Source organism: Pinus tabuliformis, chromosome 2_1, assembly GCF_031772625.1.
Source record: "Pinus tabuliformis cultivar Carrire ecotype Pingquan chromosome 2_1, CPIR1, whole genome shotgun sequence".
In the NCBI taxonomy this organism is placed as follows: domain Eukaryota; kingdom Viridiplantae; phylum Streptophyta; class Pinopsida; order Pinales; family Pinaceae; genus Pinus; species Pinus tabuliformis.
The window spans coordinates 906701981-906846159 of NC_142299.1; positions in this window are offsets into that span (position 1 = coordinate 906701981).

A 144179-nucleotide genomic window follows, 5' to 3' on the forward strand; every position below is an offset into this window, starting at 1 on the left:
TCATGATCCTTGGTGGCCACCTATGCCTGCTAAATTATCGTATGATATTCCCAAGTTTGAAGGAAATCCTATGGAGAATCCATCCACACACATTACCACTTATCATTTGTGGTGTTCATATAATTCTTTAGTGGATGATTATGTTAAAATTCATTTATTCCAACGTACATTGACTGGGGATGCCACAAAGTGGTACATTGAGTTAGATACCAAATCCTACAGTGACTTTGCCTCCCTTGCTCAAACTTTCCTGACACACTTCCAGTTACCCACTCGGTACGATATCGATTTTTACCTCTTGTACAATTTTAAGAAAGATGATGCCACATTAATTTCTAATCATATTCATGAGTGGCGTCGTCGCAAGAGATTGGTGAGAACCAAGTTACTTGATGAGATCTTACGTAAATGTTTCATTCGATCTCTCTGACCTCAGATTGCCAAGGATGTGTCTATGTTTTGATCCATTACTAGGGAAAAATCTATTTTAGTTGCCCAATAGTTGGATCTTATCTATTCACAGTCAGGTACGCTTTATGAAGTGCTGCTTAATGCCCCTAAGCTTTCTGTTGACCCACCAAAACATGTTCCTGGCCCACATGTTGATGGTGTGATTTGGTTTGTTTTTTATTCCATGAGCCAAATTGCTTCCCAACTTGGGAAATTGATTGTTACATCTCAAGACCCACCACGTGCATCTGGCACTACTAACGTAGCCCCTCCTGAATAGTCCACTTCTCATGGTGAAGTCCACTCAATCGAAGAACAACCATAGCCACTAAAATTGCAAGGAGCTATTGATCCATGATCTCATTTCCAATTGAGATCACAAGACAATAAAATATAATGGCTAATACAATTTAATACTATCCTCCAATCCAAATGGTCATGCATGCAACAAGCAGTCATATCTATGCTATAAATATAAGAGATCATGCCTGGAATCCTCGCATATTGGGGAAGGGTTTTGAGTTCGAAGCAAATCTTGTGCTCCACTCGAGTGATCCAAAATTTCCGCACCAAATTTATATCCCTGCACACAAACACAACTAAATGAGGACAACAGTTGATATTCCTCGGAAGATCACCAGATCAAAATCCATAGATACGACCATATAACATATTGAATAAAAATTCATGTAAGGAAGGGAACACTTATTTTTATTAACTATACAAATGAAATTACATCAAATGTATACCTTCAACTACAAAGAAAACCATCTCCTCCAACTTGCAGTATGGCCTCCTCTCCCAAGGCAACAAAGCTCTCGTGCTATATTTTGGATCCTCCCCCCTTTCCCTTTCCTCTTGGGGAGATTATATAGGTTCATTCTATCCTCTAGGAGAATGTATCTAGACACCTAGGGGCTTGAGAAGTTAGGAAAATTCTACAATAATGGACCCTTATCCAACTCATATACAAGTGGTTCAAGTTGATCTCATTGGGAATGGAAAAATCTAGAAACCTTTTTAACAATTATGAGATTTTTCTCAATTATCTCAATTATGAAATAATTATTATCTCATAATTATAATATTTTGGCAAAATAATTATGAGAAATTGCTCAACTATGTAATTTCACCCATTTAAAATGGGATAAATCTCACATAAGTAAAAGAAAAGGTGAAAAGGGATGCATTTAAGCCAAACAATTGAGGTAAGTTGATATTGGATTTCTCTCACTATAATGGAGTGGCAAATAGGGTTGTAATAGGTTTAGTAACATAGATCCTGATTCATTCCCCAACTATAACACTGGGATTCAATTTCAAAATAATGCATATTCCAACTAGAAGTCCCCACTATCCAAGTGTTGACGGTGCTGGACCCGCCAACATTCAGGGGATCACCGGGGTATGAAGTCCCAACTAGACCTCACATCGTTTGGTGTGGGAGTCCCATCCAATATGATGGCCCGATTGCCATTATCTTAAGGAGTTGCCTCAACTCTTGCTTGTCAGCACAGGAGAGTGGTCTGCTTTGCCTTAGAGAAGTGAGGTTCACATTCCTGGTGAGCGCTAGTGTACTCGTGTCAATGGTTCTTTCACTGTCAGGGGAGAGGGTGAGAGTGAGTCCCAAGTTGGTTGGGATGAAGTCCCAAGTTGGTTGGGATGAAGTCCCAACTCAGCTAGGAACATACAACACAACAGGACGTGCGCAGCTTCATGAGGAGCAGTCTACATGGATGCGACAATCACAACATACAAGGAAATATAACATGTAAAAAACTCAACGGATGAGTCCGAACGAGTGCAATGGTCATTACAACAAGCTTTATGTGAAAGTGTTGGGCATGGAACCCCCCCACAACATGGTTTGGGGCTCAAAGCCCAAGTTTTGAGTAATATTATTGTAAGAACTTTGTGAATTGTGAGTGCAGAGCGCGAATTGTATGTTAGAGTCATAGGGCTATATGCCCTAAGTTTTGAATGTAGTATCAGCCTACCCATGGTCCACAAACCATGGGATTGTATTAATAGAGTGAGGCTCTAAGTTGTAAAGTTAAAAAAAGAAGTTAGAGAACCAATGTATGGAGTTTGAAAGATAGTGAGTATAGAGCAAGAGTCTAGTGTCTTGGGTCGTAGTAGTAGGAAGAAGCTCTGCAGCTGAGTGCGCAGAGGCCTAGTAGAGTCCACAACTGAGTGTGAGGATCCCTGCAGCTGAGTGCATAGGGTGGAGTCGAGTCTGTAACCAAGGAAGAAGAATAGTAAAGAGAATTTTTATCTGAATTTTGTGTATCCGTTCTTATGTTATTACATGTTTGATATCAAGTGTAATTATACTGTTTATTTAATGTGCGCTTTCGTATGAATGATAAATGTTGTTAAGTATAAATGAAAGCATACACATAAGCTAGGTTAATCCACTAATATTGGGTTTCTAGCAAGGGTTTAGGTAATAACACTGTTTGGGCCCCGAGTAGGACTACATGAAGGTAGCATCACCGGTTGCGATGTACTGATAAGTACACATAGCGACGTGCACACAGGGTCAAACCGCGGACCTTTAGAACCCATAAGACATCCCCAGGGTGCGGAAACCTAGTTATAGTACCCTCCCATACTACTTCGGGTGAGACCTCAGTCCACGCTCCGTGGACTATTGCTGAAAGGGCCAGTAGTATTGGGATTTGTTTGCCTAAATCATGTCCGAACCTGGGTCAGGCCCCAACAAGCCAACAAATGGTTCTGTTGCTGGGACCGAGATTTGCATAAGGGATGTCTAATGTCATGTCACTGGAATCCAATGAAGAAAGAAATTGAAGGGTGGTTAGACAAAAAGATTCACAAGTTCGCGATGCAGGAAAACAGGAACCCGCGAGTATCAAAGGAATAGTGGTTGGAGCGCTACTTATATACGGAAATCCAGAAAATTTTCTTTACATCCATTCCCTCTGAGTTGTATGAGTGGATCACGAAGCTAGCAGACAGTTAGGGAAGGTGTAGGTTAGACAAACCAATTGTGTGGACTCCAGAATTAGTGCGCAGACTGGAAGCATCAGAAGATAAGATCGTGTGCATTATGTACCATTGTCTCGATCAAATTATAGTAGGGTTTATCACCAAGTTCGCGGTAGACACAATAGTCAGCTACAGCGAGGCGGAACGACACTTCCTCAAAGGACTGCGAGGTAAGTACATTAAATCTTTGAATACTTGGATTAAGATGTTATTGTGTGAAAAGTGGGTTATGCAAATAAATTGGTGTTTAGGGCTACGCGAAGTGGGAGGATCTATAGAAACGAAGGTAGTGCAGAGATAGAGAATAGCCCCTTGTTTTCACCTCGGTGGGAAAGTGAGGAAGAACTCGCAAAAGTTTCTCCGAGAAGCGCGATCAGTCTGATAAGATAGAGGATTCCATAGCTACCACCTCTACCTACACCGCCACTAGTCTCACCATATTCACCTCCATCTCCACTCTCACCACCTCCGCCACCACCACAGTTCAATACGGCGAGCGCAATAAAATTGCTGGTATTCAGGGGAGTAGGGAACGAAGATTCGAACCAATTTTGGTTCGTGGTAAGGGTTGTATGGGAAGCACAAGGAGTCGTTGATGACAGTATAAAGAAGGAAACGTTGGTGAGCGCATTGCAGGATCGCGCACTGACATGGTACATTAAGCATTCTAATGACCATTCGAACACGAGGATCACAGATATCCAGGCCGCAATGAATAGGGAATTTAGCAGGCAACAGTCGGAGACCCAATCGATTATCAAGTTTAAGGAGATGTCGATGCTTCCAAATGAGACCCTATGGGATCTGGACCATAGACTGAAGATTATGATTCGTGAAGCCAACATGACCTTGATAGATGGGTAGCACCTCGCATGGTTTGTAGCGTCATTAACACTGCATCTAAGAACGACGCTGTCACAACAGAAGTTATCCACCTAGGCTGAAGCTTTGGAGATTGCAATGACACTGCACGAGACCCCAATACAATATCATGGTCTGGGAGTCCAGAAAATCCACACGCAACTGCAAAATTTGTGTTTGGAAATGCAGATTTTGAAATAGGACAGGAGAGCTCGCCCAGAAACGCGCGAGGAGGTATGGTGCATAAAATGCAAAGGCCAGGGGCATGACAAGGACCATTGTCCAGTCTTCACAAATTACTTAGCGGGAGGAGGGACGATGCCATTAAGACCAGAGGCACAAGAAGGACCAAGCACGACGCCTGCATTATGGTGTGTGATCTTTCAGATAGGAGGAAAACACACTACGGATAATTGTCATCTATTGCAGAAGTATACGCAGACGTCCCAACAATTATTCTGTAATTTCTGTAGGTCGATAGGCCATGATGAGCACGCCTGTAGAAGCTATGAGCTAATGATGGATCACACTCCTACCTACAGGGTACAGGTCGAAACATAAGCCCTAAACCAAAATACGAGAATGGCACGCACTGGATTCCAGGGGTGCGGATGAGGTCGAGGAGGAATGGGACCAGGAAGGGGTCACAGACAACAGATTTGTTACAATTGTGGAGGGCCAGGGCATTATGCCTGCGATTGTACGAATCCGATGAGCATCATGTTTATACTATACTCATTTTGATCATGAGGCGGAGGACTACCCTACACTGATAGTAAGGCTGTACAAGAAAGGGATACTCGAGCCTCCCTCGACTTAGAATTTGCAAATGATGAGGTCTGAGTCGCGCGAAGAGGACCCAAATGTAAACATAGTGCTCATAAGCGTTATCACGATAGGAGATGACAAAGGTAAGCAGCCTAAAGAAAGTGTGTGGGTTTGCAAGACTCCTTCAAAGGAACCTGAATTTGATTTAGAGTGCGTGAAGGAGACATTCATGGAAGCTAATAAGAGCTTCACGGAGGCCTCAACTTCAGGTAGTAAGGATCATCTAGAGCCGAAGATGGATCCTTCAATGATCACTACATTTATGGAGACATATATGAAACTTCTACGTGACAGAAAGGCTGTGAAAGGGCTATAGGAACTTATCATTAGGTGCACTGGGTCAGGAGAACCGCGCGTAGTCTGGAAGCTTGGAAAGCACACATCGCGAACAAGAAGGGAAATGAGGTTGACTGCGCAAATCAGGGAGTATGAAATGGATCAAGTAATTCTGGATCTAGGATCGGACGCGAATGTACTGCCAAAGCAAACATGGGAATGCATGGGTAGACCCGCGCTACAATGGTCTCCTATTCAATTGCGAATGGCGAACCAACAGAAGATCTTACCCATGGGAAGATTGCAAGGAGTAATGGTGGATATTGAAGGTGCGAGCGCGCTGGTAGATTTTGAAGTGATAGAGATTGTCGATGACAACAATCCCTATCCCATGCTACTAGGAATAGACTAGGCCACTGATATGAACGGAGTAATAAATCTAAAGAAGTGCAAAATGATTTTTGAGAAAAAGCCACTACACGTAGTGGTGCCTTTAGACCTTGCGAAGGAGCACACTACACAGAGCCAGTATGCGACGACGAGAGCGATGATGAGCTAGACTGTACTATAAGATAACCACTTAGGAATAGAGTTGGGTGAATCCTACAGTGGATGGCCAGATTTCGTGGGAGCGCGAAAGCTCCTGCACATCAGATTCGGATGAGGAAACAAAACGATGGCAGAACCGGTTACACGAGGTAACCATGCTAAATTGCAACATGATGGTTATATCACTGCGCTGCGTGACAACATAGGTAAGGGATCTACCTATGTATGACAGGTTGACAATGGTGGATGAATTCCTGAACAAATTTGAAAGCGCAGTGCCAGAACAACAGTGGTTCGATGCTCTAAAATGGGCACTGCGTGCCACTGCTACAAGGTGGTGGGGTACGCATCAGAGAAGTACTAAGAACTGGCACGAATGAAGAAGAGGGATGCTTATATGATTTGGAAAACCTCAGCTATGAATGAGCCAGTTATGAGGTCCGAAACAGCTTGTGCACCCACCCTTCTAGATGGGTACAGGTGTATGGTATGTAGCCCGCACAAACACACACCGATATCATGATAGGAAATAGGAACAACAAGTAGAAGCAGGCAAGACAAGTGCATGACCGACGAAGCATGATACAACCTAGCACACCAAACATCATACATGGGGAAGCCTTTGACAAGGTGTGCGAAGAGCTAAACATGGTCCACCATGTGAGACGCACTGACTGGGACCTGCGCGTACCAGCGGTTGTATGGGCTTATAGGACCATGTGAAAAACTCTGACCGTGCAAGCATTTCCGAAGTTGGAGTACGAAGCAGGGGCTATAGTCCTTGTGGAGCATGAGAAGACGAGTTCGCGCATAACAACACCCATAGATACGATGGTCCGCACCGACCAGAATGAGGAAATCGCACAGTTGTGCGAAATAGAACATATGAGACTTAAGGAAGAAATCCGATGAGGAAACTATAGACTTCGCGAACTTGAAAAAGACCAGGTATGGCTAAGGGAGAGAAGTGTTTTAATGGACGCAGAGGTCAAGAAACTAGAAACAGAAATAAAGGAAGCATTTCCTGTTGAGAAACCGAGGATGGAAAGGCAAGGTGTGTATAGTTATACTGACAACTGGAAAGCTATCGTCGAGAATTGGTTAGTCTGCTGCTGTGGCTGAGACTGCATCTCACCAAACGTAGTAACCAGGGAAGCGTAGTACAAATAGTAGAGTGCGCGATGCTGATCACTACAAGGGAAGATGAGGATTCTTCGCGAAACATGATGGAGGATGAGATGAAGCCCTGCACGGGTGGTGCACCCACCTAAATAGCCGAAGGAAGGACAATCTTAGTGCTCCAGGCAGTTGAAAGGGAGCGCAGGACTATAAAATATTCTGCTTGGGGGTTGTAGGATATGAGAGATACGTGCAGGAGCGGGACGTCACAAGGTTCATAACCGCGCACGGAGGGTTGCACTGCTGCGCAGGTTTGCTGGCAAGTGACTATTGGTGTCATAGTTCATGACGAGATGTTAGATTTGAGGCCAAATGGAGTGGGCGATGGGCATTTAAGGTGAAAGTTATGGGAAATATTTGGGAAAATTTGCCACCAAGAAAGCATTGATGGCCCAAAATGGGGGGGAATGGTTGAATTTGAATTCAAAAGGTGCTATAAAACTCAAAGGGCTAGCCAGCGGACAACACTTGGTCATTTGAGCATTGATCGGTTGAGTAGAGCACAAAGTGTTGAGAGCCGAGTGATAATAGAGCCCCTGAGTTCGTGAGAGACAAAATATGATGTAAAAATGATGACAACCACTAAGGATGGGTTGGGAATTGAGGAAGGAACCGCTGGCGAGGCCACACAGACCCCCATGGTACAGGATGTTCTCGAAGGCACTGGGGTTGTGACAGAAATCCCCAAATCACCGCAAACGTCAAGGCCAAAGAAGGATAAGTAGGAAATGGGACCAATACACATGTCCCCGAGGAATCCATGACACAGCAAGTTATCAATGGAAGTAAAAGGGAAGGCAGTCACGATTGAATAAGATGAGGAGGAAGAAGATTTGTAGGCCCTGATTGTTACCGCAAAAGAAGAAGAAGACGTGGAGGAGGAAATCCAACTGTTGCGCTCTGCCATGAAACTACCCATGTATGTCCCTCTGGGGAAAGGAAAAGCCAAAGTACCGAAGGATTTGGATGCAACGAAGAGTTCACTTCAGACCCCTCTCCTCCTTGATGGAATTGTATTTGAGGATTTGCACCTAGGCCATGTGCCCACCATGAAGACTGGGACCTCAGAGACAGTGAAAAGTTCCCACACTTAGAGATAGCAAACCTGATGAATAAAAATACAGAAGGGGCAGTGATAGCGTTAGATCTGCGAAAATGGCTACATGGTGTCGAAAATGCTGGGTTGCTGCACTTGCTATGGATTCCACATTTCCACCGTGCGGCCATCACCATTTTTGTCATTAGGCAACTGCTCTGCCTAGTGCATGATGGGTATCTATGGCTGGAGGAGCCTATTCCCATCATGGCATACCTCATCCATTGGATTTCTCGGCTTCCCTGTAAGGGAAAGGACCCCGTGATGGTAGCCGGGCAAAGTAGAGATCTAGCTCTTGTAGAGGCCATGAAGGCAAAGTATAAGCTGGAGAAAAAGAAGAGGGGTTATGCCATCTCTAGAATCAAGGATAAGGGGGTGTGCATAGCCACGCAACCCATAGTGGGTAAAGTGATGAGAAAATGCCGCGCTAATAAGGTACAAATGCTAGTGGTCGCATTAGCTGAACAATGTGTAGAGGGGGTCCAGTTGAATTGGGTCGAGTTCCTCTGCGAGGAGTTTTTGTTAAATTGTCACGAAACCCAGGAGCAGGGTAAGACCTTCAACTACACGTGGTTGCTCTTATCCATCTTGGTGGTAGCGGGAGAATTGATGGAGGATAGTCACTTCCCAAACATTGACCGAGACATACCAGAGGCCGCGAAGTACGCTTTGCTCGAGGCCACCAAGGACGCGAAATAGATTCACGATATAAAAATTTTCTGGGTGCTCATGGAGGTGAGCATCCGAATGTGGATCAACAGGAAGCCGCGCTTGTCATCGATGGTGCATAACAGTATGCAGAGTTTTGCAGACTTCAAGGTGGATATGCACAACATATACATCAGGGTGGGGAAGGATCCGGTGAAGTAGTGGACAAAGCTATTCGTAGCCACTGATGACGTGATATTTACGGTATTGGAGACATGGCCTCCCGAGTGGCGTGCCCTAGATTTGGCAGAACTGGAAAAAACAACAGCACATAAATAGAAGGATGATGCCAAGATGCACGTCAACGGACTAGCCACAAGAAGGTGGAACGAAAAAGCAGTAGTAGAGGTAAGAGCAGTCTGTGAAGTGGCATAGGAAGCCATGGACCAAAAGAAGGCCGCAGAAGCAGCAGAAACAGCGCAGACAACAGAGGCCGTAATGGTACAGTTAGAGGAGGGCCAAGCAACTTCCTCAAGGAAGGAGGCAGAGGACACAGAAGTAGTAGAAGGGAGCATGGACCGAGGGACTACATCCACACAACTCAAATGGCCATGCATCACAGAGAGAACGGGTCCAAGGAATGTTATATCGAAAAGTGTCTACACAGAATTGCTTATCCCACTAAGGTGTGATAGCTACCTTAGAAACAAACAAAGTAAAGCTACTTTCATTTTTCCTTTATGAAGTATAGATGAGAGAAGAACAAAGAAGACCAACCTCTGTCTTGCGCTAATCTCCTAGTTCGATTCCTCTCTCTCTTGATAGTCTTTCGCTACTTGTTCCCTTGCATGCCCAGCTTCACAGAGTACCTGTAAGATCACAGTAGCATAGCACTATACAAGAACATGGATCTATAATCATAAACAATCTAGGATCAAATGTAAATTGACCACACAAATGCAGCAAACATAAATGACACAAGAGTATGGAGGAAAACTTGAATAGCTTTTATTGATAAACAAGAAAGAGCCAAGGGAGTTACAACCAGTTGTTCTGACCCAGCATCATCCTCTCATCAAGGAAGCCCCTCTTCACCTCATACAAAGCTTAGATCACCCAAAAATCTGATGTTGTCTCAAGAAACCAACAACAATTCCTTACAATATGCAAAATTCCAGCCCCTGGATCTCTGGGATGAGGGATCCATATATAGATATCTGTAAGGTAGATGAGTCAGCTTGTGACTTTATTAGTGTCTTCCCTCTGATAGTTCTTGCTTACACTTGGAGCTTGATGATCTCTTACTCATCCTTGGTCGAATTCAGAGAGGCAAGTGTCACAGGAGAAGTTTCTGGAAGTTTCCATGCCTCTCCACCTCGTGGAATGACACTGCCATTTGTCATTTCTCACTCATCGCACCCCATAGAAGGGCTTTTTGAAATGCAACACACCCACACAGTGTATTTAGGTGAGATGCAACGCACTTTGCCTATGGAGCAGCTGAAATGATCTTGTTTTGACCAGTTCTGAGCAGTTTTTCATGGAGAACTTCTGGGAGAAGCTGTAATCAGTTGACCTTGTTCCTTTAGGGGTTAGAAAAACACTTTTAGGGACTTAGGAGCCCTTGGTTTATGGACATTTCATGCTTGGGGTTGTAGTGCCCAAAAATGTCTATAACAGTTGCCCCCTAAAGCATGAGGTCGTTAATATTTTGATGTCGGGTGAAATGCTTTATTATGAGGATCCGAAGTTCTTTCAAGCTGGGAGGAGACCTGTAATAAGATACAATACAATACATTATCTTCATAATATTTTCATGATCTAGCTGAGGCGGGCATTCCCATGCTCAGCTTTATAAATTCATTTTCATGTACATAGGACAGACAATCGTCTGAGTGTAGACTGATGATTCTGGTAGAGCCATCATCCCTTTGATTGGATGATTATCTGTGTAGCAATGATGTACATTTGATGTCTTTATTTCCCTGAATATATATCGCAGCCCGGATGGATGAAACTAGATCCGGGGTCTTCAATCTCATTCGATCTTCACTCGAAGTACAAGTCTATCCATGTGAGAGATGTTCTGGAGTCGAACACGGAAATACATCGCCTGATTACCAGCCAATGATGTAAGCTATTAACAGGCGCGAGAGGAATCACCGATAATGATAATGACCCTCAAGGTACTGAAGTACAATTCACGTGGTGTGAATAAAGGACTTGGCGTCAAACACCACGTAAAATATTTCGGTCGAAGGCCATTGATGTAAACCTGCCGCCGGAAGTGAGAAACTTGCCATTGAGGCATGCAAGCTTCAAAGTATTGAACGGGGTGTTCCTAGATCGACTTCTTGGATAATGAGCTCATGTCAACAAGAAGCGATCCGTCACAGGAGGGCCTTAATGAATCCCACATCAGTGACATGGAATGGAGCAAATGATTTTAATGGAGGTGAAAACGATATGATGACATACGGTTCAGGGTGGCGGTCATGAAAGAATGGAGTGTAAATGTATTGTAGCGGGTGAGACACAGGTGAATTCTCTGAATGACTTCTCTTGAACATATCGGCGACACTGACATGATGGATTGGTAGCATTACCCCAAATGTGGATGGTTTGATGGGACCATGGTGATGTGACCAGTGAATGAAACAACCCAACTCAACTTGGATGCGGAGCGAAAGTGTCATGTTCAAGAGCGACTTGCTACCAACAAAGTTTCTTCAAGTTTTCTTCCCAATTTCCCCCCAGTCATTGCTAACCAGTACCTCTTTATTTTTGTCAAGCTTGAGGAGGATAACATATGCTTGTTCTATAATTTTCCCTTCGGGCAAACCCATCGCTATGTTTTAACGAGCCTAGCGATAGTGAAACTCGTTCTTGTCTGCTATGGACAAGTTTGTTGCTATTAAGTTTTAACGAGTTTAACGACAAAGATAACTCAGTCCTTTTCAATTTTAGAGAGTCTAAAAAGGAACGTAAAGGAAACTCCAAAATTCCTTTTTCGTCATCTAATCCCTTAAGTCCGAAAAAGTATAAAACGATACAAAAGGGATGAATTTTTGATACTTTTAACGAGCCGAACAAAACAAGCGCTCGATCTTTTTGTGTAATAATCCCTCAGGTCCAAGAAGATTAAAATTTAGAGGAGGGATAGCACTTCTGGTCCCTTTAACGAGCTGTAGAGGCCAATGGCTCGACAATCTTTTCATATTTTACGAGTCAGTTGAAAAGAGCTTAAAGGAGACTCGTCTTTTGAGGAACGAGTGATAAAATTGGGTAGCAGCTGATTCCAGGTAAGGTTTGGAATTTTCCAATCACGGCAGTGTTACAAGGATGGCTAGTGAGATCACTCTTCACAGTTGTTCCTCAAAAGGGGTAAACAATCAAATGGAGGTGAATGATCGGCCAATACAGAGTGGAGGTGATGATGAGAACACGACCAAGGCTTTTAAAGGCTGAATTACTACATTCACGATGGTTATTTACCGGGAAGTAGTTCATTTTTTAATGAGCTTAAACGCGGGGGGAAACATTTTCTCATGGCTTATGTTTATTTTTTAACGAGCTTGAACTATGCGCTAAAATTGCTCGATGCGGGTTTATTTTATAACGAGCTTGAACCTTGCAGTAACACTGCTCGATTAATCTAGTCGTATAATAAGAATGTCCCATTTTAAAACGGCAATTTTTAGAGTTTTGCCCCACATCCTTTCTTTATGCAAGTTAGGAAACGACCAATCCAAAAAACAAATAAATGATCGCTCTTTGCTTGCACGCAAAAAGGTTTGCATGCCCCCAGGTATAAAACAGAGTTTCACGGTCACCTTTCAAATCTCCAACAAAACATTTGTTTACCCTGTGAGCATCACCCGATGCAATGAGTGCTAAGTGAAATATTCAAAAATCATGAGAAATCTTAAATTCAAAAAGAGTCAAGGGATCTCTTCTTGAATGGTTCATGAGGCACAATACTTGCTAAGGTTTTGCAAATGGGGTAGCAAGCTAAGTGGGCTTGATTGTGGGGAAAACTCCACAGTTAAGCGCGCTTGAGCCAGAGGAGTTCTGGGATGGGTGACCTCCTGGGAAGTCCTGGTTACCGGGTGCAAGCCCCGAAAGTGATGATTGATGCTATGTGATTCATTTCACTAGTTTCAATCCCACTTCTTCACCCCTGTGAGCATCACCCGATGCAATGAGTGCTAAGTGAACTATTCAAAAATCATGAGAAATTAGTCAGTTACGACTACCTCTCATGGAAATGGTCATACATGAATGACTTACTTAACGCAGTTGAATCCCAAAATGATATCTAATATAATGCACTGCGTAAACCCCCATACTTAAAAACATTTGTTTTATCAGGAAAGATATACCTCTTTCGGGTTACCAAAGATTGTTTTGTTCACAGCGCAAACAAAACATTTCCTCGGCGATGTCTACCGAAATAGACAAAGGCGAGTGGAGGAGACTACTCCACTCACATAACTTTGACGAGGGAATCTTATTCCAGAATAACTCCCTCTTCCAATCACGGACAGGAGTACAATCTAGTCATATATCTCTCGCGGAAACCTACCCTATACCCAAAGTTTTCTTGCCGAAGCAGACCAGGGTGCATGCCCCCTGGGTTTCAGTCATGTCTCTCAAATCACTCGTGCTCATCAGGTGGACGGACTGGAGATTGATGAGACATTCCTTGTGTGAAAAGACCATTCAGGGATGGCATATGACTATTTGCTCTGTGTGATCCGGGAAATGAAAGCCGGTCTACGAGCTTGACCACTCTTCCTTCGTGCGGAAAACACATCACTCTAAAGAGTGATGAGACAATGGCTCTCATGCAATAAATATAGTCTCGTCCAAGGAGTAGATTATAATCCAGGGGTCCTTGAACTACCATTATGTTCATGTGAATGGTTTTCCCTCTCAATGTTATGGGCACATTGGGAAGGATCCCTAACGGTCGACTGGTTCCTTTGTCAAAGCCTGTTAGATTTCTCATCTCAGGCAAAAGCAATGGAAAACCAAGCGCTTTCCAAGTAGTCGAGGAAAGGATACTCACAGACGCCCCTTCATCTATGATGGTACCTGCCATAACCATTCTATATACTTCTGCAATAATTCGGAATGGTACACTAGCCGGTAAACGGGGTCTGCCTAGTTGATTCCAGTCGAAGGAGACAACTAGGTTGCTTGGAGGTGGGACCGAATAGACAGCCGGGTACGACTCTAACGAACTTCCTTCCTGCGGTAAAGGAATGGGTAAATTGCCCCCATATTCATCGGAGTCTGTGCGTACGAAAAGAATTTGGACGGTGTCATCCTTATTCTCTTCTTTGACTGTATCATCTGAAGATGGAACCTCTGAAGGCAAGACCAGGTCAACTGCCGCCTCGACCTTTTGACTTTCGTCTGGCATGGGTTCAGATGGTTTGTATTCAATGATAGATGCTTCGACCGACCACCTGAGCGGGTCAGTCGACTTTTCAACTAGTGACAAACTCGGCAAGAGTTTTTATATCCAGGAGGAAATCGTAACGGTGAGATCGGACGATCGTCCAAAATTCTTTTAGCCTCATCTAAGAAGGGACAATGGTGGACAGCATGGTCGCCTTTGCACAGTTTACAAGGAAATCTATATTTTCCTTTTTGTCTTGGGGCTTCACTTTCACTAGTCGACGGTGTGCTTTCAACATGATCATCAGAGGTTGACGACACCGGGTTGTGCAAACGAGGAGACCAGTCCCTTAAGATCCGAGGGATGCAAGGACAATCTCTATGATAGTGGTCTCCTTTGCAAATGACACATGGTGATTTAGGCCTGGTCGGTGCAGTGTGTGGATTTTCGCTAGACGACGCTTGGTTGCCCCCTTTCGCTTTTGGCTCCTTCTTCTTCTTCTCTTTCTTCTTCTTTTCCTTCTTCTTCTCAAGTACTTGATTTTTGGCTTTACCAACCCCATCAAGCGAAGAAGAAGGAGGAGAGGAAGAATTGGAGGAAGTAGAAGGTTGGTGGGTAACTCTAGATTCGTCTAGTTGCTGACTCGATTGTTCAGGAATTGTAGTGTTCTGAACTACAGAGGTTGAGAAGAGCCATACGGGCAAGCCAATTACCAATCCTGGAAGCGACAATGTGGCCATATGGGGTGCACCAACATCTCTCCAAGAGGAGAAGGGACTAGGATTTCCTCCAAGGGGAATTCCTTGGTTGGTGGGTTCCATTTTCTCAACCTAAGATCAACGTAGGAAAGGGTGATGATTATTCCGTTTAAAATAAATTTTAGACGCTTTGACACAACTTGTTTTTTCAATTTTTAAGAGTCGAGAAAAAACAAAAGATGACTCTAGTCGCCTTCAATTTTTAATGAGCCTGAAGTGACAAGTGCTCAGATGGACCTTTTCCGTTAAGGAGTCTGAAAAGGAACGAAAGGGACTGCTCTGGAAATCTAGGTAGAGGGATTACCAAACCAATCGCAAAACTGCAGAATACTTTTTACGGTACGGCAGTCAATCTTCCCGAATGCTGTGTTCAGTGCATTGCAATCGATAGGGCGGCAGACACGACTTCCTATGGATAAAGGATTAAGCCTATTGTGGTCTCCCAAAATATACTCGACGGTACGTGGGAGCACAAGTCCATACTAGCACTTATCGTCTCAAAGTGGAGGAATCACCCAACCATCAATGAGAACAACATTTACCAAGCTTTACGACGCCAGAATATGTCTCTAGCATAGACTTCTAAATGTTGTGCGTTAGGTTCCAAAGCGTTGTTAGATTCATTGAATTTATTTTATAGTTGATCTTGTTTATGAAGTTTTCCTTTCAGGTTCACCACGAGATGTATATGTGTAATTCCTAAAATGCAATCTAAGATGATAAACAGTCTCTTATCTTCTTTGTGCAATGAAAATCCTAGCTACTAAGGAAAGAGAGACAGTATTCTTTCACAAAGAGAAAAGAGCACAGTATAAATGCACTTTCCTAAATCAAACCAATCAAACAGTCTAAATGCAAATGCACATGCATGTATTTTTTTTTGGCTTTCTTAGTATGTGAATGGGGAAAAGAAAGCTAATGCACAAATCTGAATTACTTTTCAAGCGACAATTACCAACAAGTTCCTTTTCGAAATAAAAAATGGAGACAATCACAACACTTTACAATTTGGAAATGAATACTTGCTTTCGACACTAGAAAAATTACAAATTCAGACCAAATACAATAGTAACAGGATAATCAACTATCTACAGCAACCAAACTCTTTCCTATGACTGAAAACGACACTTGCAACGCTTTCAAATCAAAGGACGACAGTACGATTACGTTACTTTTGCAAAGGAGAACTGAAAATGACTCAACAAATACACAAAAACATTTACAGTTCTTTTGTACAAAGGAGACGGAATAACAACAAGGAAAAGGGGTTTCAAATAGAGATATACTGATCACAGGCAGCAAAATTCATGAATAGAACTAGAAAGAATGAATCACAGAAACCAAAACTAAACAATGCCTAGTCTGATCAGCGCACCTGTAACACAGGGAATTTGAAATGCAGCGCACCTACTACAGTCGGGAAGTGCGCTGAATTTTAGATTCACGAATAGTACCTACGCTGGGCCAGAGAAGAAACTTTGCTTGGGTTCCGGGTCACAGTTTGCAGTTCAGTTCATGGGTTTTGGCCGAGCAAATGGTAATCAGTAATGCAACAATCAGGGGTAGACCTAAGGAGGATCTAAGAGCTATCACAAAGGGCAATCAGAGAGTTTGTAAATCAGTTGTTTAATTTATAAACAAATCCCGGAGATTGACTGAAGCGACATTTATCTATGCAAATGCAGTTCGAAAGCTACCTGGCTCGACTTCAGGCTCTGTCTGTAAGTTTATAAAATAGACAACAAGGAAGATAAACAAACAAACTAATTCGTCCCCAGTGGAGTCGCCATTTTGTTACATGGAAAAGTGTCTACACAGAACTGCTTATCCCACTAAGGTGTGATAGCTACCTTAGAAACAAACAAAGTAAAGCTACTTTCGTTTTTCCTTTATGAAGTATAGATGAGAGAAGAACAAAGAAGACCAACCTCTGTCTTGCACTAATCTCCTAGTTCAATTCCTCTCTCTCTTGATAGTCTTTCGCTACTTGTTCCCTTGCACGCCCAGCTTCACAGAGTACCTGTAAGATCATAGTAGCATAGCACTATACAAGAACATGGATCTATAATCATAAAAAATCTAGGATCAGATGTAAATTGACCACACAAATGTAGCAAACATAAATGACACAAGAGTATGGAGGAAAACTTGAATAGCTTTTATTGATACACAAGAAAGAGCCAAGGGAGTTACAACCAGTTGTTCTGACCCAGCATCATCCTCTCAGCAAGGAAGCCCCTCTTCACCTCATACAAATCTTAGATCACCCAACAATCTGATGTTGTCTCAAGAAACCAACAACAATTCCTTACAATATGCAAAATTCCAGCCCCTGGATCTCTGGGATGAGGGATCCATATATAGATATCTGTAAGGGAGATGAGTCAGCTTGTGACTTGATTAGTGTCTTCCCTCTGATAGTTCTTGCTTACACTTGGAGATTGATGATCTCTTACTCATCCTTGGTCGAATTCAGAGAGGCAAGTGTCACAGGAGAAGTTTATGGAAGTTTCCATGCCTCTCCACCTCGTGGAATGACACTGCCATTTGTCACTTCTCGCTCATCGCACCCCATAGAAGGGCTTTTTGAAATGCAACACACCCACACAGTGTATTTAGGTGAGATGCAACGCACTTTGCCTATGGAGCAGCTGAAATGATCCTGTTTTGACCAGTTCTGAGCAGTTTTTCATGGATAACTTCTGGGAGAAGCTGTAATCATTTGACCTTGTTCCTTTAGGGGTTAGAACAACACTTTTAGGGACTTAGGAGCCCTTGGTTTATGGACATTTCATGCTTGGGGTTGTAGTGCCCAAAAATGTCTATAACAAGGAAGAAGGTCAAGGCCTCGAAGCTGGCATTGACCCAATCACCTTAACTGAAGGTGATCTCCATGACATCGGCAAGATAGTTCACAATGTCACCAAAGAAGCGCTCCAAGAGTTTATGACGGAGCACCAGAGTGTGTTGGGGGCCCTCAGGGCACAGCTACAAGAATTACAGGTGTGAGCCCCTCAAGAAGGTACCCTGTCTACCCACGTTGCCGCAGGTACTTCAGTAGTAGAGCATATGCTGCGTGCGAGGATGGCCAACACGATAATATTTCTTAATGGAGTGCTAGTCTCGGAAAACACGATGGATCAGGTGACGCTTAATATGATGAAAGGCCTTGGCCTTAATTTGGTTACCCTTCCTCGGGACACTCTATATCAACTGTACGATGGGATAACAACAGAAATCCGCTCCAGGGAGAGCTGCGCGATCTAGGTTCTGAGTGAGCAGAAGATTAATATAGAACAGCTTAGCTTGCAGCGTGATGAGTTGGTGTCACAGAACCAAAATTTGGTGCAAACCATTGATGACGCTTGCCATCGCCTCCCAGAGTTGTCCATTGTAGCAAATCTACCGAAATAAGTCCAGATCCAATATTTGGCAAGTGGAGTCTGCAACACGTGAGAGGAAACAACAAGAGTGCAGTTAGAGTTGAATCTCCAGCTTGACAAGCTGTGGTTGAAGGCGCAGCCTTCCACTCTCCTAGAGGTCAGAGAGCAGTGCGCCAGCGCTATTGCAACAAGGATGGAAGATATTGGAGGTGTAGTGTGCAACATGTTGGAGCAGGAAGTTGAGGTCCTCACGACGTTGCAAGAGGACCCCAACATCTAGCGGCTAGAGACCGAGGCATGCGAACTCCAGCAACATTATGACAGCATCAAAGGGATGGCGCAGACAGTAGTCCTTACTAAGCGGCTTGCAAGGATGCAGCAAGCCAAGGCACTAAAGGAGCAGGTGGACGCAGCGCACCATAAGGAAGTAGTTCTCAAAGCGTGCCTCCAGCCATGGATTGATGAATCCTTCACAATCACAACAGATATTGAAGGAAATCCTGCAAAGATTCAGGGGATGCATTCACAGGTGCAGTGCAGAATGCTAGAAATAGAGGGTTCAGAAGAAATAATGCAACAGGTATAGCAAGCAACAACTCAATGCGTTGTAGACATCAAGACCGTTCGGGACCAGCTCGAAGGGCTTTGCACCAAGATCGACGCACCGATAGAGTGACTCAAGGGCGAGTGACGATGTTTGTGTTGGGGGTCTGTTGGGCATGGAATCCGCCCACAGTTTGGTTTGGGGCTCAAAGCCCAAGTTTTGAGTAATATTATTCTAAGAACTCTGCGAATTGTGGGCGCGGAGCGCTAATTGTATGTTGAGTCATAGGGTTGTCTGCCCTAATTTTTGAATGTAGTGTCAGCCTATCCATGGTCCGCGGACCATGGGATTGTATATATAGAGCGAGGATCTAAGTTGTAAAGTTAAAAAAAGAAGTTAGAGAACCAACGGATGGAGTTTGAGAGATAGCGAGTATAGAGCAAGAGTCTAGTGTCTTAGGTCATAGTAGTAGGAAGAGGCTTTGCAGCTGAGTGCACAGAGGCCTAGTAGAGTCTGTAGTTGAGTGCGCAGACCCTTGTAGCTGAGTGCACAGGCGAAGTCGAGTCTGTAACTAAGGAAGACGAATAATAAAGAGAAGTTTTATCTGAATTTCGTGTATCCGTTCATATGTTATTACATGTTTGATATCAAGTGCAATTATACTGTTTATTTAATGTGAGCTTTCGTATGAATGATAAATGTTGTTAAGTATAAATGAAAGCATACAGATAAGCTAAGTTAATCCACTAATATTGGGTTTCTAGCAAGGGTTTGGGTAATAACACTCACGAGTAGGACTGCACGAGGGCAGCATCACTGGTTGCGAGGTACTAATAAGTGCGCGTAGCGACGTGTGCATAGTGACGTGCGCGCGGGGTCAAACCATGGACCTTTAGAACCCATCAAACATCCCTAGGGTGCGGAAACCTGGTTCTAACACCCTCCCATACTACTTCGGGTGAGACCTCAGTCCACACTCTGTGGGCTGTTGCCGAAAGGGCTAGCAGTACCAGGATTTGTTTAGCTAAATCATCTCCGAACTCGAGTCAGGCCCCAACAAGCCAACAGAAAGGTTTGTCTGGTGTCCGGGGAGATAGCTACCACATGTGAGACAAGGTTAACAACATATAAAACACATTTACATTAACAGATTATGAAATTGATCCAGGTGGATGTTGGTGTCCACCCACCTATCCCATTTGGGCCCCCACAACTGTCTCTTTCAATTTTTTTAATTTCATAAATTGTAGCACAGTTTACTATTTTTAGCAGTTTTTCGGGTCCTGAACTTCTAGAGCCGTTTTGAGGCACTAAACAACGTTTTTTGGGAAATCTGGGGGCAACATGGGTCCACGTATTAATTTTTCCCTTCCCAAAGTGGTAGTGCTCAGATAGACCTTTCTAACGAGCTATTCTACACGTCAAACAGAGATCGTATGCCAAAGTTACGACCCCGGGAAATTGATGTACCAATTTACCCAAACGGGGCCCACAATTTGGCATTTCATCTTCTAGGGTTAGGTTTTGGGATGTTAAGGGTTTTCCATTGTTTCTCAACAATAAATAGGCCTTCAAGCCTCATTGTAAGACAGTTCAGAGGCATGTAGCCGCCACATCTCTTCTCAGAGATAAGCTACCATCACGCTAGCTGATTTATTTCTAATTCATTTTGTAAGCATATTTCAGTATTTTACATTAATGAAATGAAGTATTATTTCCGCTGCATCTCTATGTTTATGGTTATCTCTGTAATTTGTTGCGTTCTTATTTAAATCCGGATCAGTGGTATCAGAGCGGTCTGCTTTTTTTTCTCGATTTTTCTTTGCATGTCCCCAACGAGGTCAGGATAGAAGGAGTTAGGGCTTGAACTGGTCGAACCTTTACATGACTAGCCTCGCAAATCCCGACGACCTCCCATGGTGGATGAGAAGAAATACTAGGGGGTAGGAGATCCTATCAAGATCTTACTTGAAGAAGCCGTTGAGCGGCAAAGGAACGCAATGATGGATAGCTTTGCGCAGATCCTTCAGCGGCTACCGAGAGGCGATGCATTGGCTTCCAACAACTACTCTGGAAACACCACACCGTTTAAGGTACAAGTTAATTTTGAAATCCCCATCTTCGAGGGTCAAATAGACACAAATGCCATAGATAAATGGTTAAATCTGCTAGATGGGTATTTTTCTATTCATGAATTTTCAAGTTGGGAAAAGATTGTTTTCGCTCTTCTCAAAGCAGCCCCCCATGTCAAGGACTGGTGGGAAACCTAGCAGAAGAATGAAAGTATTGGCTCACTATTTTCAGCCGCACCCACTTGGGATTCATTTCGGGATGCCGTCAAGGAGCAGTACTACCCTGTCAAAAGCTATGAGGACAAATACATCAAATGGACCACACTGCGGCAGGGACAGGACCAAAATGTGCTAGAGTTCACAAACATTTTTCATACCCTTCACACATAGTTGGGTATCAAAGATTCTGAGCTGCATCTGGTACTCAAAGACTGTGGTTGCTTACACAGATACATCCAGGAAGAGATGGAGTTCCTGAACATCTCCTCACTCGGCACGGCGTACCGATATGCTGTCAAAATCGAGCAAAAGTTCAAACAGAAGAAGCGAGACTTTGGATCTGCAAATCCGAAGACCAAAGGACAAAGCCAAGGCGAGGTGACCCAAGACAACCTGTAGAAGCTACAAGAAAAGAACAACACCCCGAAGTCAAAGAAGGACACAGGAAAGTGGTGTGAGTTCCACAAGAGTCCCACTCATAACACAAGTGAGTGTCGGACCAAGCAGTCCCTGGTTGCCGAGTTGAAGGCTTCAACATCAGATGCATGTTCCGACCCTGAGTCAGAACCTGACAAGGGGAATGGCAAAAGGAAGCAGATCATTGATTCGGAGCCCAGTGCCACTGTTGCTACCGCCAAGATCCAGAAGAATGAACTCAAAGATCCAGAGGAGGGGGAGCATCTTTTCCACTCACAGATGTGGGTGAAGGGTTTGCGCTACAATTCATTGTCGACAGTGGCAGCCAAAAGAACCTCATTTCAGCAGAGGTCATGAAGCGGTTGGGCCTACCAACTACACCACACCCGCAGCCATACAGTATCAGGTGGCTTCATGAAGGATGAGATCTCAATGTTCGCCAATAGTGCTACCTTCCCTACAGCATCAAGCCCTTCACCGACGAGGTATTATGTGATGTTACACCTCTAGATGTTTGCGATGTACTATTAGGCTATCCATACTTGTGGAGGCGACATGCTGTGTATGAGTCAAGGCCTCGCATTGTCATTATTTCTTTGGATAATTCATTATACAGGACACCGAAGATAGCCACACCTACCGCCACCTCTTTGATCACTGCCAAGAAAGGCAGCAAGCTCATCTCCCAGACTAGGAAATTCATCTATCTGGTTCGCTCCTAAAGTAAGGGGAAGATCGTCACCACATCCACGACCCTCGCGAAGGGTTCCTCGACGTAGCAGCAACAGCAGAGGGATACAATCATGACAGAAAATAGGAACAACTTCTCCTCACCCACAGGGGTACCACACAAGTTTCAGGTGGGTGACAATGTTTGGTTACATCTGTAGAGAGAACGCCTTACTAGAACCCATCAGCAACTCAGTCCACTCCAACATGGTCCTTACACCAGTACCAAGGCTACGGGAAACAATGCTTTGCAGCACAGCATTCCTCCATTCCTATGCTTGCACCAAGCGTTCAAAGTGGACTGTCATCAACCATGCTTCCCACCGTTTCTGGACACATCAGAGATTGCAGAACAACTCACCAGAGACCCAGCTTAGCAGAAGCTTCCTCATCTCAGGGAGGAACTCAACGCAATGGGGACCATTGCTTCCTAAGGGGGGAGGAATGATTCAGGTGGATGTTGGTGGCCACCCACCTATCCCATTTGGACCCCCACAAATGTCTCTTTCAGTTTTTTCAGTTTCCTAAATCGTAGCATAATTTACTATTTTTAGCAGTTTTTTGGGTCCTAATCTTTCAGAGCCGTTTTGAGGCCCTAAAAGACGTTTTTTGGGAAATTTGGGGGCAACATGGGTCCATAGACTGATGTTTCTCTTCCCAAAGTGGTAGTGCTCAGATAGATCTTTCTAACGAGCTATTGTACGCGTCAAACGGAGATCGTATGCCAAAGTTACGACCCCAGGAAATTGATGTACTAATTTACCCAAACGGGGCCCACAATTTGGCGTTTCATCTTCTAGAGTTAGGTTTTGGGATGTTAAGGGTTTTCCATTGTTTCTCAACAATAAATAGGCCTTCGAGCCTCATTGTAAGACAGTTCAGAGGCATGTAGCCGCCACATATCTTCTCAGAGATAGCTGGTTTATTTCCAATTCTGTTTGTAAACATATTTCGGTATTTTACATTAATGAAATGAAGTATTATTTCCGCTGCATCTCTGTGTTTATGGTTATCTCTGTAATTTGTTGCGTTCCTATTTAAATCCAGATCAGAAATTGTTCAAGTGTTCAACACAAGTTAAAGCAACATGCGTTACAAGTGTTCAAGATTAGTCTTACAACAAGTACAATACATGTGTGAAAACATGTTGTCCTGTTAGCAGGCTTCTAAATTAAGCAAAAGTTACAAGACACATCATTACATCATACATCACTAACCCTGAGTGTGGGGCGTTGGAGCCACTACTTACTCCTCAAAGAAAAGATTATAGAATCTCTTGGCTATGTGGGAGGAGCTAAGGTGAAAAGTCCATTCCATGTACAAATGTGGGGGTATTTATAGCCAAGGCTAAAACTGACCCTTGTGGTTGTTCGACTACCCTCATGATTGTTTGACTTCCATGACTTTTTGACTTTTACATGACTCTTTGTACAACAAGTGGATCTCTTGGACTTCCATGTTATATTACATTGATTGACAACATAGCCCATCGTAGAGACGTGGGCAACATGACTCAAGACATGACTCAACATGACAGTGATGGTACATTCGTGTTGTTGCTGGAGTGCATGTTGAGCTACAGTGTTGTTGGGTGATGGACGTCTTCATGGTGTATCACAGCTTCACCTACACATGGCAAAGTGCATGGAGTCTTTGATGGTATTTGGTTCGCTTGATGAAGCTTTGGCATGTTGTTCCTTGCTTGCATGTTGGAAGGCTTGACAGGCTCATATGTTCGCAAAAGGTGCATGTTTATCTGTTGATCCGTTTGTGAGAACATCTTGCATGTTTGCTTGTTCGTTCTTTCGCAAACACATCTTTGCAAGATCATCCATTCACGAGCACATCTCTTCGCATACATCGTTCTTTCATCCATTGGTGAACTTGTCCTTCGGCATGTGCTCCCTTCGTTCACCCCATTCATCGTCTTGCCATGTTTGTTGGTGTACAGGTACTTGCAGTCACTCATGATGAGACGAAATCAAATACAAAACTCCCTAGTCTACCATGACACATGATCATTTCGGATGCAGCTGACCGAGAGAGGTAACAATGTTGTGAAGCGGGATGATGGCTCCGGGCACTACTGAGGAAAACTGCACAAGAGTCACTGAGTGATGGAGATGGGCAATCCAAGTCAACAATGACTATCCATGAGGTATGGCTCGGCTGGAACACAAAATTGCACAAATTTTGGGAGGGAAAGTTCAAGTTGCAGGAAGGCAAGGTAAGAAGGATCTGCATAGTTTCTGGAATGAGCGGGCAACAGGGGCTGGAATGCCAAATTTTTGCAATTCTCCAGAGGAACAGGCCGGGCTGCAAGAAGGGTCAGCAGGCAGAGATTGTGTAGTTTTTGGGAGGAACTGCCGACAGTGTAACGAAAAGTGCATACAGATGGATGAGTCGGTAGCTATGATTACAAAGTACCACTAAGGCCACCACAGTTGATCAGTTCTAGCTCCAAGAGTGGGGAATTCAAAGAGTTAAGGGGGGAAATGATGAGCAAAATGGTTGGGTAACTAAAGAGGAAAACCATGGTAGAGACGTGGCCTAATCAGAGGCAATCACAGGAAATCATATGGAGATATTTTTTCTCATCCATCATTCAGTTTTTCCATTTTATTATTTTGAAATTTATGTATTTTAAAGAAGGAATCAAATCTGTTGCAATGATTTAGGTAGCAAAACCTTCGCACGTTGAGACAACTAGTCTATTAGACAACTGAAGCATGGTTGGGATATTTTGTAACTATTTTTCAAGCTTCCCCTCTCCTTATAAAAAGGGGGAAGAAACTCTTTACAAAGGTTCCAAAATCCTACAATTATAGAGACCCAAATTTTGTCTTTTGCAAGTTCTGAGCTCTGTATGCAGAGAAATTGGTTCCACTTTTGGTTCAACTTTTCTTGTTCATGAGGTGTTCGGGGTTACACAAATGTAAATTATGATGCATTGGTGATTTGGACTCTGTCTTCAAAGATTAATGAGACAATTTTGTTGATTCCAATCGGAGCAATGCGCAATATGTTTTCCCATTTGTATATCATTTTGTGTATGTTTTTCTTCCTCTGAAATTATGTAATGAAGTTGTCGGTTTCACTCTCATTTATGGTTGTATGTATGTCAGTCAGTGGCAAACAAAACCTATGTAAATGAAAAATTTACTTGTGTTATTTTATAGCTTGCAGTACCTATGTAAACACAAATTTACTTATGCTAATTGGTGACAAGATGTGTCCATGAGGTATAGGGCTAGAGACCTTAATTTGTGCTCCACTATTTTTGCATCTACACCTCCTCATTCTTCCATACTTCTGTTGGAACTTGTTGCTTAGAATTTTTTGTTATATCCAACCCTCTGCATCGATTTCCATCCTTTCCTTCCTCCCATTCATTTATACTACAACAACAATATTAAGCTACATATTATTGTGTGTCGGCCACTAGAACCAGAACATTCCTCCATGAGATGAGCCATATCTACCTATATGTATAATCTATGTGTCTATTTTGGTGAAGGGCTATTGAACCAAGCTCTAAATTATCTTATTTCAAATTTTGTGACATATGGAGTGCAACAAAAATCCCTAAGATAGTCTTCAAAAGCACTCCTCTAGGGTGCCCTAGGCACTGACCCTTTCCTTCAACCCGGGGGTTGTCTCTAGGAGGCTTCTACATATTCTGAAGCATTTCGTGACAAGACATAGGAAAAGCTACAACATCATCCAACTTATTTATGCCACCCTTCTCCTTTCCCATCAAGTAGTGTTTCCACTTCTTCATAACTTGAACTAGACCATAGAGCTCCATATCATAGGTAAAGTAGTTGAGAAATTTCCCATGAAATACTTTAGAAAGGTAGCATACATGCCTTCCTTCCTACATCAAGACTACTCCCTTAGCATCCCTGCTTACATCTATCTCCATTTTAAAGGGTTACTTCAAGATTAGTAATTCCTAAACCGATGCTTAATTAATATTTTTCTTTAAACCCTCAAAGGCCCTCTATTAACCGTTTCCCTGCTCGAAACTATTTCCACTTACTATTGTGGAGTGGAGTGCTATTACTACTATTGAAAACGAGGCTATGAATTTCCTCATGTACTTTCGATACCCCAATGAAAATCCTGACCTTAGAAACATTAGTAGGAACCAACCACTTCATTATGGGCTCCATATTGGCAAGATCTATCTTTAGGTCTCCTCCACCTATCACATACCATAGATACCACAAAGAATGCTATGCAAACTCACACGCTTTTAGATTTTCTAGTAGCCAATTATTCTTTAATTTATCTAGCTCCTACTTCAAATGTGAGATATGCTCCTCCAAGGTAACACTATATACCAATAAATCATCCAAATACGAAATAAAAAATGAATCTATAAAAGGGTGTGGTATGTCATTCATTAACCTTATGAATGTAGCTAGTGCATTACGTAGGCCAAATAACATGACTAACTCATGCAAACCTTTCCTGTTTTAACTAACAATACTAATTCACCCATACCATCACCTAAATTGATACCATGTTAACAATAAGCTTACAACAAAAAGAACTTCTAGATTTTTCTGTAAAGTAATGCCAAGCACTAATCATAGAGCTTTAAAGAATCGTAACCATGGGAACATAGAGATTTAACGAATCGTAACCGTGGGAACATAAAGATTTAACGAATCACAACCATGGGAACATAAAGATTTAACGAATCGTAACCATGGGAACACCAAGAAAAGTGAAAATGTGCCCAAGGTGCACAGTTAAACTTACCATAGAACTCAAAACAAATTTTCCAGCCACTCTGCTTTCAAAAAAATTGGGTCACTATTAGAATCAAGTAGTTGTCACTCCATTGTTGAGATTGCTAGTTAATTTGAAACTGACCAAAACAAGAAGAACCATACTCCTTGGCTGCATATGCATAAAAAATGTTCACAAGTACTCTAACTCCATAGTTTACTGACTCTCAAGAATATTTATTCATTCTTAGACCTACAGCTAAACAACGAAAACAATCTCAAGACCTACAACTAGATAATAAAAACACACTCACAACTAGATAATAAAAGCACACTCAACCACACTTTAAGTTAATAAACATTCAAAAACTAAAATATATCAGTAATTGCACAATTTTAAATTAATGATTGCTTATCTCCATTTAGTGGATCGCCTTTATTATTGTTTCTCTGCAAGGACGAAGAATTATTCAATTTTGTTGGTAGTGGGAACATGAAGTTGGTTGTGTCTTGTCCATTACTTCCATAGTTGTACACATTAAGTTAGCTGTTGTGAATACCAGAGGGCCATCAAAGTGTTGTGAATACTAGAGGGCCATCAAAGTGTGCAAGATTTCCTCCTAACTCTCCTCCTTTGACCCCAACAGATGGAGCAACAGTTCCCTTCTCTCTAGCAGCTTTTCTAGTAGATTTCTAACCCAAGAAACAGAAGAGGAGAACTAAACAAATTATCATCATCCAACGAAGGATGCCCCAATATTAATCAAAATGAGCCATATAGTTTTGTAGTTTTTTCCCTTTTTTCTTGTGAGATCACTTGAGATGTTGTTGGAGACCCACTTCGTGATAATAATTGATTACAGGGGGTTGTAATATCATATCCACTGGAGCTGAAAATCCAACTTTCTTTCACCCCATATATTAGGAAATGAGCCCTGGAGATTGTTATTATGGAGGTTTAGAAATGTCAAAGAAGGATACTGAGCCAGGGCTGCAGGAAATGGTCCAGTGAGATTGAGCATGTGTGCAAGAAATGATCTAGTGAGGTTGTTGAAGCTCAAGTTAACTCTATATATGTTGTTTCAACTTCCAATCCCAAGAGGAATAGGCCCACTCAATAAATTGTTACACGGATCCAGAGCTTGAGGGGTGGGAGAATTACAAATCCCTTGAGGAATGGTACCAAAGATCTTTTTGTTGAAGAGTGAAACACCCCTTAGGTTCTTCAGAACAACTAGGGAACTTGGCACTGCACCAACTGAGGAATTGTCATGCAGATTCAACTTTCTCAATGTCGTGAGTTGGCCCACTTGCTCAGTGATATGACCTCTGAGACCCCTCCATGGAATCTGTATAGAGATCATTTTTACCTTAACACAATTGATTCCAAGCCATCCTCGTGGATTTTTGCTTCATGGTTGTTGTCGTAACCCCTAGAAAAATTCTCCAGCTTTCTACTTCATAGCTCAAGGTAGCATGTATGCATGGATGGGTTTGAGCCCTCATTCTCATGTCAACCAAGACCTGTGAGACCTCCATCATAGCTACAAGCCCCGTGATACCTCTATCACATGTTGGTGCATTTAATACAACTCATAGACCAGACATGTATGGCTAGGGTTGTTCAAATATTAGAAGGAAATGGAGATGATGTGGATGATCCTCCCTTGCCCTTCAAGTCCTCCTTGGCTACACCCAAAATACCTGCTGCAATAGAAATGCCTCTGTTGTCCAACACTCAAGAATGTCCATCAATTGAAAGGTCAGATTGGGTTATTGAATTTTGTTTTTATATTTTTGCGAGTAAATCCTCTATGTCATGCAATGCATATCATATTCAATGCCTCAGTGACTCTAGTATGAATGTAAAGATCTAATCTTCCACCACATCTTGAACATCCCTTGATATTGTTTTTTCCCTTCAAAATTAACGGAACATATATGTAGTTGATAGTAAAGAAAGCTCCACAACGGTGTATATTTCCTTACAAATGATGACATGGGGATGTTATGGGAAGCGACTACAAAATAGTTATTGTATTTATTGTAAAGAAGGGGTAATTGTATTTGTTAATGGTAACCATCTGTTAGTCTACGCCTTTCCTTTTCTCATGTATTTCCACATTTTTGAACCACGGTTGAAACCAATTGCTCCGAGCCCACTGCATGCCAAGCTCAAGACGAAAAGTGTTTGAAGCGGAAAACAAATATACATGTGGTGCTCTATCTCGCTGGATCTCCTTGCATGAAAAAAGCATCGTGGAAGAGCAGGAAGTGGAGTGCTTATCGTGTTATTCCACACATGTCGCTCTCACATTGGATGAAGAACACAACGCAATGTGGAAGATAAATAGGTGATAAGTGTTTACTGTTTTACAAAGCAGCCTTTTTGAGACGCCCAATCTATTTTCGTGATATACTTAATATATATATACCACAGTTCGGAGCAAAATAAGCCATTAGAACGATTTTGTCATTAAAATCAACGTGCCAAATTATTGGCTTTTACTATACTCAATTTATACTAAACATTTTTCACTTTCAATGCTTAAATCCTTAAAATAAAAAACATGTGAGTTTGAACTGAATATTAAAATTTTATATTTCAGGTATTTATGTGCAGTTATATATAATTGTAAAAGTAAAAGTAGAAAGGGTGAATATTTAATTAAATTTATATTTATTTATTATAATTTTTTAAAATAAAACAAAATGGTATACAAGTTTAAATCTAAATATTTTTAAATATATGATTTTTTTTTTAAGTTATAATGATAATTAGTCTTGGAGATTGGTTTATTGGAAAATATTATTTTGGTTGAAATTGTCATTGTCATTTAGTATTGATTAAAAGATTCTTGATGGCTGAGAGTTTATGTTCTTTATATTAAAAAAACAAATTAATAACTCTATATTTAGAGGTATTTGGTAGTAATGAAAGTCTACTTTCTTATAGATAACCAGCTAATTATTTTAAGTGTTGTAGTTTTTCCTGAATAATGTTGATAATTTACCTTGTATTAGTGAGTTACTATATATTTTGCCACATTCAAAAAAAAAAAAACATAAAATCCTATAATATATATCTAAGTAGAAAAAAATTAAAGCAAAACATTTATATAGACTTACCTTTGTACCTCTGGGTGCAAATGGTAGCTATTATAAGTTACAACACTACCGAATAAAAGAGTTTTTTAAAATTTTACTTCTCGTGAAACATCAGAGGTGTAACGTTGTATGGGTGAATTATTACCGCGCATCTCCATCTCAGTAAAGTCATCAACGATGTCCCAACACATTACTTTCATGTTTGTGCCCCACCCACCAAATCCTCCCTAAAAAATCCCTCAACATCTCCAACACAACTTTCTTCTCTATAAATATGTACTCAAGTACAAAAGCACACAAGTACTCACACGCTTTGAGAGTCCTTTGTAATCGAGAAGGGAGAAATGGAGCTTCTCAAGTTATCGCTTTCGTGCATCGTTGCCTCTCTCAAATTAATGCTTCTCTGCGTTATGGCTACCTCTCTGCCTGCAACAATGTAACTCAAAAGGCTTTAGGTTCATAACACTTTGTTTGAGGAATTTTATAGATATTTCACCTTTTGAGGTATTTGGCGGCAAAGACATATTTCACCTTCTGACTCTAGTAGTGAGTTGGGGCACTGGTGCATCCTTAGTGCTACTCCATCTAACTGAATATTCCCTCATGAGAAAATCATGCATGTCAGTTCAGAGAAAGACCTAGTTGAGACATGAGTGCAGGGACAATGTACTGTCAGTTGTATAATGATCCAAGTTGTACATATCATGCATGTAATAAGAAGAGGGCCTAGATTTGGATTGCACAGTTATGGAAGAACAAATTCCCAATTAAATATGGGTTATTCCCCACATAAATAGCACAAGGAAATAAGGTCTCAGCAGGAAGTAAAATTTGGTTAAGTGTTGGTCAGCGTGGGCTTTTGAAGTAGAGATTTGATCATACTTGGGCGGAATTGTTCTTGTGAGAATAAACTTTGTATTATCACTTAGATTTATGATTAATGCAATAGATAGTCAGGGTTTTGAGCAGTGGCTTTCCCATAGAAGAAATTGTGTTACGTGTCTTTGCTTATCTTCCTCCTGTCGATTATTATTTTCATCAATTCTTGGTTTCTATTGTTTAAAGAGTAGATTAAATTCTTGTCTTGTGTTTTAGTGCATTACATGAGCTGTGAATCTACAGGAAAACCTACATGGAATCATATCTGAAGACAGTATACCAAAGAATATTTTGAAGTTTTGAGCTTTGGGTTACAAGTGAAATTCGAATTTGCAATACATACTTCAGGATTGCTAGATGGCATTCTACGGTTTGTGGCTGGAGTATGCCTTGGAAGGTAGCTCTAATTATATAGCTTGGAAGGAAAGAATAGAGGCTGTGATGGAGGATGGCTTGAAGGAATTCGTTGATTGAGACATTCCTAAGCCATTAATATTGGATGCACAGAATTCGGCCAAATGGAAGAAATGTGTGGCAAAGGCGAGGTAGATAATCCTTGAGGGAGTTTGAGACCACATTGTCTCGAGTCTCCATTAGAGGGAAACTATGTATTGTATGTGGAAAGCATTAATGGACCTATTCCAAAACAACAGTGACAATAGGAAGTTGGTACTAAAAAACAAACTTTGAAAAATCAAGATGGAGAAAGGAAAGATAATTCCAAAATACTTGACCACGTTCACTCATTATCATGATGATCTTGGAAGTGTTGGAATAACAGTTTCCAAGGATGATATGGTGAGCCTAGATCTCCTAGGCCTTCCCAAGTGTTGGAATAGCTATTAGGAATCTATTAATGGGAGGGAGAAGCTGCCAGATTGGGAATGACTGTGGTCGGATTTGATGTAGTAGGAGATTAGAAGGAACACCAGAGATGGTTCCTCATCAAAGATTGATGATGAGGAAAATTGTGCCTTAGTGAGTAAGGCAAGGAAAGGTAAAGGGAAGGCATCCCATTCCAAATCAGATTATTTCTGTGGAGGTAAGAAGAAAGACATGACGAACGTTAAGTGCTTTCATCATCACGAGCTAGGCCATTTTGCTACAAATTTTCCACTCAAGAAGTCCAAGAAGAAGTCCTCAAGAGGAGTGACAGGTGAGGCTTTGGCCTCTCAATTCAAATTGGAATTTACTCTCATTGCATGCATGGTGTCATCAATGGTGTGTAGTGTATGATACCTTGACAATGGAGCTTCATTCCACCTGACTGGTGATAAGGAGTTTTTCAGTGACCTAGATGAGAAAGATCTCTAGATTCATATCGAGATGGGTGATGATGGGAGGTATAGTGCTACTCGATTGGGCACTGTTACTTTTCAGAGCGAGCAAGGTGATCCTCTCACCTTGAAGTATGTTATGTATGTTCTTGGGTTGAAGAAGAGATTAATATCGATCACCATGATTGAGGATAGAGGCCATGATGTGATTTTCTCAAAATGAAAGGCATTGCTTCAACACATAGCCACGGGTCAAGTAAAGAAGATAGGGATCAAGTTAAGAATCTCTATAAGCTGGAGGTAGAGGATTGTGCTTCTTTGAGCACGAAAGTAGAGAAGGTGCATAGCCGAGACGTTGGCAAGTTGTGGCACAGGTGATTGGGGCACTTGCATCATGGGGCTTTGAAAATCATGCATCATATCTCTATTGGTATTCCCAAAGGTACGCTAGAGCAATTTGATACATGCAAGGGGTGTACCTTGGGAAAACACACCAAGGCTTCCTTTCATGATAGAGAGAGTCATGCAGAGGTGATTCTAGAGCGAGTTCATTTAGATGTGTGTGGGCCATTATCAACAACATGCACGACCAAACACAGGTATTCTGTTATATTTGTTGATGACTTTTCTCGTAAATGATGGATATTTTTCATGCAGAAGACGGATCAAACTTTCACAAAGTTTTGTGAGTTTAAAGAATTGGTAGAGAAAGAGTCTTGAAATAAGGTTAAATCCCTGGGGAGTGATAAAAGTGGTGAGTATGTCTCAAATGAGTTTAATAACTTCTTTGCAGCAGAAGGGATTAAACGGGAGTTGGCGACACCCCATAACCCACAAAAAAACGGGGTGGCCGAGAGGAAGAACAGAAGAATTGTAGGGGAAACACAGGTAATGTTGCATGATCAGGGCACACCACTATACTTGTGGGTTGAGGCATGCAACACAACGGTTTATGTGTAGAATCGTAGCCCACATTAGATTCTTGGGATGAAGACACCAGAGGAGGCTTATTTCAGTAAGAGGTCAGATGTTGGTCACTTCAGGAATTTTGAGTCATCGATCTATTTCCATGTGAGAAAATATGCACAGAAGAAGCTTGAGCTGACAACAGAGTTGGGGATATTTGTGGGGTACACTGATACACCTCACAACTATCGGGTGTACTTGCCGACCAGTAGGATGACAGTGGTTCGCAGGGATGTCAGATTCGATGAGGAGAAGGCCATGTGAGTTTCCCTTGAGAGGGAGCTTGAGCTACATGTGGTTGAGGAGTCTTATATTGATGTGGAGAAGCCACGTGCAGAGGATCCAAGAGTGGAGGCAACCACTCAGGTATAGTCTTCCAGAGATGGGAGAAAGTGCACTAGAGAGGTTGCCAAGTTATTGCATGATGCACAAGAGAATGTGGGAGCACCCACATCTCAGTGTAGGTAGAGAAGGCCATATGAGAGTTACACTAGATACATGGCTCTTATGAGCAGATGTGTTGAGATAGAGACATCTTCCTTTGTGGAGGTAGTGTAGCAACCTGTTTGGGCTGATGCCATGGTGGAGGAGTATGAATCCATTAAAATTTTTTGGTATGTGGTCCTGAGACTAGAGGACAAGTTAGTGGTGAGCTCCGGATGGCTTTACAAGGTAAAGCAAGCTACAAATGGTAGTGTGGAGAAGCATAAAGCCAGGTTTGTAGCTCGTGGATTTTCACGGGTAGAGGGGATTGACTATGATGAGACCTTTGCTCCTGTTGCAAGGTACTCATCGATAAGATCTATATTGACATTATTAGTGTAGATGGGTTGGAAGATACATCAAATGGATGTAAATAAAACCTTCCTTAATGGAATGATTGAGGAAGAGGTGTACATAGAGCAGCCTAAGGATTTTGAGACCTTCGACCGTGAGTCGCATGTGTGTCAGCTCAAGAGGGAATTGTATGGGTTGAAGCAAGCACCCCGTGATTAGTACACTAGGATCGACAGCTACTTCACCGGTCGGGCTTCACCAAGAGTGAAGCAGATGTGAACCTATACCACATAGTGGTGAAAGGTAAATTTTTTATCATTTTGTTGTATGTCGACGATTTGATTTTGACACGTGATGATCAGTTGATCAAGTCTTTCAAGGAGGACCTTGAAAGAGAGTTTGAGATGAAGGACATGGGGCTCATGCATTACTTTCTGGGCATAGAAGTATGGAAGTCTGATGGGGAATTATTTGTCTTAGGGCAAGTATGTCAATGAGATACTAGGGAGGTTCCACATGGAGAGAAGAAAACCTATGTAGACTCCTCTATCAGGTAACTAGAGGAAGGAGGATGCTACTTCAAGGGAAGTAGTGGAAGTTGTTGTTTACAGGAAGCTTGTGGGTTCACTCATGTATTTGGTGAACACATGAACGGATATGTGCTATGCATTTAACCAGCTTAGTCAAGAAATGGTTAGGTCTACCAAGCTATATTGGAAAGCGAAGAAGCATGTGTTGAGATACTTCAAGGTCACTACTCAGTATGGATTGTGGTACATATAGATAGAGGGAGTGAAGCTTCAAGGCTTCGCTGATGCAGATCGGGAAAGGAGTCCATCTGACATGAAGAGCACATTAGGAGGGATATTCAGTATTGGTTCAGCAATAGTTTCTTGGTACATCAGGAAACAGAGATCGGTTGCACTTAGTTCGGTAGACACAGAGTACATGGCTACAAGTTAGGTAGCATGTGAGGCCATCTGGATGAGGAAGATTCTAGTTGGTTTTCTTGGTCAACAGATGGATCCAACTATGATTTACTACGATAATCAGAGTTGTATTCAACTCTTTGAAAATCCAGTTTTTCATGATCTGTCCAAGCATATTGATATTTGATATCATCATCTCAGAGATTGTGTATTGAGGCAGATTATGTTGTTGGAGTATGTTCCCACGGAGGAGCAAGACACTGACATTTTGACAAAGGAATTGTCGATATGTAAAATTGAGCTTCACAGAGACAGGATCGAGGTAGCTGATAATCCTTTTCTTACTGAGAGGGAGTGTTGAGAAATGGAAACAATAAATTCCAGTTTAATTTGTTCTTGAATTAAACTGTGAATTAAAATCGAATTATATTCTCATAGAACCTTGTAAATAGTTAATTAAGTTTAAATGACTTAATTAGCTTAGGAATTTCAAGTTGGAAGTATTTATGTAGTCATGTATATTTTCTCCCTAAATTTTAGGGGTCCAGGATGAGTTTATTTGAGTTGTAACTAGATAACTCAGTTTAACTGAGTTATGGTAAGGTAAACTAGTTCTAACTGTTGGAGGAACTAGTAGAGGTCTAGTAGTGAGTTGGTGCATTGATGCATCCTCAGTGCTAATCCAACTAATTGAATATTCTCTCATGTGAAACTCATGCATGTTACTTCATAGAAAGTCCCAGTTGAGACTAGAGTGCATGGACAATGTAGTATCAATTGTAGAATTATCTGAGTTGTACAAATCATGCATGCAATTAGAAGAGGACCTAGATTTGGATTGTGTAGTTATGGAAGAAGTAATTCCCAATTAAATATGGGTTATTCCTCACAGGAATTGCGCAAGGAAACAAGGGCTCAACAGGTAGCAGAAATTGGCTAAGTGTTGGTCGGTGCGGGTTTGTGAAGCAGAGATTTGACCATACTTGTGCCGAACTTTTCTTGTGAGAACAAGCTTTGTATTATCACTCAGATTTCTAATTAATGCAATAAATAGTCGGGGTTTTGATAAGTGGCTTTCCCTAGAGAAATTTTTTTATTATGTGTCTTTGATTATCTTCCTCTTGTCGATTATTGTTTTCATTGATTCTTGGTTTCCGCTATTTAAATAGTATAATAGATTCTTGTCTTGTGTTTTAGTACATTATATGAGCTGTGAATCTACAAGAAAACCTACATATTATTCATGATTGTACAATATTACTTGATTGTAATTATCTAGTTGTGATGATGCATTTTGTATAAGGGCTCTCACTTATTCTTTTGTAATCTAAAATTAAATTTTACATGAATTATTTCACTTTAGTGAATTAATCAATTACACCTTCTCCATAATATTCAAACCCTTTTTCTCTTTGGTTTTAACTCTATTATCCAATTGGATAAAAACTAATTTTGAAAATCCACCCTTCCTTTATTTATAAAGAGTATAATAAATTTCTTTTTGGTGTTTCCTTCCTTATGCTGACAAAGAATTGGCTTAAATTTAAATGATGAGTATAATAAATTTCTTTTTGGTGTTTCCTTCCTTATGCTGACAAAGAATTGGCTTAAATTTAAATGATGAATTGTTTTGATGATCACAATTTGGACAACCTTTTTAAGTGCCCCTAAGGTTTAGCTCCATTCAAAGAATTGGATATATTTTAACTCAAGTCTACGAAAATCTACGAGGTAAAAAGAATTAAATAATCTTATTGATTGTGATTGACCTGGAGGTGTTTACTTTGGTGGTATATATAAATTCCAAACGGGTATGTGATTAGATAAATGGCATAGACCAAAACATTCATCTCATTCTCTCCCATATTGTGAACGAAGAAAAGGCCTTTCTATCTTGGTTTCATACTTTATCTTCATCCATGTCTAAAGGGAACATAATTCAATTACATACATGCTTTCTAAAAAGGCTTGTGATTTTGTAGAAGGTAATTTTGAACTTCTCAATCTTCATGAACACAAAAACAAGTTTAGGAGTATATTTCTAATTCATAGCTTATTTGGATGATTATACATAGAACATGCATCTATGCTTAGTCCTCAATCATAATGTTTTCTTTGATTTGCCTTGGTATCTTTTGGACAATATAATCACCCTTGTAAACGGAGTTTAGCTAGACAATAAAACAATCTTGCTTGGCTTGTCTTCTATTATATTCTAAAGATATAAATAATTATGCATGTAGTTTTTTGAATCGAACCCAAGAGCTTGATAATGATAATCCAAACTCGTATATCATTTCAAGTATAACTTTTAAGCATACTGAAATAAAATTATATACATATATTTATTTATGAAAAAAATAATAAAAAGTGAAACATAAAATTATATAAAGTTATATTAAATTAAATCTCATTTGTCCAGGAGTTTAGGTTACCCATCTGTCACATGTTGGTTTCTTTGATATTAAGTAATTTTAAAATATTATAGTGAATAAAAATACTTGGTAATGTACTTCTTTTTCTTATTATAATATTAAATTTATATTAACATTAAAATTTATATAATTTGTGTTAAATCTATTAACGTTTTAATAAAATTTATCATTGAGATATAATTTAATGTGTAGAATTAGTTTAAATCATTGTGATAACATATAAGTGTGACATGTGTTGCTGCGTAGACACTGTGAAGGAAGGTGTATAAGTAGAAGAAAGAAAGAAAGAAATGATTTTAATGTTCATGAGGTTAAAGATAGTTTATGGGACATATTGCTTCTCCATATAGTTCTTGTATTCAGCCCTTTTTGTGTGAAGCCTCACAATAAATGTTCACAACTTCTCAACAAATCCCTCATTGAATATATTATCCCGAGAGCTAGTTGCTAGAATAACTACATAACTTCTCTGTTGTCTTTGAATGACTCACAGTCTAAAATGAAATGCTTTTTTGTTTCCACTTTTCCGGAAGAGAAAAAAATACACTCTTTCCTTCCATACTTCTTTTGGTCTTTTCCAGTGCCCTGTTTCATAATGGAGTTGATGAGAATTAGTCCTTAACTCTGCAATACGAAATTTAGCTTTCCAAGAAATATTAGCCCATGTCTACGTTTTTTGTTGATGATTATGACTGGGATTAAACTCTTCAATATAGTACTTTTTCTTTCTCCCCAGCTCCTTATCCCATGTCAGTGTCTGGAACTTATGAGATTAAACTCTTCAATATAGTACTTTTTCTTTCTCCCTAGCTCCTTATCCCAAGTACACTTGCAGAACTTATCCATAACAAAAGATTTTATCTCTTCACTATTTATGGGACACAAGTTCAAGAAAATACCCCATTTACTAAACCATTTGTTATTTTTCCGCATCGAAGCCTTTTTTCTTTTAGACAATATGTCATAAAGAGAACCTTAGGCCATCTTCCCTCTTCCATTTGCTCAATTTTTTTTAAATACCTTATGACTTGCACCATAACAATTGCTTCAACAGCAATAGCCCTTGTTTCACTTAGCAGGATAGCATAAGGAACTACACTTTTAATTTTTAATTTGTTTGTAATCAAACGCTTCTGAATTTTTTCAAGTTAAATTTTAAAGAAAAGACATCACCTATTATGAGGGGTGGAATTTTTAATTAAAATTATATTATTGAAGAAAATAAAAATTGTATTTATTATTATTATTTTTATTTTTAAGTGTTTTTATTATAGTTTATTAATATTTGTAAGTTTTTTTATATTATTTGATTTTATTAAAATAAATTTATATCTTTAATATAAGTAGTGGAAATAAGCATATCTTAATTTTAAAAAATAATTAATAAAAATATTTTCATATTTTTTTATTAGACTTATTAATGTGAGTTTTTCATATTAACATAATTTTATTAGAGTGGATGTGTTGAATTGATATAAGTAAAGGGAAATAAGTGTATTGATTTGACATAGATAAAGTATAGGAATAAGAAATTTAGGGGAATTTTTTTTTAATAAAAAGAAAACTAATTTTTTTTAAGACTTTAATATTTGTATCAAACTTTATCAATGCTTGTGAGGGACTCATATTTATTTCATTCTTATGAACTCATTTTTACTTGACTCTATTGAAAATAAACTACTTGACATAAGTGGAGGACAATAAATATATTAACTTAATATATGTGGAACATAGGGAAAGAAATTTATGAGAAATTTCTACAACAAAGTGAAAATTGCATTTTTTTCCAACTTTAATATTTTTATTAGACTATATTGATTCTTGTAAGTTACTCATATAGACTTGACTTATTAGAATGGAGAAAGGGCGAGAGTTGCTCATATTAACTTATTAAAATGAGTGTATTGAATTGACGTAAGTGGAGGGAAATAAGTGTATCGGTTTGACATAAATAAAGCATACGGGCAACAAATTTGGAGGAAATTTCTTCAAAGGGAAAATTGGATTATTTTGGGAATGTAAGGTTTTTATTAGACTTTATCAATTCTTATGCGTCTTATATTGACTTGAGTTTATTGAAATGAATGTATTGACTAGACATGAATGGAGGAAAATAAATATATTAACTTGACATAGGTGGAGGAATATAAATATATTAACTTGACATAAGTGGAGGAAAATAAATATATTAACTTGATTTAAGTGGAGCATATAAACAAAAAAATTTGAGTGAAATATTTTCAACAAAGTGAAATTGTATTTTTATCCAACTTTAATGTTTTTATTAGACTTTATCAGTGCTCGTGAGGGACTCATATTGGCTTAATTTTATTCAAATGAGTGTATTGACCTGACATAAGTGGAGGAAATTAAATATATTAACTTGACATAAGTAGAGTAAAATAAATATATTGACATAAGTGGAGGAAAATAAATCTATTAACTTGACATAAGTGGATCTTAGAGACCAAAATATTTGAGAGAAATTTTTTCAACAAAGTGAAAAGTGTATTTTTCTCGGACTTTAATTTTTTTATTAGATTTTATCAAAGCATGTGAGGGATTCATATTGACTTAATTTATTCAAATCACGATATTGACTTGACATTAGTGGAGGAAATTAAATATATGAACTAGACATAAGTGGGGGAAAATAAATATATTAACTTGACATACGTGGAGCATAGGGACCCAAAAAGATTGGGAGAAATTGTATTTTTCTCCAACTTTAATGTTTTTATTAGACTATATCAATGCTTGTGAATTACTCATAATGACTTGACTTTATTAGAAGGGAAAAGGAGAGAGATTGCTCATATTAACTTAAATTTATTAAATGAATTCATTGAATTGATATAAGTGGAGGGAAATAAGTGTATTGATTTAACATAATTAAAGCATAAGAATCAAATTTCCTCAAAAAAAGAAAATTGGATTTTTTATTAGACTTTGTAAATACTTATGAGGATTCATACTAACTTACCTTTATTGAAATGAATGTATTAACTAAATTGGTGAAAATAATATATATATATATATATTAAAAATTTATCATAAAAATAAATATTAGAGATTCCATTTTTAAGTAAATTGTTATTATTTTTAAATATTAAGTTTAATTAAGTTATATTAAAGATCAAATATTTTAAATGTTAAATTTAATTAAGTTATATTAAATATAAAATATTACGCATTTCGTAATAATATTTTTTTATTAATTTGATATTAAGAAATAAAGATATCATTAATGGATGCCCATGAGAAAAGGGACCTCCATGCTCTCTTGTCCTTACGAAACTCCATCACATCCGATCCATATGGTGTGCTCTCCAGCTGGACGACACACAACTCGCAGGACATATGGTCTTGGTATGGCATTCGTTGTGGGAAAAACAACAGAAGAATTTCATATGGCATTGGTAATTTCCCACTCGTACCTACCACGTCGAAGGTACCCTTTCTGTGTCTCTCGGCAATCTGTCTATCGGAAATGTTTCTGGTCATTATTTATGGGAAGAATTCCTCCCGAGATTAGCCACCTTAAATTGTTTCAAGTACTTGACCTCAGTTGGAATGCACTCAATGGGTCTATTCCAATCGAATTGGACCTACTGCACAAAATTTGTGCCCTCAATATTTCTAAAAATTATGGAATGGAAGGAGGAATTCCACACGAGATTGGCCAGCTTAAAGCTTTGTGAATACTTGACCTGAGGAATCAGATCAATGGTTGTATTCCAGTTGAGTTTGGCCAACTTAAGGCTTTGTGAGTACTTTACCTGGGCAGTAATTCAATGGAGTGTTTTATTCCAATTGAGGTGGGGTAGCTTAGTTCATATTAGTACTTGACCTAAACGACAATTTGATGAAGGGTCCTATTCCAGTTCAGTTGGGCAGCTTAAAGATTTGCAAGTTAATAATCCAGTTGAGTTGGGCCAACTTAAAGCTTTGTGAGTGCTTGACCTCAGTGAAAATGCATTCAATGGTTCTATTCCAGTCGACTTGGTCCTGCTGCAGAAACTAGAACAACTACTTCTGGAATACAATGAATTTTCAGGCAGTATACCCCATCAATTAGGTAATTTGACGAAACTTAAACAACTATCAATTTCTGGCTTGAATATTTCTAGTTCTATTCCTCCTAGAATATTCAGGCTTCCTCTCTATTATCTATCTCTTACTCTTAACCTCACAACAAGCCTACCTAAAGCCATTGGCAACTTGACCACACTAACCTACTTAGCACTTTACGAAAGTGGACTCACTCACATCCCGGTAGAAATTTCCAGTTTGACCAAATTGACCTTCTTATCTCTCTATAGTAATGAACTCACTCACATCCCTAAACGTATTGCCAAGTTGACCAAATTGACCTCCTTAGCTATCGATTTCAATAGGCTCACTAGCAATATACCTAAAGGTATTCTCAACTTGACTCAATTAGGAATGTTAGATCTTTCTTCAAACATGATTAGTGGTGCAATTCCTATAGCTCTTACCAACTTGAGTCAATTGGGTTACCTAGATCTTAGTAACAATATATTAAGTGGTAATATTCCTATAACTATTAATAATTTGGCTCAACTAGATCTTTGTAATAATATACTCAATGGTAGCATTCTTGAAACCATTACCAATTTAAGGAACCTTCAATACCTTTTTTCTCGAGTAACAATTTGACAGGGACAATTCCAAGAGCTGTAGGAAAACTTCATTTGTTGGAATACTTCATGTTGCATTCAAATAAGTTAATTGGACATATTCCATATAGCATAGGCCATTTAAACTCTCTCTCTACACTAACCATATATAATAACAATATCTTAGGGAGTATACTTGAGAGTATTAATGGTTTGATTTCATTAGACACATTAGATTTATCAGAAAACAACTTAGAGGGAACAATTCCTAATAGCATTGGCAATTGTACTTATATGACAATATTCTCTGCTCACTCTAATAACTTCTCTGGGACATTTCAAGCGCCTTTCGCCAATTCTAGGTACCTTAAAGTCCTGGATTTAAGGAAAAATAGATTGATGGGGGAGCTTCCTCAGTGGTTTACATCTTTTCAGCATTTGGAAGCTTTATCCTTGGTTATAATAATTTGCATGGTTGTATTCCTCAACACATCACAAATCTTACCAAGCTACATGTGTTTTATTTATCAAACAACAAATTCATTGGAAGTATACCAACACATCTCGAGAGGCTCTCTGGATTTGAAAATGTGTCAAATAATAATGAACTAGACTTGGAAATTATTATTGACATGAAAGGAATTAAGTACAATATGTCATATCTATTGACTACAAACACTATATTAGATTTGTCTTGTAATAATATTACAAGAGAAATCCCTATAAGCATAGGAAACATGAGTATCTTACGACTATTGAATTTATCTAGAAACCAATTGGAAGGACAAATCCCTGCATCTCTTAGTGAGATACCTTATTTGGAGCCATTGGACTTGTCAAAAACTAATTTGAGTGGACTTATTCCTGAAGTTCTCTCTAAGTTATCAATGTTGGCTTCTTTGAATGTTTCATATAACAACCTTTGTGCCCCAATTCTGACAGGGACACAATTTTCCACTTTCAATGTAACATCTTTTGACAAGAATGAATGCTTATGTGAGCTTCCTCTACCAACATGCAAACAAAATGATAAGCCAAAGAGAACAACTGTAGGAGGCAATAACAATAGTAGTGATGTTAAAATGGGATTCTTGAGCTATGCCAATGAAAAAGTGTCCTTGTTAGCATTTTCATTGGGATCAGGGATTGGATTTGGTGGACTTGTTGTTATGTTCATCATTTGGGACAAAGCAAGATTTCCGATAATGGGCATGTCCTCCAACACAAGAAAGTCATTTTATGGAGTTTACAAATTCCCAAAATAGGTCACAAGGTTTTATCCATATAGCTCAATGTATTATTGTATGTCTTATTATTTTTTTAAGATTTCCTTTTCATAAAGACGTGAATACTTTTTTAAACATTTTTCATTATCAACATGACTACACATTTTTGTAATCATCTTGTATTTTTTTATAAAATGTGAAACCTTTTAAATTTTTATTTTTTTATTTTTTATTTTTTGTATTTTGTATTTATTTTATTTTTTATTTTTTATATATAAAACATTAAAAATTAAAATCGAGCAAACACACTAAGAGTGATAATATTGATGTTTTATAATATATTTAATTAAAACTAACCAAACATGTATGTGCGTTTTTTTATTTATTATAGTCCACATTGTTTTTTTATTTAAAAAACATTTCATTTTTATTTTGAAGGAGACACATGTCAACTCCATGTTGAGCACACACAAAATCACACATTGCCTTCATACTTGGCTATAGAATGTGCCTCTTATAACAATAAAAAAATGCAAATATATTATAAAACATCAATATTCTCACTCTTTGTGTGTTTTCTCGATTCATTGTTTGTTGATATTACAACCCAATATGAAGAGATAAAGCTGCCATAAAAATACTTTATTCTTACTCTTAGCCATAAGTAATCAAGAAAAATAATTTCATTGTTGATATTACAACCATGTATGGAAGAGTCAAAGGCGTGATAAAAATATTTCACTCTCTCTCAACCATAATAATCAGGCTGCATAATTTTAGGAATAGTCTTTAAGTGTCACTTTTGAGAGTTTTGAATGATTTATGGGGCAAAAACATTTATGATCAAATCTTGATTTGTGTTGTTTAAATCGGTTTTTTGACTGCATATACAGATTCAACACCCTCGCACTTCAAGTGTGAAGAGTTCACAGGTCAAACTTGTGATTTCAATGAATCCCTGTCAAATTCTAGACAAATTAGATTGGAAATAAACCAGAAAACTTTTCAAAAAGTAGCACTTAAAACTAATCGCATAATTTTATAGAGAAAGATAAACTAAATATCAACTTATTTGATATTTAAGATTTCACTAACTTATTTGAACATCAACTTCTTATATGTATATATGAAGAAATAATAATAATAATAATAATAATAATAATAATAATAATAATCATCATCTTGATCATAATAAAATGTTTAAATGTTCAAAGAAAAAGAGTAATTGAAAAAAAAAAAAAAATCAATTTGTGTGATTTATTTAATTCTTAACATGATGTAATATATGGCATTTAAAAAATATTATTAATAAAAAAAATCAATATAAGTCATAAATAAAATATCTTATTGTGTAGAGTTAAGTAATATTGAAGAGTATTTAAAAAAATATTACTAAAAAAGAAAAAAAACATTTTAATGTGAACAATGAAATTAATAAATAAAATATTTCAATGTCACCTATGCATATATTATATACGGTTCAAATATAACTATGTGTGTATTACATAAAGCAATTAAAAAAAATATATAATTAAAACATTTCAAGCAGTCTCACCATTTTATATTCTAAACTTTTTTCAATTAAATTTTATAGGGCAATTTTCTTTAAAATCTAGCATAGGTTTGATGGAATTGTTGATATATGCTATGTAGTGTACGTAATCTAGGTGCCAAAGAAATTTTTCAAGGCTTTGTCCATTTATGCATTCAAAAATAAGTCTCCAAAAGGATAGAATCTTCTGAGTGCAAACTTTTTTCCCAAGTTTTACACCCTAAAATGGGTTTGCACCTCAAAAGATATTTGATCCCTCTTGGAGCTTGGTAGATCCATGGTTAAGATGGATATATATAGATTTAAGTAATAATGAAATACATATTCCATTGCACGCCAAAAAAATAAAAAGTCTATAAAACCATTATTCATGACATTGGTGCATATCCTGCTTCAGAATAGCAATACAAAAATATAAATTGAAAATTTTAAATTATTAAATATTATCTTTTCCAATTTTTTTGTAATTTATTGATATAACTTTTATAATTTATTAATTCTAATCAATAATAAAATTTGTTATAAATAATTAAAAATGTTCAAATTATATTTAAATAATTTAAATAAAGAATTTATATAAGAATAAATTTAAGGGTTTCCAAGGAGGAGTAGAGGAGATGATGACATGGTGTTATCTTAAAGAACTTTTTGGTGTAAAGGTCACCAATTCGAAACTATGTGGGAAAAAATACAACCATGCTAAGGATTGGTGTGGACCAAGCTATTTGTGAACCCCATGTGATTTTGATAACTTAGATGCCCCTGGGTTGTGGCTACTCAAGCCACAAATTAAGCATGTTAATCATCTCAAGGCTCACATGACCTACAAACAAAAAAAGGAATAAATTTAAGTATAATTAATGTTAAAAAATCGTATACATTTAAATGTATTATTATAACTTTTGTAATTACCAGCCTATATCCATCGTAACCCTGGATCTATCAAGCACCAAGAGGGATCAAATCTCTCGAGGTGCAAACATATTTTTTGAGTGCAAAACTTGAGGAAAGGTTTGCACCTTGAGATATTTGATCCCTCGTGGCGCTTGATATATCTGGGGTTAATATGGACCTAGGTTGGTTACTATATAGTATCTATATTTGTATTTGTGTGTCTCTTTGTTATTCCCTCTCTCTATCTCACTCACCAAGCATACACACTCTCTCTCCATATCTATATATTGTTGGCATTATGATTCAGGTTTGGCGCTATGGCACAGGTGTTGTACTTGATGGCAACTCACTCAAAAGGCAGATCTTTGTTCAGGCTCTCAAAATGATAGAAAATGAGATACCCGCAGGTGAGCCTAAGAAAATCTGCGGACCCGCAGGTACCCCGACCAAGAAGTGCGGACATACCCGCAGGTACTCTATTCAAAAGGTGCGGACCTCAATTTCACTCACTTCAATGCAGAGAAGCGCGTGCACGTGGGAATTCTTATGAATGATCCATGGTATTTAGTCTGGCATATATGATCCTATGGTTTTGGTCCGTGGTATAGCATCTAAATTATTTAACCCCGGTTTTGGGTCCCTTGTATCGGTTCTCTATGGTTTTGATCCTTGGTTTGAGTATGGGCTTGCCTATAAAAAGGAAAGGGGATCATTTGGCTAGACACTTTTTGAATATTGAATATATTAAGATCTGAAATTTTTGGTGATCGGTTTGATAACGCTAGATCTAAATCAAGGTGAATACTGTAAATTGTAAGGCAGATCTATCGTGATCTCATTAGTGCATGATCAGATCTGTGGATCTGTTAGTCTGTGGCACATTGGAGGACTGATAAATTGGCTCTATTTGGAGGTCCGCAGGCGATCCACAACGAAGGTGCGGAGGTACGCAGCGCAGCAGAAGGCGTTGGTGCGGAGGTACGCAGCGCATCAGAAGGCACAATGCGTAGGTACGCAGAGGAACAGAAGAACCAGGTGCGGAGGTACGCAGTCAGGCAGACAGTGTAGGTGCAGATCTTTGCAGAGGTACGCAGTGCAGCAGAAGGAGTAGGTGCGTAGGTACGCAGAGGAACAGAAGAACCAGGTGCGGAGGTACGAAGTCAGGCAGACAGTGCAGGTGCGGATCTTCGCAGAGGTACGCAGTGCAGCAGAAGGAGTAGGTGCGGAGGTACGCAGAGGAACAAAAGAACCATGTGCGGAGGTACGCAGTCAGGCAGACAGTGCAGGTGCGGATCTTCGCAGAGGTACGCAGTGCAGTAGAAGGAGTAGGTGCGGATGCACGCAGAGCAGAATAAGGATCAGGTGCGTATCTGCGTAGTTTAGACACAAAAGAGCTGCGGATATTCGCAGGTTTCTATTGGTGAAGTTGCGGACTTTTCTTGAAATATTTATTGGCTACCTTTTATCTATTGCTGAAGAGTTTTGGGTTTAGATTACTGGTATTGTTGTTCTGGTTATTGCATTATGAGAAGTTATTGGTTGATTCATTGGTTGATTGAAAAAGGAGATTGGTTGATTCACATGTACTTGATGATTATTTGATGTTCATGGATCCAGTCTGAAAATTAATGAAATGAGGTCCTTGGAAGAAAAGAAGTAGGTCAGCACCTACGTACTAGTAGATCAGCTAGTACAAGAGCTAAGGGGGTTGTAGCTCCCTTCCAGGAGAGACTGGAAAACGAGAGAGGGTTGTAGCTCTCAGCATGTTGCAACCTGCGTACTGGTAAAGGACTGCACCAGTACAAAATCATTGTAAAAGAAGTTTCTAATTGAAAGAAGATAGAGACATATTGTAGTAGGTGGTTTTCACCCACATTGGGTTTCCACCTTATATCTGGTGTTCTTTGGTGTGACTATCTATTTTTCTTGTTCTTGTTCATTATTATATGGTACTGACATACAAATTAATGATCAATATCTGAAGAATAAATTAAAGTATAAATCTGGAAGATATATTGAAAAGAATTTAAATAATACTGATTCACCCCCCTCTCAGTATTATTTCCAACATATATTTCTCTCTACCTCCCTCTTCCTCTCCCCCTCTCTCTCTTCTCTCTTGTTCTCTCCCTCTCTTCCCTCTTACTCTCCTCTCTCCCTCACTGTCTCTTCATATCTCCCTTATCACTCCGTCTTTCTCTCCACCTTTCTCCCTCTATGTCTTTCTCCTTCCCTCTCTCTCTCCCCCTCCAACTCCAACTCTCTCTTTCTCCTCTATCTTGAGTCATATCTCCCTTCCTTCCTCTCTCTCCCTTTCTCTCCCACCTCCCTCTATATTTCTCCCGCCCATCACTCTCGCTCTCTCTCTTCCCTCCAACTCTATAACTATATCATTGCCTCTCTCCTTCTCTCTCTCCCCTCCATTTCTATGTATCCCCCTCTCTCTCTTCACCTTATCTCCCTATCTCTCTCCTCTAATCTTCTTTGTCATCCCTCCTCTCCTCTCTCCTTCATTCTCTCTCCATCTCTCCCTTGTCACTCTCTCTCGTCCCCTCCAACTCTCTCTCTCTCTCTCTCTCTCTCTCTCTCTCTCTCTCTCTCTCTCTTCCTTCCTCTCTCTCCCTCTCTACCACCTCCCCCTCTCCCCCCCATGACTCTCTATCTTTCCTCGCCCACCAACTCAGTCATTATCTCCCTCCCTCACTGCCGACCCCCCTCTCTCTCTCTCTTAAATTTTATCCCATTGTATTGTATTTAAGAAAGTATCTAAAATAAAAAAATTCAGCTGGTTATAAACTATTAAACCTATATTTTAGATCAATCATGCCAAAGAAAATACAATAATGGGAAGCATGCACTATTTTTCCTCTATTATTGTTATTCACTTTGTCTACTCCCATCTCTCAGATCCTTAGTTAAGATTGATTTATGTTGATTCTTAATAATATTATTTATATTATATAAATTTCACATCTTTATATATAAAAGTATTCTCTTTTTTAATTTTATTAAAACCTTGCTTTAATTTATATGGGAATCTTTTTAGTAGTTGTGAGGATAGAGGTTTAGATATATCTCAAAAGTAATTATAACATTTTACCTCTTAGATTTAATTATAAAATATTTTGATTGTGAAATAAGTTATGTTTTTTGGGCATTTGTTGTTGATAAGTCATGGTATTCTCACAGAGCCTATTTACAAGTCAATAATATCCATGGTAAAGTGGGGGTGAATATCCATGGTTATGAATCTTGTCATATTGTTATAAAATATTTTGATTGTGAAATAAGTTATAATTTTTGGGCATGTGGTATTGATAAGCCATTGTATTGTAACCAAACATATTCACAAGTTCATAATATCAATGACAAAGTGTGGGTGACTATCCATGGTTAAGAATCTTGTCGTATTATTATAAAATATTTTGATTGTGAAATAAGTTATGTTTTTTTAGCATGTGGTATTAATAAGCCATGGTAATGGACCATGGTATTATAACAAAGCCTATTTACAAGTTAATCCATGGTAAACTAGGGTTGGATATCCATGGTTAAGAATCTTGTCATATTGTTATAAAATATTTTGATTGTGAAATAAGTTTTTTTTTTGGGCATGTGGTAAAGATAAGCCATGGTATTGGCCCATGGTACTGTAACAAAGCTTATTTACAAGTTAATAATATCCACGATAAAGTGGGAGTGAATGTCCATGGTTAAGAATCTTGTCATGTTGTTATAAAATATTTTGTTTGTGAAATAAGTTATGGTTTTTGGGAATGTGGTATGATAAGCCATGGTATTATCGCATGGTATTGTAGAAAAACATATTCACAAGTTAATAACAAAATCAAAATATAAAAAATTGAATTTTATTATTTTTATTACTTTAACTTTTTATTATTAATTGAGCCAACATTTAAATGTTTACACTCATCGCCGACACTAGGGTTTATATTACTTTTAACTTTATATGTATTACTTTAACTTTTTTTTATTAATTTAGCCAACATTTAAATGTTTACGCTCATCCTCATATGACTTTTAACTTTATATTATTTTTTAATTGAGTCTTTCATACTTACATTACACCTACATATCTACCCTACGGGTTTTAGAGAGTGCACAAAGAGAGAATTTTGATGTATTTAATTAGGAATTAGATAATGTTTAAGAATGAATTCTATGAATATGTAATTAAAGAGAATGATTTTTGTGGGGGTGGGGGAGTTAAAATGATTTTTTTCATGCCTCCACCTTATTAAATGGGTTGGCAATGACACATGAAAATGTGCATTTTGAAATACATGTTTTTATTCCCAACCTTCATGATATATAATAAAATAAGGTGAGCATAATGATGTGCAGCGATATTGTGCATTTGAACCAGGAATATTAAATGCATAGTTTCATTCCCCCATCCACCATAACATATAATTAAATAGGATGAAAATGGGTTGGGGGTGAAATTTTGTGTTCTAAAATGCATAGTTTTAGACCCCACCCAAGGTGAAACTAAGGGCGGAGATAGTGAGAAAAATTGTGTATTTTGAACTATTTATTGTCTAAGGAAAATTTATGTATTTCATATTGGGTGGAATTAGGCATTTGTTTTGTCCCTAAGAAGCATAACTTTATCCCCCAACCCCACCCAGGTGAATAAAAATGCACAATTTCACCTCCCACCTCTACCCATAAAAAAATAAACAATTTCACCGCTCATCTCCACCCACAATCACATGCATAGTTTTTCCACCCACCATCACCCATGAAAATGCATATATTTAGCCCCTAACCTAACCCATAATAAAATTCAAAGTTTCACCAGCAATACCCAACCATAATTTTGGTTGGTGATGATGTGACTTGAAACTCTGTGTTTTGTTATGTTGGGGTGGAGGGTGAGATAATGCACTTTAAAATGCATAGTTTCACCCCCCTAACTCGAGATGAAATAGCAGGTGTGGGTGGAAGTGACACTATGGGTGTACAATTTATAAATGATAATAATTTTATAAGTTTTTGTTTGAAACTTTACTATTTAGTGAATGATGTTTTAATTTATATATATATATATATATATATATATATATATATATATATATATATATATATATATATATATATATATATATATTCTAATTAAAGTTATGAAGTAATTCAAAGTGTAGATAATAATTTTTTATTATTGTTATGTGATGTATTCATTTTGAATTAGTTTAAGTTAATAAAATGATCTCATTTGCATTAACCAAATTGATTGGTTTCATTTTTCTAGTATGTTTTTAATTAATCTAGAATGTTTGAAAGCCATTAGTTCGATTACTTTGGTGTCCAGTGCACCAAGTCTATGTTACCTACCTTACATTAGGTACCATCTTTGGATCAAGTGGAAGTGCTCAAAATTAGAATCAATAATAGAATTCAAAACACCCTTCAAGGGCCTTGATGCATAAAATAGACATGGAAACCTAGGCTATGTTTTAATTCCTAAACTTAACAACTACATGGTTAAATTAATTAATCAAGCAAGCCAACAAAGACTTTCCCTTGAAGGGTACTAATCATATAGTTATGTGTGTGCATAAATTTTATTGTGTACATTAAATCAATAACTAATTGCTTTGGTTTGTTTAATTAAATTACTATCTTAACCTTAAAAGGCGTGTGAATTAAATTTTAGTGCGGGAATGAACTAGCAAATGCACAAAATATTATGAAAAATATCAATTAATTAAAATACATTCTAATATTGTTTTTAAAATGAGATGGAGAACACATAACTAGACTTTAAATAGAATATAAAATGAAAAAAACAATTCTATGTGTAGAAGTGAACCAAAGTTTTAAATGAAGCATTAAATTTCTGAATATATTCATAAACCCAATGAACTGTAAGTGTATGGCAACTAACCATAAATAGTAAATAATTCATGAATATGTACAATATTTGAGTATGTAAAAAGAAGACTAAAACATGCTTGTAAACTAATACAAATGGATGAGAAATACAAATAATATTCATAGAGAAACACAAGTATAGGTATGCTCCAAAAAGGATTTATTCATTGATAAACATCTATGTACAACCAATGGAAATATAAATGGTTTATCAATTACACTAGTTTCTTATAAACATGATGTTTCAAAGACCATATGTTGTTCGTAATAATTTAAATTTAGTTAGTATGAAGCGTTAGATATGCAATGACTTCACTAGCTCCATATTTATATGTCTAAAATGTTTTTTCTATTATCAAAGTGATAATCATTGAGACATTCCAAATAAGTAAATAAATGAAGAAAATAAACAAAAAATAAATGTAGAGGAAAGCACCTTTGCTTCCAACATAATGTTGGACCTTCGATTGTAGCTTTCCTACAATTGCTAACAACAATGCACTAGTGGACTAAGATAATCAGGTTACATATAACATAGATTTCACCCTAACATTGGACCTTAAATTGTAGCTTTCCTAGAATTGTTAACACCAATGCACTAGTGGACTAAGATAGTGAACTTAGAGATAACATGGTAGAAAAATGAAACTATACTAACCCTTTCTTTTCTCCTCCTTTTGCTCAAGTTCCCTTCTTATATTTTTATAAATGGTAGATGGGTAGTAGAAAAAATGTAATTATGATCTCTTGAATTTACACTAGAAATTAAGTTTTTGGACATTTTTATTTCAATTTGCATGTATCAAGAATTTTGAAAATCATATAAGCTAAGACAACTATGGTCCTAGGTCAACTAACAACTTCAACTCAATGAATGTACATGTGAAAATATATTTGATGATGCATAAATTCTTATAATGTCAATATAAATACAATTTCAAAATGATAAGCTCATCCGTTATTCATTTCATGCTTATATATATATATATATATAGATATATATATATATATATATATATATATATATATATATATATATATATATATATATATATATATATATAAACAACACTATTGTTGATGTATCAAACAAACTATCATGCATTATTTACAAATTAAAATTCATGATGAGGATTCTTACAATGGTGGTCTTTAAAAGGAGTGTTTTAAACATAAATTGCATCCCCATTATCAATTGGGATTTAAGTCCACTCTTAGAATTCATCTAAGTATTTTATGGTAAATTATTTATCAACAATTAGTAAGGCCAAAATACCTTATCAATCACTCACAAAAAAAAAAATTAACATCAACATGAAAGTATCTAAATCAAGCAAACTATAACTAGATCATTACCTCTTCCTTTAGAGAAGCATGTATACCATGCCAAATACCAAGTGGAAAGAAGAGTTGTCTATGACGAGGAGTGTGTATAAAAAAGTATGAGAAAAATAACAAGGTGATAGTATGAGATAGGAACTTGGTAGCAAGAATTTTTTGACATGGAATTCAATCTTCCTTCAGCCACCATTCAAGATTACTTCTTTGATCACTTAATCCATCATACTAAAGAATCATATCAACCATAACTAAGAAAATTGTCATACTTGAATTTATATTTTAAACCAATATAAAATTCTTCATAATCAAATATCAACCAGAGTGACAAAAATAAAGCACTCAATACAATAATTATGTTGAAGTTTTTCATATGGAAAAGTAGCTCAATATTAACTTGTCTTTAATACACGAGCTTAGAATTAACATATGAGCCATAAATACATTAGCATGTTTAAACTTGAACAGATATAAGTCATTTTATAATGTTTAGGCATTACAACTCTTTTTGTACCCATAACACAGGTAGAAATGCATACAATTTGCAAAAAATAGTGTGATTGAGGGTAACTTTACAATGTTAATCATAGAAGGAAAGCTTACATAATTGTGAAATATTTCATTGGATGGAAGTGTTAGGAATAAGATCATGGAGCAATAAAATCAAGATGAATACAAAATAAAACATAGAATGACACAATACAAAGGAGATACGAATATACATGGTTCACTTGATTTAGGATATGTCCAAAGAGAAATTACTAGTACTTCCTTTTATTTCATCCCAAAAAATGAATGGACACAACCTATATCAATTCCACTATAACATTCTCTTCAAACTCTATAGTTTCCGATGTCACAATTGTAAATCTCTCTCAATAATACACAACTGCAATACAATGCTCTCATAAAAACAGGGTTTCCTTCTAGGGTAATATCCCCTAACATAACTTCTACCATAATATCCACGACTTAAAGATGAATGGTCTACACTGACTATGAAATTATAATATTTTAGAAGGATTTTTTTCTACATATTTCTCTCCATGGGTTCTAAACTATTTTCATCGCTTGACGTGGACCGTTTGGTGACAATAGCAGGGCACAAGGTCCTAAATAACCCCACATTAGAATTGATATCCAAACATGGCTAACAACTCTGAATAAAAAAGATAATCAAACTCCATAAACAACAATCTCCCATGTGGAGACTAATTACAACAACTCCACCACTACTGCACCCACTAGATTATGCTTCAACTTTGGACCTAGCAAGTTTCACATCCTCAACATTATACTTGAAGACTAACTAAAATTAAGTAGGAGCATAATCTCACCTTGGTTATTGTCTTCATTAACATTTTTTAGGATTTTTGCTATTTTATATCTTTTCCAACTTCAATTGTCCATTTTCCAAAATTGATCGTATAAAATAATAATCAAGCTATATATATTTAATATCAAAATGGATGGTTGATTTCTTTGAAAGATAAATGTCACTCTATTATTCGTTATATAACCTATTATTGACCCACTTCTTTCCCCATTCCTTCAAACCAAACCATCTCTTTGTTGTTGGCCCAAATGTCACACTCAGGGGGGGGGGGGGGGGGGGTAGTGAAACAATGTGAGGTGAATTTTACAATTGCACAACCTTTCTTAATAATAAATTCATATATTAATGAACCATATAAATTATATCATCGATTATAAGAATGCATTATGATATAAGAAACATACAAGAAGCCATCGATAGATCAATAAACCATCACATCACAAAGCGACACACGTGTTTTTACACAGAAACCCATACAAGAGAAAACCACCAATCTTATTCTTCTTCTTTATCTTCAATTTATTTACATCAATTTATAGGATCCAACCTACTAGAGGTGACTACTCCCAAGATAATTAGGTTACCACTTATGGTAGGATACAAAGTGATTGAGGAGCCAAGCTTGAAGATGTAAGTAATTACTCAATGTAGGCTACAACCTAATTGAGGCTCCAACCTCAATGATGAGCGGGCTCCAACCTTGAGAATGAGTAGGCCCCAAACTGCTCTAGGTTCCAAACTTAGTGGAGGCACCGACCTCCTTCTTCAAATTCCTTGTGGACCTCTATTTCATCTCATTCAAAATGGATCCACTTTCATGATATATTACTGAATTGTAAGGAATGACACAATATGCAATATGTTGTCAACATCACAACTTGTACCATCATCTCAACCTGCACATACTATTACTACCACCATCATTGTAAACCTGCAAGCAATGTCATTGTCACCATCACTGTAAACCTACAAGCACTGTAATTTCAATCATCAATTTCAAAAAAACCTATAAACATTATTGTCCATGCTCTGTTCGAACAAGTTCACCAATTCGATCACACAAACCCTTTTAGATCTTGTTTTCACTATGTATCCAAAAACATCTACTACATGCTCAAGGACCCATGAAGCATACACAAGAAATTATGTCCATCAAATAAGAATTAAAAGATCATCATACATATTTGGTTACATCTTCCTTTTATTCCTAATCATCAAATTTTTTTTGGAATCAAATTTGGACTAATATTGAGCCTAAAATCCCAAAATAACCAAATATAACTATACAACAATTTAAATATTCTATGAACAAACTCTTTCTGTGTGTTCTTCAACAAATTGTTGAATTCTAGTGTCAACCACTAGATAATGTAAACTATATGACAAAATGGTAATCTATACAAAAAATAAAAAATCACCCAACCTATTCACCGTCAAGGATTGAACTTGTGACCATCGAGTTCTCAACAAAACTCTATATCAATCATGTTTCACTTCGTAGCCTACAAGGTATTTCCACCATTATTAATTTACAAACTACATACCCCCATATGGACCAGGCACAAGGCCCAACCAATGTTTATTGGATTGATGGACCCTAGCTTGTTTGCAACCAAAGTGTTAACACTTCCCTCCAACCACAATTAAAGTTGAGACTTAGATCAAATGCAACTGCAACCAATGTTGTTGGGTGTAGATTTTCAATTTCTTATGAATTTTTAATCAAAATCACAAGACACAAACCTACTCTATTGCTCTATGGACATTAATTCACAATTTAGAACAAAAAATTTAGACATGCATTAAGAAATTACACATGTGCAAATATTGTTTTTCCCGGGGAAAGAAATTTACTAAAATACTCAATGCCTTCTTGGATTAATCTGATGAATAGAGATGTATTGCAATTGCTTTGTTCAACTAAGCACAACCTGCAAGTGCATAAGCTATCTCTCTGGTCACTAGGAATCTCTGACCTAGACTTAGTCAATTTTTGCCTCTGCTTGAGCCCCTATTTCCTTGCGCAATTCCTTGAGAAATTAGGCCCCTATTATTTATGAAATTCCTCAAATTGATTACGCAATTCCTAAGGGTTGATCATTTGACTACATGCAACACCTTTACACTCAAGACTAGTCTACAAATGATGTTGCACTGCCTCGGAATCTCCACCATATTTCAGGAACTCAAATTCTCTCCATGCAATATCTATTTTGGATCGATTGATCAATTAATTGGATGATCACTGAGTTTGACTGAAGTCCCACTACACAACTGACCTTCCATTAGTTCCTCCAAAAATTGGAACTAGTTTAACAGAAAATAACTTGAGATAACTGACCTTGATTGCTACAAATTAGAAATCACACATTCTTAACTTAAATCTAACTCCTCCAACTCAAATTTACTAAGTAACCTATGTGACACAAGCCAAGTCACACAAGTTAACTACATCCAAGTTTTCTGCTAATGTGGAAATTCAAAATTTCTTAATTTAATCAAGGCAAAATCAAATTGAGAATTTCTTGCTACATTTTTCAACACTCTCTCTTAGCAAGAAAGGGATTATGAACCACCCCGATCCTGCACGTGTGGAACTCAGACTTCCCTCTTGACAAGGCCTTTGTCAAAATGTTAGCATCTTGTTCCTCTATAAGAATGTACTACAACAAAATTATCTGCCTCTGTGCAAAGTCCTGTAAATGGTGATACTAGATATCTATATGCTTGGATCGATCATGGAAAACAAGATTCTCAGAGAGCTTGATGCAACTCTAATAATCACAGTAGGTCATAATTAGATCCATCATCTGACCAAACAATCCAACAAGTATGAGAAATCCAACAAGTATATTTCTCATCCAGATCACCTCACATGCTTCTTGACTTGCAACTATGTATTATGTTTCGACCAAGCTTAGCGCCATAGATCTTTGTTTCCTATTGTACTAGGAAACAAATGTGGACCCAACAATGAAAATTCCCCTTGATGTACTCTTTTGGTCTAATGGAATCCCTGCCTAATCTACATCTTTCAAACAACACAATTTCACTCCCTTTGTCCATTTGTACCATAGTACAAATTGGGTAGTTCCTCTAAGGTACCGTAAGACATTCTTTGATGCCTTCCAAAATAATTTGGTTTGCCTAACCATAGCTTGGCTCGGCTGGTTGACTATATAGCACATATCTAGTCATATGTTCACAAGATACATTAGTGAACCCACTAGCTTCCGATAAATGGTAGCGTCCACTTCCTCACCTAAAGTGTCATCCTCCTTCCTCCTGTTGGTCGCTAGAGGTGTCTCCATGGGTTTAGAACTCTCCATGCAAAACTTATATTGTATCTCATTTGCATATTTTCCTTGAGAGACAAAAAATTCCCCATCACCTCGCCATACTTCCAACCCAACGAAGTAGTGCATGAGACCCATGTCCTTCATTTCAAATTCTCTTGCAAGGTTCTCCTTACAAGATTTGATCAACTGTTCATCACCAGTTAAAATAAAATCATCAACATATAAGAAAATAATAAGCAATTTACCTTCTACCAGGATGTGATAGAGGTTTTCATCTGCTTCACTTTTGGTGAAGCACAAACCAGTGACATAGCCATCAATTTCAGTGTACCAAGCACGGGGTGCTTGTTTGATACTATATAACACTCGCTTGATTATGCACACATGAGTCTCTCGATCAAAAGTCTCAAACCATTCTAGTTGCTCGATGTATACCTCCTCCTCAATAACGCTATTGAGGAATGTTGTTTTTACATCCATCTCGTGGATCTTCCACCCCATCTGCACATCGAGAGAAAGAATTAATATAATGGATTAGTACCTTGCTACAGGAGAAAAGTCTCCTCATATTCAATTCCCTCAACTTGATAGTACCCCTTGGCCACAAATCTGGCCTTATACTTCTCTATGCTTCCATTGCTACTTGCTTCACCTTGAAGGTCCATCTTAGATATCAGCCCGTTTTGGATATCGGATATCAGATATCGACACTTGTTGTTGTCATCATTTTCCAATACCTATACTTTCAAGAAATTCCATAATTTTGCGTCGAATTTCAAGGTCGACCAACCCATTAGGTTGTAAAAACTATGAGTTGTTGTCATGTTGTCACAACTCTTCAACTTACAAGCTCTACTACAAGCTAAAACATGTTCTCCATGAGACATCTAGGTGACATCGTGAGCATTTCTCTACAGGGTCCATGGATACAAGGGAAAAAGAACCTAAGGTAGTAGCAACTAAGCGAGAACATAACTGTCAAGGTGCCAACTAGTTCTCATTTCGGCAAGGTGCCAACCAATTCTCATTTCGGAATTTTTCCAGGATTGTACATAATTGTGGATGGCATAGCTCAAGTACTTCAAAAGCATCGCTTCTCTTCTCGGCACACATATAATCATAGAGCAAATAAGCCTCCAATGTTGGAAGTTGATATTTAAATCTTCACCAAACAATTTAAGATGGTGTTCTAGAGAAGCACATGGGTTGCATGCAAACTTTAGCATGTCTATCCCATGTCCATATCTAATTTTCTTTATTATTTACACTATTTTTTTGTTTTATTTTTTATAAAAATATATAGTTTTTACTTCAATTATAAAAATGGGAAATGTGAGAGCCGATGTGCATGGATGTGATCTAGGTCCGGGTGTGAAGAAGGACCTTCCCAAGACCTTTTACTTTTGTGATGTGTTAAAATTGCTTTTTAAAAGAACATTAACAAATACAGCTGCAGATTGTAAGGAAGAGGAACATAACAATCATTAGCACATGAAAACAAAAGTCGTTGATAACGAAGTTCGTCCAGGAGGGACTACATCTCCAGGCCTCAGTGTCAAGATGGTGTAGGCCGTTTCATTATGTGTTGTCAATAAAGATGATTTACATAGAGATGATGTCTCAATCATACAAGGAAGAATGCCCTCATGCACAAGTGGCTCTAAGAGATGTTCCAAATCTAGAACTCTCAATCAAAAGACTCCTATCAGTATGACACAAAAATAAGCATGGTGTGCATCCCGCCAACATGGCAAAAAAGGGATGTCAAAGAAAAAACACATGCATGACGACAACAAGAGTATTCCAGTAACATACAACAAGGGATCTCAGAGAATAACATGAAGAGTTATGACATAAAGTATATCACATAGAAAGATTCCGCATCAAATCAAGCAAGGAATCATGACAACATGTAATAAACAAGATCCTGCATCATGGATTTGTACAACATAATGTAGAAAGAAGAAGTACATGAACATGAAGAATAATATACCTCACAACAAAGGGCCATCTGAAGCAAAGGCTGTCAAAGTGCTGAAGTTTGCTGAAACATCGATCTCACAATGTCGAACGCAAGAAGAAGACTGTTTGCACATGAATGTGGACATCTGCACTGGCACTTAGAAAAGTGACTGAAAGAAGAAATGAGAGAAAGACAAATCTAAATACATCATCAGATTTGTGGCATCAGGTAGTGCTGAATCGACTGTCGAAAATCCGAATTCTAAGAAGTTGAGAATTCTGGGCTCAAGAAATCTTTTAGATTCCCTCGGGATTCCTCAAAGATTCTGTTCCATGGGTGGACTGGAAATCTGCAACTCAAATGGCTAATATGATTTCACCATTGCGATCCCTGCGGAAAACCATGAAAAATGAGTATAAACTTGACTATATTCTGAAATGTCAAAATTTTACCTCCTTGGGAAAAAATCAGGGCTCATGGTTCCGCTCCCTGTTTTCGCTGGAATCATGGTTCCGTGTGCATTCTATAATTGACTGGAAGATTCAAACCTTTGATGGAGAAACAAATAGTGCCATTGCGCTTGTGGCGACGAGAGGTGTAAAATCCATATAAAATTTGTCAAAATATGACAAAGTGAAAATTTTTCCCCCCCTGCAAAATTCATGGTTCCTGCATTAAAAAATTATTAAACTGCCTCGATTTCCATGCCTTCTCCTGTCTCGAAATTAATGCAGTCCTTCTCCTCTCAGCGCTAGAAAAATTGAGTTATTAAATAACTTGGTTGGTGGAGTTACTAAGAAATTTGTTTGGCATAGTTGGTAAATGGTTAATTTAGTGTGGAGGAGATTGTGTGATCAAATCCCACTCCTCCAAAAAATATCCCATTATAGATTTTATAAATTGTGTATATTTTTAACCAAAAATACTTTAAACCATTCATCGATAATCATGTTTTGACTTTATATGGTTTGTTTGGATTTAAAATATAACCAAACCTTTTAACCATATGTTTGGGTTTTTTGAGGTTTGTTTAATACGTGGTGGGGCAGTCATTATAACCATGATATGTATACAACCATGTGACTCCCCAAACCTTTTAACCATTTGTTTGGATTTTTCGAGGTTCGTTTAATACGTGGTGGGGCAGCCGTTATAACCATGATATGTATACAACGATGTGACTCCATTACCAATCAGTGCGTGGTTTTTCTGTTTGTTTAACATATGGTTTGTTTTTATATTGTTATATCATATGGTTTTATGGTTATATATTTTTTTCTTTATATAACCTTTAATAACCACCACAGAGTTGTTATAACCAACTTTATAACCATAACCCAAATATATATATATATATATATATATATATATATATACTTTTTATTTTAGTTAATATTTATTAAATGATTTTGAGTTCTATAGTTTTGGATTTTGGTTTGTTTATTGTTTTTATATAGTTATTTTAATAACTATATTAAACAATTTTTTTATATGGTTTTAACCCAAAAATGATTTTTGTTTCTTGTGTAGGTTTAGGAGGCCAATGATGGGCTGCCATGTGTCAATGGCTGATGGGCTGCCATGTGGGTCCCACTTGCTTACTGGGATGCCATGTGGCACATTGTGGGCCCCACTTTTTCCCTTGTCATGTCAAACTTTGAAGAGCTCTATCTTTTGCATATGAGCTCGATTTGATGAACCATTCACACCTCTGTGATCAGGACGACGAGATCTACGATCTAGTCCTGAGTCAAAGTCATTCCGATGACTTTGATTTTTGAGCATCCCTGAGTCCTCCTTGTCCTATGTGTGTGTTCCTGAAGATCCACCTAGATCGATCCTCCCCACTGAGGAGATTTTGGTCCTCCAAAAGCATGGAAAATAATCTACAACTTCCTTTATACCCTGTCTACCTCACAAGCATCCTGAAAAGGTCCCACTTCCATCTCCTTCACCTTTGTTCTTCGGAGCCTTAAGCGATGAGCTGAAACTTGCCTTCTGCAACTTGTAGTACATTTTTTTTGCAAATTACATACTTGAAGGATATGACCAACTACTAACCCAAACGTCCCACACTTGCCACGAGTTTATAACACATACTCGATGGACAAGTTTACAACAAGACAGACGCAATACTCCAGCTATGACAACAAGGCTAATGTATCATTGTTGCTTCAAAAAGTGATGGAAAACACCTCATCACTGCAACACATGATTTACATACATAAGGCAAAACATTATTGTTTTGACAAGTGATGGAAACATAACATCACTTTTAGAGTTTTAACATGCAACTCAAAATATGACTCAAAACATGACTAGACATCATTGTTGTTGATCGAGTGATGGAAACATGTCATCACTTTTACACTTTAAAATGCAACAAATGATTTACAAAAGAATGACCATGAAATGAAAACATGTCTAAAAACCATTTTTCACTGATCAAGGTGAATGGGTCGCCTCCTTGTGGTGATTTTGATTGTTGAACAATTGCTTCACCTGCTTCATGCACCAACTCTTTGTCTTTAAGGCATTTCTCTGGATGGAGCTTCCAACAAGTGGCTCTCTGATGGCCATTTCTATCGCAATGGCTGCAGTAGGCTTTCTTCCTCCATATCTGCTTAACCTATTTCTTTTCATGTTGTGGAGAGGGTTTTTCACGCCTCATGAGTGCTTCCATTTTTTTTGTAGAAATTTTGAATAATATGACACATATTCAATGGAGATTATCTTGATCATGTACTATTGTGGAATACATACACAATACATAAGCTCCTCTACGTTGATCATCAATATAGCAACATCAATAACAATAAAACATCAAGAGCATTCACACATTAACACAGTATGTAACCCGGGGAAAGCATCTCGCTAAAAACCCCACACTATTTGTATATTAATGATTGAGAACATGTAACATTACAAAGTACAATGCTTATCACAAGCAATCCAGTACCAGCTCCACCTATTACACACAATACAGCTCAGATATGATCTCCAAATCTATTCCACTGCTTGCCTGCCTCTCCAGCTCAATACTTGCTCAAGAACTGATGAGAATGGTTTACCAAACTTGTATTTGACCTGCAAATAATCACTCACACTGTGTTGGACGTGAGCACAAGCTACAATTCTTGGTATTGGCCAATTCATTGGCATACTCAATCCCTCTGATTGTGCAAATCATCATAAACAACTATAGTCACAACTGATAGCAATATGATCCTCTAACACCTGTCCCTGCTGAACTGAACATGCACTGACATGCAACTAAGTTAACTGATGTATTCTATAGTTGCATTATGAGTTAATAACTTGTGAATTAATTAATAACTAATTCACCCAACTCATCTCTAGTCTATTGATCAGTTAGACTAAATACAACTAGTTTAACAAAGCTAAACTGAACACAACTCCATCAACTGCACCTCCAGTCCACTAAACTCAACTCACTTGAGTTCTAACTGAAGTCCTGCATGCAAATATTAGTCATCCCATAGGTAACCACGTATTTCCTTCTAGGATCTGCATGTACCACATATGTAGCTCAAACTGAAGTGCTCCAAGAGTATAAGATCAAGTTTATAGTCCAAATATTATTATGAGACAATAATATTTGACTTTTCTATTTTTGACAGCCAGTCTAAAAATAGACTTTGATCACTCATGTGATCACTCATTCTGTGGTCACCCATACTGTGGTCACCCATACTGTGATCACCCATACTGTGATCACCCATACTGTGATCACCCATACTGTGATCATCCCTACTGGGATAAAAAATAGAACTTGCGCCATAATTTTCCTGTGGGCCCACTTAGTGAAGGCGACTCTTTTCACTGAGCTCCGTCATCTTGTTGCAATCTCAACAGGCATTTCTTGTTGCACACATTTCAACACTCCCTCTCAATAAGAAAGGCTTCCTCTCAAACCCGATCCTGTAACTCTGGAATGTTCTCCATGCAACACATCTTGCCGGTCCACTTGCTCTGTCATCAAAGTCTCTGACTGCTATTGCCTCTATCGACTGAAAACTTTGCATCTCTGTGCTCTTCAGTATCTGACTGCTCTAGCCTCTGTCACTTTGATCTCTGACTGCATCCGTGCTGCTACTGGTTCTATCTCCCAGCATTGCATCCGCACTGCACCTCCCAACTGACCTCCCTGTTGGGCTAGAAACACCCTCTGATTCTGAAGCTCTACCTGCTGCTGACAAGTGCTCCCTCTCTGAAATTCGCGCTACTGCAACATCTAGCACTGTGCAAAACACTTGTGCCTCTCGCATTGCTGCAGCCTGCTAGCTATGCACTATCCTGGGATTCCCTGCACTGTCTCTCTCTCTCCCGCTCCATCCGCATCTGTCTCTACCCAATCAGTCAGTTCCTGCTACTACACATCTGGGGCTCATGTAGCAAGGTCTCATCCAAGAGGTTGGGTACCTCAAGGATCCTGCCCCTCCTCCTTGGGACAATCAATCCACATCACCCCACCTCCTACCTGTAGGTATGGCTGCATGCGATCCCTCAGCCCACCTGGCTTGAAGTTTCCCCCTACTGGAGGTCTCTGGATGAGTAGATGTCTCTACTCGATCTCCTCTCAACTTCCCTTGTTGTGGCTGCTCCACAACCTCCTGAAGCTGCTGCACCAATCGTGGCTCCTCCACAATCGTCTGAGACTTCTTCTGGCTCTGCATGTTGAGAGGTAATATACGCTCCCTCTCAACCACCAAGTCTCCATCAGTTGCCTTGCTACTCAAGGCTTTGCATGCATCTTGAACCTCAAGAGCATACAGGTTCTTGACCCGTGAATCAATCTGCTTCACCTGTCTAGTGATGATGTGTCTAAGGAAAACCTTTCCCTCACTGAAGACTACATCATAGCCTCTGTCTTCCAGCATCACGATCGACACCAAGTTTCTCTTTTGGCCTGGTACATACTTGACATCGGTCCAGGTAAGGCGAGCTCCATGCTCCCTCTGAAAAATAACCGTGCCTACACCTGAGACACTATACTTCTCATCATTACCCATCCCTATGAGTATCTGGAGATCTTTCTCCTCCAAAGTACTAAACAAACTTTTGTCACCGGTCATGTGGAAAGAAGCTCCACTGTCAAGAAACCAACCACTTCCCACCATGGATGAAACCATGCATGCGAAGAGTGTGAAGTCCAACTCAAACTGTGAAGCAAGTGAGGCTGCCTCACCTTCAGATCCTTCCCCGGATCCCTTCTTGGACTTCTTCTTTGGGCAATTAGTAGCATAATGACCCAACTCATGACAACGAAAGCATCTCACCTTCGCCTTGTCAACCTTCTTCCCATCATTGGAAGAACTGGATTCGGAAAGAGAAACCTTCCCCTTACCCTTCTTCGCCTTACTCTCTAAGGCACAGTTCTCCTCATCCTGCATGGATGAAGAACCGTCTCTGGTGCTCCATCTAATCTCCTCCTGCACAAGATCCGACCAAAGTCTCTCCCATCCTGGAAATTTCTCCCGACCATTGACAGAGTCCTGATAGGAATGCCAACTCTTCGGAAGACCAAGGAGAGCCAAGCTCACCAAGTCCTCATCATCGACAGTAACCCCCACACTTCCCAGCTCATCTCGACACTGAGTGTACTTCGTGAGATACTTGGGCATACTGTCACCATTCTCGCATTTGATGTTTTTGAGTTTATCTTTGAGCACCAACTTCCTCTGATCGCTCTTGCTTTGGAATAGATCTTTTAAAGCCTTCCACATCAGATATGGAGAAGTCTTTCCATGTAGGCTGGACACAATGTGATCCTTCACGCCCTCCAACAGAATCCTTCGACATTTTGCGGTCTTCTTTTGCCAAGCATCAGCTTGAGTAGCATCAGTAGGCTTTGGGACATCTGTCTCTATGAACTCCTTCAACCCGTTATCATCCAATACTGCCTCCATCCTGTCCTTCCATGCAATATAGTTTGAGCTGCCCTCAAGGGCATACTCCAATCGCAATCCTATGAAATACATCTGAGTTTTGACACCAAGAAAAAACACTGCTGCAAATTCGAATTCCACCAGCAACCAACTCAACTGCCTCAGATCTAAGATTCGTGAGAACACAATATTTCTTGTATAGAGATCCACTGTATGGGCATTCACCAGATATCTCACCTTCCAAAAGAAGGATGAATCTAGAGGCTACCTGGCCTGATTACAGACTCTGCCTGAAGAAATAGAATGTAAACACTTCCTGAATAGTAGATCAGATGATCAATCCTCGCTTGATATCCTGTAAAAATCTCTTCTACAATTCAAGAAGCTCTGATACAATGTAGAAATTTTGAATAATATGACACATATTCAATGGAGATTATCCTGATCATGTACTATTACGGAATACATACACAATACATAAGCTCCTCTACGTTGATCATCAATATAGCAGCATCAATAACAATAAAACATCAAGAGCATTCACACATTAACACAATATGTAACCCGAGGAAAGCATCTCGCTAAAAACCCCACACTATCTGTATATTAATGATTGAGAAAATGTAACATTACAAAGTACAATGCTTATCACAAGCAATCTAGTACCAGCTCCAGCTGCCATGTGGGTCCCACTTACTTACTGGGATGCCATGTGGCACATTGTGGGCCCCACTTTTTCCCTTGTCATGTCAAACTTTGAAGAGCTCTATCTTTGGCATACGAGCTCGGTTTGATGAACCATTTGCACCTCTCCGATCAGGACGACGAGATCTATGATCTAGTCCTGAGTCAAAGTCATTCCGATGACTTTGATTTTTGAGCATCCCTGAGTCCTCCTTGTCCTATGTGTGTGTTCTTGAAGATCCACCTGGATCGATCCTCCCCACTGAGGAGATTTTGGTCCTCCAAAAGCATGGAAAATAATCTACAACTTTCTTTATACCCTGTCTACCTCACAAGCATCCTGAAAAGGTCCCACTTCCATCTCCTTCACCTTTGTTCTTCGGAGCCTTAAGCGATGAGCCGACACTTGCCTTCTGCAACTTGTAGTACATTTTTTTTGCAAATTACATACTTGAATGATATTACCAACTACTGACCCAAACATCCCACACTTGCCACAAGTTTATAACACATACTCGGTGGACAAGTTTACAACAAGATGGACGCAATACTCCAGCTATGACAACAAGGCCAACATATCATTGTTGCTTCAAAAAGTGATGGAAAACACCTCATCACTAAAACACATGATTTACATACATAAGGCAAAACATTATTGTTTTGACAAGTGATGGAAACATAACATCACTTTTAGAGTTTTAACATGCAACTCAAAATACGACTCAAAACATGACTAGACATCATTGTTGCTGATCCAGTGATGGAAACATGTCATCACTTTTACAATTTAAAATGCAACAAACGATTTACAAAAGAATGACCATGAAATGAAAACATGTCTAAAAACCATTTTTCATTGATCAAGGTGAATGGGTCGCCTCCTTGTGGCGATTTTGATTGTTGAACAATTGCTTCACCTGCTTCATGCACCAACTCTTTGTCTTTAAGGCATTGCTCTGGATGGAGCTTCCAACAAGTGGCTCTTTGATGGCCATTTCTATCACAATGGCTGCAGTAGGCTTTCTTCCTCCATATCTGCTTAACCTGTTTCTTTTCATGTTTTGGAGAGGGTTTTTCACGCCTCATGAGTGCTTCCATTATTTTTGTAGAAATTTTGAATAATATGACACATATTCAATGGAGATTATCCTGATCATGTACTATTGCGGAATACATACACAATACATAAGCTCCTCTACGTTGATCATCAATATAGCAGCATCAATAACAATAAAACATCAAGAGCATTCACACATTAACATAGTATGTAACCCAGGGAAAGCATCTCGCTAAAAACCCCACACTATATGTATATTAATGATTGAGAACATGTAACATTACAAAGTACAATGCTTATCACAAGAAATCCAATACCAGCTCCACTTGTTACACACAATACAACTCAGATCTGATCTCCAAATCTATTGCACTGCTTGCCTGCCTCTCCAGATCAATACCTGCTCAAGAACTGATGAGAATGGTTTACCAAACTCGTATTTGACCTGCAAATAATCACTCACACTGTGTTGGACGTGAGCAAAGGCTACAATTCTTGGTATTGGCCAATTCATTGGCATAATCAATCCCTCTGATTGTGCAAATCATCATGCACAGCTATAGTCACAACTGATAGCAATCTGATCCTCTAACACCTATTCCTGCTGAACTGAACATGCACTGACATGCAACTAAGTTAACTGATGTATTCTATAGTTGCATTATAAGTTAATAACTTGTGAATTAATTAATAACTAATTCACCCAACTCATCTCTAGTCTATTGATCAGTTAGACTAAATACAACTAGTTTAACAAAGCTAAACTGAACACAACTCCATCAACTGCACCTTCAGTCCACTAAACTCAACTCACTTGAGTTCTAACTGAAGTCCTGCATGCAAATATTAGTCATCCCATAGGTAACCACGTATTTCCTTCTGGGGTCTGCATGTACCACATCTCTAGCTCAAACTGAAGTGCTCCAAGAGAATAAGATCAAGTTTATAGTCCAAATATTATTATGAGACAATAATATTTGACTTTTCTATTTTTGACAGCCAGTCTAAAAATAGACTTTGATCACTCATACTGTGATCACTCATATTGTGGTCACCTATACTGTGGTCACCCATACTGTGATCACTCATACTGTGATCACCCATACTGTGATCACCTATACTGTGATCATCCCTGCTGGGATAAAAAATAGAACTTGCGCCATAATTTGCCTGCGGGCCCACTTAGTGAAGGTGACTCTTTTAACTAAGCTCCATCATCTTGTTGCAATCTCAACAAGCATTTCTTGTTGCACACTTTTCAACACTTTTCCAACACTTGGAAAAGGTATAGTTAGGTAAACCACAAAAGTGCATGTTTCAATGCCTTGATCATCGTTCATTATCAAAAACATGATCATAATCAAAATGAACATTCGAAGATCGAAAGTGATTATACCTTCCTTTGTTGTTTCTGATGTCAGCATGGCGATGAGAGCTTGCCTCAGCTCTCTCCCTGTGATGGAAACTGCCATGGGATGATGGGGATGTTTTCCTATCATTCTCTTTCCTCGACGATGTCTTGGACGACTCTGACACCTTTGAGCACTCTCCTTTAGTGTATCTCGATCCTACAAATCGATGCTCATGCACAACCTCCAAAGGTTGAGTGATGCCTTGGTTATTAACACCAAGTTCTTTCTCCTCATGCCTTGTCTTTGTAAGGAGCCTCATATTTGTCCTTGTAACTGGGATCTCCACATCTCCAACATACATCATACTATGAGAAGATGAAATCGAAAGGAAATCAACATCTTTTACGTTCTCTTTCAATTTGGAAAGAACTGATGAGGGCTGCTCATTATCCGTCATTGGTGGTTCGCTAACTGTCTCAAAACATTCCCCAACTTCTTTTCTGACATACCCAAGTCCTACTTGACGGGTAATTCCTCTACTTTGATGGGGTTGACAATGCCTTGGCCATTAACACCCAAGCCTTTTCCTTCATACCCCATTCTCTTCAACAGTTTAGAGCCAATTCCTATGGTGTGATTTTCAAACACTGCGAAATCATCATCAGGAAACATACATGAAGATGGAGAACTACTTTTTACCTCACATGAGTCACATGTAACTTTTCCATGGCCTCGTCCTTTGCTTGCAGCTATCATAGAAAACTTTGTTTTTCCTCTTTCTCTTCATGTAGGCGCATCTTCAATTCATCATTCTCTGTTTGAAGATTATGTTTGTTTTGCTTCAGTTCTTCCATGGCCTCTTCTATGGCTTGCAACTGAAGCTGCAATCGCTCCTTTTCCTTTGTCTCTTTCTGTAGAGTTTCATACACGATTTCCACTCTCTTGGAAATGTTGACCATGGTCTCGTACATTTCTCTTTCATTCTCTGTCGCTGCAGGTTCCATTGTTCACACTACAATTCACATACATGTAAAGACCGCTCTGATACCACTTGATCCGGGTCCGGGTGTGAAGAAGGACCTTTCCAAGACCTTTTACTTTCATGATGTGTTAAAATTTCTTTTTAAAAGAACATTAACAAATACAGCTGCAGATTGTAAGGAAGAGGAACATAACAATCATCAGCACATGAAAACAAAAGCCGTTGATAACAGAGTTCGTCCAGGAGGGACTACGTCTCCGGGCCCCAGTGTCAAGATGGTGTAGGCCGCTGCATTATGTGTTGTCAATAAAGATGATGTACACAAAGATGATGTCTTGATCATACAAGGAAGAATTCCCTCATGCAGGAGTGGCTCTAAGAGATGTTCCACAACTATAACTCTCAATCAAAAGACTCCTATCAGTATGACACAAAAACAAGCATGGTGCGCATCCCGCCAACATGGCACAAAAGGGATGTCAAAGCAAAAACAAATGCATGACGACAACAAGAGTATCCCAGTAACATACAACAAGGGATCTCAGAGCATAACATGAAGAGTTATGACAGATTGTACATCACATAGAAAGATTCCGCATCAAATCAATCAAGGAATCATGACAACATGTAATAAACAAGATCCTGCATCATGGATCTGTACAACATAATGCAGAAAGAAAAAGTACATGAACATGACGAATCATATACCTCACAACCAAGGTCCATTTGAGGTAAAGGCTATCAAAGTGTTGAAGCTTGCTGAAACATCGATCTCACATCGTCGATCACAAGAAGAGGATTGTTTGCACATGAATGTGGACATCTGCACTGGCACTTAGAAAAGTGATTGAAAGAAGAAATGAGAGAAAGAAAAATCTGAATACACCATCATATTTATGGCATCGACTAGTGATAAATCGACTGTCCAAAATCAAAATTCTGAGAAGTTGAGAATTTTGGGCTCAATGAATCTTTTAGATTCCCCTGAGATTCCTCAAAGATTTTGTTCCATGGGTGGACTAGAAATCTGCAACTTAGATGGCGAATCTTATCTCACCATTGTGATCCCTACGGAAAACCATGAAAAACGAGTATAAACTTGACTAAATTCTGAAATGTCAAAATTTTACTTCCTTGGGAAAATTTCATGGCTCATAGTTATGCTCTCTATTTTCGCTGAAATCATGGTTCCATGTGCATTCTGGAATTGACTGGAAGATGTAGAACTCTGATGGAGAAATGGACAGCGTTGTTGCGCTAGTGGCAACGAGAGGTGTAAAATCCATATAAAATTTGTCAAAATCTGACAAAGTGAAAATTTTGCCCTCCTGCGAAATTCATGGTTCCTGCGTTAAAAAATTATTAAACTGCCTCGATTTGCATGCCCGATCCTGTCTCGAAATTCGTGCAATCCTTCTCCTCTCAGCTCTGGTAAAAAACTGAGTTTAAATAACTTGGTTGGTGGAGTTACCAAGAAATTTGGCATAGTTGGTAAATGGTTAATTTAGTGTCGAGGAGATTATGTGATCAAATTTGACGACTCCACAAAATATCCCATTATAGATTTTATACACTGTGTATATAGTTTTAACCAAAAATAATTTAAACCATTCCTTGATAGCCGTGTTCGTGTTTTGACTTTATATGGTTTGTTTGGATTTAAAATATAACCCACTCTTTTAACCATACGTATTTTTAACCAAAAATACTTTATACCATTCCTCGATAACCGTGTTTTGAATTTATATGGTTTGTTTGGATTTAAAATATAACCAAACCTTTTAACCATACGTTTGGCTTTTTCGAGGTTTGTTTAATACGTGGTGGGGCAGCCGTTATAACCATGATATGTATACAACCATGTGACTCCATTACCAATCAGCCCGTGGCTTTTCTGTTTGTTTAACATATGGTTTGTTTTTATATTGTTATATCATATGGTTTTATGGTTATATATTTTTTAACTTTATATAACCTTTAATAACCACCACAGATTTGTTATAACCAACTTTATAACCATAACCCAAATATATATATATATATATATATATAAACTTTTTATTTTAGTTAATATATATTAAATGATTTTGAGTTATATAGTTTTGGATTTTGGTTTGTTTATTGTTTTTATATAGTTATTTTAATAACTATATTAAACAATTTTTGTTATATGGTTTTAACCCAAAAATGATTTTTGTTTCTTGTGCAGGTTTAGGAGGCCAATGACGGGCTGCCATGTGTCAATGGCTGATGGGCTACCATGTGGGTCCCACTTGCTTACTGGGATGCCATATGGCACACTGTGGGCCCCACTTTTTCCCTTGTCATGTCAAACTTTGAAGAGCTCTATCTTTTGCATACGAGCTCGATTTGACGAACCGTTCACACCTCTGCGATCAAGATGACGAGATCTACGATCTAGTCCTAGGTTGAAGTCATTCCGATGACTTTGATTTTTGAGCATCCCTGAGTCTTCCTTGTCCTCTGTGTGTGTGTTCTTGAAGATCCACCTGGATCAGGATGTCAGCATGCAACTCTAAGAAGTTCCAAGGGAGGTCTCTTCTCATGTTTCTTTATGGATGTGGTGGCTTTAATAATGAGAGATGTGAGAGCGGGTGTGCATGGATGATGCGTGTAGATGTAGGTAGTTCCAAGGGATGTCTCTTCTTGTATTTTTAACGGAAGTGGCTTGTATCTGGATTTCCCTGATCCCTTCCCCATTCTTCATTGTCTGTGTGTTGATCACAATTGGATTATTCTTCTCTGTGTGGCTGGAATTTACACTGATATTGACACTGGATAATCAATGTTCTTCCTACTTCCATATCAATGTCTCCTTACCCTCTCTCATCTGTAGAAGGTTAGTTCTCTATACTCTGTTTTTGTTATTTATGCCTAATTACATATCTAAACTTTGTTGAATCTTCTTCCCCAACAGTAGAATTTTAGCATTGAACATCTTTAGGAGGTTTCTGTTTGTTATTCTGAGGTACCAGGGCGAAGGTTCCATTTTCTAAGTTGGTGAATTTGGGGAAATTGTTGGAGTTACTGGGTATGTTATTGCCCTTACGTACTTTTTTTTCTTTTTATTTTATCCTAAGAAGTAGGAGTCATCCCGATTTTTCTTTGTAGAGGGTGGGAAACACATTTCAATGTTGTTAAATTCTCTCTTTTGGGAAAATTCCTACCATTAATGCCCCACACCATTGAAAATAAAATGTGGGTCATCCCCGACCTTAAGGAAACTCCTGTTACTAGCTGGAGTTTTCCCTAAGGGGCTTGGGTATATTTCTAGTTACCAAGGGCTTGGCTTCTGGAGGGTCCGAGATTGATAAGGGGCTTGGGTATTTTTCTAGTTACCAAGGGATGCCTTATGGAGGGTTCGGGATTGATACTTCTGACAATCACAAGTTAGATAAGGAAGAAAAGCGCTAAAATAAAGACAATAAAAAAGTCGAGGTACGAAGTTGTTGACACCCCCACTTGTAGAATTGTAAATGAACATGTCGTAAATGTCGCTCCTTTCTCAAATACTACCTTTGCATCCAAAATAATATTTTTCAAGTGATCCTGGCCAGCTAGGTAATATCCCTCATTTTGTTTATACTATTTTTCTTTGATAGAACAACTTCCAGTTATATTAGGTTCAACTTTACAGTGTCAATGACTAACTCTAGCTTCACCTTTTTCTTTTCTTTTGTCCTTTGGGTCAATACCCAACTTCAGGCATAGCCGATCAATCAAATAGGAAGATCAAGATGGATAACCCAATCAATAGGATGGCTTGACTTAGCAGTCAATCAATAGGTAAAGGGGTTTCTAAAATAGAAAAATAGCCTAGAAACCAATGGCCTCATTCTTGGGTTTTAGGACATTTTTGAGTGTCAGAGGGAATCCTATCATCGACCGCTTATACTGGATTTTATTCGCTACTGATAGAGAGAGAAGATAGATTGACTTTCAACAAATGCTTTTTATATATGTATAATCACTTCATCCTAAGTGGCGTTTGTGTGAGGTGGTGGTATCATGCTATATATCATATATGTGATAAATAATCTATATAAAAATATTTTTGAGGGAATAAAAACAATACCTTAATGCTTATGATAGATGAGAAATTTTTTAGAGATCTAATTCTCCTTCGACCAATATGTATAGCAATCGATATAGAGCTATCGGTATTCTTGGGCTATGACTTTCATATAATTTTTTGATGTTTGTGGGTTACTTTTCCACGTTCATTCCAGTCTTTTCGAGGTTTCAAACCCCATTTGCATTCCAGGATCTAGAGGCCGATGGCACTATCTCTAGTCATGATGTTCAATACTCATGTCCATGAAACTGTGTGGTTTAGTTCAGCCAATGGATAGAAAGAACAAAATTACTAACTTTTGTGTAGATCCCTTCCTTGTACTTAGATGACAGTATCTCGTACCTGTTGAGGGGTACATGGTACTATTTCAGAGAGAAACCTCATGAAAAGGGTAAAAGGTATAGGTTAGTAACAAGAAAATCCATTTGATGATATCCTCGATGTGGCAGTTGGGGTTCATCGGATCCATCAGAAAGACGTTTTGACTTTGGCAAAATGTGAAATGCGTTACTAAACTATAACCTTTATTATCGTTTTCCATTGTTTCTTTTAGTTTGAGCAAGGTTGTTATAACCTTTGGCTAGAGGCTTGAGAGCTAGGCCTATGTCGTTGTCAACTCCTACTCGACCCTTTACCTCTAACTCCTACTCACATAGCCTCCTGACATAGCCCCATTCTACCAGTCGAGTCAGCGTAAACACCGACCCCACCCTCACAAATAAGGCTTCAACAACACAGACCCAATAGTTGTCTTTTGCATTAGTTTTGGAGTTGTTTACCTATAATTTTCTTCGAGTGCACCCAAACTACTACAGCGTAAGAAAGATGGATAAGCTGAACTTGGACTATGCTTTATATATTCCAGTGCACATCATCCTTCACCATGGCGCAATGAGTGTTCTCCTTAGAGCTCTTGTTTTGATTCCTAACCATTTTTCCACAAAGGTCATCACCTCCAAAATCTGAAATTGAAGATAAACTAAGATATAGAATATAACTTAAGACATTATTGACTTCGGTACATTTCAGACTACCTATTAAAATAATTGGATTTTTTTCTTCACAAATCAATTATGACAAATTATTACTTATTTGAAAGCATTTTAAATTACAGACCATATATATTCAAATTACACAAATATATATATATATTCCACACGATTATACATAGCATTGACAACTAACTACATATCAATCAAAGAGGCCAAGTCGGTTAAAAATACATGTTTTTTCGGGCCTTTCTTCCATTTCAGCTTATTTACCACCATATATTTTGTGAGTTTAAATTTTAGCAGAGAAAATTTTTATGGTTAAAATATTTGTAAAACTATATATCAAAAAATGAGTATTCCCCAAATTTTGTATACATTAAAATTTTGGAAATATATTTCCTATCTATAATATAGGATGCGTAGATTGCATTATTGAACCTATCATGTTGTCATTTTAAAGCATAGTAGCAAAATTGGGAAATTTTGGCATTTGGCTAATTTTATCTCACTCCACTTACTTTTCCCCGTCTTTGACAATCTACCTCAAGTTTTCAATGCAGCCGGACCTCAAGTTTTCAATGCAGCCGGAGTTTGGACACATAGGGAGCGGGATCCTAGTGCGAGCCCCCGTTAATCGTCCTATCATGTAAGAAAATTTTGCTTAACTGGATGCAAATGCTTTCATCTTGGTGGTTTGCTGGGCTAATTTTCATGTGAAATTTCCTTTGCAGGATGGGATATTGATCAATTTCTTAAGGATATTGGAGAAGTAACTTTAATTGTATTGACTGTTATAAAGAGTGTGTTATAAAAAGTGTGAGTATGTATTAGATCATGGTTTTGCTATTTTATTAATAATATTGTTTTTTCAAAATTGTACTAATTCTCAATAAAGAAAATTTTATAAGTTTTTGTGCTTGTATTTACTTTATGTAGGGCTTTAATGACATTTTCTCTAAGACTGATAAGAGAAAAACTAAATATTTTATCTTATATTTAAAGCCTAAAGAGAAATTTCGAATGCTTTGCTTGAAATATTAAATATACAGTTGTTTTTCATTTAAAAAAAAATAAAAATATGTTTTTTTTTTCAGAGAAAAAAAAACCAACATAGCTTTATATTAAGAGTATATAAAGATCATCAATACATAATTCGAGATACTGATGAGGCATAGAAATGCCCAGTCTCCCTTTCATAAAAAGCATACAGATAATCCATAGAGGCAATATATGCCTATCATCCTTAGCAAAAGATAGATGTCAGATAGACCAGATCTAAACACACAGAAAAGAGAGAAGTGACATATACTATACATCTACAAGACCAGATGTTCAAAAAAAGCTCGACAGAGACATGTCAATACTTGACGAGGCTGTACCATATACAGATTCATACAAAAACATATAAGAAAGAAGGGGCAGATACGCCCGGCCTTGGAGAAGAGGATCCAACAGACAAGATACTGACGATCTAGAGGGATAAAACCTCTTGCAGGAGCAAAACCCCGCAGCATCATATGGCAGACATGTTTGGCATAGTGGCATTCTGATGATAGGAATCATAGCAAGCCAATATACGCTGAAGAATAGCCTGGAGAGGTTCCTTAGAGTCTTGGAAAATGTGTGCGTTCCTCCAGTTCCACAGATACAGCATGTGATAATGAATATAGGAATTAGCACCCTTAAAAAAAGTCTAAAATACCTAATATTATGAATTTTAACAGCTTTTACTTAAATTTACAAAAATCTCTGCTATATTTTTTCAAAATATGACCAAAATTTCCATAATTTTCAGAGAAAAAAATATAATTTTTAGACTACAACAAAAATATGGCCAACAAACTAGTAACAACAAACCATACAAAAGGGTAAATTGGTGGGGTTTTCACCAAGGTTACTCACTGCTAAATTTTGAATTTCAAATGTTTGAATGAAATCCAACAGTGAAAAAGTATCGGGAATTTTAGACAGTTATGTAAATGAAGGATCACTGACCAGTTTAATTGAGGATCCGCTGCATTTACTTGCATGTCACAGCTCATAACAACCAAAACCGATATTCGCCAAGCAGCTTATGAGAGCAGATAAACCCATCTTCTCTGAGTAATTATAAGGAATTTATGAGGAATTCATGGTGAATAAATTCATTGTAATTTTAGCTTTATTTAAATTTTTTTATTTATTTATTTTGTCGTGTGAATAAATTCATTGTAATTTTAGCTTTATTTAAATTTTTTATTTATTTATTTTGTTGGATAAGAGTAAAATTTCAATTTTAATGATGAATGGACAGAGTTACACATCATATTGGGCTCTAAAATGAGTCATAATATTATACTACTAAAAATTAAAAATAATAATAAATGCGATCAATCATATTTTATATTATAATTAGTCTAGATTTTTCAAGGGGAGAAGATCTCCGCTAAAGAAGCATCATATTACACATATTCGCTAAAAGCCAGCAGATACAACACATATCCGCGAAGCGAGCAGATATACGGGCTGCAGAGCAGCGTCGATCTTTCAAAGTGTAAATCTCTTTTTTAAATACAAAACTTGAAGAAAATTTTTTCTCTCAACACTTAATAAATCTTGTGTTAAAATGAATCTCAACACTTAATTAATCTTGTGTTAAAATGAATCTAGACTAGTATTTAAAATATTATCATGAATAAAACTCTATAATATTTTTCTATTTCTTATTATAATATTAAATTTATACCAGCATAGATCCATGCTTAAACACGTGTAACATGAGCGAGGGATCAAATTTATTTTGGTGTAAACTTATTTTAGAGTGCAAAAAACAATGTGCAATTTCTAATTATTTAAATTGTATTTTTAAATATTATAGAAATTACGTAACATGTATATCAAGTCATTTTATCATGCATTAAACTTGTTTTTTTATTATTAATATATTTGTAAGTATACATCAATATTAATTCATATTAAAATATTTTATATTGGATATTCTATTCTATACAACATTAAAATATATTATTTTAACATTTTTTATATATAAAATTGATATTAGGTATTAAAATATTTTTGAAAAATATAAAGCTTAAACATTTTAAACATTTTTTATTTAAAAAACAACTGTAAAATAAACTTTTTCGGTTAATTAACAATAAAATTATATAATTTGTGTTAAATTTATCAATATTTTAATAAAATGATTCATTGCGATATAAGTTTGTTTCTTCATATAATTTGAGTTAAATTTATCAATATTTTAATAAAAATGATTCATTGTGATCTAAGTTGGTAAAACTGTTCCAAATTGTGATAACATGTAAACGGGACATGTGTTGAGAAGTCAAATGTTAAAAGTAAATTGGAGAAAGCAAAACAACAAATGACGTGTTGATTTGAGTCCGAAAGAGAAAACACATCACGTATTGACGTCAGATACTCGTGGAACATGACGGGTGAAATGTTTCAATGAAAATAGTATTATTGGAGAAATAGGAAAATTGTATTTTTTTTTTGTTCTAACCGTTTTCAAATTTTTTTAATTTTAGTGTTTTTAATAGGATTTATCAGTGTTTAGAATTTTATATATATATATATATATATATATATATATATATATATATATATATTTCTAGAGGGAATTTTTCTAATTATATATATATATAAATAATTTATTAATGCCTGTTATTGATATTAAAAAAAATTATATTAATTTGATATTAGTAAAGTATAGGAATAAAATAATTTATGGAAAAATTTTCAATTAAAAAAAATGAATTTTGGTGAGATTAATAATTTTATTATATTTTATAATATTTGTGAGGGATTAGTAATTTTATCTACATGAATGTATTGAATTGAAAGTGGAGGAAATAAATATATTAATTTGATATAAGTGGAGTATAAGAGTTAAGAGTTCATGGGGCTTTGGATTGACGGTGAATGGGTGCAATGTTAAGGCACTCCTTGCGACAGGTCATTGGTTCAAATAGGTCACTGGTTCAAATTCCCCGTGGGTGCTTACCTACCCAAAAAAAAAGAGTTAATAAATTTGGGAGAAAATTTTTCAACAAAGTGGAAACTGTATATTTTGAGACAAGTGGAGCATCCCCGGTGGGTGCTTACCTACCAAAAAAAAAAAGAGTTAATAAATTTGGGAGAAATTTCTTCAACAAAGTGGAAATTGTATATTTTGACACAAGTGGAGCATAGGGGCAACAAAAACTAGGATGAAATTTTTTCCAACTTTAATGTTTTTATTAGACTATACCAATGCTTGTTGGTTATTCATATTGATTTCGACTTTATTAAAATGGAGAAAAGGAGGGAGTTGGTCGTATTAATTTGATTTGAGATAAATAAAGTATAAGGGTAAGAAATTTGGACGAAATTTCTTCAACATAGAGAAAAATGGATTTTTATGGGACTCAATAGACTTTATCAATTATTGTGAGGGATCCATACTAACTTGACTTTATTGAAATGAATGCATTTACTTGACATAAGTGGAGGAAAGTAAATATATTAACTTGACATAAGTGGAGAATAGGGACCAAAATTTTTATGGAGAAATTTCTTCAACAAAGTGAAAATTGTGTTTTTCTCCAACATTAATGTTTTTATTCGACTATATCAATGCTTGTTAGTTAATCATATTGACTTCATATTTATTACAATGGAGAAAGGTAGGTAGTTGCTCAAATTAACTTGATTTTATTAAAATGAGTGTAGTGAATTGACACAAGCAGAGGGAAATAAGTGTGTTGGTATGGTCCTCACTCACCTTCACATTGACACCTACACCACCAACTAGCCAAATGGTCATATAAAATCTTTAACTTGTATTAAGTTCTAGATCTAGGAATCCAAAATCAAGTCTATTCTCAATTGTCAAATCACTTGCAACCATCAACTCCTACATGCTAGAATGACTATGATCATGGGACCTATATTATGGGTTGTATCAAGAATTTGGGTATTTGGTAGTGATGCATGTTGTGTTCACCTTTAGATCACTGGAAACCTAGATGGGATTTGCATATCGACTCCAAAACACAGAAAAACACTAAAATTATCTAATGTTGTGAAGCCTTACAAAACAAATTCCTGACACAAATCACGAGGTGTGGCACATCATCTAACATGTCATTACCACATCATCTACCTCCTTTCATGCCATGTCGCCACCATGCCATCTCCATACTACCTATCATGCCACATCATCACCACATCACTATCATGTGTCACTCTTGAAAGGGGCCACTTAGCAACCCAAAAATGTCAAATCCACCTACCACATGTCAAGACCACAAAGTGCCACATCATCATTCATGCTACCTCACTTCCATCTCATCTCTTCCATGTTAGCACATTGTTATGTGTCTTACTCTACTACCATGTGTCATCTATGACCTATCCAATTGGCCACCCAAAAAATTTGAATCCACTTGCCACATGTCCTCACCTTAGGGTGCCACATCATCAACCTACCACTTATTTTTTCTATATGGTTCCATATCATAATGGGGTCCACCTTCTGTTTTGCATTGGGAAATTTGGGATTTGATACCTTTCTTAGTGACTGTTATGTTTCTCTCCTAGAGGACCAAATACCAAGATGCCTTGGTGCATCTCAGATAGTTTCAGATGCCCAGATGAATCTACCTAGCTCGACTGATGTTTGCTTAGCTCAACCCTTTGATGGTTGGATAAGGAAAATCCTTGTCTCCTATGGAACCATGTGTTGACTCCAACATTTCAAGCTCAAGTTTCTCTTCATTCCTAGGGAGTTAAACTAAGTTCCATATACTATTGGAAAGCTCTCTTAGAGGGTTATCTAATCAACCTCTTTACATGTTATTTTTATCAAGATAAATGAAGTAGACATGCCTACAAAGTTAATCTATCCAACTGGTATGCATTCATGATGTCAACTCAAATAATATACCACATACACTCAACAATCTATGAAATCACTAACATCATGAAAAATCAACTAGCTCCCCCAAAACTTGACCTCGCTTGACATCAATGACTAGATACTCAACAAGCTCCCCCTGAACATGACCTCAATTTACATTAATGACTAGACTCGATATCATTGGCAATAATAAATTGCCAACACACTCAACAATCTCCTCGTTTGTCATTAATGGCAACAACACTTAGACATTGTTGGTCATTTATGGTTGAAACTCCCACTATCTCTAATAACGTTGAAGTTGCATTGTCTGCTCACTCTCCTTCTTTCTTTTAATTTCCATTGTTTGCTCATTATCCCCCTTTGGCATCAATGACAATGTCATTTAGCTACTCATTCTCCCAAAGAATGTTGATACCAACATAAAAAAATTGCTTATACATTCATTAGAGAAATTTTGAGGTAAAAAATGGGCCTCAAAACAAAAATGCACAACCGAAATCAACTTAATAAGAAACAATAAAATTGAAGATGATGATTTCAATCATGGGGGATGATTCACTTTTGGAGTAAAACAGTAAAATGATAAAAAAATGAAAAAAATTAGTTTTCAACTTATCTCCCTATGGTTTTACTCAAAATTTGATTGGGGGCACTCTTTGGATGCATAATTTATTTTTTCATCCAAGGAGTACCCATGTTGAATACTTTGATGATCTCACTACACGAAAAATGAGAAATACATGAAAAACGTTATTTCAATCACATTTTTTCATATATTTCTTATTTTTTGTGTAGCAGATCCATCAAAAGTATTCAACATGGGTATTCCTTGGATGTGAAATTTAAATTTCACATCCAACGAGTGTTCCTGCTTGAAATTTGAGTAAAATTGTTGGAAGATAAGTTGAAAATACAAGTTGAGAAAGTATTTTTTTGTTTTTTCACTCTAAAATTTGATGAGGTAATCTAATCTTATTTTATTTCTAAACTATTATTTTATAATTTTCCTTCGGACGCCCATTTTAGACCTCATATTTCTCTAATGATGTTCTAAACACCACATTACTTCTACTACTATTTACTTGTGCCAAGATATACCAAAAGTTGTTCCAAGAGTGAAATTCTCCCCTTGATTCAATATATCATACTACTAATAAGATGGGATAGATAAGGATGAAAACCTTCCATTTACTCATTTTTTAAGTGGAAATATGTCCCCTAAACACAGGCTACCTATGCCAAGTTTGTAGCTCCCCCTAATTTGATTATATATCTTGCTCTCTAACTTGCTGGCACACAATTATGCCTTCAATGTTTGGACAAATGCCCTCATTCCTTGTGAAAGAAACTAGTGATAATATCTTAGCTCCTTGTTGGGTCCTTTGTTTTTGGAGGAGTTTTGATCAATTTTTTTGGAAAATAACCGTGGATATGACTAACGAAAGCAGAAAAAGTAAATGGTAAAATAGGCTAGAAAGCGGGACCAAAAAGGAAGAAAGTGGCAACTGGAGAAAGGGAGTAGTTACTTCGGGACTTGCCAAAGTTGTGGAAGAAAGATCTAGATGTCAGTTTTGAAACAATCAAGCAAAAGTGGACCAAAATAGTTGGATTTTGTCAAAGGGATAACGTTGGACCAGATCAAGTGAGCACGGATCAAGACAAAGGAGAAAATATATAAAATCCACATGGATTGAGCTAAATAAAGAAGAGATAAAGAGTTAATCTGACATGTTATCAGAATGAGATCTGAGATCTATTTGCATGTATTATGATGTAATCCAGTCTTTCCTCTTTATGTGTGAGGAATTATGAAATAGATCTTGTGCAGTCTGTGCAAATCTTCATTGTAATGGTCCTATTTTTAAAAATAATATAAGAATAAGGTTGTTTGTTTATCCTTATATTTTCTGTGATTGAATGTTGTGATGCCATGTATCCACTTTCAAATCTTTTATAATGCTTCATTAAGCAGTATGTTATATATTCATGTATTGTTTGTAAGGATATTTGAGGATCTCTATATAGATAAGCAATCAATGTACTACTTATGTAATAATATGAATCCTATAATTATCTAAAATCCCCTTATAATACTTAAAAGTATCGCCATGCCTCGGGTGATACTTTTCTCCTCACGGAGGAATGAAAATGTCGGTGTTGCTATAAAATACAATAGAACCTTTTATTGGCAACCGGTTGTTGAACCCTCGATCTTCATGATAAAAATTTTCGCTAACAAATGGTTATGTTGTCAGGACCTTGGAAATCAAGTGGGGATCTAGACCATGGTGTTAAGGATTCTCAAGGGTAGCATTCACGAATGGTGGGATGAGAAATGTGAGTCATTTATCCTATAACAAGCTTATTTGGTACAAAAGAACTTAAATTGGGTTAAGGAGGAAATCCTATTTTCATAACCTGCATATGATCAATACAATTTTTTTGGTGTAAATTTCTTGAGGAACTAAATAATTGGTTGAGTAGATTTTAGATCAAAGTGGGAATTGGATGTCATGGCCAAATTTTCAAAAACTGGACCATAACTGATCTGGCTACATTACATCAGGTATATACTGAATTAACCAGGGTTGTTGAATTTTGGGTGTAAGAAAATTTGGAAGTTTACATTATTAAATTTGTTGTGGAGAACCATCATACCTTCTCCATAGAATCTTGATCCAGAGGGGAATTTATTGTCGTTCCAAGAAACCAACATGGCAACATAAAACCCTTAGTACTAGTGTTAGGGTTATGGGAGAGAAGTTGCTTAGTCACCGAAGATGAGGGGAAGTTGTGATGGATGCAGAAGAGTTACGAAAGGCATGATATTTTAGGGCACTTAGAAGGGCATGGATATCTTATGAGTGGCGGGAAAAGAATTTTCAAGGGATTAGGAGACGACAAAGGGAGCTTGTTGGGTGCAGGATCCCCCAAGGGAAGTTTTGGGGCTAAAAGCCCATATTTTGGTCATAATTTTGTAATCCAAGTGTAAAGACTCCACATTTTGTGGTTGCAGAGTGCGTAGATGTTAAAGAGTCATAGGGTTGTCTGCCCTTATTTTGGAAATGTAACGTCGGCTCTAGAAGATGTATAAGTAGAGCTAAGCTCTAAGTAGTTAAAAAGAGGGAAGGAATCAGTGAAGCAATGAAGATATGATGTATGAGAGATAGATTTGAAGTAGAAGTCTAAGTCTCGGGTAACAGAGTAGGTAGAGGCTCTACAGCTGAGTGAGTAGAGGCCTAGAAGTCCGTAGCTAAGTGTACGGAACCTTGCAGCTGAGTGCGCAGGGCAGGTCAAGTTTGTGATTGTTTGGAATTATCAATAAAGAGAAGTATTCTACAATTTCTACGTCTTTATTTCCTGTTTATGCATTTGGTTATATTGGGTATGAATTTCACTTATAATGCTTATATGATGCGCGAATATATGTAATTGTGTTGGTTAAGTGAACGCAAGTAAGAACATATGTTTACATGAAGCTAACTAAGATCTGTTAATAAGACAAGTAAGATACTTAGCGTAGTTTGGGAAATATCGCAGCTCACTGCCCTAGCAGCATGAAAGTATATCAGCCCTAGGTTAGGGCTACGTGAAAGCCAATTGTACCCTTTCGTGGAAGTACTGAAGGGTGGAACAAAGGGCTAAGAAAACTGCGCAAAGGCAGGTATATCCGGAATAAACTGTCATCATATCCATATTAGCGCTTCATGGGTTGATGCCAAAAGGGCTAGTAGTGTAGGGATTTGTTTGGCTAAATAACGTTGAACCTAGGTCAGGCCCCCTCAAGTCAACAAAGCTATAAAAAATTGGTGAATTGTTGAGTATTCTACGGTTTTACGTAAGAGAAATGGTTAGGATGGAGTTAAAAATAACAAAATTATGAGAAGGACCTCATTTTAGTGAAATAGGAGGAGCTAAAGGATACGTGATAAGATAACAACATAGAGAAAGTGGAGCACACTAGGATTCGAAAGGAATCTGGACACCCGAAATCCCAAACAACCGGTTCCAATGATTGATTAGAATACTCTTGTAGATGAAGAGATGAATTTTGTGATGAGGTGATTATTTCTAGAGGATGAGTCATTCCCCACAAGTAGTAGTCTACAAAGCAGTAATACAACTAGTTCTCTCCCCCTAACCTCTCCCTAGTACTTTATCAAAATCCTATCAATTTTCTTTCCAAATTAGTTAAAAATTTGAAATTTCAAAGGGTTCATAAAGAGTAGGTAGTTGGTATTAGTTTTATTAGTCTTGGTGAAACTTTTCAGTCATAGTTTACAAATTTTATACAACTTGGTTCGTGAGGCCTTATATGTTTCACCTAGTCAAACAACAATGGTTGGAAATGCAGCAGGATCGTTCACTTGGTACCTCAAATTCTTAATATGAGGAGAAAAAGATGTAGAACAACATTGGTATATATGTGAAGCCATCTAGAGGGCTAGACAGAATCCCAATGCTTCTAAGATTATAGAGATTCATACAAATCTCCAAGATAGAGCACTTTGATGGTTCATCAAAGGGTCTGATTTGAATCTGAATCCAACTCTTGACTTAGTTAAATAATATTTTATTAAGGAATTTAAACTTCCTCACATGTAGAAATAAGGTTTAGCTGAGTTATGGGATATTAAATAGCGAGAGGGAGAGAATGCATGGGAGTGCATGCAATCATTTAAAGATGCAATTGGGAAATTGACTTATCCTATTGACCCTCATCACCAAAAGGATTGGTTTATTAAGGCTCGGTTGCCATTAACTATAACTCCTTTGACGCAAAAGAAGATTGATACCTCACAGGATGCACCAGAACAAGCTATGAAAATTGAGATAATAGCGGGATATCCTCATTATTATAGGGTGGGCATTGCTTCTAGTGATCATGTTATCATTAGTTTATAGCATCAGATTGCATATTGAACGGAGAGATTGAAGGATATGAATATTGTGCGGCCTCTATGTCCACATGTTTGGTGCACTAATTTCCATGTTGAAGGGCATCATACTACTGAGTTCCCAAGGTTGTGGAGTGCAGGTCTTTATACTGTGCCTATGATACCTTCCCTACCAACACTAGGACCTACTGCAAAAGTTGTGCAAGTTTCCACGATTGTTCCTTACCAGGGACACACTCAATATCATGTGTTTCCAAATCATCAAGATACGTCTGCCAATGGATATTGTGAGACTTTTTTAACTTATGGTCATGCACCTCATCATCTTCCTATTTTGCAGAAGTATTCCAATGTTCCTAAAAATAACATGTTTTTTGAGTTTTGTGGGTCTTTGACTCACTATACAGACTAGTGCAAAGTTTTGGATGCTCTGGCTAATCACCTTGATAAGACTACATTCTGGGTTAATGAAGCTCCTTGAGGACGAGGAGGACGTGGCTCAAGGGGGGGAGATCTAGAGGAAGACGTTTGATTTGATGCTACAATTGTGATCAAGAGGGCCATGTTTCTGACAATTTTCCATTTCCAATGAGGCCCTGGTGTTCCTACTGCTGAGTAAACACTCATGCTACTAAAGATTGTCTATAATTAATCACTTTCTAGGAAGAGTGTAACCAACAAACATGTGAAAATATTATTAATGCAGAGCCTAGAGATCCTAACTTATCTCCTCATCCCAACATTAACATTATCACTATAGGAGGAAAGTGAAATAGAGTGGACAAGGAGGTACCATAACAACCTGTTGTAATAAAACCTGCATATCCAGATAAGTCTTATGATCCTACTCAGTAGAAGGAGTACTACAAGGATGTTGCTGAAATACTTAAGTGGATGGTTTCTTATTACAACAAACGAGAAAAACAACAAGGAAATGGATAGCTAAAGAGTCCTCAATCTCTACAAGAGACATCTTAGCCCATTATGGAGTGGTTTAAATTATTTCCACATATGAGTGATGAAAAATTATTTGGCTAGTTGTGCAAAAAGCTTAAAATTGTTGTAAATGATGAAGAATTTTTAGGATGACCTATCTCTGCTAACTTTCCTAAGTGTTATTCCAAAAATGTCTATCGCAACAAGAGAAGAACAAGAAGGGATTTTTGCATTAATTCCCAAATTTTCGGATACCAGATCAAGGATACTATGTTGGATTTGGCATGAGATGTGAATATGTTTCTGCATAAAACTTGGGAGGAATTAGGAAGACCCAAGTTGGTGTTTTCTCCTATTACTGCTAACTAGTACTGCTTTATTCTTGTTGGCAAGATGTAAAAGTTGATATTCATATAGTGAAGACATATGCAGATTTTGAGGCCATTGATATTATGGGTGACAAAGATCCCTATCCAACTTTGTTGGGAACAGACTAGGCATTTGAAAAACGATGTTGTTATCGATATTAAGCAAGAAACCATGAATTTCAAAGTAGATGGAGTCATATTCATACAACCGTTGGATGCTTATCAAGGTCCAACGTTTATAGAGCTCGTTGATGATGTAGAAGAGTCCAATATTTTGGATCAGTTGTATTAGCTTACTAAACGAAAGAGGGAGGGATATATAAATCCTACAATAGATGCTTCTCTTAGTTGGAGGAGCATTCAACATGTTAGCCTCCTATACCAATAGGGTTTCATTTTTCATGATTGACAGTGGGAGTGCCAAAAATGTTCATCTTTGATGATAAAAAGGTTCCATTTTTTTTGAAAGAAACAAATAGTTAAAACATGTAAAGAGGGTATGCCTTAAAAGAATAATCAAAAGGAAAGAAAATGAATTGGTCAGAAAAAATAATTGAAATGAACCCCAAAGAAAGACTAGGAAAGTGGCCAACCCAAATGCCACTGCTATCTTGATGGATGGCTCAACAGTTCAAACTGGGCCATGCCATGTTTTAAATTGCCTGTTCTAGACTAGAGAATGAATACTTGTTCAAACAGTTCAAGCTTAACAGGTGAGTAGCTGGATAGAGAAAGGAAGGAGCCCATCAGCTTAATCTGGGCCCTTGGAAGATATAAGGGTAGATTTAGATAGGAGGGCAGCAAAAGAAAAGAGCATATGAGGGTTTGCAAATCTAAGTGCACCCTCCCTGAAGTAACAAAAAATGCTAGGTACTAAGCTGGGTAGGTAGCCAGAAGTTGCAGAAGCCTGATTCTATTCAGTTTTGGCCTTGATCAAGAAGGCACATATTAGCATTTGCAGAGGTACCTATGTAGCATTTTGATGAAAAAATATGGAAGCATGTCTAACTTCCCCTGTTTTCCCCAGAGACTCTCTTTCTAACATCCCCTTGAGGAATTTAGGACCTCCCTAAATAGTCCTTCTTTTATTTCTCCTTGGAAAAATTCATGACAAGTTTTGACCTTCTTCTCCGAAAAGAAGCCACATTTCTGGTGTAAAACCATTCCTCACTTTCAATCTTTCACTTCCCCAATTCACATTGACTTCTAACCCTATTATCTAACTCCCTAAGTGCTCCTCTTCCCCTACTATTATAGCATTATTGTGAAAAAACCAAAAAAATATGTAAATACCCCCCCCTGGGCATTATAGCCATATATTTAAAGTTCGGCAAACATTACAGAATCAAAGGCTTTCATGTATTCAGTTCATACTCTAATTGGGGATTAAATTAACATTTGGTTGGTTTAATAACCCTTATCCACCTTATAAACTGCAATGTCGTATTCTCCCCGCTCATTATGTGAATTTTTGAAGAAAACCCACTCTAAGCCGTTTTTCCAATGTTTACATTGCGGCGCGCTTCACCAAAAAGCAGAAAATATTAAAAAATACCCATCGGGTCCCGCTGTATCGCACTGACATATTCGTGGCCCGTCATCCGTCGGATCGGGACCTCCCATCTGACGGTCCACAGCAATTTCGGACCACCCCCTCCGTCCGTCCTTTACTGCCCGAAATCTGTTAGAGGGTGAGGTAGGGCCTGGGACGCGTGCCCATTTATTACTGGATCGAGCGACCTCTGACCATTACCGGGCCCGTACCTTAAGCGGTCCGATAATACCGCTAACCACCCTTTGTTACCGCTCTCCCTTCCCGCTCCACCTCATTGCCGCATCAGCATTACGTCAGCCCCCATTCTGCCATTTCTCCGACCTGTCCGCCATGTCGCTCGTCCATGTCGACCAATCACCAGTTGACACGTCATTCCTTCGTACTCGACCGGACCAATGATGTCATGCTGACGTCATCCATAAAAAAGGCGTCAAATACCAATTTTTCCATATTATCGCGCAAAAATCATTTTTTTCCCATTTTCTTACCAAATGCGCACTGTATTTCCTGCATGCCGTTTACGTCGCCTGTCCACCAACTCCAAAGTTTGCTCCCTAGCTGCCGGCGCCGTGAGTTCAATCGACCTTCAACACCATCAGCCACACAGTCCCCAGGTATTTATCAATTCCCTCTGCATACCCTGGTCCTTCCAAGTTCACTGTATTAAACGAAAGAAAAGGGAAAAGCATAAGAACTGCTGAAAATTTCTTAAGCAGGAAGAACCTCCATCTCCCACTTTAAGCCCAAAATTCACTTGTAGGGGCTCCCATTGTTCAAAATTTACCAAGCTTCCACAGCTTCTTGCGCATTTGCGACTTAAAGCCATTAGCAGACAAATTCCACTGTAAAAGCAACACTCAGTGCCAACATTGGCTCTTTTAACCTCTCTCAGCAGCATTTAACTTTCTTTTACCCCAATTTACCTGTGTTCTCTCTGCAAATTGCCTTATCCATTTAAATTCACTGCTCTGTGTTACCTTTTTCAGAAAGTCAAGTTCAATACAACTCCAAATAACAGTTAAACAATGGAGACCCCTGTGGCGTTGAATATTGCACCTCTGAATGCCCCACATAAAGACCTAGAATGGTTGGCCCTTGCTGACAAAGATTATCAAATGAGAGTAACTGTTGAATTATGTAACAAATATCACATAGAAACCATTTGTGAGCTAAAGAAAAAACACAGAGATGGTACTGACCTCTTGGGAATCTGGAAGTCCCACTTACCAATCTATTATCTCCCTCAGGTGAATGAGTTCCCTGATTTGATTCACCAATGCTACACAAGTTATGACCCCAATCAAAGGGTTGTTCTGAGTCCTTCAGGCTCTGTATTATTCCATATCACTACTGAAGCCATTAACCAAATGCTACAGTTTCAATCTGCAAAGCCACTAACTCCTCTTTCTATGCAACTTTTGCTGGAGCAAGGTGCCAAGCTGTCCAACTCACAAATTACAAGAATTGGCCAATTGTTCATGCTCCCAGGATTCTAGCCCCGACAGCCTCCCCCTTATCTACATGTCTGGTTCAATGACATAGGGAGACTGCTAGTAGACATGATATCCTCCATCTTAGGATTCAAAACCAGTGAGTTTGTGGATGAGACAACCTTAGTAATGCTATCCATGTTCACTCCAGGGCAGCCCCCTGCTGTCCAGTATGGCTATGCTACATTTATAGCCGACAAGATTCATGAACAGTTCATGAACCTGGAGAGAGAGAGAGTATTCAAATACACCTCTTAAATATATCATCTGCTATTGTACAATCAGCCTGATAGCTTTCCTGTTTTCCTCAAGAAGTTGGATGCAAAGGGAAACAAAAGATCTGTAATGTTTTGGACATCAGTCTGTCATCATATTCATTACTCACCATACAACTACTATGAGTTCATTGACCTGTTCATTCATCCAGCCTTGTCCCTGCTGCAGAGTTCCCCTCCTCCTAGACTCACCGACGATAGACAGTGATCAGAATATATGGTTGTGAACTAGCCCCATACAGACTGCCAAAGTACGTTCCCATGAGACTTTTTGCATTAGAATACTTCCGGCAGTTTGGCAATGCAGACATGATCCACTTTCATAGCAGAAATAAGAAAGCACAGCTGAAAATTAAGCACCAGCTGGGTCCATTTATCTTTAACAAGAGGGAAGAAGCTTGGGAAGAGGCAGACAAAATTCTAAAAGGCCTCCTTCTCAAGACAAGCTTCTATTGGGCACCGTATGACCCTAACCATTTCATAAGCCTCAGAAGAATCAAGTATAGGCTTGCTACCTATGATCACTTTAGCATTCCAGAAATTGAAAAACATGCTAACCAACTAGAGTGGAGAGAAGGCACATTAGTGGAGGATTATTCTGAAGAGGAATTAGCAGAAAGAGCCATTAAGAATTTAGAAAAAGCAGTTGACTTGGAATATTTTGGACAGGTTTGGTCTTCAGCCCCTCAGCATCTTGGAGAAACTACCTCATCGTCCACTGTTCCCCAGCAGTCTGCCAAAGCAACTGATCAAGCAGCAAACATGGCTAAAGGCAAAGCAGTACAACAAGAGGAGTCACCTCCTAATTTAGAGCAGCAAGTAGAACAGCAAGAATGCATGGCTAAGGCACCTACCTCCATAGAGCAGCAAACACAAGAGCAAATCCCTCCAAGGTAGGAGGTAACAGTTGAATCTACAGTTTTACAAACACCAGCTAATGAGGAAAGAATGAGGAAAAGAGATAGGAAACAGGATACTCCTCCTACTACTTCAACGGATCAGCAATGTGAGAAAAGACAAAGGCTAAATCCCTTTTCGGAGGAGGAATTGCCGGAAAGACCAATCGATACTATGCTTCCTCCTAGCATTGAAACATCGGCCAGCTCCTTGCAGCAAGGACAAGAGACGCCACATGGGGCAGAGGTAAGTTCTTCAAGGCAGCGGTCCAAGGCAGACTCTAGCATCAAGAAGCAGTTCATAAACATCAAGAAAAGAAATGAGCCTCTCAAATGCCAGATCTACAATCAACTCTTAAAGATGGCACCAACTAATCAACAGAGGCTAATGTCGGCTTATGATATTCAAGAACAAAAAATGACTCTCAGTCATTTTAGGCCTACTATGCCTCAACCTCAATCAGCTGCTGACTATATCAGAACCAATTTGGAGATTTTCTCCAAAGACATCCACCCCATGGACCAGATCGAGCTACACAGGCAAACAGGGGAGATGCTCTATTCCACATTGGCTGATAAAACTCTATTAGCACATCAATTGCAAAATTCTTTACACAATACTACTGCTAAGCTAGAATTAGAAAAGGCATCATCTCAAGCCAAGGACAACAGAATCAAGTCCTTGGAAGAAATTATTATAGAGCTGGGACATGATCCAAAAGACCCTAAGGGTGTGCAGGCACTATTGAAGAAAAGAGATGAAGACATAGCAGCTCTGAGAAAGCATATCAAGCTGCCAGCTACCCTTCACCCTCAGACTGGAGAGGTTGCAGAACAAAAGAAGGATCAGGATGTGGTTGCTTTACTCCTGAGTTTATATAAGAGATTGATGGAGACAGAGGGTGCATTAGAGGTAGCATTAAAAACAAAACAAGGTGTAGGACCAACTCATCCAGCACAGACATCTGCATCCACTGAAGGTGTGCCACTTGCAACTACTCCAGCAGGTCCTCCCACTGGACAAACATCAGAGGCAGGCCCTTCAGGCTCAGCACCAGCTACACAAGTGACAACACCAACAACAACATCAGCACAGGTGCCCAGCCTCAGCATGCAGAATATGATGAAGGAGCTTGAAGCATTAGAAGCATAGATGGCTGAACTAAATGAGACTAAAGAAAAATTGGCTGCTATTGAAGAAAAATATGATAAATCAAAGCAGAGCATAGCTGAAAAAACAAGAGAGGTAAGGGCTCTTGAAAAAAGAATAAAGGAACTAGAAAAAGAGCTTACTCTTGATAAGGTTATAATTGAAGTTAAGAAAATCCTATGGGCCAGCATTGGTCAATCCATTACAGACCATTGGCAGTATATTGAAACTATCCATGAGCATATGGATCTCATAGGCAGGGCCCAATCAGAAAATCAGAGAGCCAGGGCATCTCTAGGGAATATGCCTGAAATAGCCAACAGAATGATCAATGTCCTTAACAATCGCACTGGCCCCCAGCTGGCAGGAATGGGTATCACCAGTAGAACTGATACTATTTTACTAATAAAGAGGGTGATTACCTTAATAAATTATGTGCAGACATTGGACAGAAGGTGTCAAGAAATGTAGGCAGAGGTGAATAAATTTATTGAAAAAATCACAGCATTGCATAACAGAGGTCTTCCCAGCTTGGTAACTAGTGCAGGAAGGTTACTATCACATGAGCACTATGCCAAAAGGGTCAATAGCTATGCCACAAACCAGATCACTGCATCAGCAAGTGCCCTAGACGAAACAGGGCCTCCATCTGGGCAGAATCTCTATGACAAGATAGAAAATTTATTCTTTATTATGAATGAGATTAAACATCTTTTTGTAATGCCTCCAAACTATTACAAATACACTGACGCAGATGAGACCCTAGGTAAAATCCTGAGACACCAATTGCCTACGCAGGAATGGTGGATGGGCATGATACAAACTTTGTTGTGAAGAAACAAGTTTATTCACCAGGTTTTTGTGTATCGATCACAAGTCAGCATTTTTAGAATATTGATATAGTTGCTCTAACTGGGAAAGGAGCGGAAAAGGCCAACTCAGCAATCAAATTTAGCAACCAAAGCAGGACCTATAAATGCAGATGACGGGTCTAAGGCAGCCGCACCATGACAAGGCAGTAAAGGCAGATTTCTCAAAATCAATGCAAAGCACTGGGCCGACCCCGGTTGCCTACAAAAGTCAAAGGATTTCTAGCAGAAGTGAACAACCATTGATTGTTCATTTAAAGTAGCAATAACTATTGCATCTACTATTTTTGAGAGTTGGTAAAGAAAGTTATTAAGCAAATGACTCATCACTAAGATATTTTTGTAAAGCAGTTGTATATATATCCCCATGCATAAACTTGTTGGGGTTGTTGATTTCTCTTCTGAAGAGCTATACTGTAATTTCAGACTTTCAATACAAGAAGCTGATGGAATTTCTGAAGTTCTGCATTGTTTGAAGTATTGTGATGAGATTTCTTGCTGCTGCAGGATTCCTGTGTTATTTCGTGTTACAATAAGTTTTCTGAATTGTGTCATTATGTTCTTTTCTCTTACATAATCCGCCTATGCTGTATATTTCTTAGTCTTAGCATTAGAGAAAAAGAATAGTTCAGGATTTGTTTATTAAACACCCTAAACTCAATCTCTGTTGTTAATCATGTCTTCGTCAGAATTAGTTATTAATGTGAAATTCTTGATTGCTCACGTTTACATTGAATCTTTCATAGTAAATACTGTTCAGGAATTCTGAGTTGCTCCTGAGTAATATTTCATTTCTCCATATCACCAGCATAGTGAAAGATTCTTAGTTGCCTCTCACTAGCTGGTAACAGTCCATATTCCCAAATTTGAAGATTGTTTCATGAGTGCCCATCTGGCCCTGCAGTATCATCATTCTCACTAAATACCTCAAGCAACACATAATCACAGACTCCAATGCCCAATGGACTAAAAACCCCTGAACATTGCATTTCAGCTGTTAGAAGATATCATTCAACCAAACTTTAGACAAAATTCAGTGCATCATAACTAGCCTAAAACATTACCAAAACAAAGCTAAATCCTAAAGAGAGAGCCCTCTCTGATTGCAGGTAGGCTAGAACCTGTGATCCAAAGATTGGTTTGTGGTTACCTCGGCCGTATTCCCTTAGGAATCAAAGGGAACAACCTGAGTGTTAACATAATTGGCGACTCCGTTGGGGAAGAAAGAATTTTTCAACTACTATCTGCTTTAGATAGCGGTTCCAAAATTTAAGCAGTTCCTTGACCATTCTGAAAATATTCTTAAAAATACCAAAAACAAGTTCGGAAGCTGACTCCTAAAAAGAGAACTAGGCATACGAGGTCAAATCTTGACCCAAATCCTCCACCTGTTTTCGATAACCCTAATTTGATTCCCAAGACTCTTAGGAACCAAAAGGAACCAGAAGAATTTTCTGAGTCCAGCCCTGAGGCAGTTCAGCAAAGTTATATCCCAACCCATGCCAAACCATCGGTTCATCCTCACATAACCCAGTCTTCCCCCTCTTCCTCATCCACTTCACAAAATATACTATTCACACCTCCACCCAATACACAAACTGCTATTGTTGTCCCCGTTGTTCCAGTTGTTCCCCTTCTACCTATTGTCCCATTGATCCCTGCAAATATGGCTAATCGTTATGCCCCCCTTCAGCTACCTGCTAATCCTGGGGCTATGCCTCAGGACTACCAAAGTAAGATCACTTATTTTGATGGAACCAATACATACACTGCCTTACAGCATACCAAGAAAATGCAAGATTACTTTGAAAACTATGAAATAGACGATGACGATGTGAGAATGAAAATTTTTGTCCAAAGTTTAACAGGTGAAGTAAGAACTTGGTTCAGAGCACTTGCTGCAAATTCCATAGCTGATTCGGGTGCTCTTTATCAATCCTTCCTGAACAGATGGGTAAAGAAAAAGGATCCTCTACACATTTTATCTGAGTATGACACCATAAGGAGAGGCCCACAAGAAACTGTCCTAGATTATTGTACCAGATTCAACATTGTTTATAATGCCATTCCTCAAAATCTTAGGCCACCACCTGATTTAGCCTTAATCAAATTTCCGGATGGGTTTGATGTTGATATGGCATATCAACTAAGGGAAAGTGCCCCTGCCACCCTGGCAGACATGCAAAACATAGTTGTAAGTGTAGAGGCAAATCTGATTGCCAAAAGAAATCGGGCAAGAGCTGAACGAAGAACCACTTTTAAGGAAGAACCCTCAGTAGTTGAGAAAAAGCTAGATGCAATCATCAAAGGTATGGATAGACTTGGGGACAGGGTAGAAACCATAGAAAGAAAATCATCATGGGAAGGTCAACCAAGCAATGTTAGAAATCCAAATTTTAGAAAGAATCAAAATCCTAATGTTGGAAGGACTGATCCTGACCAGCACATTAGACCTCCTTTCCAAGAAAATTATGTTGAGGCCTCAACATCTAACGAACCAACTAAGGAACCTCACATCAACCTAATGGGTTTAGACAGTGAACATCAGGTTTTTTTAACAGAAGAAGATCAAGAGGTTTATAATGACAATCAATTTCACACTAAGTCAGGAGAATCATTTGATTTTAGAGAAGGTTATGATGTAGCAGTCTATGAGGTACACAAACAGTATAAACTAAGGACTAGAACTATAGATGTACCTGAACCTCTTAAACCAAGGGACAGTAAGCAGCCAAAAAAGACCAATGACAAGACTGTCCTTCCACAATCTGCTGGAAACTCAAACCCACATACCATAGAAGTCACTGTGGAGGATATCTCAGAACAACAACCCTCTGAAAACCGGCCAGCCCCACTCCATCCTTCAAAGGCAAGGGCATATACCACCCCGGAAAACAAATATGGTACCAATTTCACTCAAAATCATACCAACCATGAAGAAAGGACCACTGACAACCCACCCGAAAAGGAAAAACCTGTTGCACTTAATGCCAAGATTCAAATAGAAAAGCCCTTTAACTTGGAAACAGAAATAAGTAAGCTAAAGATATCAATCCCTCTTTCTGAATTGGCCAAACATCAAGTGTACAGACAGCAGATTAATAGGTCACTCCAAATATCAGACAATAAATATGCTGTGAATGTCCTAGATGATCAACCGGAGTTACTGTTTGGTCCTGAGGTTAATGGAAAAACAGAAAATGGAGGGGTTACACCCTTCTATGTCAGTTTAAACATCCATGATAAGGTTCTACACAATGCAATGTTTGATTCCGGGGTCTCACACAACTTAATGCCCAAATCGGTAATGGAAAAACTTGACTTAGACATCACAAGACCTTATAAAGATATATTCTCATTTGATTCAAGCCAAGTCAGGTGCTTAGGCTTGATTAAAGATTTATGTGTCTCCCTGGTCCAATACCCAACCAAAAAAATTTTGATGGATGTAGTAGTAGCTGACATACCTCCTAAGTATGGTATGCTCTTGTCCAGATCCTGGGGGGCCAAACTCCAAGGATATTTGCAATTAGACATGTCCTATGCTACCATTTCAGTCTTCGGACAGCCAAAGAGATTATACCGCGAAACATTAATGAAATATGTGGTAAACAGTCAAGAGAAGCCCCAAAACTTCCCAATCTACTCAATACACTCTGACATGGATTCATTTATTCTCTATAATGCTGACATCTGCAACAAGGCTTATTCTGAACTATTAATGGCAGCAGAGACAGAGGAATTAAATGAACAATTTTCCCCCCAAGACCAAAGGACTTTAGGCATAACTGATATAACGAAGGAGCATGATGTATCAAGCAACTTGCAAGAAACCAATCTGCCCATGATCCAACTTTCTAAAGATCTCAATCCAAATCTTGATCATGAAACCTTATGGTACTTAGAATTTGATGGTTCTGTAAACAAGTTAGGAGCTGGAGCAGGAGTCTGGATCCACAATATGCACAACGACCAGGCTGAGGGTCATGCATATAGGTTAAACTTCCGATGCAAAAACAATATGGCTGAGTATGAGGCCCTTTTGTTAGGTCTGAAACTCATAAAAAATTTGGGTGCAACCAAAGTTTCAATCTTAGGAGATTCAGATCTGATCATACAACAGATAAAAGGAAACTTTACCACAAATGATCTAAGGTTGAGAGCATATAAGGGAGCAGCTATCCAGGTACTTGATACCTTCTCAGAATCCTAGTTAACTAAAATTTCTAGAGAGCTCAATCTACATGCTCACAACTTGGCAACTTTCGCCAGCACTTGCAAGCTGCCTTTCAAACCCAATCACACTTTCACTGCTGAAATCAAACATAGACCTGCAGTTCCGGACAACATCAAGAATTGGCAAGTCTTTGAGAGTGACACACAGATAAATAACTTCCTCACTCTAAAAGAGGAATTCTTCGGCATTAACATTGATTCAACCACTAGAGATGATCAACAACAGGCACACACAATTACACAAAATATATCAGCTGAAACAACTAATCTGGTTTTGCATCCTACCACCTTTAACAACGAAAGTATGCAAAAGTTGAGGCAAATAGATGAAGATGAACTGGCTGAAACAGAAGTAGAGGTAATTGAGTTAAAAGATAATTTTCTGCCCATAGGTCTAACCCCTTTGGAGGAATTGTTTGATTCAAATGATATCTTAAGAAAACCAAAAATGCAACCGCTGAATGCTGAAATTGAAGATTGTAACATTGGAACTACAAAAAATCCCAAAACGATAAAATTATCTAAAGCATTACCACCTGATCAGAAATTGAAATACATTGAGTTATTTAAAGAGTTCCAAGATGTCTTTGCCTGGAGCTATGAGGACCTCAAATCCTATGATACCTCAGTCATCCAGCACACCATACCTTTAAAAGAAAACCAAAAGCCTTTCAAACAAAAACTTAGAAGAGTGAACCCTGTGCTCCTCCCTCTCATTGAAAAAGAAGTGAAACGTATGTATGAAGCAGGAATCATTGCTCCAATCAGGTTCTCAGAATGGATTTCCAACCTAGTGCCTACTAGGAAAAAGACGAGAGAGATTAGACTGTGTGTTGACCTAAGAAATTTGAATAAAGTCTCTCTCAAAGACCATTACCCCTTACCAAAAATGGATCATATCCTACAAAGGGTAGTGGGAGCCTCTAGGATCTCATTATTAGATGGGTTCTCTGGATTCAATCAGATTTTAGTACACTCAGATGATCAAGACAAAACTGCCTTCACAACACCTTGGGGAACTTTCAAATATGTCAAAATGCCTTTTGGGCTTAAGAATGCAGGGGCCACCTTTCAAAGAGCAATGGATATAGCCTTCGCCAAAGAAATCCATGATTTTTTGGTGGTCTACCTAGATGATCTTACTGCCTTTTCAAAATCAGACCAAGAACACTTAGAACACTTGAGGCAGGTTTTCATAATTTGTAGAAAATATGGCATATCTTTAAATCCAAAGAAATCATTGTTTGGCCTGGAGGAAGGTAAACTCCTAGGGCATATAATCTCAAAAGATGGTATTAGGATCGATCCAGACAGAATTCAAGCTATCCTACAAGTACCTCATCCGAGAAACATCAAAGAACTACAAGGATTTCTAGGAAAAATTAACTTCTTGAGAAGGTTCATTCCTAATTTGGTTGAGCTCACAAGACTGTTGAATAATATGTTGAAAAAGGATTCCAAGGTCAAATGGACCATGGAAGCTAGACAAGCCTTTGAGGATATCAAAAGAGCATTGACAAACACACTAGTCCTAACAAGCCCTAGGTTTGATAGAGATTTCATCATTTTTTCTTTTGCATCTGAGCATACAATTGCTGCTATTCTGTTACAAAAAGATGACCAAGGCTGTGAAAAACCCATTGCATTCTTTAGCAGAGCCCTTAGAGATGCCCCCTTGAAGTATCAGATTATGGAAAAACAAGCCTATGCGTTGGTAAAAGAAATCAAACACTTTAGAATCTATATCCTGTACTCTCATATAATTTCCTACGTCCCAAATGCAGTGGTTAAAGACATTTTAACCCAAGAAGGAATTGAAGGTAGGAGGGGCAAATGGATTGCCAAAATCTTAGAATATGACATGGAAATCAAGCCTACCAAACTGATAAAAGGACAAGGTCTAGCCAAGCTGATGGCTGAAACCAATTTCCAAGCCTATGACATTAATGAACTGGACAACGAACAGGAGATGGCGACTCCACAGATCAACCAAGCCTTTATGAAATCTCCCTGGTATGCTGATATATGTTTTGTATTGTTAAACCTGCAAGCTCCTCCAGGGTTGTCCAGAACTAGGAAAAGGTTCTTGAAAATGAAAGCATCAAAATTTTGTATTATAGACAATGTTTTGTTTTGGTGAAATCATGAAGGAATCTTACTTAATTGCTTAACATTGGATGAAACTGACAATGTCCTCAAGGAATTTCATGCAGGTGACTGTGGAGGACACTTATACTGGAAGTCCACAGCTGATAAAGTCCTAAGGGCTGGATTTTATTGGCCTTCCTTGTTTACTGATGTGAGAAAATTTGTAATGTCTTGTCACAAATGTCAAATTTTTGAAGGCAAGAGAAAGCTGCTGCCTTTACCACTCAAACCTGTTTCAACTGAGAGACCATTCCAGCAATGGGGTTTAGACTTTATTGGTGAAATTCACCCCCCATCCTCTGGCCAGCATAGGTGGACTCTGACTGCTACAGACTATTTCACCAATTGGATAGAAGCTGTCCCCTGTAGGCAGGCCAATGACTCCATTATTATACAATTTCTAGAAACCAACATCTTGTCCAGATTTGGCTGTCCAGACAAAATTATCACAGACAATGCCGCCGCTTTCAAGTCCAAAAAAATGATCAAATTTTGCATAAATATCATATGACCTTAGGTCATTCCACTGCTTACTATCCTCAAGGTAACGGCCTAGCTGAGTCTTCCAATAAAAGCCTCATCAACATCATCAAGAAAGTTTTGGAGGAAAATAAAAAGAATTGGCATAAGAAGTTGGTGAATGCACTGTGGGCAGACAGGCTAACCACCAAGAGATCCATTGGTACAAGTCCATATGAACTAGTTTATGGAATGGAAACAAGGTTTCCTTCATCTTTAGGTATTCCTGTATTCAAGTTGCTGCAAGAAATACAAGCTGAACCCAATGACATTCAAAGAAGGATCAATCAGACAATCCACCTACAGCAAACAAGAGAGGAAGTCTATCAAAGAACCCAAGTACTGCAAGAAAAGCTCAAAAGAGTATTTGACAAAAGAACCAAAGCTGAAGGCTTCTTTATAGGAAACAAAGTGCTGAGATGGGATTCCAGGAGGGAGGACAAAGGAAACATGGTAAATTTGACTTCTTGTGGAAGGGGCCTTATGTAATTTATGCTGTACAAGGTAATAACACCTATTTTCTAAAGAGTTTGGATGGCTCAAACACTGAGGAAGGCCCAGTCAATGGGAGGATGCTCAAGCATTATTTTGACCCCCTTTGATCAAGCACTGCTCAATTGTATATTGTACATAAATATTTGTATTTTCAGTGTGTTTATTTACAGCGGATAGTTGAAGGTCCAAGTGAAGTAGATTTTGAGAAAGACTAAGGTGTTGCACCTTTTTTTTGATATATATTATTGACCTTGTCATGGGAAAGCAAGAGAAGGTACTTGGGAACTATCTAGGTGATGAGAAACACTCAGAGAAGCAAGGTAAGAACAGTGCTGTGATTTCACAGCAGATCAACTTAATGAGTATTTCATACAAGTTTCTTGGATTCAGATGGATGGTCTTTACCAAATGGAAAGTTTCAGACTGCAAAAAGAATGTAAAAACAAGGCGGTCTGACCTGCTGATCTTGACTTTTCATCTAGAAAAGTCATCCCCAAGTGGAGCCACTGTTAGCCTCCTATACCAATAGGGTTTCATTTTTCATGATTGACAGTGGGAGTGCCAAAAATGTTCATCTTTGATGATACAAAGGTTCCATTTTTTGTGAAAGAAACAAACAGTTAAAACATGTAAAGAGGGTATGCCTTAAAAGAATAATCAAAAGGCAAGAAAATGAATTGGTCAGAAAAAATAATTGAAATGAACCCCAAAGAAAGACTAGGAAAGTGGCCAACCCAAATGCCACTGCTATCTTGATGGATGGTTCAACAGTTCAAACTGTGCCATGCCATGTTTTAAATTGCCTGTTCTAGACTAGAGAATGAATACCTGTTCAAACAGTTCAAGCTTGACAGGTGAGTAGCTGGATAGAGAAAGGAAGGAGCCCATCATCTTAATCTGGGCCCTTGGAAGATATAAGGGTAGATTTAGATAGGAGGGCAGCAAAAGAAAAGAGCATATGAGGGTTTTCAAATCTAAGTGCACCCTCCCTGAAGTAACAAAAAATGTTAGGTAGTAAGCTGGGTAGGTAGCCAGAAGTTGCAGAAGCCTGATTCTATTCAGTTTTGGCCTTGATCAAGAAGGCACATATTAGCATTTGCAGAGGTATCTATGCAGCATTTTGATGACAAAATATGGAAGCATGTCTAACTTCCCCTGTTTTCCCCAGAGACTCTCTTTCTAACATCCCCTTGAGGACTTTAGGACCTCCCTAAATAGTCCTTCTTATATTTCTCCTTGGAAAAATTCATGACAAGTTTTGACCTTCTTCTCCGAAAAGAAGCCACATTTCTGGTGTAAAACCATTCCTCACTTTCAATCTTTCACATCCCCAATTCACATTGACTTCTAACCCTATTATCTAACTCCCTAAGTGCTCCTCTTCCCCTACTATTATAGCATTATTGTGAAAAAACCAAAAAAAATGTAAATACCCCCCCCTTGGGCATTATAGCCATATATTTAAAGTTCGGCAAACATTACAGAATCAAAGGCTTTCATGTATTCAGTTCATACTCTAATTGGGGATTAAATTAACATTTGGTTGGTTTAATAACCCTTATCCACCTTATAAACTGCAATGTCATATTCTCCCCACTCATTATGTGATTTTTTGAAGAAAACCCACTCTAAGCCGTTTTTCCAATGTTTACATTGCGGCGCGCTTCACCAAAAAGTAGAAAATATTAAAAAATACCCGCCGGGTCCCGCCGTATCGCACTGACATATTCGCGGCCCATCATTCGTCGGATCCGGGCCCTCCCATCTGACGGTCCACAGCAATTTCGGACCACCCCCTCCGTCCGTCCTTTACCGCCCGAAATCTGTCAGAGGGTGACGTAGGGCCTGGGACGCGTGCCCATTTATTACTGGATCGGGCAGCCTCTAACCATTACTGGGCCTGTACCTTAAGCGGTCCGATAACACCGCTAACCACCCTTTGTTACCGCTCTCCCTTCCCGCTCCACGTCATTGCCGCATCAACATTATGTCAGCCCCCATTCCGCCATTTCTCCGACCTGTCCGCCATGTCGCTCGTCCATGTCGACCAATCACCAGTTGACACATCATTCCTCCATAACTGACTGGACCAATGACGTCATGCTGACGTCATCCATCAAAAAGGCACCAAATACCAATTTTTCCATATTATCGCGCAAAAATCGTTTTTTTCCCATTTTCTTACCGAACGCGCATTGTATTTCTTGCATGTCGTTTACGTCGCCTGTCCGCCAACTCCAAAGTTTGCTCCCTAGCTGCCGACGCCATGAGTTCAATCGACCTTCAACACCATCAGCCACACAGTCCCCAGGTATTTATCAATTCCCTCTGCATACCCTGGTCCTTCCAAGTTCACTATATTAAACGAAAGAAAAGGGAAAAGCATAAGAACTGCTGAAAAATTCTTAAGCAAGAAGAACCTCCATCTCCCAGTTTAAGCCCCAAACTCACTTGTAGGGGCTCCCATTATTCAAAATTTACCAAACTTCCACAGCTTCTTGCGCATTTGCGACTTAAAGCCATTAGCAGACAAATTCCACTGTAAAAGCAGCACTCAGTGCCAACATTGGCTCTTTTAACCTCTCTCAGTAGCATTTAACTCTGTTTTACCCCAATTTACCTGTGTTCTCTCAGAAAATTGCCTTATCCATTGAAATTCACTACTCTATGTTAGCTTTTTCAGAAAGTCAAGTTCAATACAACTCCAAATAACAGTTAAACAATGGAGACCCCTGTGGCGTTGAATATTGCACCTCTGAATGCCCCACATAAAGACCTAGAATGGTTGGCCCTTGCTGACAGAGATTATCAAATGAGAGAAACTGTTGAACTATGTAACAAATATCACATAGAAACCATTTGTGAGCTAAAGAAAAGACGCAGAGATGGTACTGACCTCTTGGGAATCTGGAAGTCCCACTTACCAATCTATTATCTCCCTCAGGTGAATGAGTTCCTTGATTTGATTCACCAATGCTGCACAAGTTATGACCCCAATCAAAGGGTTGTTCTGAGTCCTTCAGGCTCTATATTATTCCATATCACTCTTGAAGTCATTAACCAAATTCTACAGTTTCAATCTGCAAAGCCACTGACTCCTCTTTCTATGCAAATTTTGCTAGAGCAAGGTGCCAAGCTATCCAACTCACAAATTACAAGAATTGGCCAATTGTTCATGCTCCCAGGATTCCAGCCTCGGCAGCCTCCCCCTTATCTACATGTCTGGTTCAATGACATAGGGAGACTGCTAGTAGACATGATATCCTCCATCTTAGGATTCAAAACCAGTGAGTTTGTGGATGAGACAACCTTGGTAATGCTATCCATGTTCACTCCAGGGTAACCCCCTGATGTCCAGTATGACTATGCTACATTTATAGTCGACAAGATTTATGAACAGTTCATGAACCTGGAGAGAGAGAGAGTATTCAAATACACCTCTTATATATATCATCTGCTACTGTACAATCAGCCTGATAGCTTTCCTGTTTTCCTCAAGAAGTTAGATGCAAAGGGAAACAGAAGATCTGTAATGTTTTGGACATCAGTCTGTCATCATATTCATTACTCACCATACAACTACTGTGAGTTCATTGACCTGTTCATTCATCCAGCCTTGTCCCTGCTACAGAGTTCCCCTCCTCCTAGACTCACCGATGATATGCAGAAAATCCTCCAGCTTTCTAAGAACTATAGCATTGGAGATTGGTACTTCTACCAAGACCACACAATGATTAGAATATATGGCTGTGAACTAGCCCCATACAGATTGCCAAAGTACATTCCCATGAGACTTTTTGCATTAGAATACTTCCGGCAGTTTGGCAATGCAGACATGATCTACTTTCATAGCAGAAATAAGAAAGCACAGTTGAAAATTAAGCACCAGCTGGGTCCATTTATCTTTAACAAGAGGGAAGAAGCTTGGGATGAGGCAGACAAAATTCTAAAAGGCCTCCTTCTCAAGACAAGATTCTATTGGGCACCGTATGACCCTAACCATTTCATAAGCCTCAGAAGAATCAAGTATAGGCTTGCTACCTATGATCACTTTAGCATTCCAGAAATTGAAAAACATGCTAACCAACTAGAGTGGAGAGAAGGCACATTAGTGGAGGATTATTCTGAAGAGGAATTAGCAGAAAGAGCCATTAAGAATTTAGAAAAATCAGTTGACTTGGAATATTTTGGACAGGTTTGGTCTTCAGCCCCTCAGCATCTTGGAGAAACTGCCTCATCGTCCACTATTCCCCAGCAGTCTGCCAAAGAAAGTGATCAAGCAGCAAACATGGCTAAAGGCAAAGTAGTACAACAAGAGGAGTCACCTCCTAATTTAGAGCAGCAAGTAGAACAACAAGAAGGCATGGCTAAGGCACCTACCTCTACAGAGTAGCAAACACAAGAGCAAATCCCTCCAAGGCAGGAGGTAGCAGTTGAGTCTACAGTTTTACAAACACCAGCTAATGAGGAAAGAATGAGGAAAAGAGATAGGCAAGAGGATACTTCTCCTACTACTTCAACGGATCAGCAAGGTGAGAAACGACAAAGGCTAAATCCCTTTTCGGAGGAGGAATCCGGAAAGACCAACCGATACTATGCTTCCTCCTAGCATTGAAACATCGGCCAGCTCCTTGCAGCAAGGACAAGAGATGCCACATGGGGCAGAGGTAAGTTCTTCAAGGCAGCGGTCCAAGGCGGACTCTAGCATCAAGAAGCAGTTCATAGACATCAAGAAAAGAAATGAGCCTCTCAAATACCAGATCTACAATCAACTCTTAAAGATGGCACCAACTAATCAGCAGAGGCTAATGTCGGCTTATGATATTCAAGAACAAAAAATGACTCTCAGTCATTTTAGGCCTACTATGCCTCAACCTCAATCAGCTGCTGACTATATCAGAACCAATTTGGAGATTTTCTCCAAAGACATCCACCCCATGGACCAGATCGAGCTACACAGGCAAACAGGGGAGATGCTCTATTCCACATTGGCTGATAAAACTCTATTATCACACCAATTGAAAAATTCTTTACACAATACTATTGCTCAGCTAGAATTAGAAAAGGCATCATCTCAAGCCAAGGACAACAGAATCAAGTCCTTGGAAGAAATTATTATAGAGCTGGGACATGATCCAAAAGACCCTAAGGGTGTGCAGGCACTATTGAAGAAAATAGATGAAGACATAGCAGCTCTGAGAAAGCATATCAAGCTACCAGCTACCCTTCACCCTCAGACTGGAGAGGTTGCAGAACAAAAGAAGGATCAGGATGTGGTTGCTTTACTCCTGAGTTTATATAAGAGATTGATGGAGACAGAGGGTGCATTAGAGGTAGCATTAAAAACAAAACAAGGTGAAGGACCAACTCTTCCAGCACAGACATCTGCATCCACTGAAGGTGTGCCACTTGCAACTACTGCAGCAGGTCCTCCCACCGGACAAACATCAGAGGCAGGCCCTTCAGGCTCAGCACCAGCTACACAAGTGACAACACCAACAACAACATCAGAACAGGTGCCCAACCTCAGCATGTAGAATATGATGAAGGAGCTTGAAGCATTAGAAGCACAGATGGATAAACTGAATGAGACTAAAGAAAAATTGGCTGCTATTGAAGAAAAATATGGTAAATCAAAGCAGAGCATAGCTGAAAGAACAAGAGAGGTAAGGGCTCTTGAAAAAAGAATAAAGGAACTAGAAAAAGAGCTTACTCTTGATAAGGTTATAATTGAAGTTAAGAAAATCCTATGGGCCAACATTGGTAAATCCATTACAGACCAATGGTAGTATATTGAAACTATCCATGAGCATATGGATCTCATAGGCAGGGCCCAATCAGAAAATCATAGAGCCAGGGCATCTCTAGGGAATATGCTTGAAATAGCCAACAGAATGATCAATGTTCTTAACAATCGCACTGGCCCCCAGCTGGCAGGAATGGGTATCACCAGTAGAACTGATACTATTTTACTAATAAAGAGGGTGCTTACCTTAAGAAATTATGTGCAGACATTGGACAGAAGGTGTCAAGAAATGCAAGCAGAGGTGAATAAATTTATTGAAAAAATCACAGCATTGCATAACAGAGGTCTTCCCAGCTTGGTAACTAGTGCAGGAAGGTTACTATCACATGAGCACTATGCGAAAAGGGTCAATAGCTATACCACAAACCAGATCACTGCATCAGCAAGTGCCCCAGAGGAAACAGGGCCTCCATCTGGGCAGAATCTCTATGACAAGCTAGAAAATTTATTCTTTATTATGAATGAGATTAAACATCTTTTTGAAGTGCCTCCAAACTATTACAAATACACTGAGGCAGATGAGACCCTAGGTAAAATCCTGAGACACCAATTGCCTACGCAGGAATGGTGGATGGGCATGATACAAACTTTGTTGTGAAGAAACATGTTTATTCACCAGGTTTTTGTGTATCGATCACAAGTCAGCATTTTTAGAATATTGATATAGTTGCTCTGACTGGGAAAGGAGCGGAAAAGGCCTACTCAGCAATCAAATTTGGCAACCAAAGCAGGACCTATAAATGCAGATGACGGGGCTAAGGCAGCCACACCATGACAAGGTAGTAAAGGCAGATTTCTCAAAATCAATGCAAAGCACTCAGCCGACCCTGGTTGCCTACAAAAGTCAAAGGATTTCTGTCAGAAGTGAACAACCATTGATTGTTCATTTAAAGTAGCAATAACTATTGCATCTACTATTTTTGAGAGTTGGTAAAGAAAGTTATTAAGCAAATGACTCATCGTTAAGATATTTTTGTAAAGCAGTTGTATATATATCCCCACGCATAAAATTGTTGGGGTTGTTGATTTCTCTTTTGAAGAGCTATACTATAATTTCAGACTTTCAATACAAGAAGCTGATCGAATTTCTGAAGTTCTGCGTTGTTTGAAGTATTGTGATGAGATTGCTTGCTGCTGCAGGATTCCTGTGTTATTTCATGTTACAATAAGTTTTCTGAACCGTGTCATTATGTTCTTTTCTCTTACATAATCCGCCTATGTTGTATATTTCTTAGTCTTAGCATTAGAGAAAAAGAATAGTTCAGGATTTGTTTATTAAACACCCTAAACTCAATCTCTGCTATTAATCATGTCTTCTTCAGAATTATTTATTAATGTGAAATTCTTAATTGCTCACATTTACACTGAATCTTTCATAGTAAATACTGTTCAGGAATTTTTAGTTGCTCCTGAGTAATATTTCATTTCTCCATATCACCAGCATAGTGAAAGATTCTTAGTTGCCTCTCACTGGCTGATCCAGTCCATATTCCCAAATTTGAAGATTGTTTCATGAGTTCCCATCTGACCCTGCAGTATCATCATTCTCACTAAATACCTCAAGCAACACATAATCACAGAATCCAATGCCCAATGGACTAAAAACCCCTGAACATTGCATTTCAGCTGTTAGAAGATATCATTCAACCAAACTTTAAACAAAATTCAGTGCATCATAACTAGCCTAAAACATTACCAAAACAAAGCTAAATCCTAAAGAGAGAGCCCTCTCTGATTGCAAGTAGGCTAGAACCTATGATCCAAAGATTGGTTTGTGGTTACCTCGGCCGTATTCCCTTAGGAGTCAAAGGGAACAACCTGAGTGTTAACACAACATATAGAAGCTAGTTTAGATGTTGCACTGGATGATTGGAAACAAGGAGACCATGAGTTGCACTCTAGATGTTTCACAACTATTTGTTGTGATCGTTGGATCGGTACGGAGGTAACGGACCACCGTAATTTTAATGGAATTGGATCTATTGTTAATTTTATTAAAGAAGTTGATTCAAATATTGAATAAATTCAAAGAATTCCTTTGATAGATATTTCTCTACAAGCAACCCCTATGAGATAGTGGGGAGCTCATCGTGTTAGTATCCTATAGTAATAGTAGTCAAAAAATAAGTTTTTCTTTCAAATTTTGTCAAAACCATCAAAGTGTGGCTATGATCTTGTGGAAGATCAAATTTGAGGTCTTAGGTGGAATATTTTTTTTTTTATTATTCATTGTAAATATGTCAAAGTGTTTCAAGAGTTATAAAGATGGTCTTTTTATCCCAAGGGATCAAGTTAGCTAGGTTTAGGGGTCAAGTTACATCAAGTGATCATGAGAAAGATTGTGCTGCCATGCTTTGTCGTCATGGGAACATAATTGTAGGTGTTTTGAGCCAGTTTACATGTCAAATCATGATTGGTCATGGCATCATCAAGAGTAAAATGGTCAAGTGGACAATTTATGTGCTTTGAACAAGTGCTGCACTTTGGAATTTCAAGGTCAAACCATAATTATTGTCATCAAAATCAACTTTTAGCCACCTTGGGAGGTTATCTGCATGGTTGTCTTCATACAATATTTCTCAGATCTCCATTATTCCCATCATAAGTTCATTGGTGGTTGCGTTTGGTTGCTACGCAAAGGAGGCAGTGGAGTGTTGGGTTTCCACAAAGTGTTGTGTTTCTCTCAAATCGGTGATCAAATCACTCCCACATCTACAAAATCTAGTTTATTTCAGTTCCTTGGTCTTGTATAATTACCCAATTAGATGCATGAGCTGATTAAATAGCATATAAGCCTACAAGATACCTAATTTCACCATCGCTACATTTTTTGGAATCACTGCAATTTTTCCATTCACTGCACTTTCTGCTAATCACTGTGCTTTCTCTATGTGTTGTTTTGGGGGCCAAAACTGCCTTGTTATTGTTTACTTCTTTACCTTGTTTTCTTGCTAATTATACTTTCATACCGACTATTTTGTGCCTAAAATCCCTACAAGTATAACCCTTGTCATGTTTCACAAGTTATTTAGTCATTTATGTTTAAGTCTGAGGAATCATCACCTATTGGATGCTAATCTCATTAATTGTGTAGATTTGGAGCCACAGGATCAAGGTTCATTACCAAAGATGGTGGCACTATTGTTAACCCGCAACTGTTACAGTGCAACTGTTGCAGATCTCTTTTTGTCTATCTTCTGATTCAGTTTGCTGTTATAAATATCATGTAATTTTAGGCAAATAACCTCCATGGTGTTTGGATGTAATTGTATAAAAGGGGATTTGTAGCTAGAAGTTGGGGTTAGCGAGACATCTCTAAGTTTTGTAACAGTTACTTTTGATATTAATGCAATCTTCAACTTTCTGATCTTCTTCACGAATCTGTGAGTTAAGCACAACCCTTACCAGGGAGTTGGGCCCGCTCTCCTGATCAGGTGATGTGCCTGTGTTCTTATGTGTGTATTGTTTTAGTTATGCATTTCATTTCCTTTTGTTGTGAAACGTATTGTTGTTACAGTTGATGTCGTGAATCGTTATGCTGCTACTGTTTATTTATGACTTCGGATTGTCTGTTTAGTTAATTAATCAAACTCCTAATCAGTTGTTGGATTGTGAATTTGCCACTGCATATATAGTGCATGATATCCTTGCAATAAAAAACGACCCCAGATCGACATATTAATGTGGTAAAAGGATTGAATTATAACATTCACAGTCGGACACCAACATTTTGGCGCCGTTGCCGGGGAGGTTATCAAGGTGCAAGAACATAACTAACATTGATGTTGGAATCGATCTCTCATCCTGGGGAGAGAAAGGGTTTTCCACTATGCTCCATGTCCTAAGCATAGCTATTATTGATTTTTTTCGTTTATTCTTGTTTTTCTTTTCCTTTTTTTCTCGCTCTTTTTTATTTTTATAGGGGCCACTCTCTCGTCCCGGGGAGGGAAAGAATTTTTCACCCTGCTCCAGGTCGTGAGCTTATAATTTTCTTGCAGTCTTGTTTGTTTTGATTTTGAAAGACCCACTCTCTCGTCCTGGGGAGGGAAAGATTTTTCTCACCCTACTCCAGGTCCTGAGCTTTAGTTTTCTTTTCGCTGGTTCATTATTTTTCAATCATCCTCTCCTCCTGGGGAGGGAAATAATTTTTCACCCTACTCCAGGTATTGAGTCATGAAAGTTTTAATGTTTTCTTTCCAATAAATGTATGAATGATGGTTTGAATAAAAGGGGTAGGGGAGGAACCCAAAGGCAAGGAAGGAAGGATTTGGGGAGCAATAGATATATCCAAGAAATTATTGCAAAAGCTACATCAGAAGCCTCTTCGCGAGCTGCTACTAGGGTGAAAGTTCACACAAAATCTGAGGGGAATTCTATGGAACAACCTATACAGCCTCCAAGGGTGGAAGTATCCCTTTCAACAGCTAGAGGAGAAGCAAGAAGCAGGGCATTAGAGGAATCAAAAACACCTCCTCTAGTATCAGACAGGGAGGAAGTGGCCAACAGAGGGTCAGAAGAAGAGATCCACCCAAGGATTGAAGAAGGAGACTTTAGAGGATTTTCTTCACCTCACTATCAGGGGAGTCTTGTTAAACTTCCACAACCATGAGTTGTTACACATAAAGAACCCGTTGAAGTTCCAAGTGAGTATTGTAAAGTATTTATGGAACCTGCAACATCTTCAATTGAATTCCCAATTGGGGATATCACGGGTGATGCACCAATGAATCCCATTCCATTGATCGCACTGCCAAAATTCCATGGGATTTCCACATAATATCTAGACACTTTCCTATTCAAGTTTGATATCATTTGCAAAGGATGTGACTATGTTAATGAGGCTCAAAAGTTGAAATTTTTTCCTGCTACATTAAAAGGGACAGAGTTGTGATGGTTTATGGGTCTAGGAGGAAAATCCATCTCTACCTGGGATGACATGAAGAAGGCCTTCCTGGAAAAATATCAGGATTATTGTAAATCCTGGGACATTAAGGAAGAAATATTTAAATTCATGCAGAAGGAGGACAAAAATATGGAGGACTGTGTGGAGCATTTTAAGTACACTCTCCAGAGGTCTGGCCACAGTGACCTGGATAAGGATATCCTGAAAATTATTTTTCTCGGGCCCTGAGGGAAGAATATTTGGAGTTGTTAAACATAGTAGGTAAAGGGGATATATCTAAAGAAGATTTTGACACCATCTGTGAGCTCTGTATTCAATGTTCAAGGGGAGCTGCAAGGAATAAACAAGGAGTCTGGACCTTCAAAGTATAAAGTGGGGGAATCACAAAAGCAGAAATTAGGAACGTGCTGGATAATTTGAAAACTGATATCCTAAGCACATTATCTTCTCAAATGAATACATTGCAGGAAAAACAGAAGCAGATGGAGTTGGAAAGAACCATGGCTATTTTCTATCCTCGGTGTAGAAAGAAACATCCACTGAAGGAGTGTCCACTAGACACTATAGAGACATGTGCTATTTGTGAACAGAGTCACTCCACCGGTGCATGTCCATCTCTTCCAGCACTAAAGGCAGTATTTCAAGGGATGAATGAAGAACCAAATCAGTTATGCTTTATGGGGTCTAAGAAACCATGGTAGCCATGATCATGAGGCTTAAATCCAGGTACGTCTCAGGATCATTTTCAATATTATAATATGAATCCTCAGTCAATTCCTTTTTAGCCTCAGTACTATCAGTACCCACCTTAGCAACCATGGTGTCCTCAACCTAACTCAAGTTCTTCATGGTCTCAAAGCTGGCGTAGCCCTACTCCCCCTGCTGCTCAATTTCCTCAACCTACACAGCAACAACAGTTACAACTGCCCTCTAACATTTCCTCCAATAATCCTCCTCTCCGACCTCAACTTCCCATTTAACCAAACCCAAATCTAAACAATAAGGGCGCTCAACAAGCGGACACCCTCAACCTTCCTTCGTATAACATTTCTACCATAGGGTTTAATGAGATTAATTTGTGATCTGGCCGGCTAGTAAATGCTCCTACATCACCCATTATTGTTGAACATCTTGACGATGAAAATCTAGAATATCAAGTAGTCAGGGATGAGACAACCCAACCATCTGTGGAACATTCTCCTTCTCATTTGACTATTACTCAGGTTTGTCAAACTAATACTCCTTATCCATAATGATTAGTCCTGTGTAAGTAGGCCCCTCAATCGGAATTTGATATTTTAGGAGAATTGTAGAATCTGTTTGTAAAAACCCCCCTGCTTCAAGCCATGAAAGATGTACCTATTTACACTAAAACTATCAAAGAATATTATTCCAAGAGACCTGGGAAGAAAACAAAAGATCCACTTACAATTCATGTTATGGGGAGATTATCTAACATTATGCTGGGAAAAGATATGCCTGTAAACTATGAGGATCCTAGGAACCCGATTCTAATAGTCCAGATTAATGGGGTAGATATTCCAAATGTACTGGTAGATTTGGGCGCTGCAATTAATGTAATTACTTCTGAAACCATACTTACACTGGGATTGCGTGATCTTAAGCCTACCCCTACAATCTTAGAGCTAGCTAACAGATATATAATTAGACCGATAGGGAAACTGGAAGACATAACAATCTTAGTGGATTCTTGGCACTATCCTGTTGATCTCCTAGTCCTCCATATGTAGTCCCCAGCTAGTGGTCATCCCCTTATTTTAGGACGACCTTGGATTACAACCGTTGACGCCTATATTGGGTGTCAGTAAGGAAACATGATAATTTCTAATGGGGGAAATACGAAAAATCTTATTCTCTATCCCCTTGCAGAACCAAGTTCACAGAAAAAGCCAAAACAAAACTCTTTGTCTTTGGATGGGATCAAAATTAAACATTGAGAACTCCATCCAGTCCTTACCATGGGGCAAGCCCTCTTCTTTAAGAATGAGATAGAGGACGAAATTATCAACACTTTTATTAACAACCCTCATGTTGTTCCGGATCCAACTGGGTAGTTTTTGAAATCTATCATGAGTTGTGAAACACAAGAAACTATCAGATCAGAAATTAGAAATGAAGATATTTCTGTAACAACATTCTCTGACAACATACTGGTGGAGATCGAGCCAGGGAAGACACTGAATATCAACCTGAATCTTTCACCATCCCAGACTTAACAACTCCTGAAGATCCATCGGGAACAAAAATAATCTTTCGCCTGGGATTATATCGATATGAAAGGTATCCCTACCGATTTGTGTACTCATCATATTTATATTAAAGAATATTGTCGACCCGTGAGACAGCCTCAAAGAAGGATGAACCTTGCCTTGAAAAACATTGTCAAAGAGGAGCTCCAGAAGTTATTGGATGCAAGATTTATTTACCCAATCTCAGACAGTTAGTGGGTATCCCCGTTGGTCATCATTCCTAAAAATAATGGTAAATGGGGGATTTGTGTAGAGTATAGGGAGTTGAATAAAGCAACCTTGAAAGATCATTTCCCTCTATCATTTATCGACCAAGTCCTTGATACCCTGGCTGGGAAGAAGTTTTTCTCTTTCCTGGACGGGTTTAGCGGGTATAACCAAATCCAAATAGCTCCTGAGGATCAAGACAAAACCACCTTTACATGCCCTTGGGGAACATTCGCTTACCGAGTCCTTCCGTTTGGTCTTTATAATGTGCCTGCTACCTTTCAGAGGAAAATACTTGGTATTTTTTTTTATTTACTCGATGATAGTGTTGAAATCTATATGGATGACTTCACACCATACAAAGGGTCATTTGAAGAAGGATTGGAAAACTTAGAGAAAGTTCTTAAAAGGTGTAAACAAATGCATGTTTCTCTTAGTACAACAAAATGTCATATGATTAGAGAAGAGGGAGTAGTGCTGGGACATTTGCTTTTAGTTGCTGGAATACAAGTTGATCTTGCCAAGGTAAAGGTAATTATGAATTTTCCTGTACCCAAGACACTGACTTAGGTACATAGTTTCATTGGTTGCGCTAGTTACTATAGGCATTTTATAGAATTTTTTTCCAAGATAACATTCCCACTTTTTCAGCGGTTAACTAAGGATGCAGAATTTCTATGGACAGATGATTGTGGAGTAGCTTTTGAGAAAATCAAAGAACTGATCTACTGAGCTCCGATCTTGCTTGGTCCTAATTGGGAACTTCCATTTCATATCCATACAGATGCCTCTCAAACAAATGTAGTGGTGATGTTGGACAGTAAGAAGATAAGAATCCGTATGCAGTCTATTATGTTAGCAAGAATCTAACAATTCTGGATTGCAAGTTTCTGTGGAGTGGTTTTTGAGAGATTGAATTCGGATAATCCACAGTGTTCATCTTTTTAATTTTTGTCGACGTTTCGAGCCTAGAGCAAGACTCATCATCAGGACTTGATATACATAGAAGAGAAAAAAAAAGGTATGTGATAAATATGGTGAAGGATGACAGTTAGGACGTTTAAGTCGACCCATTGATTATCTTAATAAACTTTTATTTTATTTTATTATATTTAATAATTGTATTTATCCCTTAACCTAGTCTAATCTTTAACAATGTACAAAGGTTATGTTAGTTTAATGTTCGTTTTTATTAATTTTAATTAACTCGTTAATTTAGTCTAATATTTCATACTAGTACAAAGGTCGTGTTATATATAGATAAGGTTTATTATAAATATACTAAGTTTTTTTTATTTTTTTTATATAACTTAGTTTTATATTGTTTTATTAATTAATTTGATTTCTTTTAAAGTTCTTGTTTAGAATTAGATATTAATTAAAAACCAAATGGGAGATTTACTTTCAGAATGACAATGTCATTATTATTTCTTAGATTCCTTATGGCCTTGAGCTGTTCAGGGTTTAGGTTTCTTTTAGGAGGTTTAGCTTTTCTTAGGATGACAACGCATTCTTGTCTAACTAGCTCTTTGTCTTCATCGTTGAGAGTCTTGATTCCATCCTCTAAACTGCATATAATTTCTTCATTAGGGATTCTGTTGGGGGCTAAGGCGAAATTTAGACCTTTGTTAAGGACCTCGGCTTCTTCCTTTTTTAGCTCATAAGATGATATATTAACCACTTTTTTTGTTTATTGATTTCGTATCTATGTTTCCAACTATGATGTTAGTTTTTATTTTATGGTTCCAACAGTCCTCAGAAGAAATCATACGTTGTTAGGAGCAGCCCCGAAACTGAAATCCCCAAAAGCATCGAAACAACCATAACAACAAGCTCAATGTGCGCAGGGGATCACAGGTATGTAGCCAATAAGATTTTGCGCAGAAAAATAGATGTTAATGACACAGTGAATAGGAATAGTTTAGTAGGCAATAATTCAAACAATAAAATTAGGATGGAGAATATAATTAAGATGGAGAATAAGAATAACGATAATAATTATACATCTAGGAAGACTGTACACAGCAAGAAGAATAACGATACAGAGAACCATAAAATAAAAGCTAACATCATAGTTGAAAACATAGATACTAAATCAATAAACAAAAAAGTGGTTAATATCTCTTCTTATGAGCTAAAAAAGGAAGAAGCCGAGGTCCTTAATAAAGGTCTAAATTTCGCCTTAGCTCCCAACAGAATTCCTAATGAAGAAATTATATGCAGTTTGGAGGATGGTATCAAGACTCTCAACAATGAAGACAAAGAGCTGGTCAGACAAGAATGCGCTGTCATCTTAAGGAAAGCAAAACCTCCTAAAAGAAACCTAAACCCTGAACAGCTCAGGGCCATAAGGAATCTCAGGAAGAATAGTGACATTGTCATTCTGAAAGTAAATCTCCCATTTGGTTTTTAATTAATATCTAATTCTAAACAAGAACTTTAAAAGAAATCAAATTAATTAATAAAACAATATAAAACTAAGTTATATATATATATATATATATATATATATATATATATATATATATATATATATATATATATATATATATATATAAATATATATATATATTGTAATAAACCTTATCTATAAATAACGCGACCTTTGTACTAGTATGAAATATTAGACTAAATTAACGAGTTAATTAAAATTAATAAAAATGAACATTAAACTAACATAACCTTTGTACATCGTTAAATATTAGACTAGGTTAAGGGATAAATACAATTATTAAATATAATAAAATAAAATAAAAGTTTATTAAGATAATCAATGGGTCGGCTTAAACGTCCTAACTGTCATCCTTCACCATATTTATCACATACCTTTTTTTTTTTTCTCTTCTCTGTATAACAAGTCCTGATGATGAGTCTTGCTCTAGGCTCGAAACGTCGACAAAAAGAAAAAAGATGAACACTGTGGATTATCCGAATTCAATCTCTCAAGAATCTAACATCTGTTGAGCTAAACTATATGGTAACGAAGAAGGAGTTCTTGGCTATTATCTATGTTGTTAATAAATTTTGACATTACATTACTGGGTATCCTACTTTTGTACACACATATCATGCAGAAATCATGTATTTGATGAATAAACCTGTAACTCCTGGGCATATAACAATGTGGTTGCTACTACTTGAAAAATTTGATATTAGCATTATAGATAAACCAGGAAAATATAATGTAGTTGCTGTTTTTTTGTCTAGATTAAATGTTGATAGTGAAGGAGAACGTGTAGAAAATAACTTTCTGGATGAACATTTGTTTGCAATTTCTACTAATACCCCTTGGTATGCAGACATTGCTAACTATTTGGCTACAAGAAAAGTACCACAACATTTGTCATACAGGGAACAACAGAGGATCATTCATCATAGTGCCCATTACTCATGGATAATAGGATACCTCTTTTATACAGGGGGTGATCAACAGATCTGTCGTTGTGTAGCAGAAAGTGACATCTATGAGATTTTGAGAGTTGCTCATGATGGCCCTTGTGGGGGGCATTTTTCGGATAAACGAATTGGCTACAAGGTGTTACAGATGGGATATTATTGGCCCTCTATCTTCAGCGATGCACAGAACTATGTTCGAAGATGTGATAGCTGACAATGGATGGGTTAGCCTAGTCACTCAGATGAAATTCCATTACAACCACAAGTAGTTCTTGAGCCTTTCGAAATATGGGCTATTGATTTTGTAGGTCCATTTAACCCACCTTCACATCCAAAAGTCCACATTTTAGTCTGTACAGATTATGAAATGAAGTGGGTAGAAGCCAAGGCTATAGCGAAAGCAATAGAGCAGGTTGTCTTAGACTTTTTGTTTGAAGAATTTTTTGCTAGATATGGTGCTCCTAGAGAGATAGTTTTAGATGGAGGAGCGCAGTTCATGTCACACATGATAGAAAAGCTTATGGAAAAATATGGGATCAAGCATAGGATAACAACCCCATATCATCCTCAGGCAAATGGTCAAGTGGAGAGCACAAATAAAGTATTGGAAAACATTCTCACCAAGACCGTGGCAAATCATCACCGGGATTGGGCTGAAAAACTTCCTGAAGCTCTTTGGGAATACAGAACAACATGGTAGAACACAATAAGATTTTTGTCATTTGAAATGTTTTATGGAAAATCCCCATTGTTCCCAATGGAATTTGAAAACAGTATGCTCAAAATAGTTGTAGAAGTAGGATTGGACCTCTCAGAAGCCTAGAAACACCGGCTGGAACATTTAAATAAGCTTGATGAAATTTGTTTAATGGTTGTCCAGAGGACTACTACTATACAACAGTAGAGAGAAAAATGGCATGATAAATTTATTAAAAATAAGGTGTTTCATAAAGGGGATTGGGCATTATTGTATGATTCCCGTTTTAAGGATTTTAAAGGAAAGCTTCGCTCGCGATGGTTGGGACCATATGAGGTTGATGCAGTATTTGACAATGGGACTGTTAGATTGGTCACAATCGATGATTCACATGTTTCTTTTATTGTAAATGGACATCGACTTAGACTCTACCACCACCTAGCCTCCAGAGAAGCCTTCATCAAACATCTCTCTGAAAAATTTGGATTGAAGGTTGTTGGTGCAGAAGATACCTCCTCTGCATCCTCTAATATATATATATATATATATATATATATATATATATATATATATATATATATATATCTGTGTGTGTGTGTGTGTGTGTGTGTGTTTTTTTACTACTCTTTTTTTGCAGGTATGTCCACAGGTGCACAAAGATTTTTCTAATTTATGTTGATGAGGACAATTTTTTTTCTAAGTGTTCAATGTTGTTTCTCCTTCTGTGTTGTTATTCCCAAAGTTGTTACTCCTCCAAAGCTGAAATTTTTTCTAAGTGTTCAATGTTGTTACTCCTTTGGTGTTTTTACTCCCAATGTTGTTACTCCTCCAAAGCTAAATTTTTTTCTAAGTGTTCAGTGTTGTTACTCCTTCGGTGTTATTACTCCCGATGTTGTTAATCCTAACGCTGTTACTCCTCCGATACTGAAAATTTTTCTAAGTGTTCGGTGTTGTTATTCCCGATGCTGTTACTCTTCCTACGTTGTTACACTGGTAAGAAAAATCTTCTAAGTACCTGACACTGTGAATCCTCCAACACCATTATACCATGCATGTTGTTACTCTACCACATAAGCACCAGGTGTGATCCTAATTAGACTTAGCATAATGATTAGTAATTATGTGACATGACTTGGACTGCCACAAGGGCGCCAAAAATGGTTTTCTCAGAAGGCCTCACTGCCTAAATATCCAGAGGTATTTTTGCAAGCTGGTGAGACAGTAGCTCAAAGGGGCAATGGATACAACCGAAAATTGCTACCCTATCCTTGGTGAGAATTCGCCTATTTCATATCAAGGTATATTACTTGTGAAGGATGTTTCTCTATTATGTTCAAACATCATTTTAGGATTCTGGCATCCCTGCGATATCGGCATGCCCCAACTTACTCGATAGATATGCCATTTTTCTTAATGAAAAGTTTACAGTTGTTGGCGCATTTTGCTTGCCATTCTCGGAAAGTGCTGGGAGTCCTTACCAACCATGGTTTAATCTGAATGCTAGTTATCCAAGAACTGGCCCAAACTCTGGTGTCATGGCTACAGTTTGTTGAATCAACAAAGGAAGAACTGGAATGATTATTGCCAGTGTCGGAGGAAATTGACAAACAGGATGAAGAAGGAGAAATGTCACAGTCAATTTTGAACCACAAGAACCAACATCGACCACGGAGGCCATGGAGGCAAACAAAATGAAAGTCGATGATGTCGGTAATGCTGCTGATGATGCACAAGAAACACTTGCCATGGAAATTCCAAGGGTCGAACAAGAGGGTGCAGGTGGTGCTGCCCCACAAGAACCAACACCACCTGCACAAATCATACCGGAACCAATACAAGTGGTAGAAGCTGTAGTTAGCAGTGCTTCTCAAGAACCAACAAAAAGTTCAAAGAGAGTCACTTGCTTAGTGAAATGAAAAGTCGAATAGGCTAATTTTCCATGTATAGGTAAGGCCAAGGAAAATTTATCTCAGTCACCTTTAACCTCAAGCCTACCGAGGGGGGCTAGAAAATTTCGAACACCCCTCGTTCAAAGGTTGAGGAGGCGGTGTCGCCTATTATGAAGATTAACAAGGGTAAATTGGACACTCTAGCAGAAGCTGCGACTCAAGAACAAACTCTCATTGAAAAACAGGAAAAAATGGTCAAAGGTGTGGAGGCCATCACTTCTCCACAAGAACCAGTGCTAGCCAACACATCAGTGGCAGAAGCCACGAATATGGGTAGTCCTGTAGAATTAGTAGTGGAAGAGACTTGTGCTAAGAATGAATCAAGAGAATGTGAGGTAGCTCAAGGTGCAACAATAAATCATCAAGTACAAGAACAAAGTATTGAGGGCGGTATTCCACTGGATGACATAGGAACTCAGAAAAAGGACCCACTGATTGAAGCTGAATTTCAAGGAGAAAAGACAGTCCCAGCACAAGAGGTTATACAATGACAGGGGAAGATGTGGTGAATGTCAAAATTCTGGCCGTGATTGTCCCATAACAATCTAAAGGAGTCGATACAAATGTTGTTGGAATTGATAAGAAGGTGACATAAACAAAAGTCGTGAATATGGAGCCTCCAGATGTAATAATTCCGGAACCACAAGATGAAATTCGAGTGGATGGATATGTCGAGGAAGTAAGAATTAAGGAAGAATAGGTTGATATAGATGTTGAGGATCCACCACGCCCCACATCGGCGACATAATCGGCAGGAGAAATCCCCATTAAATAGGAATTTGTTGACTACAACATGCAGCAAAAGCATTCCTTAAAGGAGAGATACCAGTCCCAATTCAATGAAAACATATAGTTGAAGATTTACAATATTCGACTAAAAAAGAGGATATTTTGATTAAAGAAGGAAGCACGAAGAAAGAGGAGAAAGATTGAAATCCTTAATGATAGACTTGCAAATCAAACAGAAGAACCTATAGCAGCCCAGGCCAAAGACCCTCCTACCATTTCTACTACGACATAGACTGAGCCAATAGAATGGTTATTTGAGAGAAGGGAGTTCTTCTCAACTGCTGAAGTTCAAAAATGGCCAGCGACTGCCATGCGCTTGCAACAAGGATCTACTTTAGTATAAGATCACCAGAAGGGGATTCAGACAGTCAGAGAACAAGTCGCAAGGGTAGTCATTGGTTATATTGACAAGGCATATAGAGGAGGAGGAAGCATGAGAAGGAACAGAAAAGAATTGTGCAGTTGGAAGAAGAAGTGCGCATCTCGAAGACAGATAAGGAAGAAATGTTCAATCTTGCGCAGCAGGCAGTTTCTTGCTAATACAAATCCATTTGGGCACATCAACCCTGACTTACAGATCAATACTATTATGGCCCATTAAACCCTAATTCAGTTGTTACATGCAATAAAGAAGTCAACCATCATAATGCCTAGCTTCCCAAGAAGTTCCATGACTGAAATCATCCAGAAACTGCCTCTAAGAAGATCAGCGCAGGCAGGCCTTCATTAGGGTGCACTGCAGTGTAGTCTAGTACACTGATAGGGTGCTATGCAGCGCACTTGAGCCCTCCTTGGTCTGCGCTCGGCGAATTTGAGCGAAATTGTATTGGGGTTTTGGAATATTCTTATCCATTGGATGCATCTAGAAGTTTCTCAAGTTTATCTACTCCTTTGATCTCGAATTTGGATGAGATAGGAAGTTAAGGAACATCAATCCCTTTATCCCTTCCTCCATGGAACTAAATTCTAAGTTTGGGAGGGCATTCATTATCACCATTTATGGCATAAATTCCTTCATTCACCTATAAAAGGACCACTCATCAAAGTGATCAGGGGCTGGCTTGGCTGTAAATAATTGAATTATAGGGAGATGATGTTAGTATGAGACTTGAGTTGATTTCAAGTATTGTAATGATGTCAAAATGTCTTGCTTGTTATGAGGAGGGGATGGGATTGAACTAGAGGAGTGATGCTGAATCAAGCAAATTGGGTTGTAACTCTTCCTTTTACTAATAAAGTGTTCAAAGCTTTTTCCATATGCTTGTGTTATTCATTGATGCTTTCATATGTGTACTATGTACTTGATTCCATGCTATGTGTAATCAATAGATCATTATCATATGCTTTGATCGGTATTGTCTCCCGTCTGTGTGTAGGTACTCTTCAAGTAGATTAAGTATGGAAAGGAGCGAAAAAATTGGTCAAGGGAGATAAGAAGTAAGTGAAAGCTTCAGGTAGGCTTCTTTACCTCTTATTTAATCTATTGGTCATAGAAAAAGTAGATAATGCTTTGCACTGTTGTTCTAGACTTAGCTACTAGTCTAAGGGTTTAAGAGTTTATCAGTAGACACTAAAACTTCCCAAAAAAAATTGGCGACTCCACTGGGGAGAAATTATCCATCTTAGTATCTTATACACCTCTTTAGACACCTTGACATACTTTACTTGTTGAAATTCAACCTTTTGCGTTGAATTTTGGTCAAAATTTGAGGTTAGATGACTCTTGAGTGGCCTCATAGGAATCAACACAGGCTAGCCTTAGAGACAGTGTGCTGTAATGCACCCTCTAGTTAGAGATAGTGCACTGCAGCATATTACTCCCTCTTTGGCCTACGCTAATCTTCCTAGGGTTAGATTCCCACCCTTGGAATTAATTTTTTTGCCAAAATTCTTCTAATTGCTTGTTTGCTGATTGTAAATGGATATCATGTCTCAGAAAATAGTTTTTCATCTCCTTTTCTAGCCCTACCTCGATTGTATTGATTAATGTTTCTTTAATTTTTTCTTTTTCATTATCAGTCTATAGTCAAAGTTAGAATATAGTTGATTTATCTTTCTCAAAAGAAAGTGTCGTAAAATTGTCTTTTCCTTCGAAAATTGAATTGTCGTAAAGTCTTCATTCATGAAAGATCGATTGATTGACGTGTGCATATGATTAGTCTTTTCGTTGAAAGTGTTGTAATTATTCATTTCTTTGAAAACAAAAGTGTCGTAAAGTCTTCCTTTCCTTGAAAAGAAATTGTCGCAAAATTGTCATTTTTATGAAAAGAGTTTATTGACCGATTGTGCATGCTTCCTTTTTGTTCATCATAAAATTAAGGGATTCGAAAAGAAAAACTTGCATCATTCATATTGTAGTTTGTGAATGCTGATAGGAATAGTGTAGGGAATTTGCATTTAGATTGTGCTCTTTTCTCTTTGATCAAAAGAAATTTGATTGCTCTACCCCTACTAGCTAAGGATTTTCATCGTTAAATTGAATGGAAAGAATACTTATCATGTTAGTTTCATTTTATGAATTGCAAACATACATCACGTGGTGAACCTTGAAAGGAAAATTCTAAATAAGATCAACTTAAAATTTATCTGAATTTACCTAATGGAGCATTGTCACCTAATAAAAAACATTTAGAGGTCTAGGCTAGATATGTGTTCTGGCATCATAAAACAAAGCAAGTGTCGCTAACTTGTCTGCAATACATCTCGAGTGTGATACCTCATTCCACATACGTGAGTATATCATAGCTTGTCCACGTACCTTCGGGTATGTAGGGTGGTGTTATAGTACGTAAAGTATATGGGAATGTTCTCACTGTGTGGTTTTGCATTAGACAACGCTTATACAGATTGGGCCTCCATGTACTTCCGGGTATCTATGGGAGGACAACACTAGGTTTCTATCTATCCTTAGGTAACCTATTCAGCCACCTTGTACACCGTGATACACTGAACATAGCATTCAGGGAGATTGCCTGCCCGTACTTCTCAGTTCGCCAGGAGGTATTTTGCAGTTCAAAGTTGCTTGGTAAACCTTTTGCCTATATTATCCCTCTTTTTCTTTGTTATGTTACTTTGATTAAAATAAATCTAATTGACCCCGGATAACATCCTCCACGCTCACTCCTTAGTTTATCTTAGGTTGAAACATATGATGACAAATCTGGAGTCCACTGATCAAGGAATTCCTTTTGATGGGAATCCTAGTCCTTTTCCTTCTTTCAGAAATATTGGTGCTCCTTACATGGCTACATTATCCTTACGGGGACTTACCATTGGTTTGCCAGTATGGTTGTTTTCAACCTCCTTGGTTCAAAATGTGGTGATTTCTCCGTAATCAAGTACACCTCCAACTGGACAAAATCAACCTCCAGTTGATCCTAAAGTTGACCCTTTTCCTTCCTCCTCGGTTGTTTATTCCTCCCCTTCTTCCTCTTCGCCTGCTGAAAGTATTGGTACTAGTAACCAGGTGGCTAAGAAGAAGAAGAAAGGGAAGAAGAAGAAGAAGAAGAAGCAAGTTCAGCAGAGGGGAAACCAAGCAACCATTGCTTTGAATGCAACATTAGATGAGAAACCGTCCATCAAGCCTCACAAAGTTCGATATCCATGCAAACTTTGTGTGAGAGACCATATTCTTCGAAATTGTCCTGATATTCCTCAGATCTTAGAAGAATGGTCTTCTCGTTCACATCACCTTGTGTCATCAACTTATAGAGATCATGTTGGTGGCACACCATCAACTAGTGGCAATAAAGATCATGGAAAGAAGGGAAAAGTTAAGTTTCCATGTAGCTTATGTGAAGGGAATCATCACATTCACATTTGTCCCTATCTGGATGAAGCCAAAAAAGTGTTGGATAACCGTCATGCTTCACTACAACGACTTCCATCTTGTTATAGGAAACTTTCCCTAAATCCTTCACTAGTTGATGAATTGACTGACCAAAATCAACCGTTGGTCAAACCCACTCTCTTTGAAAGTGAATCCTATGAGTCTATATCAGACCCAAATCAACAAGTCGAGGTAACAGTTGACCTGATTTCACCTTCAGTTAATCACACCATTCCCGAAGAGAGTGAATATGATACCACTCGGGTTCTTTTCGTTTCTTCAGATTCAAGTGAGCTTGGGGGCAATCCTCATGTTCCATCACGATAGGAGGAAAATCCTTCCATTCTTGTAACTCAAGGGGTTAATTATCCCATTTCTATGGTACCCCCTCCAAGTAGTCTAGTCACTTCCTTTGATTGGAATCGACTAGCAGGGTTTCGTCTTCCTTCTTATGTGCCTTTCCAAATCTAGTACAAGTTTGTAATATTATTGTATCTGGCACTATTATAGATGAAGGTGCGTCAATGAGTATCCTTTCATCAACTGCTTGGCAAGCACTCGATTCACCACCACTTGTGCTAGTTACCTACAATCTGTTGGCTTTTAACAGAGGAACCAGTTGACCATTAGGGATCCTCCCTTAGTTACCTGTTACTTAGGAAGGAAAGATAATTTATCTAAGCGTGATGGTAGTCCCAGGACCTTTAGATTACAATTTACTTCTTGGGCGCAACTATATTTATGACATGGGAGCTATTGTTTCAACACTCTTTCGAGTGATTTGTTTCACGCATGAAAGCAAGATTGTCACATTGACCAGCGTTCATTTCCGGGTCCAAATATGGCTTCCAGTCAACCATCTTCCCTAATTGGCCCTTTTGTACCAATGGTATCATCCCCACCACGGGTTAATTATGTGGCAACTTTTTCCATACCTACATCAACTGACGATCAATTCAGTGATGTTGTACAACATGTACTGGGGGCATTGGAACCAGATCTCTCCTTCATGACCTCTTATGAGTTGTGATCAAGGGCTATGAGGATGGTGCTTTTACTGTGTCAACCTCATTAAAAAATGAAACATCTCCCCTGAGGATAATTCCTTATCTTGTGTCAAGCTCATTAAAAAATGAAACAAGGTCCCAAGTTCCAAGTCAAGTCTTTGAGTAGATCTCGTAAAATCCCAGTCGAGTCTTTCACTTGATCTCTTAAAAGAACCTTCATTTCATCCACCTGATAGCCATGAGTAGTCTACTTAGGTGAATGTAATGAAGCTTGGGGGGCATGCACCCAGTGGTAAAGTTAAGTTTCCCTGTAGGTTATGTGAATGGAATCACCCCATTCACCTTTGTCCCTATCTAGATGAAGCCAAAAAGTTGTTGGATAACCGTCCTGCTTCACCGCAGTGACTTCCATTTGGTTACAAGAGACTCTCCCTATCATCATGCTGGGGGCATGTAAACCAATTCAAGCATAGTTTTTTTTGTTTCAAGCTTGTGTAAACATGAAACTGAATCCAAGCATAGTTTTTGTTCATTTCGAACTTGTGTAAACATGAAACTAAATTCAAGCATAGTTCCCCATGGTTCAAGCTTGTCTAAAAATGAACCCATTTCCATTTTTAATCCTCGTGACTTCCATTCTATCAGCCTCTTTCTATCAGATGAGCCTTGGTTGTTTCATTCCATCACCACTATCTCTTTGGCTGATCATATGCTTTCCCTTGGTTGATTTACATTTTTTGAGGAACAGTTGCAATGAGTGGTCTTATTTGCTAGCCTCTTCACATAAATCAACATGTTTTGAGAAGTTCCAACATCACCCAAACCAGTTGCTACCCTAGACATCACTTGTTCCTCCAAACAGAGCACACTTTTATCTATTTTTCGATCTCTTTTAAAAACAAAAAAGGAACCCCCTTGGAGTCCTCTTTAAGCTCTTTTCAAACTCTCTAAACATGAAAATATTGCTGAGCGCTTGTCCTTTCCAGCTCGTTAAAGGGTTGGAAACGATATCTCTCTTGTATTATTTTACACTTTTTGGGACTTGAGAGATTAATTTACGAAAAATAACTTGTGGAGTTTTCTTTTTGTGCCCTTTCAAACTCTCTAAACATGAAAAGGACTGAGTTATCTTTTTCGTTAAACTCGTTTAAAACATCAAATAGCGACAAACTTGTCCATCTAGACAAAACCGAGTTTCACCTTCGCTAGACTCGTTAAAGCATCAAATAGCGATGGATTCACCCGAAGGGTGAAATTATACAACAAGCATATGTTATCCTCCTGAAGCTTGATAAAAATAAAGAGGTACTAGTCAGCAATGACTGGGGAGAATTTGAAAAAGGGGAAGACACTTTATGGTAGTAAGTCGCTCTTGAACATGACACTTTCACCTCATCACCATGACTATGTGGGTTGGGTCATTCAGCTTGATAGTTATCACACCGTTGGTCTATCATACCATCCATTACTTTGTTTTGGGTCAGTGCTATGAATTCATCTTAGTGTTGCTGACATGTTCAAGAGAAGTCATTCAGTTCAAATTTCATCCTTTGCAATACTGTAAACCTTCATTTTCATGACCGCCATTTCTGAACCTTCTATCGTCAGTTGATTTTCATCTCCAAAATCATTTACCTCGTTTCATGTCGTTGATGTGGGATACATCAAGGCCCTCCTGCGATGAGTCACTTCTTGTCGACATTAGAACATTATCCAAGAAGTTGACTTAGAAACACCCCTTCAGTACCTTGAGGCTTGCATACATCAATGGTAGGTTTCTTGCTTCCATTGATAGGATGGCATCATTGGCCTTAAATCGAAAGAATTTGTATGGTGTTCAACATCAAAATCATTTATTCACACCATGCGAAATGTACTGTAGTACCTTGAGGCTCATTATCATTATCGGTGATTCCTCTCGTGTCCCTTAACGACTTACATCATTGGCTGGTAATCAGACAATGTCTTCCCATGTTCGACTTCAAATCATCTATTCACATGGTTAGACTTGTACTTGAGCGAAAGATTGAACGAGATTGAAGACCCCAGATCTAGTTTCATCCATCTATGTTGTGATATTTTCAGGAGTACTAAATCAAATTTACAATGGCCTTACATTCATGGTCATCCATTCATGGGTCTATATCTGTAGATGACTATATTTGTACATGTAATGAAAGTTTATAAGCTGAGCATGGGTATGCCTTCCCTTAGCAAGTTCATGAGAAAAAATAAAATTATCATGATATATGTATTGTAATTGATGCAGGTCACCTTCCGTTTTGAAACCTCCTCTCCACATGCTAAAGCATTTCACTTGACATACATATTTATGACTTCATGCTTTAGGGGGAAACTGTTACAGATCCATTTGGGAACATAAACCCCGAATTAAAGATCAGTACTATTAGGGCCCATCAAACCCTAATTTAGTTGTTACATGCCCTAAAGAAGTCAACCATCAGAATTGCTAGCTTCCCAAGAAGTTCCATGACTGAAATCATCCAGAAACTGCCTCTAAGAAGATCAGCGCTGGCAGGCCTTCATTAGGGTGCACTGTAGTGCAGTCCAGTACACTGATAGGGTGTTATGCAGTGCACTTGAGCCCTCCTTGGCCTGTCTTGGGCGAATTTGAGTGAAATCGCATTGGGGTTTTGGAATATTCTTATCCATTGGATGCATCTAGAAGTTTCCCAAGTTTATCTATTCCTTTGAGCTCGAATTTGGATGAGATAGGGAGTTAAGGAACATCAATCCCTTTATCCCTTCCTCCATGGAACTAAATTATAAGTTTGGGAGGGCATTCATTTTCACCATTTATGGCATAACTTCCCTCATTCACCTTTAAAAAGACCACTCATCAAAGTGATCAGGCGTTGGCTGGCTGGCTGGCTTGGTTGGAAATCATTAAATTATAGGGAGATGTTGTTAGTATGAGACTTGAGTTGATTTCAAGTATTGTAATGATGTTAAAATGTCTTGCTTGTTATGAGGAGAGGATGGGATTGAACTAGAGGAGTGATGCTGAATCAAGCAAATTGGGTTGTAACTCTTCCTTTTACTAATAAAGTGTTCAAAGCTTTTTCCATATGCGTGTGTTATTCATTGATGCTTTCATATGTGTACTATGTACTTGATTCCATGATGTCTTTAATCAATAGATCATTATCATATGCTTTGATCGGTTTTTGTCTTCTGTTTGTGTGCATGTACTCTTCAAGCGGATTAAGTATGGAAAGGAGCGAAAAAATTGGTCAAGGGAGATAAGGAGTAAGTGAAAGCTTCAGGTAGGCTTCTTTACCTCTTATTTAATCCATTGGTCATAGAAAAAGGAGAGAATGCTTTTCATTGTTGTTCTAGACTTAGCTACTAGTTTAGGGGTTTAAGCGTTTATCCATAGACACTAAAACTTCCCAAAACACTTGCCACCCTCCATCTCACAGCTACGCACTGTTCTTGCATGAACAATATATTTTATTTTGTATAAAGAGTATATTTCATGAAATTAGTCAAAAGATCAAAGACTCAATGCAGTTCCTCCAGATCATGAGAGTGCATGACACTCTAGACCAACATCTTCTTTGTGAACTTTATAGGCATGAGTATTACTTGAAGGATGATCAAACTTTTAATCCTATTTCTTATGTGGGAAACATCCAACTCAGAGAATCCACCTCTTATATTGTCAATAAAGTCAGGTGGAAGAAGGCTTTTGATACTTTTGAGTCCAATGAAGCCACTCGGCCATTAATTGTTCGGAGAGAACACTGCCCATCTGATAGTATCCTTAATAAGAATAGGACGTTTCTAAACATTGAAGGAAAGAAGGAGCAAATGCTTGCAACACAGAAATGGTGCATACAGCTATGCACTACTCAAATAGTTTCTTGTCAGGAGGAGGCTAAGGATGCCTGTTAAGGGAGGTGGATGTTAGCTTCCTCTGCGGTAAGACTCAGAGATCCTTTCGAGACCCACAATTATGCCAGGGCATTAGAAAGGATGCCACACTATATGTCTTGTCTACAAACCGTTGGGGTTCATTGGATAGGTCTTAGGTTTCAATTCCCACTTCTTTGGATACTAGCTGACACATACACCCCAGCCTACGAGGTGAACAACGACTGGTGGAAGGATGTTTTATCAACCCAAGGATACCAATTAGCTGGTACTGAGATGGCCGAAAAGTATGAATTTTCCCAGCTGCATGCCGAAAATATTCAGGTGAACCCAGACTTATGATGACGATGGACAGTGACATGCAGAAAAGTCAATTGGGGGGAGATGATGGAGGCCAAAACTGCCTTGTTATTGTTTACCTCTTTACCTTGTTTTCTTGCTAATTATACCTTCATACCAGCTATTTTGTGCCTAAAATCCCTACAGCTATAACCCTTGTCATGTTTCACAAGTTATTTAGTCATTTATGTTTAGGTCTAAGGAATCATCATCGATTGGATGCTAATCTCATTAATTGCGTAGATTTGGAGCCATAGGGTCAAGGTTCATTACCAAATATGGCAGCACTATCGTTAACCTGCAACTGTTATAGTGCAACTGTCATAAATCTCTTTTTGTCTATCTTTTGATTCAGTTTTGCTGTTACAAATATCATGTAATTTTAGGCAAACAACCTCCATGGTGTTTATATGTAATTGTATAAAATGGGATTTGTATATGGGAGTAGGGGTTAGCGAAACATCTCTGAGTTTTGTAACAGTTACTTTTGATATTAATGCAATCTTCAGCTTTCTGATCTTCTTCATGAATCTGTGAGTTAAGCAAAACCCTGACCAAGGAGTTGGGCCCGCTTTCCTGATTAGGTGTTGTGCCTGTGTTCTTATGTGTGTATTGTTTTAGTTATGCATTTCACTTCCTTTTGCGGTAAAACGTACTGTTGTTATAGTTGATGTCGTGAATCGTTATGCTGCTACTATTTATTTATGACTTCGGATTGTATGTTTAGTTAATTAATCGAACTCCTGATCAATTGTTGGACTATGAATTTGCCCCTGCATATATAGTGCATGATATCCTTGCAATAACAAACGACCCTAGATTGACATATTAATGTGGTAAAAGGGTTGAATTATAACATTCACACTTGGACACCAACATGCTACATTTTTATGCTTTTCCTTGCCAAGTCTACATTTTTTTTTCCTCTGTGGAGCCTCCATATGCAAAGTGTGCCATGCCTTTGAATTGAATTAAATCCCCTACCATAATTATTTGTACCTTAGAGGTGTTTGAAAGCCTATTTTCTCATGTGCTGCGCTTCTAGCGTTGTGCTTGTCTTTCGAATTTTCTGCCACCAGAATCAAATATGTATTAACTATCTTGGGGTTTCCAACATGGATCTGTGCTAACTGGTTTGTGTTATATAGGGTCTCATTCTTAATTTTCTATGAAACATAAAATTTGGGGCCTCTTTTCATTATTGTTATTACTTGTTGCACAAATTAAGTTTGCATTAAAACCCTATAGTATTCCCTGCTGCAAACAAGAAACCATGTCAACTCTAGAGGGAAGAAATCACAAGGGAGGTGCTATTTCCATATTTGAACCACAAGACCTCACATTTTTCAATGAAAACCAAACTATAAGATTTTATTTTGAGCCGATGGGATGTATCAGGTTTTGTGAAAATATTCAACGGTATAATGCACATCTTTCTAAGGATTTTTCCATGAGATTTGATGGGTTGGAGGCTAAGGTTGGAGCGCTCACATTTCTATTTACATAGGTCACAATATCAGCTACAATAGAGATTCTTGTTCAAGGAGGACAATGGTTCAAGGCTATGCCCCTTGATATTTCCCATTATAAAGATTTTTTGAAGCTTGAGTATAGAGACAAAGAGTATGGGTCCATTGTTCCTAAATAATATTTGCTTGAACATCATAGTAAGATTTTGTAAGCTATTCAGAGGTATTTCACATGTGAGGGTAGGTTTTGAAGAATTTATTAATATCATTTTAGACTCTTAATGCACTTTACTGGGAAGAGCCCTTTGAATTTTCCCTCCTATATATTCAGGAGTCTCAGCAATATGGTAGATAAGGTGCAGGGGAAACAAATTCAAGTGGAACCTAGCCTTTTCCACTTTTCTTTAACTAAGTTTTTGGTATTGGAGGAGCTAAATAAAAGAAATCAATCATGGAAGTCATTTGTTGATTCTTCAAACCTGATAAATAATGTGCCAACTAGTTCCTTGAGCAAGAATGAAACAAATTCACCAGTGCTAAAGGACATTCAATCACCCACTGGAATTTCAGTGAAGAGGTCCTCAACTATAGTGTAGTATACATGAAAGAAGAAAGGAAAGAAACTATAGTTTTCTCCAGAAGTGATGGATGTTCCTAAAAAGGATCTCACTAGGTCTACTGCAAAAAATATGCCCTTGGAGCAGACATTTGAAATCATGGAGATAACACTAGAAGATGAAGTTGTTAATGATAAAGTCAGGGAGATTGCTCAATTGCAAGAACAATTGAAGAAGGCCCATTTGGTGATTGCACAGTTGTAGCAAGAAAACAGGCAACTAAAGAAATCTATTCTAGAAAAGGAAGCTCAACCTAGTGAAGGTGTTCCAATGGTTAAAACTACACTAGCTAGTGCCAAATATAAGGCAAAGAAAAGGTAATCGAAGAGGATATTAAGAAGGCAGAAGTTCTAGTAGCTAGGGTCACCAGATCCTCATCTAGAAAGCTACAAATCCAAGAAGAGAAGATAGAGGTAGATGAGGAGAAGCACACCTTTAATAGGTTGAGAAGGAAACGAAGGAGGCTCACAAAGAGATTTATTTTCTCAAGCAACAGGATGAAATGGCTAGGAAACAAATGAATGATCTTCTGGACATCTATCACCCAACCATGGACAATGCCAAATACATGTTAAGTAGATCCATTCCACTACACAGGCAAATGAAAAATGTATGCAGGCAGAATCTATCTATGGGGAAGGAAGTAAGAGCCACCAAATAACAATTAAGGTAGTTGCAGGAGAAAGATAGAGGAAAATTGGACCTATTGGTTGAGGCAGCCAAAGTTTGAAACAATGTAAAGTTTGAAACGGGAACTGACACGATTACCCGTTTCGTTGAGGTAGATAAAATGTCAACCGATTTTGAAAGTGGTGATGCAAAATACACTTTTTTTTCGGAGCATATTTTTGACACTTTAAATTTTTTTATGTATCAAATATAAATATTTGTTTTTAAATGTTAGTGATTTTCATGCTGATTTTGAAAAGTGTTGATGTAGCATCAACCTTTTTTTTAGAGGGCTTATTTTTGACACTTTAAATTTTTTAATGTATTAAGTGTGGATATTTTTTTTAATGTTACATTTTTTTACACTTTAAAATTTTTTATGTCCAATTTTTTTGAAATCATGATTACTTAACAAATTTTCTAGTTGTCTTATTTTTCTTTTTTTAAATGTTGATTACTTAAAAAAAACAAAAAAAAACATAAAAAAAATTATCTCGTAAACCATAAAAAAATTTGAAAAAAAAAACAAAATGTAAAAAAAACTATAAAATTAAGTCAATAAAATAGAAAATATTAAAAAACCATTAACAAAAAACAAAAAATAAATAAAAAATAAAAGCAAACTAAATTAAAAAAAAAAAATAGAAAATTAACAAAAAAAAAACCAATTATTTTTTAAAAACTACTAAAATTAAAATTAAAAACATTTAGGAAAAACCTAAAACAAACAAAATAGACTCAAATTTAAAAGAAAAGCACCAAAAATCAGTGAAAATTAAAAAATTAAAAATAATATATATATATATATACGTCGGGAGGGGGCAAAATGTATATATATATATATATATATATATATATACGTCGGGAGGGGGCAAAATGTATATATATATATATATATATATATATATATATATATATATATATATATATATTCGATTCGATTCAAATATATATATATATATATATTTGAATCGAATCGAATATATATATATATATATATATATATTATAAATGTTATTTGTTTTTTTTTTAATTTGAAAAAATATATATATTTTTAAAATTTTAATTGTTTTTTTTTTAATTTTTAATTTAATTTTATTTTAGTATATTTGTTTTTTTAGTTTTTTTTAAATGTTTTTAATCTTAATTTTAGTAGTTTTATTTTTTTTCTTTCTTTTTGTTAATTTTCTATTGTTGAATGGAGGCTTTTGTGATCCATATCAAGTTTATGAGAGATTTTACGGCATAAAGCACATGATATTTCATTTGTCGACGCGTTTCGAACCAACCAATGTGGTTCATCGTCAGGACAAGTTGAAGAATTAGATCTAGCTTTGCATGTTAAATAGTTAGAGCAGAACATCCAACGACTATAATTCTTGACCAGGGAACGACTATATTGACTAACGGCTAAATTTGATCGAGAAACGGTTAGTTGGACAAGACTAGGGGCATAACCTTTATTTAATTAAATAAGTTAATTCAATTTGATTATTAAATTGATAGTTAGTTATATTCATATTAAATCAAACGTTAAAGGGACATATGAATATAGAAGTTTTTAACTATTTTATAAACTTTTAATTATAAATATATATTAAAATAAATTAATAGTTAGTTATAAAAGTTATTAACTAAATATAAATATATAAATATTAGAGTGATTTGAGGGTTAGAAAGAATATTTTAAATAATTCAAATTTAATTAATTGTTTATTTAAGTGTTAAATTAACATATTATCATAGATTGATTTCAAGATTATTTTTCTTTTATCAATTAAGTTAAAATTATTAGTATATAGCTAGTAGCATAAACTAAATGCTATTAAAATACCTCAAACTATATCAACCACTCCTCAAAGAACCAAGGCCACAGGATACGGGAAACCAAGGGGAAATTTGCTAAAAAGGAAAACAAGAACAAGCTATAACCTAGGTGGGGGGAAGAAGGGAAGAAAACGACTAGGAAGAGAGGGTTGGGACCCAACAACTACTGATCTTCCAGCCATCCTCTCTATTGAGATTGCTCGGCCTTTTTTCAATCTCAAGGGCTTCCCTAAATTTCCGATGATGGAATTGCGAAACTCTAGCAATAACACTAGCCTCCTCGATACAGACATGATGATTGGTTTTCTCCGCATGCTCTGCCAAAGCGGAAGACTTGGTTCTCCTATGCTTAAGGTCAGCTGCGTGTTCACTAATCCTTTGATTAATGGAGCGACCAGTCTCACCAATATAGGGGGTTCCACAGTAACAGGGAATAATATATACCCCTTTCATGTCCTTAGGGTCGATAGGATACTTCACAGATTTGAGGGACTTACGAATTGTGTTAAGGGGTCTAAAAGTCTAGGGGACATTATGCTTCTTAAGAATCCTTGCAATCCTATCAGTGGTTCCCTGAACAAACGGAAGATTGACACCTGGAATCTGTTCTTTCAGTTTTCTTTTAGTTAACGAATTCTAAGCCACTTTGAGGAAAGCCTTTTGTCCCATGTATCTACTATAACCGTTCTACACAAAGACATTAAGGAGATGGGATTTTTCCTCCTCGAAGCTCTTTTCATCAGAGCTCCTTATGGCACGATTAGCAAGGTTGTTGAGAACCCCCAACTTCTAGGCCGGGAAATGGTGGGAAATAGCATGAGGATACTGCTCCGTATGTGTTTTCTTACGAAACACTCGGTGGGAGAGGGAACCATCACTATTCTTGGAAATAAGAATATCAAGGAAAGGGAGGCAACCATCGACTTCTTGTTCCTTGGTGAACTTGATGGCCGATGATTGACTGTTGAGATGATCGAAGAAGAGATCTAACTCCTCTTGGCCGTGAGACCATATGACATTAGTGTCATCTACATATCTTTTCCAAAGCTTAGGCAGGAGGCAGGCTGAGTTTAGAGCCTTGAATTCAAAATATTCCATAAAAATATTTGCAACAACAGGGGATAGGGGTGAGCCCATGGCAACCCCACAGGTTTGCTCAAAGAACTCTCCTTCAAAACTGAAAAAGGTTGAAGTGAGGCAGATCTCAACTAACCGAGCGGTATCAAGATCTGTTAGACGGTTGATCACCTCCATGGCCTCATTTATAGGGATGCAAGTGTACAGGGAAACAACATCAAAACTAACAAGAATGTCTCCAGAGTCTAGCTTAATGTCCTTGAGCTCCTCAATAAAGGAAGCAGAGTCTTTGACGAAGGACTTTGTACGGCCAACTAAGGGTTTAAGCTTTAAGGCAAGGAACTTAGCAAGAAGATAGGTAGGACCGCCAATGGTGTTGACAATGGGCCTAATGGGAGCTCCTTCCTTATGAATTTTAGGGAGCCCATAGATTCTAGGAGTGATAGGATTGCTCTCAATGAGTTTATGGTGCAAGGAACTCACTGAGTTACTGGATTTAATGGCAAGGCCAAGATTTCTGGAAATCTTCTTTAACCGGTTTTTGGGAAGCTTCTTATAGCTTCCACTATTATGAAGATGATCCAACATTTTTTTTTTTAATCTAGTTTGTTTTTATTTTTATTTTTGTTAATGTTTTTTTGTTAATTTTTCTCTTTTTATTTACTTAATTTTATAGTTAATTTTTTTTTTCTCCAAATATTTTTATGGTTTACGATACATTTTTTATTTTTTATTTTTTATTTTTTTTTACATTTTAAAAAAAATATGTTTTACTTAATATTTATTTCTTTATATTTTTAATTTTTTTTTAATTTTGTTTTTTTAATGGGTTAATTTTGTTTTTCTTTTTTAACATTTTTATGGTTGATTTTTTTTTTTGTTGTAATTTTTTTTTTTATACGTTTGTTTTTTTTTGTCTTTTTTATATATTTGATTTTTTTTGTTTTTTTTGTTTTAATTTTTAATTTTGTTTTTAATATATATATTTGTATTTATTTTTTTGTTATTTTTATTTATTTTTTTGTTTTTTTCATTATTTTAATTTTTGTTTTTATTTTTAATTTTATGTTTTTATTTTTAATTTTATGTTTTTTTTCTTTTTGGTAGGTAAGCACCCACGGGTATTTGAACCAGTGACCTATTGCAAGGAGTGCCTTAACAATGCACCCATTCACCATCAATCTAAAGCCCCGTGAGCTAAAGAAAAACTCTTGAGATGCATCAGCTGGGAAACATTTTTAATTTTATGTTTTCATTATTCTTTTGAAATTTTAATGTTTTTCGGAGTCTTGATAAAATATTTTACGTCATTATTTCAAAATGTAGAAAATTTACCCTAGAAAAAAAAAGTGTTATTCCAGCATCAACACTTTTTGTTTTGAGGGTGTTTTTTGTACAATTTTTGCACGAAAAATTGGTTTTCATTGCCATTTTTAAAACATGTTGAAAATTTACCCTAGAAAAAAAAATGTGTTGTTCCAACATTAACACTTTTTGTTTTTAGCACGGTTTTTCATGTTTTTTGGGGTTTTGTTTTGCTAGAGTCCTCATTTTGAGTTTATAGTTCCCATTTCAAAGTTTACATTGTTTTGAATCCTGCAAGGGGTGAAATAACATAGTTTTGATTTTTTAATTTTTGCCTAAAAGTATGCTTGTTTATAGGTTGAGGTTCTAGGTGATAATGTCTTACATACAGTCCCTTTTGCAACTACATTTAATTAGAACTCTGAAGTTATTTTTGAAGAAGCAAATTTTATAGCATTTTTTGCCCTAGCTAGTATTAAGGTTAGGGTTTTTGGTGTGGAGATGAATGTTTGGTGTTTCTGGTAAAAGAAGGCTTTAAAGAGACATGTGGCATGATAATTGCAGTGTCAACATCATCATCAATGTGTGCAGCTTGTCTAGAAACATCATTGTCACTCACGCCATAAAAATGACGGTGTTGTGCTTTTGAAACTGGTGCTGCGTTTTTCACTACAAAAGAATTTGTGAAAGTTGAAGGCTTTGTCCGGTAAAAGAAATATTCCAATGCGGAAATTATCCATGTTAAGCCTCGTTTACACATGTTGGATTCATTGTGAAGCTATGAAATCAATCGGAGCTATCAAAACCATGGAGCATTGCATTTCCTCGCTGCGTTTTTGCATTTATGGAGAATTAGGGAGTTGCTTAGTGCCAGGCGTTGTTCTTCCAGAAAAAAATCTTTTTGAACGAGTTTACTTAGTAAAAAATTGTTGTAATTCGTTTTTATGGTTTTAGTAATTGTACTAAAGCACTCAGTGACTCTCAAGCTCGATTTGGGATAAGAAACTAATGTAAAATGCTTAGAAAAGATCTAGTCATGTAGTGCCTAGTCTTTAGCAGTCGGTTCTATTTTCATCGCAGAAGTTAGAAACATAAATCCTGATGAGGAATTTGATCCCTAGGGGTGGGAACTAACTCATTTTGGGCATATTTATGTTATGAATGAAAGGAGAAAAGGGTTGGTTAGGTTAAGGAAAAAAACATTGTATTTCACTTATTTTTGAGATACTTTTATAGTGAGTGAAGTACAAAGGTGGAATTTGTAGGGATTCTTGAGTTAGTTTTCTTTGGAGATTCTCTTCATTTATTTGTAAGTTATATTCTATGACAAATAATGCTTTAAAATATATATTCTTGTTTAGTTAAACAAATATTTGATTCAGAATTCACTCTAAACAGTGCTCTGTTTCAGTTTGCTAGACATCTATGTTTTCTACTAAAATGATAGTTAGAATTCATCTTGATGCTTGATGCTCTTTTTTCATTTTCCATTTTTTCTTCACTCACCCTCCTACACCGAACTCAGACTAAAAATATCTAAAGAGACTACCTACCTCGCCCCTATGGTATATCCATTTTCTCTTCATTTCATCACTGGAAACATAATCAGGTACACATGACCATATGCCCAATGGATTTATCCCCTTTGTTACCAGAAAAACTTTAAAATTCATACCCTACTGAGCACTATACCTAGCTTAATATATTAGTAGTTGAGCTTCCTAGACAAAGAGACCAGTTTCTAAAGTTAGAAGGGCTAGATTCTAGCTTACAAGTGGTTTTTTGGTTACCTCCAAATTTATCTCCTCAGCCTAGGAAAAATTACACAGAGCTAACACATCACAACCAGTTTTAAAACTAGGACTCAATTAAGTCTACTATGTTGTGTTAGTTCACTATTCCTTAGAAGAGTTCATATGTTATTTCTATATATGAGGGTTATAATATCCCTCAAAGGCATTTTTAGGTTTGTTGCATTGTTTGAACAAAAGTTGTGTTTCCTGTTGCGTTGTGGTTGCATGAGTTTATTCATACAATGGGGACATTTATGCAAGCCTTGTATTTAAAGGGAGAAATGAAAAGGTAGACAATTAATTGGGAGGCACTGATAGCTTAGTTCTATAATGATTTTTCCTTCTTAGAGGAGGAGGCAAAGACATTTGAAGCTTTGAAATTGAAAGAGGGTGTTGTTCCCCATTGTAAAGCCAGTTGCTAAATTTTCTAGCTATGAAGATTGTGGTAATCTATCTTAATTAGGGTTCCAATATTATGTTCTTTACAAAAAAATGAACAAAGAACCTGATGAAGATGATTTGGAGGAGCTAAGACATCTATCCTTTTGTTTTAGTCGTTACTACACCCAACCAAAATTTTGACCTAACACCAAATTTTCGGGCCCCTCTCTACTTGTCCAAGGTCCTAAAAGATTATGTCATGTGTCAATTTCCTAATGACCCACTAGTCACCAAACCCTATCGATGCTCACACATGATGCATGTTATATTTGTTCCTCTTGAATTATCTTGGATCATTTTATGTTGATAGCCTCACCCTACTTTGGCCCTCGTCCTCTCGAATACATTAGGGTTTATAAAATTTTATCTTGCTCATGCGCATTTGGAACCTGTTGGGAAAGGGAGGCCCTGCGTAACAGTTTTGGGGCTTAAAGGCCACCATTTTGGGTAAAAGCATTATAAAATCTCTGCGAAGTGCGTGGAGCGCGGATTGTAATGAGTCAAGTCAAAGGGTTGTCTGCCTGAAAATAATGTAATTTAAAATAGATTGGGTCGGCTTACCCATGGTCCTCGGACCATGGGAATGTATAAATAGAGCAAGGCTCGAAGGGTAGAAGGCGGTTCTGTTTGGGGAATACAGGTGTATTGTATGAGTCTCTGAGTATGGTATATTGTTCTGACTCTGTAAGTTGAAGACGTGGGTTGTAGTAGGAGATAGAGGCTCTGAAGCTGTGTGCACAGAGGCCTAGTAGAGTCCATAGATGTGTGCACGGACCCCTGCAGCTGAGTGCGCAGGGTGGAATTGGAATGTATTGGACCAAAGTTAATAAAAGATAAGTTGTTCTGGAAATATGGTGTATTTATTCACAGATCTGGATGTTTTATGTTTTTGTTATATGTTTATGTATGATTTATGATTGCGCACACTAATTAAAGAGATTACATAAGTAAAAGACGTTAAAATAAGTCAGATCAATAATACGTCCAAAAGGGTTTAGGCCATGCATTGTTGTGTTCTGCACTGGGCTACGCGAGGGTTAGATTGCTGCGTAGAATAGTAGGGCTGGTTCGCGACCCCTCCAGTCTTCATCAAGACATCCCTAAGGTGCAGAAACCTGGTTCCAACACCCTCCCATACTACCTCGGGTGAGACCTCAGTCCACACTTCGCGGACTGTTGCCGAAAGGGCCGGTAGTGTCGGGATTTGTTTGGATAAAACACTTCTGAAAATGGGTTAGGCCCCATCAAGCCAAAAAATGGTTTCGTTGCCAGGACTGGGATCTGCCTAAGCGATGACTGATGTTGGAATACTGGAACCCTACGAAGAAAGAGATTGAAGACTGGTTGGATCAGAAGCTTCACGAGTTCATGGTACAAGAAAACAAAATCCTATAGATATCCGAGAACAGGTGGCTGGATTGCTACGTATATATGGAAATCCACGAGATCTTCTTCACAACCTTCTCTTCTGAACTATACGCGTGGATCGCAAGACTAGCCGACAGCCAGGGAAGGTGTAAGCTCAATCAGCCGATAGTGTGGACCCCAGAGTTGGTGCGTAGGCTAGAGGCCTCTAAAGATAAGATTGCACGAGCTGTGGATCATTCACTGGATGGCATAATAGGAGGGTTTATCATTGAATTTGTGATAGACACGACTGTTAGCTACAACGAAGCAGAAAGACGTTTTCTCAAGGGACCGCGAGGTAAGTACATCAAATCATTGAATACCTGGATTAAAATGTTGTTATGTGAGAAAAGGGTTATGGGGATCCATTTACTTCTGGGATAACACGGAGTGAAAGAAGCTACCAAGGGATCGAAGTATTAGAGAACAGTCCCCTAATTTCTCTGTCGTGAGAAACTGAGGAGGAGCTCGCTGGGTTCTCTCCGAGAAGTGTGGTCCAGTTGATAAAGCAGCCCATTCTGCAGTTACCACCTCCATCCATGCCATCACCCACTTCACCCACTTCACCTACATCAACCCCATCCTCACCCACCCCACCTCCACCACCTCCAAGGGTTGGAATGGTGAGTGCGATCAAGTTGCTTGTATTTAGAGGAGTAGGAAATGAGGAACCAGATCAGTTTTGGTTCGTGGTAAAGGTAGTATGGGAAGCCCAAGGAGTTACAGATGATAATATTAAAAAGGCTACTTTGGTGAGCACACTGCAGGATCGCGGGTTGACATGGTATATCAAGAACTCTAGCGATCACCGAAATGCCAGAATAGTGGAGATATAGGATGCATTGAACAAAGAGTTTAGCCGACCAAAATCAGAAACTCAGTCAATCATCAGATTTAAGGAAATCGTGATGCTCCCAGGCAAGATTCCATGGGATTTGGATTAGTGCCTAAAGAGTATGATCCGTGAGGCTGATATTATGCTTTCGGATGTGCATCATTGTGCTTGGTTTGTGGCATCCCTGACACCGCACCTAAGGACGACACTGTCACAGTAGAAGATCTCAACCCAGGCTGAAGCATTAGAGATAGCGATGAGGTTGCATGAAACTCCAATACAAGATCCTGGGTTGGGAGTTCAACAAATCCACGTGCAACTACAAAACCTATGCTTGGAGATGCAGATCCCGAAGAAGAATAGGGCACCGCAACCGGAGGCGCGTGAAGAAGTGTGGTGTATAAAATGTAAGGGCCAGGGTCATGACAAGGATCATTGTCCCGTATTCGCAAACTATTTGGTAGGAGGGAGACCAATGCCGTTGAGACAAGAAGCGTAGGCAGGGCCAAGTGCGGCACCCGCACTCTGGTGCACGATCTGTCAGGTGGGGGGAAAGCACACAACTGACAATTTTCATCTATTACAGAATTATACACAGGGCCCACAACAATTGTTTTGTAAGTTCTGCAATTTAGTAGGACATGACGAGCGTACCTATCGCAGCTATGAACTCCTGATGGATAGGACTTCGGCATACAGGATGAAAATTGAGACGTGAGGCCTCGACCTAGCAGCAAGAATGGCGTGAGGTGGATTTCAAGGGCGAGGACGACGACGAGGAGGAATGGGGCCAGGAAGGGGCCGAGGACAGTTAATTTGCTACAATTGTGGCAGACCAGGTCACTACGCATGTGATTGTACTAATCCAACAAGAATGTCTTGCTCATATTGTCAGCAGTTTGATCATGAATCGGTGGATTGTCCTATGTTGATAGCACCAATACATGAGAAAGGGGTACTCTAGCCTCCTCAGACTCAGAACATCTAGATGATGAAATTTGAACCTCGCGATGAAGACCCCAATGTGAACATGATGCTCAGAAGTGGTGCGGCCACAGGGGAAGACAAGGGGAAGCAACATGAGGAAGATACATGGGTACGCAAGGCTCCTACAAAGGAACTTGAGTTTGACTTGCAATGCGCGAAGGAGACGTTTATGGAAGCTAAAAAGAGCTTCACGGAAGCCCCCTCTTCAGGTGGTAAGGACCAACCAAAGACGGGGATGGATCCGTCTATGCTCACCACCTTTCTAGAGACCTGCATGAAGTTGTTGCGGGATAATAAGGCAGTTAAAGGGTTACAGGAGTTGATAACGCGATGCACAGGACTGGGTGAACCCCGCATAGTCTGGAAGTTGGGAAAACATGCATTGTGCATGGGAAGAGAGATGAGATTGATAGCGTAGATCGGTGATTACGAAATGGACCAGGTGATCTTGGACCTAGGATCAGACGCGAATGTATTACGTACGGAAACTTGGGACCACATGGGTAGGCCCGCGTTGCAATGGTCTCCTATTCAATTATGAATGGAAAACCAACAAAAGATCGTGCCCATGGTAAGATTGCAATGAGTGACAGTGGATATTGAGGGTGCGAGCACTCAAACAGATTTTGAAGTGATAGAAATTGTTGACGACAACAACCCTTATCCCGCGTAGTTAGGAATTGACTGGACGACGGATATGAATGGAGTCATCAATCTGAAAAAGAGGAAGATGATATTCGAAAAGAAATCACTTCGTGTAGTAGTTCCGCTAGATCCAGCCGAAGGTGTGCGCTACACTGAACCTGTACACGATGATGACAATGACGATGAACTGGATTGCATTTACTAGATAATGGTGCAAGATTAGGATCAGGTGAACTTGATAGCAGATGGTAGGATCTCATGGGAACACAACAGTTCCTGTACTTTAGAATCAGACGAGGAGATATAATGTTGGTAGAATCGGCTGCACAAGGTAACAACGTTGAGCTGCAATATGATGATTAAATCACTGCGGTGCGTGACGTCCGAAGTAAGGGAAATGCCACTCGATGCAAGGGTAACAGGAGTGGAGGAAGTCTTAGACAATTCTGAAAGACCAGTGCTAGACCAACAACGTTATGATGGATGGAAGTGGGATTTACTTGCGACACCCACTCGATCATGGACTACGCACCAGAGGACTATGGCGAACTAGTGTAGGTATGGAAGACAGATGCGCTTACAATTTCAATGGTTCTAGCATCGTACAAGAGTCGTGCAGTCAGAACGAAGCAGTCGACGTGCCCACCTGGGGCGGTGGGTGTGGTTGGGTACTGTGCAAATATGTCCTAAACTAAGAATAGCACTGAGGCGGCAGCAGGAAGAGCGACCAACCTCCCAAGTCAGAACCGCCACAAAGTTATATGGAGTCATGAACAAGGTACATCAGGCGAGACGAACCAACACCTGGTGCGCAGAAACAACCCCAACACTGGAAAAAAAAGAGGAAATCAGGATAACAATACGGAATCCTTGGATGATAGCTTCCGCAGTTAGGGCAGGATGCGAAGAATGGGGTAAAGAAATTAAGTAGTTAAAGGAAGCCATTCGGAAAGGGAGATTGAAGCTTCGCAGACTTAATGAAGATTGGGCACGGTTGCAGAAGAAAAGTGTGACATTGGACGAAGAAATATGCAAGCTAGACACCAAATACGGGAAAGCGGGCCATAAGAAACTAGGCTTGATGGGGCCCAATTTAGAAGGAGTTACGACTCTGCTAACTTGGTTGCGATGGCACCTTACTAGACAAAAGAACGTCCCATACCAAGATGAACGCAACTCACTAATGGACACAAGGGTAGCAGCAGGGTGCCCACTTCCTGGGCTAGTATGGAAATTGAAGCTTCATACCGAGGGTCAAACACCTAACTATCTGTAGGAAGCATAGTCTTAGCGCTCCAAGCAGTTGAAAGGCGGCATGGGACTATAAAGGAGTCTGTAGGAGAACTACGCGGAAAGGTGGGTCCGCGCAAGAACAATGGGTCACAGGGATCGCGATCGCGCATCCAGGACTACACTGCTGCACGGGTAGGCTGGGAGGTGATCGTTGATGTCACTATTTATGACAAGAGGTTCAATTTAAGGCAGAAAGGAGCGGGCAGCGGGCCATTAAGACAAGAATTAA